General features: G+C 29.9%; 6 protein-coding genes, 4 long non-coding RNA genes and 1 other non-coding gene across 11 annotated transcripts in view; 8 read left to right on the forward strand and 3 right to left on the reverse strand.

Annotated features, from left to right (window-relative positions):
• The window catches only part of LOC114182546 (uncharacterized), a 4,620-nt gene extending 2,246 nt beyond the window's left edge, over window positions 1-2,374 (forward strand). The window contains exons 2-3 of the long non-coding RNA XR_003604115.2: window positions 1,937-2,023; window positions 2,102-2,374. This is a non-coding gene — a long non-coding RNA (uncharacterized LOC114182546). The remainder of the gene's footprint in view (window positions 1-1,936; window positions 2,024-2,101) is intronic.
• Window positions 2,375-4,356: 1,982 nt separating this feature from the next.
• LOC114181525 (tryptophan aminotransferase-related protein 4-like) lies at window positions 4,357-7,974 on the reverse strand. Its single transcript, XM_028067999.2, has 5 exons — window positions 7,642-7,974; window positions 5,757-6,054; window positions 5,324-5,616; window positions 4,772-5,055; window positions 4,357-4,684 (listed from the first exon to the last, which is right to left on the reverse strand). The coding sequence occupies exons 1-5, from the start codon at window positions 7,920-7,922 to the stop codon at window positions 4,491-4,493; spliced, it is 1,350 nt and encodes a 449-aa protein (XP_027923800.1). The 5' UTR covers window positions 7,923-7,974; the 3' UTR covers window positions 4,357-4,490.
• A 17,671-nt stretch (window positions 7,975-25,645) lies between these two features.
• Window positions 25,646-26,220, forward strand: LOC146887139 (uncharacterized). Its single transcript, XR_014994316.1, has 2 exons — window positions 25,646-25,726; window positions 25,843-26,220. It is a non-coding gene; the product is annotated as an uncharacterized LOC146887139 (long non-coding RNA).
• A 27,096-nt stretch (window positions 26,221-53,316) lies between these two features.
• On the forward strand, window positions 53,317-54,562 carry LOC146887140 (uncharacterized). Its single transcript, XM_085672043.1, has 4 exons — window positions 53,317-53,484; window positions 53,578-53,637; window positions 53,736-54,308; window positions 54,380-54,562. Exons 1-4 carry the CDS (start codon window positions 53,317-53,319, stop codon window positions 54,560-54,562), a joined length of 984 nt encoding a protein of 327 aa, XP_085528169.1.
• Window positions 54,563-54,826: 264 nt separating this feature from the next.
• On the reverse strand, window positions 54,827-56,636 carry LOC114180755 (uncharacterized). Its single transcript, XM_028067049.2, has 5 exons — window positions 56,433-56,636; window positions 55,497-56,325; window positions 55,351-55,412; window positions 55,071-55,262; window positions 54,827-54,991 (listed from the first exon to the last, which is right to left on the reverse strand). Exons 1-5 carry the CDS (start codon window positions 56,634-56,636, stop codon window positions 54,827-54,829), a joined length of 1,452 nt encoding a protein of 483 aa, XP_027922850.2.
• A 31,141-nt stretch (window positions 56,637-87,777) lies between these two features.
• LOC114182165 (protein GIGANTEA-like) lies at window positions 87,778-103,025 on the forward strand. The gene is made up of 15 exons (XM_028068955.2): window positions 87,778-87,990; window positions 90,297-90,514; window positions 94,103-94,174; window positions 94,334-94,388; window positions 94,492-94,634; window positions 94,850-95,124; window positions 95,874-95,929; window positions 96,679-96,919; window positions 97,007-97,157; window positions 97,850-98,059; window positions 98,168-99,703; window positions 100,481-100,549; window positions 100,754-100,972; window positions 101,625-101,717; window positions 102,567-103,025. The coding sequence occupies exons 2-15, from the start codon at window positions 90,428-90,430 to the stop codon at window positions 102,855-102,857; spliced, it is 3,498 nt and encodes a 1,165-aa protein (XP_027924756.1). The 5' UTR covers window positions 87,778-87,990; window positions 90,297-90,427; the 3' UTR covers window positions 102,858-103,025.
• A 2,105-nt stretch (window positions 103,026-105,130) lies between these two features.
• Window positions 105,131-106,998, forward strand: LOC114181163 (uncharacterized). The gene is made up of 3 exons (XR_003603757.2): window positions 105,131-105,380; window positions 105,490-105,559; window positions 106,728-106,998. It is a non-coding gene; the product is annotated as an uncharacterized LOC114181163 (long non-coding RNA).
• Window positions 106,999-108,650: 1,652 nt separating this feature from the next.
• Window positions 108,651-110,768, forward strand: LOC114181383 (small ribosomal subunit protein uS13z/uS13y/uS13x-like). Its single transcript, XM_028067823.2, has 4 exons — window positions 108,651-108,791; window positions 108,908-109,068; window positions 109,479-109,667; window positions 110,472-110,768. The coding sequence occupies exons 1-4, from the start codon at window positions 108,789-108,791 to the stop codon at window positions 110,575-110,577; spliced, it is 459 nt and encodes a 152-aa protein (XP_027923624.1). The 5' UTR covers window positions 108,651-108,788; the 3' UTR covers window positions 110,578-110,768.
• A 3,541-nt stretch (window positions 110,769-114,309) lies between these two features.
• LOC114180402 (UDP-rhamnose/UDP-galactose transporter 6) lies at window positions 114,310-118,486 on the reverse strand. The gene is made up of 6 exons (XM_028066715.2): window positions 118,311-118,486; window positions 116,749-116,988; window positions 116,432-116,616; window positions 116,152-116,352; window positions 115,782-115,943; window positions 114,310-114,973 (listed from the first exon to the last, which is right to left on the reverse strand). Exons 2-6 carry the CDS (start codon window positions 116,876-116,878, stop codon window positions 114,686-114,688), a joined length of 966 nt encoding a protein of 321 aa, XP_027922516.1. The 5' UTR covers window positions 116,879-116,988; window positions 118,311-118,486; the 3' UTR covers window positions 114,310-114,685.
• A 9,879-nt stretch (window positions 118,487-128,365) lies between these two features.
• TRNAF-GAA (transfer RNA phenylalanine (anticodon GAA)) lies at window positions 128,366-128,438 on the forward strand. Its single transcript has one exon. It is a non-coding gene; the product is annotated as a tRNA-Phe (tRNA).
• A 938-nt stretch (window positions 128,439-129,376) lies between these two features.
• On the forward strand, window positions 129,377-131,461 carry LOC114182428 (uncharacterized). Its single transcript, XR_003604088.2, has 2 exons — window positions 129,377-129,540; window positions 131,052-131,461. It is a non-coding gene; the product is annotated as an uncharacterized LOC114182428 (long non-coding RNA).
• Window positions 131,462-144,179: the final 12,718 nt, after the last annotated feature.

A 144,179-nucleotide genomic window follows, 5' to 3' on the forward strand; every position in this document is an offset into this window, starting at 1 on the left:
TTAATATTAACTACAAGTAAACATATAAGTTTCCAACACCAAATTCCAACATTAGTAGAAATGCAACGCAAAAAAGAAAAGTTAAAAAAACATAAAATTATTTTAATATTTAATATTATTACGTAAAGCTTATATGTTGGTTAATCCAATGTCACTGCAAGAATTGAGAAATTGACTGTCAAGTTGTAATGTAACTTTGATGATATAGTTGACATTGTCAACACTAAGTAATGTTAATTAGTATTAACTTTTTTTAATCAGTAAAAGTATTGGTGTAAGTGTTAAATTAGTTTTGGTTAAGACGATATTAATAGAGTACTCATGATAGACATTAATATAATTATTATACACTTACCAACTTAAATCATACATAATTAAATAAGACTGTTCCATATAAGATCGATGAAGTAGACTATTTTTATTCGAGTTAAACTATTTAAAGAACATATTAATCGTTGAATAGCTAAACATAGGTCAATGAGACCTTACAATTATTATTATTATTATTATTATTTTATATATATATATATATATATATATATATATATATATATATATATATATATATAAAAGAAGTTAAATTTCTCTACCAATAGATGAGGTATGGACTGTGACGTAGAAATTTCAGTCTTTCTTAGCCTAATCTAGACACTTAGTTAGTTCTATTTCTGACTCCTTCATACTCACTTTCGTAACACTACTTTATTCTCAAGTTTCCATGCTTTATAGTTAAAACTTATGTAACTTGTTTTCCATGTAATAGCAAATTCATCACAAAATAACCTTAAACCAAAAAAGTTGTGTATATACAAATGATCCTATGGGTGCATCAGTAGAAATTGCTAATACCATACGTGTGATGATGTGTGTTTGGTAAGATGATCAGGCATGATAGGAAGAGGAAGATGATATATATATTTCTTTTATTTGTAAAAGGGAATGTCAGTAGGACTGCATCGATAAACATGTATTTTGTATATGTTTTGAAATATGTTAAATTATCTTTGTGTTTGTAGTTTCATATTTCTTTTATTTGTAAAAGAGTCAAAACATTCAATTACTTCTTATATTCACTTTTGGAAAATGATAGTTTGACAAAGTTTTGTTTGAGAAACTTTGACAAACAAACAATCATTTTTGGTAAAAAAAAAAAAACCTAAAACTTTATTACTTTATGTTTCTAACCTTCATAAAAAAATTAACGAAAATGATAATTCAACAAAAAAATTTGACAAAGTTTTGACAAATCTGACGTGGCATTACATTTTTTATAATTTTATTATAGAAAGGTTTAAGTTACACGTGCGGGATGTTTAGAAACTGAAAGTTAAAATTTAATTAGAGAGAGAAAGGGAAGAAGGGAGAAAGGGGGAAAGCGAGGGTGCGAGAAAGAAAGCGAGAAAGGAAATAGTGAGAGAGAGAGAGAGAACAACTGGTTTTCGTCGGAGGTTCATGCTTCAGAGACCGTCCGACCTGAAGTTGTCGTCGTCCGTCCATCCCATAGACTACCCTTTATTCATCCAGATCGTATCATTGCAGTGTTGGGAGTGGGTTAACGGAGACAGGGCGTAGTGGAAGTCTTCGACAACAATGATTTGGTCTTGCCGACCGTACCATTGAACCCTTGCCGAAGCCCATTTCATTTATTTAACCCAAAGGTAACATATTTGGTTCGTATAAACAACAACATGTGTAGATAATGATTTAATTTAGTTTTGAAAGTTTGACTGAATTGGTGGAGTTTGATTTCGTTTGTGTGTGTGTGTCAAGTTTATTTTGTTGGCTGTCCATGTGGTTGTTGGTGATGTTTGTTGTTTGAGAGATAATGTTGGTGAATGAACATTTTATGTTTGTGTTTCGTTGTCCGCTTTCTGTAAAGGGTATTGATGTGGAATAAATTTATTGTTGCCTTTACATGTGATCTTTTGTGATACAGGTGGTATGTCTGATATGTATGGTGTTGTAGGAGTATAAAATGGACCGCAAACGTGATGGATATGTTCATTGCTCTGAGGAGAAGAAGGTGTGTTCATTTGGAGTCATGTATTGATATTTCTTCAATTATAATGCATGATGTTTACCTGTTTGTTATGTTTTTCAGAATCGGTTGAAGGAAGGAGACAAAATTGTCTTTGAGGTTGATCATCTCCAAAAACAACCCATAATTGAGGTTTTCATCAATGGATGCAATTGTGATGTGGCAAAGTCCATTAATTTAGTTTAAATTCATCATGTGGGATGCATGAATTTCGTTGTTTGAACAATTTTCTTATCGTTGTAATTTAATTTCCTATCGTTACCTTTGATAATTATATTTATGCAAATCAATTTAAATTTCGGGTCATGAATATAAGTTTATTTCAATGTTGTCCAACTACTTAGTGCAAACTGCACTTTATGCATCTTCTCATGGACATTAACTAGGATATCACTTAAATACGTTGTTATTGCAATTGGACTATTTCCATCAATTAACACTGCATTCACTGAACTGTCTACTTTTTCTAACTGCACAATAGGCGAAAAAACCATGTCACACACAACTAAGGAGTTATGAATACGTATGTGGGGAGTTAAAGCAAACTTTTTTTACAAAACCTACAAATGTGAAGAAAATTGTTTTAAATTTTGTAATTGGATTCTTCCTCATTGATTCACTCACACACAAAGTCCTTTCCATCCTCCAAACCCCATTCAATGAATTTCGTGGTAGTAGCCTCAAAAGAGCCAAAATAAACAATTGTAACTAAAGCGGGGAGTTACTCGAATCTATGTGGGGAGTATGGTGCAACTTTATGATAACTGGTTGCAGAGTGTCAAAAACATTGTTTCAATTTCCTTTCTCCATCACTGATTATTCATTCACATCTTGACGAAGTGCTTTCCAACAATTAACAGTGCCTTCACTCAAATTTGTGGTTTTTGTAAGTGCAAAATAGGCTATATAACCATGTCACGCACAACTGGGGAGTTACGAATACGTATGTGGGGAGTTAAAGCAAACTTTTTTTATAAAACCTACAGATGTAAATAAAATTGTTTTAAATTTTGTAATTGGATTCTTCCTCATTGATTCACTCACACACAAAGTCCTTTCCATCCTCCAAACCCCATTCAATGAATTTCGTGGCAATATAGCCTCAAAAGAGCCAAAATAAACAACTGTAACTAAAGCGGGGAGTTACTCGAATCTATGTGGGGAGTAGGGTGCAACTTTATGATAACTGGTTGCAGAGTGTCAAAAACATTGTTTCAATTTCCTTTCTCCATCACTAATTATTCATTCACTTCTTGACGAAGTGCTTTCCAACAATTAACAGTGAATTCACTCAAATTTGTGGTTTTTGTAAGTGCAAAATAGGTTATATAGCCATGTTACGCACAATTGGGGAGTTACGAATACGGATGTGGGGAGTTAAAGCAAACTGTTTTTATAAAACCTGCAGATGTGAATAAAATTGTTTTAAATTTTGTAATTGGATTCTTCTTCATTGATTCACTCATCACAAAGTCTTTTCCATCCTCCAAACTCCATTCAATGAATTTCGTGGCGGTATAGCCTCAAAAGAACCAAAATAAACAATTGTAACTAAAGCGGGGAGTTACTCGAATCTATGTGGGGAGTAGGGTGCAACTTTATGATAACTGGTTGCAGAGTGTCAAAAACATTGTTTCAATTTTCTTTCTCCATCATTGATTATTCATTCACTTCTTGTCGAAGTGCTTTCCAACAATTAATAGTGCAATGATAAGGAGGACGAAATCCTTGCCGCCGACGACGGAAGGTGGCCGCAAATTCTGCAAACCCACACTACCAACTCTAAATGCCACGGTCTTGATGATAGGGATAGTTTATGGGAATATTGTAAGTGTCCTCCAGTGTGGATGGCAAAATGCTTGCCGGCGAGACGGTCTCTGAAGCACGAACCTCCGGCGACAACCAGTTGCTTCCTCTCTCTCTTTTAATGCTCTGTTTCTCGCTTTCTTTCTCGCACCCTCACTTTTCCCCTTTCTCTCTTCTTCCCTTTCTCTCTCTAATTAAATTTTAACTTTTCAGTTTCCAAACATCCGCACGTGTAACTTAAACCTTTTTGTAATAAAATTTAAAGAAATGGAGTGCCATGTCAGATTTGTCAAAACCTTGTCAAATTTTTTGGTTGAAATATCATTTTCGAAAAATTAATTTATCTTGTAACTTTGTCAAAATATCATTTTTATATTTTATATACACCACTTTCAAATTGGAAAACATTCTTCTTTTGAGAATTTATACTCATTATAGTACTGCATACGAATAAACTATTCGATTCTTAACTTTTAACATGATTGCTATAAATAAACTATTACTCATTGTACTGCAGACAAAATGCTTTATTCATCTAGGTACCACACAAACATATATGGTCTTATTTAGTTTCATCACTGAAACGGTTTTGGTACTGCTGCAACAATAAAGTTCAAGCATAGTAATGTTTACATTACTTGGGATCCTATTCCTTAGCAACAAGGGCTTTGAAGTTGTTTACGAGTATATCAAAGTCATCTTTGCTTCTAAGGAGAGTGAGACGCATGTAACGATCATCAGCATCGTATAGACTTCCTGCACGACCAATGATGCCAGCTGCTTCAAGTACTTTATAGCAGTTTTTGTCTTCTGCTCTCTCACACTTCACCCAAACATAAGCTGTGGTGTGAACAAATTCAAACCAAATTGTTAGCTAAAAACAAACCAAAACTTTCACTTTTCATTTCATTGCTAATTGACGTTTACCTGGTGAGAGCTCTCTTTCCCTCTGGAAGAAGGTGCAGTATTCGGAAGACAGTTTCTGCACAGAAAAGCGTTTTGATTTGGATACGATTTCTTTCAACTTTGTCCAACGATATCTCATGGTTGAATATGCAAATTTGAATATCTCTTTAGGATCGTCTGCTTGAAGAATAACGTCAAAAAGCTTTAAAACTCTCAGCTGAGCCTCACGGGCAACTCCCATGGTGTTCTGATCCAAAAATTCCACCATCCTTTCATACACCTCTTTATCCTTTATTATTGCCCATCTGTTAAAACATCAGAACTATGATTAGAGCTTCTTCTAACAAAATTTTTTATTTTTTAACTTTATTATTTCATTCGTTATTGGATCGTTATTGGACAATCCATAAATATCTAGTCATACGCAAGAGATGATATGACTCTAAATGAGAAGATGCGTTGAAAGTTACACATTGACTAGATATCGATAAAAGTGTTAGAAAAAAGTTTATCATTTTCATTGAATTGATTTATAGATCTATTGATGAATGTTTGATAGGATAAATATCTCACCCAAATCTGCTCCCGGCATGCCCTGTGAGCTTGGAAACAGTGAAGATCATAAGATCATCATCAACTGGTGAAGCAATGGGAGTGTAATGTGGCCAGTAATAGGCACGATCATTGATGTGTTTTACATTAGCACCACTAAGAACTGCCTTGGTCAACTTTCCATCAGGATTGTTTGGCGAAGTCACAAACTCAATGAATGTAGATTTGCTATCTGTCTTGTTTATCCATGAGGATGTGCTTCCTTCAAAACTAAAATTCCTAGCATTGAAATATTCTGTCTGTGTTCTGTACATCTGCAGCAATAATGTTTGTTAAAATGTGATGGGGTTTTCGAGAGAGAATCAACGGAAATAAGGTGAACTTACATATGAGAGATTAACCCAACATTTAGGAGTTACATCAACGGAAATAAGTGTTGAATGGAGGTACTTACAGGGTAATGTGGTGGTGTGGCTACTACTTTTGCTGGAGAATGTGAAGTGACATCGGGAGAAAGGGCATAAACTGCAGCATTTAGGAGTTGTGTTGAGCCACCTCCAAATACAAAGTATTTTCCTTCGGTGACTGCATTTCCAACTAAGGTATGAAGTTTTTTGATATGTTCCACCAATAGTTCTGAAATGTATGATCCATCACTGTAATAATAACTCATTCTGTGCCACCCTGATACTAATACTGCACTGCTTGCCGCATGTTTCATCCAAAATGGCTCCAAAAAGTATGGATCCCCACTGCAATTAACATTCAACCAATTTTCATCAAAAATAAGTTCACCTATTTAAATTTATTATATATTTAAGATTTAATTAACTTTCTTTTATAATTTCTCATTTATCTATTATGACGTGATCAACTTGCATCACCATACCATGTATTAAAATAAATAGTTTATTAAAAACATGGTTAGTTATAAATATGAATTATTGTCGATTATTTTGTAAATTAAAATATTTTATAAAAGGAATATATGTATATATTCCTTGGGCATCAATCCGATTTGTTCATAAAAAATGATCAACCTACCCAATTAGTATTTTACTTTCTTTTTCTTACTAAAAGTTTTCAGATTCTTATTTTAAGTTTGTAATCCAAATTTTGAAAGGTCTTGGGTTTGGAATATTTTATTCATTAACAATTTTTTGGTTTTTGATACCAAGGAATATATTAATTGAGGAAATAAAAGTGGTTAACTCAACGACTTCTCGTGACATGAACATCTGTAGTTTCTTTGTATAATATACGTTTTTAATATCTTAATTACTTCAACATAATCAACGTAATTGAATATTTGACACAGTTTATTGAAAAATCTACACGAAACTACCTTCCTACATTGATAGATTTTCTTCATAGATTTTCTTCATGTTACTAAAATTTTGGTTGAATTACTTTTTTAATTTATATTTTTGTATTCAAAAATGTCAAGTTAATGTTCTGATTTTTGTTAGTCTCAATTTAGTCTTGAACTTTTAAAAATTAATGCAATCTGGTTCTTTTTGTTTTAGCGGAACAAAACATCAAAATTGGCATTAGGATTATGTTAATTACATTAACAAAGCAAATCATTCTTATTCACAAAGCAAATCATTCTTATTCACAATTTCAATCTTGACGAGAAAACCTTGATCCGATTTAAAAAAATTAACAAAAAAAAATCAAATTGCACATTTTTTTAAAAATCAAAACCAAATTGAATCTAATAAAAAAACTGAAGGACCAATGATATTTTGGATCGAAAATAAGAACCAAAAAAGTAATCCCAAAACTTTCATATAAACTAATAAAAATATTGTATTTACTTTTTTACAAAATAAAAAATAATAAATTTATTATTATTATTATTATAATTATTAAATTTAATAAAATTATATATTAAATATTAAATTCTAAAAGACATTAATAATATTAAATTTTAAAAAAAATATTTAAAATTATATATTAAATTATATAAATATAAAAAAAAAAAAAAAAACATGGTCCCTGTCACAACAAAGTGTGACAAACAAGACTTCCAATAGTTACCACAATACCATCAAATATGTTGTCATACTTAACAACAGAGACAAAAATATCAACATAAATAAAATGAAAAGCTATGATAAGTCAACATTAGGGTTAAGAGTAAAAACAAAATTCTCAGAAGAGTTTCATATGTTTAACATAACTTTTATAAACTACAAAAGACAAAATAGATATATAATTCTTTTAAACAGTTTAAGAACAAAAACTATATTTAAAAAAAAAAATTGAAAAACTGAGACCATAGAGGTTGAAGTGATATAGCATGTAGTATATTGAACTTTATGAGAAGGGTTTACCTTCCAGAATTGGCAGGGCAATCAGATATAAACTTGGAGCAATCAGATCCAGTGTAGCATTCATTGCACTCACAAACTTGTTGATGGCCTTTAAGAACAATACCATCAAGGTATGCTCTTCCATGTCCTGAACATTCTATGGCTGCCACAGCCTCAGCTTCTAGTGCAGCGTCTTTGCTCCAACTGATTTCTCCTCTGCCAACAATCATGTTTGAGGCACACACCACAAACATCAATGTCACAATGAACGATAAATTCATTGGACTTCTTTTTCTCGCCATTCTCTCTGTAAGTAGTTTTTCTTAAGAAATGATGATAGTGTTCATGCAGTTTCTGAGTTCATGCCATGCATTTATATAGCTGCAGATGATGAAGCCTACATGTCAAAATGAAGGATAATAAGAAGAGAGTTTACTAAGTGTACGCTTCTTCTTCTCAAAATTATGACACGTGACTTAAGAGAAAAGAAGATATGTATTTAGTATATACTAATGAAAACTCGTGCCCAACACTTATGTGTCTATTTTTATTTTATTGTAGTAAATTTTTTATTATATTATAAAATAATGTTTATTAAAAAATAATTATTTTTTTTAATTTTAGTATAGGTAACTTTTTTATTTTATAAATAATTTATTCATTATGAGTAATTATTTGAATTTAAAAAATAATTATGAAAATTGAAAAATAGTCTTTTTACTATAAGTAATTATTTAAATTTAAAAATGTAATTATTAAAAATAACAATATAAAAAAAATTATGAACATTAAAAGAATAAATCCTTTAATAAAATAATAATAGCAAAATATATATATATATATATATATATATATATATATATATATATATATAATAGAAAAAGTCTTTCCCCACCAATAATTGAACCACTTGACTAGATTATTATCTAGGTTAAATGATGGTTTTTTTTTCCTATTTTTATATGAAACTCTTATATTATAGTTTATGTGTTTCAATTTAGTTTTCATTTTAGGATATTTGATGGAATCAAGTTATTTCAGTGAGTATTGTATTAAAAACGTTAGAAGGTGTCACGTGTCAGTTTGTGTTTTTTTTTTTTTTACTTTTTTTAAAAAAGTAAAAGTTTTTCATGTGTCAAACTGACGTCGTGTTATGTGATAATGACAGTGTGATTTGACAATGGCAGTGTCATATGTTATCATCATGTTAGTCTTAATTTAGTCCCTATATTTTTATTTTGTCTCAATTAAATCTCATTTTTTTAAGTGAACACTTTCTTCCCTCTTCAAATTGAAAATAAATTTGATTTTGGGTTAAATATGTTTTTGATCATTCAACTTTTAGTGAAAATTGGAACAATTTTAATTGGTTCAAGGTTTTCAAGAGGAACTAATTCTAAATTTCACTCAAAGTTGAAAGACCAAAAACATATTTAACCCTTTAATTTTTATTAAAATTGATATTTTATTAAATTTGTTAACATGTATTTTTATTTATAGTTTACATTGAATTGTCTTTTAACTTCTATTTGAGATAATCTTACTTATTTAGAATTCGAATTCACTCTTTTTTTCTGAAGAATTTATTAAAAAGTTTGTCCAAACAAGGATAATATTTATAAGTAATTAAACTTGATGTATTTGTGGTGAATGATTTTTAAATATATTTATGATAGGACAGATTAGCAGCTACTATATTTAAAATTTTGATCAATATGTACAAAATATAGATATATATTTTATATTTTTAAATAATTTCAAAATTATAAATATATAATACACTTAAAAGCTCGTCGTGAGAGACACCAAGGTAAAAGTATTTTAAAATATAAATATATACTCCATAGAGGTGTATTTTATTGCATACACAATATTTTCTCTAGACGCAAATAAAAGAGTTTTCATAATTTTTGCGAAAACTAAAATTTCATTATTTAATACTTGAAAACTTAGAAATTAAAAGAGTTTCATGGAATTTAAGAATATAAAGCTGAAATATTAGTATATAAGAAATCAAATTCTTTTGTTGGACAGATTATGTGATAGACACGGAAAAAAACTTCATGAATGAGTCATAAGTTTATCAGACAAATAAACTTGACTCTAGACATAATATACTGGTAGGTGTTTTAACAAATTCCTTAAAAATGTTTTTCAAATAAAAATAAAGTAAACACTATTGACCAAAATATATAAATTAAAATTGAAATATGCAAGTATCTATTAAAATTAAAAAAGAAAAAGAAAAAATTAATCAATAGGTATAAGAGTATCCGATCCACAAATATAGACATAATGTATATAAATTATATTTGTATGAGATATATTTCAAATGCAATCACTATTAGGTGATTGATTTTCATAACTGCAATGTTAAAGTGAAGATAAAAAAAAGCAATAAATAAAAAAATTAGCTACATTAAATACAAGATTAAATCCTTCGAATATTTTTCAAATTTCAAATTTAAACTTTGACAAAGAGATAATTTTTCACTAAACTTTATTTATTAAGTAAATTATTTAGATAAAATGAATAGTTTATGTCGGTTAGATCTATCAAAACGGGCAATCCGGTCCGACTCACCAGGAGTTGATTATTTAGTGAGTCAACCTAATTCGACTAACTTTTTAGCGAGTTAAAAAAATTCGAACCCGACCCGGCCCATCATGGATTGGTGGGTTAAACGGGTTAGCTCACGAGTTCACTCAATTAAAAAAAATACAATTTTTTTATTTTTTTCAGTCAAAACTAAATTATATTTCTAATTAAAATCTAAATAAACTTTAATACAATCCAAATACAAACCAAAATCAAAAAATATAAATTATTTATGTGTTGGCTAAATAAAACAACCTAACATGACCCAGATGTAAAGCCCAACTTAATAAAAAATACTTGTGTAACTCTTTTATCTACAAGTTGGTGAGCCAACCTAACTCACCACGGGTTCAACCCGGGTGAGCTGGATTCTAGATGAGTCAGGTCAAAAATCAACCTGTATTAAAATTTGTAAAAAGGATTTCAACCCGACCTTGTCCAAACCCGTTGACACGCGGATTCTAACCCATTTTGACAGCTATAATATCGGTAGAAAAAACAATTAACAACAAAGCACAAGTCATGTTTCGTTTTCCTATTAGTATGAAATTTTTATATTAATCTGGAATTTTAACTTGAATTTTATATGTTATGGTCTAAATTATGCAGATAAGAAATATCAAAACATGTGATTTCATTTGAGTTTCACGTTCTGTTTCTTATCCACGTGATTCATGAACCAAAACAAAAGTGACTAGTACTTTCTAAAACGTATTAAAATGGACAACTTTTAAAATAAATAGTTAAATTAGTAATTTTATGTTTAAAAGTATAAACTTTTTCTCTAAGGTGTTTTTAAGGATATTTTAATTTTTTTATAATTTAATAAAGAAATTGTGTAGCAAGACCTCATATTATTTTTTAATTTTATATATTTTAGATACCTTTTTAAAAAAATTAAGTAGAGGTTTTTTTAGTTCCATTGTTATAGTGGTATATATATATATATATATATATATATATATATATATATATATATAAATTACTTTCTCACAACAATTAATTTATTAGAATAAGATGGTGTCCATCAATTCTATTATTGGTGCAACAAACAAATCCTTGAAGCAGACCTTTTGTTTTTCCTATCAGAAATTTCGAAAATTCAAATTCATCAACTTAATTTTGATATTAATTCTAAGAATAATCACCATTACACTTTGACTCGATTTATTTTACTTGTGTTACATAATAATTTATATATTCTACAACAACTTCAAAAATAAAATATAATTGATTATATTATATTATATATATATATATATATATATATATATATATATATATATATTATTCACTTTTTTATTAATGTGTTTTTGTCTTATTTATTTTTTCTTTATTTTCTTGCTATTAGACTTTTTTTCTTTTTTCTTTTTTTTTTTACTTTTCTTGTTGTGAATACAAATAAGGTCTTAGGCTATGTTTTTTTATTGTTCAAGAAAATTGAAAAAGAAGACATAAAGGATGATCATATTATTTTTTTGGAGAGATGCAAGAAAATGACAGAGATAAAATAGAGAAATTACTACAAAATTCTATCCCACTGTTTTTGAAGAAATTAGAAAATAATAAATGAAAAATTACCATTTTATCTTATTATATTTATTGTTAATAAATTTTTCAAAAAAATTTTGTTTTCAATTATTATTACTTGTAACCTTAAGCATGCAAAAACAACAGTGCTATTATTTTTTTCATTTTTTTTTTCAGAAAAGACAATATCTTCTGAGTTTTCATTTGCTATCTCACCAGCTAATTCATAGGTTATAGGTAGACTGGAACAGGCAGTCAAGGTCTATTTAAATTTTTATAATTAAAATTTAAAATAAGAATAATTTAAAATTAATTTCGTTAAAGTTAAAATAAAAAATAATTTAAAAAACTAACATTTAATTATATTATATAAAACAAAAATTATATAATAATATTTTATTTAAATTATTAATTTTAGTAAGATAATTAATAATATAAAAATAACAATTATTTTTATTTATTATTAAAATATTAATTAATCAATTAAAAAAATTTATATTATTCAAATATATAAGGTAGAAAGATAACTCTATATATAATATACTTTATTTACCTATCATATAGCTTTTTGAACAGACGGTGTTTAAATTATTTTACCAAAGGAAATAATAAAAAGATTATAGACAAAAATTACTAAAAAAAATAAAAGAATTAAATATCATAACAATTAATATGTCAACCCACGCCACTATTTATTTTTGTTTTTATCGGAAAAATAATATAATTAAGAAATATATTTGTTTAAATAAATTTAATATATATATATATATATATATTATTACAATTATATATGTATATATAGAGGTATGTTTTAGAAATAAAAATTTAAGTCATATAAAAATTAAATAATTATATTATTTTATGATAATACGTATTAAAATAATAATAATAATATCAATAATAATAACATAAACATATAAATAGCAATAATGATAAACATATAAATAACAAAAGATGTAGAAATAAATCAACAAAAAATAAAAAATAAAAAGTGCAACTAAACAAAAAACAAAAAAAATGTTACTAATTGAAACATGACCCATAATAAATAAAAGCAAAATTATGTAAAAAGTTAAATAAACATGTAGGTATATTATGAAATATAAATTGTCCCATAAAACAAAATTGAAGTTAATGTTAAAATTTGTAAAAAAAAAAAACATGAAACACATACAAACACTTTAACTTAGAGAGAGATATATTCAAGGGTGTGTAGACATATGTTGAAATATAACCCTCTACAAAATAAAATAATACAAAATTGTTTAACTTGAACCATCAATCTCGTGGAACCGGTAACAGAATCATCGGTCTCGTGAAACTGATAACGAAACCATCGGTTTTGTGGGACCGGTAACGGAACTATCGGTCCCGTGAGACCGGTAACAGAACCATCAGTTCCTTAAGCCATCATTAGGGATGATTCGTCATTTTTCTTAGGTCTCAATTTTTAAGTAATGTAAGACTATGGTCATAGTTTAAATACTATGTTACATTTTTTAAGTACAAAATATCGACGCTCCAAGACAAACAATACCTAAATTCTACCATTGAACTTAGCATCAGAAGAATTATAATAATACTAATAATAATAACTAAATAGTACTAAAATTAATTCTACAACCAAAATAAATAATAATTATAATAATAATAATAATTCATAATAACAATAATACTTATTATTATTATAATAATAATTATTATAGTTGTTAAATATATAATTATAGTTACAATTGCAATTGATAATAACTATAATTATTATTATAATAATTATATTTGTTAATAATAATAATAATTATTATTATTATAATAGTAAAAATATATAATAATAATAATAATTATTATTATTATTATAATTGATAATACTAATAATACTTAACAATAATAATTATAGTTTATAATTGTAAAACCTTAGAAAGTTGTATTTTAAGACCGGTAATGGTTTAAAAATAGTGAGACGATTATTTTAATATTAAAAGGTTTTATTATAAATAGAATTGTTATAAAAGAGTTTCATTATTTTAAAATACACTATCTATCTAGAAATTACTTTTCTAGAGTTCTCTGCCTTCTCTTTAAAAGTTCTCCTCCTATGTTCGCCTGATTGAAGATCTAAAACCATAGGAGTGATCCTCATGGCGAGCTCTTCAACTTGGACCGATCAGTTTCTCTGTTCACGTAAGTTGAGTTTCTGCCTTCTTTTTGGTCTATTTTTGTTTTTTGTTGCATGTGACCTCTCTTCCACTTGCATGCGTCATTTTATTCATTTGTATAAGTCTTTGTTGATCAATGATCATAACATTATGTCCTAATCATTCTTATGATATTTCTATATGTAAATAGAACATCCTATGGAGTTAGAGGTGTTTAGCGTTCATAAAGTTGTTTAAGAAGGATAACTAGTAAGGGAAGCTAATACTTGATTGAGTTGATGATTTCATTTTGTATAGTTATGGTATAATTAGAATTGATGGACCGATTGTTGTGAATTGGTGAATTGATTGATGTATTAAATGAATTGAGATGTGAATGCATTGTTTAAATTTGGGGTAAATTAAGAAAGATGGATTCCTGAGTCATAACTCTAATTGGTATTACCTTCCTCAATTTAGAACCATTTTTTTGAACCAAAAATCTATAATGGAAGTTCTAATTAGAGTCATGAAGACAAGTAGTAGAATTCTCAAGAAAAACCAAACCTGTGTTGATATCTGGTGTGACGCTTAGCGTCAGAATCGACATTGAGTGCTAAAAAATGCGAGACGATTGACGCTAAGCGGTGCCTGAGTGTTGGGACCTCTAAAGGTTTGGAGGTACTTTAAGTCCTTGGCGCTAAGCACTAGTTTTATCGTTGAGCGCCTATAATTGTGAGACGAATGGCATTTAGTGTGGGCTTGGGCGTTGAGCGTTGAAGTCCTAATTCAATTGTTTTACTGGTTTAGTATATTTTCATTTCTTATATGAGTGATATGAGGCATGTTTATGAAATTCATTATGATATGAACTGAATATATTTTAATTGTGATGGGTGAGCATGTTGAAAATGGAAATTGAGAATGGTTGATGCTGATCCAAGGATGATTAGTACTTGGTTTTGTTAGTGTATGCATTGAGATAAGGTAGGTAGTGAGGTATCCTAATACTCTAATAAACATCCACACTTAAATAGAATAGAATGTGTTATATGGTGAGAGTAGTAGGAGGTCCTAGTCTAGGGGCTTTACCTTGGTCAAAGACGTTAACAGACTTACCTTGAGAGTAGTAAGGTGATAACCCCTTTGTTTTGGCCTTTGCAAGGCGTAAATACTACTTCAAGTGCATGCCTCTAGTGATCTCCTATGTCAAATGCATGTATTTGGATATGGAGTCTTGTTGGAGTCATTGTATGTGGTATATTTATATTTATCAATGATTTGTATGATTGATCAAGAATGTGATATAGATTTTATTTCTATTATATGAAAATCCTTTGTTATATGATTTGTTGTGTTTCTGTTTTGTGTTGTGTGTCTTGTTTTACTGATGATCACCTATTCGCTGGGAGCATATATGGTTAGCATTTTCAGAGGTATTTCTGGAGGATGAGATTTCGTTATCCCATACCCATTCCCGTAGAAAAAATTCATCCTCATCCCCATACCCAAATCCAACGAGTATCAAACTTTTGTACCATCCTCATCCCCACCAGGTAACGGATATAATCTCGTATCCATGCCAGTACTCATTTTCTTATAGTTCAATATTAATTTTAATTAAGTTTTATAAAATAATAAAAAATTACATAAAGGAAACATAATATAATCAAATATTCAATATTAGAAGGATGATTGTTTCTTCCATATCAAATACTTTGAAATAAATTATAATTGTTTACATTTTAGATTAGAATACCAAATAAAATTTTATGAGAACCAAAACATTTATTAAATTTGAAAACATTAATGAAACCTAGTTGATAAAATTTGAAAATATTTTTTAAAAAATATAAAAGAAAAATAAATATTCGAATTAAAATATATTTTAAATGTTTGTTTACTTCAATTTTTTAAATTCTAATATATTTCTTTTTTATACACTAATAAAAGTTATAATACACCACTTGATCAAAATGACGCAAAGAATAAATAATAAACATAATAATAAAATATATGTTGGATGGTGATAAAAAATTATTCATGTCAATTACATTAAATTTTTATGTTGTAATAAATAAAAACTATTTATACAATAAAAAAATAAATTACAGTATGATTGATAATGAGTTAGAAAATAAAAAATAATCAGATAAAATATATCGAAATAGTATTCTACACGATGAAAATAAACAACAATAAAAATATAAAAAAAATTAACAAATGTGTGTCTTAGAAACAATTTGAGAGACTATTGAAAGAAATCACACAAAGAAAAAATAAATGTATAATTAAGGATATGATAAGATGAAAAATACCTTAGAGATCTAAGAAAACTTTTCAAATATCAACATATCATATATACTCAATGGTTGATAAATAACAAAAATTGTTTTAGCGAAACAAAGAGTTTTTCAAATGAAACAAAAATGAATAATAATAAGTAAATAATATTTTTTCCAATATTACTAGTAAATGAAAGGTTTATGCTATTAAACACTTAAATTGAAAGTATTCAACATTCTCATGTTAAAGAAAAATATATAATAAATAAAAATATTAAAAAATAATATAAATATTCAAATCTAAGAGATAAACAACTTTTAATTGACACACATCATCTTAACATAATTACATAAAGGTTATGATAAGATGAAAAATATATTAGAGATACTAATGAATTTCATGACAAACCAAATAATTAGAAGAAATAAAAAATAGAGAGTATATATATATATATATATATATATATATATAAGGTTATTTAATTAATTGTGAATATTTTAATAATTTAAATGGGGAAGGAGATGTGGTAGAGACGAATATTATGGCGGGGATATGTACATCCTCATACCCATCCCCATACCCAATTGAAAAAGTCGGGGATTCTCTTTATCCATACCCATACTCATACCCAGTCAATGCGGGGATTTCCCATCAAAACGGGGACGGGTTTGGACAATACCTACGAGGGCGGGTTTATTTGCCATCTCTAATGAGGAGTCACCTATTAGGTTGGGGAAGTTTGTTGTAGGAGATGTTGTAAGTGAATGGTTGGTGTATATATTCCTTTTTGGTTTTAGTTGGTTTGTATAAATGTTATATTTTATAGTCCTATTATTGATAAGACTGTATTAATATATTTTATACACAGAATAATCTGTTTTGAAGACTGGGATGAAATATCCTATTTTATTAGTTTTTTTAGACTACTAAAATTGGGATATCAATAATAATAATAATTTTAGTTATAGTTGATAATAATAATAATTATATTAATAATAATGTAACACTAATAAAAATAATTATAGTTTGTAATAATAAAGATAATAATAATTATAGTTGATAATAGTAATAATACTAATAATAATAATAACTATTAGAATAATTATAATTTTTAATAATAATAATTTTAGTAATTATTAATTTTAGTAAGATAATTAATAATATAAAAATAAAAATTATTTTTATTTATTATTAAAGATATTAATTAATCAATTAAAAATATAAAAAAATACTTATATTATTTGATATAAAAACACAAACATTACATGCCATCTTTATAAAGATACATTCGTTGATTTAAGAAACTATAAGTACACTCTCCAACTAAAATATTTGAAAGTACTTCTTCAAAACATACTCAAAAGCATAAATAACAAAACATGATCCAACTTTGTGGAAAGAATTATTTACAAATTTAAGAAAAAAAAAATATAAACTAGAATCACTATTGCCATTGAAAGAAAAAATTGCACGCATCACCTAAGATAAGCAGATTTAATAATAAAAATAGTTCATTCTTACATACCGGTAATCCAATTCTATATTATATAGATAAATTTATTCATCAGTAACACAAGAAAAGAATTCCATAATAACAACTAAATCACCTTTATATATATATAGATATAGAAATCTAAATTCAAATATAATTTTTTCTTCCTGCGTTTTACTTATGCAATTTTAAATTTGTTTACGAATGAAACAATATTCATGGTTATAGTTAGAAGTTTCATTTCCGTAGAAATAAGACAATTTCAAAATATTTAAATAAATACAAATTTTATTTTATAAACTAATTTTGTGATATCGGATTAAATTTAAAATTTATTTTTTAAGAATTTTTTTTCGAATGAACTAGGTACAACATGATGAATACGATATCAAAGAAAAAAAATTATAAATATAAATTTTTTTATAATTTAACTATAGATAGCTCCAAATTTTTTCTTTCTATGTATAAAAAATTAATAAATAATTTGAAGTATTTTTTTAATTTTAATATATTTTATATATTTTACACCCTCAATAAATTTTATATATTTATATAAAGATTCTGATATCCAAAAATATTTTTTAAAAATTTATTATTATATATAAAAAATTAATATCATTTCTGACTCAAAATTTTAAAATAATAAATTTATGAGTCTTTTTATTTATAATGTTATTTTTTTCGTATTAACTCGATGTAATACTTCAACACATATTTAGGAGTTATCAAACCATGATAAATTAACAGCAAAAGCAACCCCATTATTCTACTTTCTAAAGTAGATAAAAAATGGCTTTACTAGTACGTTACCATTTGCATGCAACTAAGTGATTTTTTTATCCAAGTGATGATGTAGTCAAGAGTAATTTATTGGTGAAGAAAAGTTAAACCATGTTCGTACTGGTTAACAGAAACAGGACAATGATTCTTTACAAAATTCCATAAAAAACAAAAAGTTTGAAAGCTGTTTATCATGCGTAGTACCACAATTTGATCGTTTCTGCAAGACACATAAACATCTTCGGCAGGCCAACCTTGGGAGAACCACATGGATTTTTCTTTACGACAACGCTGATTTTGTTGCCAATGCGGTCCGCCAAGACGCTTTGGGACAATATCCCAAAATGTCTATAGCAAACTGAGAAGAAGAAAACTTGTTCACTCACGTGTGTAAATTCAAATATAAAGAAAACAACGGAGTCCTAGGGATCAGAAACTGGTGGCACAATTTAATCGAAATCATATTCACAGCGACGGAACTTATCAATCACAAAAGACAGAGGGGTACATGGTCCCCAAACTTTTATATATTAAAATATTTTAAATTTTTTTAAAAATATTAAATTATATATATATTGAAAATTAATTTAATAGTTAGCATTTTTATTTTTATTTCATGAGGTTTTTATATATTAATTTTTTATGTATATAAAAGAAATTCGTATGTTTTTTCATAATTAGTTTTTAATTGTGGTTCATCATCATATTCTTCTTTTAGTATTTATTTTTCCAAATTTTTATTTGATTATAATCAATTATTTTTTAATTTTAAATTTTTTAAAATAGATATATTGATAGAGAATAAAAAAATAAATTTTTTTTAAAATAATAAAAGAGAAGTTACAAGTGAAAGATGAAAAAAAAATATTCAACTTCCTTATATCTTCCGAATCATGATATTGAACATCCAATTAGAAAAGTTAGAAATGATGAATTTGATATTAATTATTTGAAACATGATACAAGAAGTCTCACTTAGTACAGAAATATCCAATGATTGTGCAAAAGATCAAATCACAAAAACTTATTTAAGATGGAGTCCATATCATCAAATACAACTTAAAAATTATAACCGTTGAGTATATTATTTTGGTCCCCTAAAATCATAGGTCAAGATCTCTCACTGCTACAGAAAGCTTAAATGAAATATCTTAAAATATAAACCTTTTCTGAATGTGTGATCTAGATAATGTGCAAATATATATATATATATATATATATATATATATATATATATATATATATATATATATATATATATATATATATATATATATATTAATGACTAAGGAGAGCCAAGACTCTCCTAAAATTTTTAAATATATTTTAAAATTATATTTTTATATTATTATTGTTATATATAGAGAAAAATTGTATAGAATTAATCTCCCTTGTATCTAAAATACATATAAGGTGAATATTTTTATAATAAAGAGTGATACAAATATACATGGCAACCAAACATAAACACTTTAAATGAAAGATATTGTTATTAACAATGTCATTAATATCTACCGATATAAAACAATGTCAATGTTTCCCTTAGAAACAATAGACAGTATGTTTCCCTAATTAACATAAAATTCAATATATCTAAAAATTATATTTTGTATATTAAGTTAGTTTAAGACTGTTTTTTTAAAACTTGAAAAAAAGCTTCTTTTTTTTTTGTTTCTCTCTCTTCTACATCTCTATCTCTTTCCCACCTCTCCTTCCTAACTCAATTTTCAACTTCAATCTTTTATTATTTTCAAAATCAAGTTACACTACATTGAAATTGAGGAATTAAGGACCATTTTGGACCGAACTTTTAAGGATAGTTTTTTATGATTATTTAATGATATGATAAGCAATGATAGTCATACTTTTTTAGATTCTACTATTATGTGTGCTTATTTTGAATAGAAAAAAATGAAGATTTTTTTTTAATTAAAAAATATAACTTATATATAAAAAATATAATTTGATATCCTTGAACTTTTTGTTCAAGTTCTGTCAATAATATATATATATATATATATATATATATATAAATATAACCTCAACTAATATCCAATTGCTCGCATAATTTTTGGAGAATACTGATAAAGATATTATATATCTTCTGCTATTATTTATATGATAAAGATATCATATATTTGATTCTCTTTTATTATCATCAAATACTCTATTTTATTAGGTTTTACTTTTTCCTTTATATGGTGGAACATTGTACTCTATATATTAAACAATGTTCTAATAAATTAGTTAGTAAACTCTCATTGAGTTGTTTTCATCAAATACCTCTTGTTAATTTTTTTCTTTCTCATGACTTATACATATCTAACATGGTATCAGATTTAAATCGCCTTCCGCATTTTCTCCGTTCATGTTGATTTCTTGCCATGGCCAAAAATTTCTCTTTGATTCTTCAATAAGAACGTGAATTTAAGGCTACTTTTTATTCTACTTCTCTAGAGTCTATTGTCAATCTTGCCTTTCACGAGGGACATGAGCAACATTTTTGCAGTAGTTTCTTTGGCAATTGTGGACAAGAAGCTTTGCTCGGTTTGGTGGTCGCAATCCCAAGTATTGTGACCATTGTAATCGAACCGATCACACCTCTAGTAACTGTTGGATTAAGCATGGCCTGCCTCAAGGCTATCACCAAAACACCAAAGTCCATTCTCCTTCTTCCACACTCTATGCTAGTATGGTTGATACCGCCTCATCTCCTTTCGATCTTTGTGCCAGGAAGGATGACAAAGCTAAAGCTCAGTTTGGTTTCTCTAGAGAGCAGTATGAAGCTCTTCTCGCCTTGATCTAGTCGTCTCAAAATGATTCTTCTCCCACAATTGTTGTTCATCAATGTAGTACCAAACCCACAGGTTTTGTTTTTCCCTTTTCTTCTTGGATTTTAGATAGTGACCATATTTGTCCTTTTAAATATTTATTTCAAAATCTCAAACCTATTTCTCCTATTTCTATACAATTACATAAACAAAACTCTATCATTGCTAAATTCTCAGGTACCATTGTCTTGGGCAATCTTATCCTTCATAACACCTTTTTTGTTCCTGAATTTTTTGTTCAACTCATTTCTATTCCTAAATTGATTAATTCTACTAATTGTTTTATGGTTTTCTCCCAAAATACTTGTCTTATGGTGCAGTCTAGACGATTGGAACAACTAGGAAACATCAAGGCCTATTTTATCTCTTAGATAGTTCTCAAGACATACGTAACTTGAGTATATCTAACACAAATATTTCCTTAGAACATTCTGCTCTCATTAATAATGTTAATTCTTGTAACTTGTGGCATATGAAACTTGGTCATCCATCTGATAACGTTTTAAAGCTTCTTGCTTCTAATCATTCTGACATTTTTTCTCCTTCTACTATTGCTTGTGATTCTTGTGCTTTTGCCAAACAAAAACGTCTGAAATATTTTTCAAGCACTGGTAAATCTCTTCAATTTTTTGAACTTATCCATGTTGATATTTGGGGCCCGATTTCTATCTCTTTCATTGATGGATACAAGTATTTTTTAACTATAGTTGATGACTATCACAAATTACTTGGATTCTTTTTCTTAAAAATAAAACTGAAGTTAGACCTCTTCTTCAAGATTTTATTACTTTAACAGAAAATCAGTTTTCTTGTAAGCTTAAGAAAATATGTTCTAATAATGGCAAAAATTTTCTTCTTAATGATTTCTATAATAGTAAGGGTATTTTTCTTGAATCTTTTTGTGTCACAACTCCTCAACAAAACAAGATTGTTGAGAGGAAGAATCAACATCTTCTCAATGTGTGTCGTGCTCTTCTTTTTCCAGCAAAAATACCAAACATTTTATGGTCTTATTCGCTTAAATTGGTTGTTCATCTCATTAATATGTTACCCACTCCTTTTCTCAATAATCGATCTCCTTATGAATTGGTTTATTCTATTAAACCCGATTTTTCTAATCTAAAAGTTTTTTGTTGTTTGGCTTATGCTAGTTCTGCCACTACTAAAAGAACTAAATTGGATTCCTGAAGCTTAAAATGTTTTTTCCTTGGTTATAAATCAGGAACAAAAGGATATGTTTTGTATGATCTTCACTCCAAGTCTATTTGCCATATGATAACTTTATTGCTTCAATTGATGATTCTCATTCCTGTGATATTAGCATGTATGATTTTCCCACTTTACCTGTTTCACATGCCAGTGACCTTACTACAGAACATGTTTAGTCTTGTTTCTGATAATGCTTAAGCTACTGATCCTCATCTTAGAACTTCTCAGAGAGTGAAAAACAGGCCTCGATACTTAGATCAATATTATTATGGTGTTGCTTCTACATCATGCTCTACTTTTTCCACACCTTATCCAATGCATTTATTTGTTTCTTATGATAATTGTTCTCCTGACCATACTGCCTTTTGTCTAATATTTCTGCCCAAGCTGAACCTTTCTCCTTCAAAGAAGTTGCTCAATATAATTGTTGGAAATAGGCTATGGATGCTGAGTTATATGCTCTTGATAGAAACCAGACTTGGACTTTAGTTCCTCTTCCTTCTAGCATCAAGCCAATTGGTTGTTGTTGGGTTTACAAACTCAAACATAAACCAGATGGCACAATTGATAGGTTTAAAGTACGGTTGGTGGCTAAGAGTTTTACTCAAATTGAGGGGCTTGATTATTTTGAAACCTTCTCCCCTATTGTCAAACTTACTAGTGTACGCATCGTTTTAGCATTGGCCACTGCTAATGATTGATTTATTCATCAGTTGGATGTTGACAATGCTTTCCTCCATGGATATTTACATAAAGAGATTTATATGAAGCCTCCACCTGGCCTTTCTCTTCCTTAGCCAAATCTTGTTTGTAAGCTTAGCAAGTCTCTATATGATTTAAAATAAGTCAGTCATAATTGGAATAAAAAATTCACTTCAGAGCTACTTCTTCTTGGATACACACAAAGCTATGCTGACCACTCTCTATTTATGAAGAACTTTGCCAAGGATATTATTGTTTTATTGGTTTAATGCGATGATATGGTTCTCACTAGTAATAGCATTGCTGAAATTAATGTTGTAAAAGCTCATCTTCATTCTAGATTTCATATTGAAGATCTTGAGCCTCTCAAATATTTTTTGGGCCTAGAAGTTACTCGTTCTCTTGATGGATTAGTTTTAAACCAAAGAAAATATTGTTTGGACCTCATTTCAGAGGCAGGTATGCTTAGATGTAAACCTGCACCAACATCATCTGATCCTTCTATCAAACTTCATGCCTACGAGGGAGCTCTTCTACCAAATCCTTCTTTCTTTCGGCGTTTGATTGGATGATTACTTTACTTGACTAACATCAGGCCTGATATTAGTTTTGTTGTCCAACAACTCAGCCAGTTTGTTTCTTCTCCACGTGAACCACATATGCAACAGGCGTTACAGATCATTCGATACTTAAAACATGCTCCTGGCTATGGTTTTTTTGTATAAATCCAACACCTCTCTTAAAATTCAAGCGTTTTCTGATTCTGATTGGGCAACATGTGCCACTACTCGACGCTCTGTTTCTAGATATTGTGTTTTCTTAGGCACCTCTTTGGTTGCTTGGAATTCTAAGAAACAAACCACTATTTCACGGTCTTCTTCTGAGGCTGAGTATCGTGCCTTGGCATCCCTGGCATGTGAACTACAATGGATTCAATACCTTATTCAGGATTTGCATTTTGTCGTTCTCACTCCTTACATTGTCTTTTGTGACAACAATTCTGCTATTCACATTGTCAAGAATCCCACTTTTCATGAGAGAAGCAAGCATATAGAAATTGATTGTCATATTATTCGACAAAATCTTCTTGATGACCTTATTCACCTTCTCCATATTCCTTCTACACGTCAACTTACTGATATGTTTACTAAGTCATTACATCCTTCTGCTTTCCAAGTTGCTACTTCCAAGTTGGGACTTTACAATCTCCATGCCCACCTTGAGAGGGGGTAATAAAGATATTATATATCTTCTGCTATTCTTTATATTGATAGAGATGTCATATATTTGATTCTCTTTTATTATTATCAAATATTTTGTTTTATTAGGTTTTACTTTTCCCTTTATATGATGGGACATTGTACTCTATATATTGAACAATGTTCTAATAAATCAGTTAGCAAGCTCTCATTGAGTTGTTTTCATCAAATACCTCTTGTTAATTTTTTCTTTCTTGTGACTTATACATATCTAAGAATATAATCGCCAAAATTTTTCAATAAACATGTGAATGATAACAATACTTGGGCTCCTATTGTTCAGTAAAAGGGTTTTAAGCTTGTTTATGATATCAAAGTCATATTGGCTTCTAATGAGATTGAGGGGCACGTAATGTTTATCAGCATTGAATAGACAACTTCCTTCAAAGGGTGGTTTTTTTGAGCAAATATATTAATGAGAAGTGCTTACTTTGAGAGTTAGAATGTTAATAAATCCTTATTCATGAGTTAACTCATACATAATACACTTTAATACAAAATCTTAATTATAAAAAAAAATTTAAATGTTTTTGCAAGAACAAACATTCAAAACAACAAATTTAGAAGCTTTAAAATAAGGTAAAGGATTAATATACTTATTTTACAATTTGCACATGATTTGCAACTACTAAGTACCTATTAATCATAAGGAGAAGATAATTAATCGTTTGTATGTCTTTATACTATATTTTATCATCAAAGGCATTTATATATATATATATATATATATATATATATATATATATATATATATATATATATTAATGTAGTTTTATATTTAAAAAAAAGGAATATTTCATATATTATTTATTATTAAAAAAGAAAACACAAATAATAGGTACAAGAACGATCCTATGGATAAAAAGCAATAAAAATTTGATATTGATCGGAGATAAATTTCACTAATACAGAAAATGGCTTTTACGTGTGCACATTCACATTTGATATAGAGGGATCAGACATTAAAAATGACTACTTGCATACTTGTAAATAAGTCATCAATATTTATGTTTGGCGCCTCTATAATAGATGTAAATTTCTATATTTACGTATGACCACACAAAGTCAGACGTAAATTTACGTTTGGTTTAAATGAATTAGACATAAATTTACGTCTAACTGTGTGCGGCCGAACGTAAATATCGAAATTTACGTCTAACATAAAGGCGCCAGACGTGAACCTTAAGTTTTTAATTTCAACCTGTCTTCTCTAGTGCTGCCAACTTTGCTCGAAAGGGCTTTGAGTTTGTTTGCCTTCATTTCTCTGTGCGTGAAAACCACCCAAGGTATCAAACTTACCATTTTGCATCTGCTTTTTGATTCATTTTGCATTTGCTTCCATTTTTGATTGCCTCCATTTTCGTTTCTCGAAAGCTTTAAACCATCCATTTTGCAACAATAGTGTGTGACGACGGTGGTCTACGACAATGCTGTGCAACAATGGTGTTGGACGATATTTGCTTGCCTTCATTTGCATTTCTTGAAAGCTTGAAACCTTCCATTTTGCAGCAGCGGTGTGCGATGACGATGTTTGATGGTGGTCAGCGGCAATGTTGTACAACAATAGTGTTCGACGGTAGAGGACACTATGGTCTCCAATTGTTGTGGTGACGCGTGACAGGTCTCCTTCGACCTACAACAATTGTGTGACCACTTGATAACACTGTCGTGAAGCGATCAAATTTATACAAATCTTGTTAAGAAAATAGTCAAAAGATTAGTATGGGTAAAGTTAACCCTTACTCGTCTTCTAATGAACATGAAATTGATTTCTAACAAATTAGCTCTTTTTAAAACTACACAAAAGGATTAATAAAATAAAATAAGAAATAAAGTTGGAAAAAGATAAAAAGATATAAAATAATGATAAAGAAAATAGATTGATTCCACTTCTTTTTCAAAATATAATTCATCGTCGGTTATATAAAGATTATTGCTCAATTAATTATTGTTGTAGATTTGCAAATTAATCAATGTAAATTCTCAATTAATTTGTTGGCGCTTTCACTATTAACCAAAGTAAATTCTCAATCAAAAGCAAGAACTTTATAGATTAATCACATTAAATTTAACCAAAGTACATTCTCAATTAAATATTACTATGCTTAATCATGTCCATTCTTTTACCTCTAAAATCAAGAAAGAAAGCTAATTAATCAAAGCACATTCTTGATTAATTCTAGTTAAATTTTTCACCTCTAATCAAAGTATATTCTCACTCATTGGCAAAAACTCATTCAATCACATGAAAGTTTTTAAATTTAGTCAAAGTACATTCTCAATCAAAATTAAAAATCCTTGAACTCATGTGATCAATATGCATGTAAATTAAAACATTGCACTAATTAGTTATGATGTAAAAACCATTACTTTTCACGTGATTCAGAAGTAAAAGACATAGATGAAAATAAATCACAACAAGAATCAAAAGAACAAACTGATTTATTCATTCTAACCTCAAAATCCATAATGAAATTACAATGGAACCAACCCAAGAAGTTTAACACCATGGAATCAAAATAAAAATAGAAGAAGAATGACGATAGAACGAAATTAGGCCCACCTTAAGGGTTCCTAAACTCTTAAGTTTCGAACTTCTTTTTTTTGCTTATTCTTGACCTCTTTATATAGGACCTGGACTGGGCTTTTTTATTGCTAAAATATATCAAATATCTTTAAAATAATCTTAAATATAATTTATCTTTATAGTTGTTATGAATATCTAAAAAATATTTGGAGAGATATAGCCAATTTTAAAATTATTTGACAAATATAGTTGGTTGATAATATCAATATAAGATAGAATTAAATAAATTAATTACTTAAAAATATATGATAAATTATCATCAACTAATATTTGCATTAATTTTCCAAATCAGCAATTTGCAACCTACTCAAATTATCTATCAAGATATACCTGTTTGTTGTTGATATCTAAAAAGATTTGAGAAGATCTTGGTTTATATTTAAAAAAGATTTGGTAGTTATTATCTTTTGATATTTTATAGATAATTATTTAAAATATCAAATAAAATATTTAAAGATATATTTTTCCAGATTATCTTTTATCGTAAATATTTATGAATTATCAAAGCCCTTTTCCTAGAAAAAGATAGAGAAAATCGCAAGGTTCAATTTTTGTTGTTTGTTCCCTCTTCTTGGATGTGGATGTCAAAAAAATTTGTACTTGCAAGTATGCGTGAATAAAACCCGCAACAGGTAGAGAATGGATATTGTAAATGGATAGCCACGGGTAATGAGTATGCGTATTTTTAATACCCGCATGTTAACGGGGCGGGTACGAGTATCATAGTATTTGTACCCGTGAATACTCGTACCTGCTATACTCTAATTTAAATTAAAAAAAAACATGATTAAAATATTAACATATTGATTTTGAATGAGTTATTTTTTTTATCAAATAGTTTTAAAAAAATTTCATTTCTTTGTAAACTGTATTCAACACTATTTAAATGAGTTATTTGGACTTTGTTTAAAATTTAAGGAATGTTATGTATTATATTTTATTTGAATTTACTATTGCTACTAAATGTATGCATGTGTGATGTGCTAAGTTTTTGATGATGCCCATAATAGCTTTACATTGGTTAATTTGACATGTATGTGATATCCTGAAAATATCAATTTGTTGCCCCGATAGTTGACTAGGTTACGAATATAGTTAACTACGCATATCCTGGAACTTGGTGTTGGACTCAGTCATAATATAGTTGACTAGCCAACTAATGTAGTCGACTAGGTTCGTGCTTGATAGCAGTTGTTATATAAAAATAGTTTCTACACTTCCCGATAGTCGACTAGCCAACTAATGTAGTCAACTAGGTTCGTGCCTGATAGCAGCTGTTATATAAAAACAGTTTCTGCACTTTCTGAAGTAGAATCTGAAAAAGCAGAAGAAAGAAAGAGAGGTGCGAAACAGATTCTTGGAGCTATCTTGGAAGGTCCTCTTGAAGAATTCTATCAAGACACATTCAATTTTGACTTTGCAAGATGAAGAAATTTCAGTCTTGGAAAAGGTGTACTCAATCCATTTTGTAGGCTTTGTTCTTGTGTTTTGATATAGTTTGAAACTGTTTGTTTCTGTTGTTTTCTGTCTAAAGCAAGTGTGTGATAGCCTTGTTGTTGTGTGGTTGTGCAAGTGTGTGGATGCCTGTGTGTGTGTTCCTTTATCTTAGAATTTAGATTTATCAAGTGTATTTGTAAATCTTGAAATTCTTGTGATATAGTGAATATATCTAGTTGTGGTTTGCTAGATGAACTGGATGTAGATTCTTAAGAATCGAAGCAGTATAAAAATTTTGTGTGCTTTATCTCTTTCTCTCTTTATCTTGTCATAGTATAAATGCTCCATACATTAAGCATCAAACCATACTATTTTAATTGATTCAAAAGCAAAGGTTTTTATCACAACAATTTCAAAAGTGCTAAAACTGGGCAAAATTTGTTAATACCAATTCACCCCCCCTCTTGGTTGTGAAATATTGGTACATCAATTTTAACAAGTGGCACCAGAGCTGGTTAGTCGAATTCATAGTCGACTAGATCCTAACAGATGGCCAATATTTCACAGGCTTTTTCTGAAGGGGCTTCAATAAACAGACCACCCTTATTTTCTAGAGATAACTATCCCTTCTGGAAAATAAGAATGAAGATCTTTTTAGAATCAGTTGATAAAGGTGTATGGGATGTTATTGTTAATGGTCCATTTATACCTACAAAAATTGAGGAAGGAAAAACTATACCTAAAGATTTCCTATCTTGGACTCCTGATGAAAATAAACGTGCTCATTATGATGTGAGAGCCAAGAATATAATCTCATCTACACTAACATTGGATGAATTCTACAGGGTATCAATTTGTCAATCCACAAAAGAAATGTGGGATGTGTTAGAGGTAACTCATGAAGGCACAGATGAAGTCAAGAGAGCTAGAAAGAACACATTAATTCAGGAGTATGAAATGTTTAGGATGAAGGCTGAAGAAACAATCTATGATGTGCAAAAAAGGTTCACTCATATTGTGAATCATCTCATAGCCTTGGGAAAGGTTTTGAAAAGGAAGAACTGAATATCAAAATACTGAAAAGTCTGAATAGAGCATGGCAGCCTAAGGTCACTGCAATTTATGAATCAAGAGATCTCACCATAATGAGTATAGCAACCCTCTTTGGAAAACTAAGAGAACATGAATTGGAACTTGGACGTTTAAAAGAGGAAGAGGAAGGAGAGAAAAGGCAAAGCATTGCATTAAAAGCTGCTGCAAAAACTGAAAGCAGAAGCAAAGCCAACAAAGATAAAGAAACAACAGATCAGGAGGATGAAGATTCTGATTCTGAGACACTGAATCTGATGGTAAAACGTTTTTCTAGATTTTTGAAGTATAAAAATAAATCTAATGCAAAATCTGCAGCTGCAGGAAATAGAAGATTCCCTTCCAAGAGGCAAGAGTCATCATCTAGCACTCTAACATGTTATGAGTGTGGCAAATCTGGTCATATCAAACCTGATTGTCCAATTCTCAAGATAAAAAAGAAATTTGAGGAAAAGAGTGAGGCCACAAGCAAGTCCAAGAGAGTGAAGAAAGCATACATTGCTTGGGAGGACAATGACTTCAACACCTCTAGTGATTCAAGTGAAAGCCATGAAGAAGAAACAAATCTGTGTTTGATGGCTGATACAAAATCCTCTGCCAGCAGTGTAAGTGATCTTGAATCTACTAATGAAAGCTATGAAAATAGGTTCTATCAACTACTTGATGTATATAATGAGTTGCATGAAGAGGCTAGAAAGTTGCAATACTCTAATAACAGACATAAAGGTGAAAATAGGTGGCTTAAAAATAGATTAAAGCAGCTTGAAACAGAAAATGAAGAGTTGAAAACTGAGCTTGAAAATATTGAAAAGCATAAAAGTGGTAATTGCAAAAAGATTGTGCTTAATTGTGAAAATTGTTCCAAACAATTAGAGAGAATCAAATATATAATGAGTACATTAACTAGATTCACTCTAGGAAGAAATTATCTAGATGTTATGCTAGGTTCCCAAAGAAGTGTACTGAACAGAGAAAGCATAGGATATGCAGAACACGAAAATCAACTAGGTAGTCGACTAGAGTCAAGGAAATTCATTAACATGAGTAAACCATCTTCTATTGTATGCTTTTACTGTTGCAAACCTGGTCATACATCGAATAAATGTTACTTTAAGAAGCATGGTGTTCCTAAAGGTAAATATAAATGGATAGCCAAGAATTCAAATGTTTTGTCTAACATGAAAGGACCCAAATTCAATTGGGTACCTACATAATCTCTTTAAACTACTATGTAGATAAGTCTTGGAGCCAAGGAATCAATGTGGTATTTGGATAGTGGTTGTTCAAGACATATGACAGGTGATGCAAAGAAATTCAGCAAAATATCATACAAAGCAAGTGGTCATGTTACCTATGGTGATAACAATAGAGGTAAAATTCTAGGTGTAGGCAAGGTAACAAGTTCTTCTTCCACTGTCATTGAAAATGTACTGTTAGTTGAAGGGCTGAAACATAACTTGCTTAGTATGAGTCAATTGTGTGATAAAGGGATAAAGGTTATTTTTGAATCAAATCATTGTTTGATATGTTGTGCATCATCAAATGAAGTAGTACTTGTTGGAAAAAGAATTCAAAATATCTACATGGTTGATTTTGAAAATTCTGATTTTAAATCCTTTCTTTGCTTATTTGCTAAAAAAGATGATCCATGGATTTGGCACAAAAGACTTGCACACATTCACAAGGCACATCTAAACAAACTAGCTAAAAAGAAATTGGTAAATGGTTTGCCTAACATTAAGTTTGACCAAGATAGGCTATGTGATGCATGTCAAAAAGGCAAGCAAATCAAAACCTCTTTCAAAATCAAAGCAAATTGTTTCTATATCTAATCCATTAGAATTAATACATATGGATTTGTTTGGACCTTTTAGAACTAGAAGCATTGGGGGAAATTCTTATGCTTTAGTTCTAGTAGATGACTACTCAAGGTACACTTGGACATTCTTTATCTCTGCTAAGAATGACACATTCAAAGTCTATAAAAAATTTGCCAATGTTATACAAAATGAGAAAGATTTAAGAATTAAATCCATTAGAAGTGATCATGGAGGTGAATTTCAAAATGCTATTTTTGAAACATATTGTGAAGAAAATGGGATCTCACGCAATTTTTCTACACCTAGAACACCACAGCAAAATGGTGTTGTAGAAAGGAAAAATAGGTCCTTGGAAGAATTGGCAAGAACCATGTTGAATGAAAATAATATGCCAAAGTATTTTTGGGCTAATGTAGTAAGTATTGCATGTTATGTGCTAAATAGAGTATTGATAAGACCCATTTTGAAATTAACACCTTATGAACTTTTTAAAGGTAGAAAACTAACTATCTCTCATTTGAAAATTTTTGGATGCAAATGCTTTGTACTAAACAATGGAAAATCTAACATTGGCAAATTTGATTCAAAGGCTGATGAAGGTATATTCTTGGGTTACTCTCTCACTAGCAAAGCATATAGGGTGTACAACAAAAGAACTTTAACTATTGAGGAATCAATACATGTTGCATTTGATGAATGTTTGGAAACCTATACTAACATGCATGAACCTAGAAAAAGCGATGAATTTCTTGAGACAGGGGGAGATTTAGCAGAAAAGCCTCAAAATGTTCAGATTGAAGAGAAAACTGTTGATACAGCCACAAATAGTCAACTACAAAGTAAACTAGATGATCTGCCAACAATATGGACTACTCCAAAGGACATGTCACTAGACAATGTGATAGGAGACATATCAAAAGGAGTCTCTACAAGGAAGCATCTCAGTCAGTTATGTTTGAATGTGGCATTTGTATCCCAAATAGAGCCAAAGACAGTAGATGATGCACTCAAGGATGAGAATTGGTACTTTGCAATGCAAGAGGAGCTAAACCAATTCAAAAGGAATGAAGTTTGGGATCTAGTTCCTTGACACCAAAATCAACAAGTTATTGGAACCAAATGGGTGTTTAAAAACAAGCTCAATGATAATGGCTGCATTGTGAAGAATAAAGCAAGACTTGTAGCCAAAGGATATAGTCAAGAAGAGGGGATTGACTATGATGAAACCTATGCATCGGTGTCAAGATTAGAAGCTATAAGAATTCTTCTAGCCATTGCATCAATGTTGGACTTTAAACTCTTTCAAATGGATGTGAAGAGTGATTTTTTGAATGGGTACATCAAGGAAGAAGTATTTGTAGAACAACGTCCTGATTTTCAAGACTTTGCATTTCCAAATCATGTCTACAAACTAAAGAAAGCTCTATATGGTTTAAAGCAAGCTCCAAGATCATGGTATGAAAGACTTAGTCTATTCTTGATTAAGTGTGAATTCCATAGAGGTAATGTTGACTCTACATTATTTGTCAAAAAATCCAATAAAGATCTCTTATTTGTACAAATCTATGTAGATGATATCATTTTTGGATCCACTAATCTTTCTTTGTGCAAGGAATTCTCTACAAATATGCAGCAAGAGTTTGAGATGTCTAAGATGGGAGAATTAACCTTCTTTCTTGGACTACAAATCAAGCAAGTTAAGAATTGTATATTCATCCACCAAGCCAAGTACTGTGCAGAATTATTAAAGAAATTCTCTATGGACAACTGCAAGGAATCTTCAACACCTATGGCCACTAATTGCTATTTAGATATTGATGAATCAGGTAAGTGTGTTGATCAAACAAAGTATAGAGGTATGATTGGTTCTCTACTTTACTTAACCGCTAGTCGTCCGAATATCATGCATAGTGTGTGTGTGTGTGTGTTTGTGCACGGTTTCAATCATGTCCTAAAGAGTCTCACTTAACTGCTGTAAAAAGAATTTTAAAATACTTGAAAGGGCACTAAGAGTCTAGGCTTATGGTATCCTAGAGGGGCTAACATATCATTGGTGGGATATAGTGACTCTGATTTTGGTGGCTGTAAAGTGGATAGAAAAAGTACTAGTGGAACATGTCATCTATTAGGTTGTTCATTAGTGTCATGGCATTCTAAATAACAAGCATGTGTTGGGCTTTCTACCACGGAAGCAGAATATATTGTTGTAGGAAGCTGTTGTGCACAATCCATTTGGATCAAGCATCACCTAGAAGATTATGGCATTCATTTAGACAACATTCCTCTTAGGTGTGATAGTACTAGTGCTATAAATCTCACAAAGAATCCAATCATGCACTCTAGAACCAAACATATAGAAATAAGACATCATTTTATTAGAGATCATGTTGCAAAAGGAGAATGCAAAATTGAATATATTGACACAAATAATCAATTGGCTGACATAGTCACTAAACCTTTGGCTAGGGAAAGATTTTATGTACTTCAAAATGAACTTGGGATACTTGATTTTACATGTACTACATAGCTACTACCTCATATTTTGTACTCTACAGTAAATACAGTTAACTATACTACACCAGAATTATCACCATTGCACCTGTTATTTTGTCTCTGCATTACATAGTCAACTCTGTAGTTAACTATTTTTTTTATCTGCATCAGAATTATCACCATTGCACCAGTTTTTCTTCTGTTTCTGCATTACGTAGTCAACTCCTTAGTTCACTATTTTTTTCCCTACATCAGACTTGTCATATCTGCATCAAGTTTTCTCATTCTACATAACATAATTAACTTGCTAGTTAACTAGTCACGCATTTTTCATATTTCCTGTGACATATTTTGAAAATAGTCGACTACATTAGTATCCTAGTTAACTATGTCTGGCACATAAGTGGTTTGGTTAAATTTTCTTCTCTTTTAAAACTTCACTTCTCTACAAAAAACTAAAATTCCCAAATCTGTTCAGAACCCTAAAACCCCATTTTTCTCTCATCCTCTCTCCACCACACATAAACCCTAATCTCTGCACCTTCATCAATGGCTTCGTCATCCTCGTGTCCCAAACGTATAAAGCGCACAACTGTCAAAATCACTTCTCATCCTGCTGACCTCGATGGCTGGATCAACGATGATGAGCAGCAAGACAACTTTGTCAAGAACTGGAAGGATCGCAACATTATCAATTTGAAATATATCGACATAGATTTCTTCCGCAACAATGGGTTTCAGTTCCAAGAGCACTTTGCCTATCAAAGCTTGGAAAAATTTGTACAACTTCGAGGTATCTACTATCCTAACCTTCTTAAGGTTTTCTATGCCAATGCTCGAGAGGATAATGGTACGGTGGTTTCAAGGGTGAAAGGGGCAATATAATCTTGGATGATACTATATGGACCACTGTTGTTGGCTTTCAACTAGGGGGAGAAAAGTTGCATGTTGGTTCCCCAAATCTACGAAAAATGGAGATATACAAATCCTTGTTGCGTAATCCTTCTAGTGCAAAGAAATGTACCTTCTACAAAGCTGGTGGTATGAAAAGGGATGATCATGTTATGACATTCATTATAGGTTGGATTTTAGCTCCAAGAGCTGGAAATCATGGGCAACTTCTAACAGAGGATATCTTTTTGATGCATGCCATAAACTCCAGGGTCAAAATCAATTAGTCTGCTCTTGTGTGTGACACCATCATCAAGACTACAAAATTACAGATGTATCCCCTATCTTACGCCTTATTCTTGTCAAAAGTATTTGAGTACTATAATCTTGATTTGGCTAATGAAATCTCTGTTCTGCTCACTCATTCAAACTTCATTGAACTCAATGCTCTTCATCACATGGGTTTCATATTCAATGACAATGAGTGGACATTTAAGGATGATCCTTCTCCATCTGCAGCAACTTCACCGCCACCGCTATCCACTACTCACTCCACGCACTCTGATGTTCTACATTCTCTGGCTGCTCTCACTCTTTCTGTTGCCCGTCTGGATGCAAAGGTCACAAAATTGTTGAAGCATCATCAAATTATTTATGAGGAAGATGATCCTGTTACAAAAGACGCTGCAAACTCTGCTTCTGATACCAGTGATGATGAAACCGCTGCTGAAGAAGACAATTCCCACATAGCAAACGCTGATAATGCTACTAATGATGCTACGGATGAAGATACCTACTCCACTGCAGATGATATGTCAGACTAGTGCACCCTTTTGCTGCTGATTACTTTTTTGGTCCCTTGGGGTTATCTTCTTATCTCTGCATATATCTGCTCACTTAGTTTAGGTTGCTATGTTGTTTTGTGTTAAATTGCTATATCCTTGTTTTGCTTATATCCAAAAAGGGGGAGAACTTTGTATTCAGTATTGTTAAAAATTGAATGCTTATATCTGAATTAATATAACATGCTATCTTGATATATCTATATTATGAAAATTTTTAACACAATATATGAAGTAACAAATATGGGTAACAAAAAGCAAGTGAATTAGTGTATCTCGTGAATATATTGTCTTGTTTTGGCCATCATAAAAAAAGGGGAGATTATTGTTATTAAATGTATGCATGTGTGATGTGCTAAGTTTTTTATGATGCCCATAATAGCTTTACATTGGTTAATTTGACATGTATGTGATATCCTGAAAATATCAATTTGTTGCCCCGATAGTTGACTAGGTTACTAATATAATTAACTACGCATATCCTGGAACTTGGTGTTGGACTCTGTCATAATATAGTTGACTAGCCAACTAATGTAGTCGACTAGGTTCGTGCCTGATAGCAGCTGTTATATAAAAATAGTTTCTGCACTTCCCGATAGTCGACTAGCCAACTAATGTAGTCAACTAGGTTCATGCTTGATAGCAGTTGTTATATGAAAACAGTTTATGCACTTTCTGAAGTAGAATCTAAAAAAGCAGAAGAAAGAAAGAGAGGTGCGAAATAGATTCTTGGAGCTATCTTGGAAGGTCCTCTTGAAGAATTCTATCAAGACACATTCAATTTTGACTTTGCAAGATGAAGAAATTTCAGTTTTGGAAAAGGTGTACTCAATCCATTTTGTAGGCTTTGTTCTTGTGTTTTGATACAGTTTGAAACTGTTTGTTTTTGTTGTTTTCTGTCTACAGCAAGTGTGTGATAGCCTTGTTGTTGTGTGGTTGTGCAAGTGTGTGGATGCCTTGCGTGTGTTCCTTTATATTAGAATTTAGATTTATCAAGTGTATTTGTAAATCTTGAAATTCTTGTGATATAGTGAATATATCTAGTTGTGGTTTGCTAGATGAACTGGATGTAGATTCTTAAGAATCGAAGCAGTATAAAAATTTTGTGTGCTTTATCTCTTTCTCTCTTTATCTTGTCATAGTATAAATGCTCCATACATTAAGCATCAAACCATACTATTTCAATTGATTCAAAAGCAAAGGTTTTTATCAAAACAATTCAAAAGTGCTAAAACTGGGCAAAATTTGTTAATACCAATTCACTCTCCCTCTTGGTTGTGAAATATTTTTGCATCAATTCTAACATTTACGATTAAAATATGTTGTTAAATATTTATTTTTATTTTTTTGTAAATACTTGCGGGGTACCCGTGAATATTAAAAAATTATGCGTGTACCCGCATAACGGATACCCGATGGATATAAGTACAGGTACGAGACATATATTTATCTAGCGGGTAGGGTACGAGGGAGCTACTACCCGTACCCTACCCGCCTCGTTGACATCCCTATTCTTGGCTTAGCCAAACTTCTTCACTTTTTCAAGTTTTTATTGTCTTCTTCATGCAATGCTTGAGTTAAATTTTTGTGATTTTTGATAATTTCCCATTATTCGATTTATCTTTAAGGTGTCATAAAGCTTAAAATAAATTTATTTCCACACCTCCATGAGCTCAACTTAGTTGTTGCCTTAACGCACATCAAAATATCAAAAAATATTTATGCAACTAAAAAGATAATTTTAACATCTTTTTGTACTCATATTCAATAAACCCAATTATAACAAATCCTAATTAAATCAATCTTTTAAGAACAAAATTCAATAAAAAATCTAGAATTAAACATTAAATGAGGTCATAAATATGAACTCATCACCACCCAAAGAACCATTTTTTTCGCGTGATTTTACTTCTGCTCATAATCCAACACACGTAAATTCTCGTCTATGTGATCGCGCCAAACATAAAATTGTGTCTGATATTTGGTCAGATGAAAATGTACAACTCTCGATATTACGTCTGATCTAACCCAGGTGTGAAAACCAAGAAGTATCGGAGTAAAAGAGCTTTTATGTGTTAGTCAATCTATAATATATAAGTGGATGCAAACCCCACTTTACAAATCGATTTTGTAAAATTGAATTAAACTTAAAATCCATGTTTTAATAACAAGTGAGATAAATAGTTCTTTAGTATGTAAATCCTATCAACTTACCAATATAGTTCATGAATATATTTGTGTTATATATTTAAGCGTGATCACAATGTAAATATTCTACAACAGATAATATATTTTATTAATTGTTAAGTATTGTTTTCATTCCTATAAATGAGATTATTCAGCAAGACACAATTGTTAATATGCTTAAAATAAAATTGTTCATAGCACAAGTTTGAATCTTCAAAAAATAATCTTTACCCAAATTTTTATTGTTCTGGGTCAAACTAGTTTTTTTGGAAGACAAAGTCTCGGGATGCAAGTATACCAGGCTAAAAAAAAAAATAAACTAACAAGAAAACAAATAGCAAAAGCAATAATTTTTCTTAGTGGTGATCTGAAATTTCTATATATAATTAATCTTTAATTTTGACTTGATATTGCTATGCTATATGGTATAAATGCATGTGATAAGAAATATATGAAAACGTGTGATTTGAATATTACATTCTATCTAGATGAATTTTCTACATTAGAGTGAATTGTTAAGATTGAGTGCCTACCACTAAGTCAAAAACTATAACCATTAGTCAAGGTGTAACTCTTTTTACTTATGAATGTAACAACCCAAGCGCCACATTCGATTATGACTCAACCTATTTGACCTCTTCCACGAGACAGTTGATGCCACATGCAACAATCTCTCCCTCAGCAATTGTCTCTCAAGGGATCCCACAGTTGGATTGTGACTCGACCCACCTAGCCTCCGCCACGGGACAATTGTGCAACCCGCAACAATCTTGTTAAGATCAAGTGCTTACCACTAGGTCAAAAGCTATAGCCATTAATTAGGGTACAACTTGTCTTACTTATTTTTTTACTTAAGAGCTTAACAACCAAAGCGCCACGATTCGATTGTGACCTAATCCACTTGACCTCTACCACGAGATAATTGATGTGACATGCAACATGAATATCAAGATATCCTTTCATACGTCATGTTGACAAATATTTTGTATGAAAACATACCTTGAATATTCAATTTAGTATTTATCCTTAATTTTGAAAATATATTATTGTCAAGCCTTTGTACATGTGAATAATTTTCAAACATATCTATTAAACATTTTATTTATTTTTGGATTAAATATGTATTTGGTCCCTCAAGTTTAAGTGAGTTTTGGAATTAGTCATTTTTCAAAATTTTATACCAATTTAGTCTTTCATCTTTAGAAATGCGTGAATTTAGTCCTTCTTACCAATTTTTATTAAGTTTATTTGATATTTTAAACGCATTTTATGATAATATTTGAGTTAACATTGAAGTGAAAATGTATCAAACAGTATAAACAATTCAAATACTATCATGAAATACGCTTGAAACGTCAGATAAACTTAACAAAATTTGGTTAAAAGGACTAAATTTACGCATTTTAAAAGATGAAGGACTAAATTGGTATAAAGTTTTGAGGAGGGACTAATTCCAAATTTCACTGAAACTTGAGGGACTAAAAACATATTTAACCCTTTATTTTTCCTTTTTTAGTAGGAAGAAAATTATTTAAGTATAATTTAAACAAACAAAATTGACTAAGTAATGTGGGATTTGCATATTATATATATATATATATATATATATATATATATATATATATATATATATATATATATATATATGATTTGGTTACATATCTCTAATTCATATGGAATGTTAAACATACCCTCTTACCTTTAGGACATCAAGCATGCAATAAATTAATAGATGCGGAGACCGAAAAGTGGTAATACAAATAGTTTTTACTATGATAGATATTCATATGATCTAATATTATCTTAATAAAGTAACATTTAAGTCTAACTAAATCTCACAAAATTAGTTTATATAGATAGATTTGCACATATTTATATGTTATAATTTGGTTATATATCTATACGACATGAGATTTTCAACATCCTTCCTCAAGTCGAGAACTAAATTATCTCATCTTAAGTAAAAGCTACTCATATAAATTTTCAAAGACACCTTCAACTACAATAATTAAATCTTTATTTATCATAAATCTTTTTATCTTTTCACTATAACTATTTATATTTATTTGCTATAAGCAAATGAATATTTGAAACCAAACAATATATTAGAAAAAAAATATAGTTGGTAACTGAACACCAATATAATTAAATAAATAAGACCAATATGCAATTACACGTAAATACAAATAAGGTTTCCTTAATAATTTGGTATCTATATTTGACATTTGATAATTCATTTTGGTCTCTATATTTGTTTTTTACTCAATATTGGGTCCTTATAATTTTTGTTTTGCTTACTTGAGTCCTTATTTTTTTTTAAAAAAATAAATCAATCTGATCTCTTCCATTAAATTGACGTTAACATAGTTTGGAAGGTACCTCATATCAAAGTTTGTTCATCTCCTATTTTGAAACCCCTCTAGCTATTTATATTTTTCTCTTCTCCCACCACCTTCCTCCACCTCCCACCATCTAAAGTAAATTTGTAATTTTTTTAAGTTACTTATGGTCACAACTAAGGTAGAAAATAATATTCTGTGTTGGTTTATTCTACTCAACATAGAAGATGTTTACTATATTGTTTCTACTATCAGCATAAAATAGTTTTAACTCACTCATCTTTCTATTAGTTAAATAAGTGACATTATTTTATCAAAATAACCAAAATGAAAGGAATTTTACATTAGTAATTACAATTTCAATATTAAGAAAAACCAAAATCAAGAATATTAAGAGTTTTGTATATTATAAACATTACAAATTTTGTGGCATTTTTTCTTTGAATTCTCTTAACTATTTTACTATGTTTTTCTGTTCTTTTATCCATATATTCTTTTTGAAAATTTGAATTTTTGACATAATTGTATGGCAAATTTTTATATTAGAGTAACATGCAATTCTTGTTCTTGGGTTAAAATCCTCTTTAAATGTAGGTATAGATAATAACAAAAATATTAATAAAAATCTTGAACTTGAAAACGTCATGAACGAGCAAAAGTATGATGTAAAGAAAATAGTTACAATACTTTCCTTTCACATAAACACTTTCCATTCTTTTCTGACGAGTCACCTTCTCATTATTTCATGAGTTGTTGGACATATGATTAACTGAAGAGACACAAAATAGATCACAGTGACACGACTATAATTCATATAAACAGAGAGACGAATATTAGAAGTGGTCGAGGGGGCTTTGGCCCCTCCAATTTTTTTCTTTCTATGTATAAAAATTTAATGAATAATTTGAAGCCTTTTTTTTCATTTTAATATATTTTATATATTTCACACTCTCAAAGAATTTTATATATCTTTATAAAGATTTTGACACTAAAAAATATTTGTTAAAGATCTATCATTGCATATAAGGATATTAATATCATCTCAAACTCAAAACCTTAAAATAATAAATTTATGCGTCTTCTTACTTATAATGTTCAATTTTATCATATTTATTCAATGTAAGACTTAAACTCACATTTAAACACTTAAATTCATATTGTATGAGTTATCAAACCATAATAAATTAACAGCAAAAGCTATTAGTAATTTGCGTCATATATATATATATATATATATATATATATATATATATATATATATATATATATATATATATATAATAAATAATAAAATATGTTAGGGCCATTATATTATTAGTCAAAGTATTTAGGGCTAAGAGCATATATATGTCATGATATATTTAGGGCTGGGCAAAATAAACTAAACTGCATTGCACTACCAAAAACTACACTGAACTAAAAAACTGTTCGCATGAACTGCACTAAACTGGAAAAAAATTCAGATGAACTGAACTATTATTCTTAAAAATAAACTGGACTGAACTGCACTGCACTGAACTGCACTGCACTATAATATAAATTGAACTGAACTGTTATAAACTGAATTGTTTTATGAACTGCACTACGTCAGAACTGAACTGCACTATTTTTGGACTGAACTACACTAATTTTTAACTTAACTACACTGGTTTTGAACCGTTTTTGAATCGAATTGCACTAATTTTGAATAAACTTCACTCTTTTTTAACTGAATTGTACTATTTTTGAACCGAATTGCATTGATTTTGAATTGAATTGCACTATTTTTGAACTGGATTACACTATTTTGAATCGAATTGCACTAATTACATATGATTGTACTACGCAATAATAATCTAAAGTTTATAATTTGAAAATTCTTAGAAAATAATACTTGAAATATGCATCATACTTCAATACACCAATTAACATTTTTATAATTTTTTTATTTATATTAAAGTTTTTCGTAACTTAAAATGTAACTAAAATATTAAAATTAATATAATAAATATAAATATCGGTATTAACTTATTTTTTATATTTTAAAATCTTATGTAATATTACTTTTTAGTTTTACGATGTTTATTATGTTGCGTAAAATTTTTTAAAAGGATTTATTTTAGAAAATTCTCAAAATTAATATTTTTTTAAACATTTGTATTCATTAATATTTGTGTGAAAAATGTTATAGAAATTTTATGAAGTTCTAAAATTAATATTTTAAGTATTTTTTAAAATAAATTCTCTTTAAAAAAGTAATTGCCATATAATAAATATTTTAAAACTAAAAAATAATATTATATAAGATTTTAAAATAAAAAATACGTTAGTACCAATATTTATATTTATTATACTAATTTCAATATTTAAGTTACAAAAAACTTTAATATAAATAAAAAATTATAAAAATGTTAGTTGTCACAGAATTTAATTTTTAAAAATAACTTCTGTAAAATCATAACATAAAAATAACATTACATAGTAAAATTCATTCAAAATAAAATAAGATATTGAATTAATTTATATTTTTTTTAATAAATTAATTATAAATATTTTATATTTTTCTCAAAGAAAGAGTAAAGAAAAAAATTAAGACAAAATAAAATAAATATTTCAATATGAAAGAGAAAGAATAGAACGTAAGATATAAAACACATAAGTCAAATTCTTATCCTAATACTAATATTTTATTTGAGGTATTTTGCTCTTTCAATCTACTATAGTTCAATAGTTAACTTAGTTAGCTTAACATAAGTTTAGTTTCTTAAGACTGAACTATTTTATAGTACAGTTCAATTATTATTATGAATAGTTTAGTATATTTTAGTTTAATATAGTACAATTAACTATAGTTTAGTATAGTTTAGTAAATTATGCCCAGCCCTAGATATATTAAATGTGTAAATGTAAACAATATTCTAATTTGATGAAGAAGCCAAATTAGAAATATTGAAATTAAGTAAGTATTTGACAGTAATTACATAAAGGGTTATGGTCTCCATATATGAGCACCTTATGCATTATTCCTACTCTTTCTCTCATTTCCTATTTAATGTGGTCTAGAGTTGAAAGACCAGTTACCATCTTTCTCTATCAATTCTTTAAAGTATTGGGGACTGCTTAATTTATTATATGTAGAGTTTATTACTCTTTAATTTTTTCATAAACCAACAAAAGCAACCCCATTCTCATTCTAGTTTCTAAAGTATATAAAAAATAGCTTACTAGTGCGTTACCATTTGCATGCAACTAAGTGATTTTTTTATCCAAGTGAAGATGTAGTCAAGAGTAATTTATTGGTGAAGAAAAGTTAAACCATGTTCATACTGGTAATTAATTGAAACAGGACAATGATCCTTTACAAAATCTCCATAAAAAACAAAAAGTTTGAAAGCTGTTTATCTTGCCTCGTACCACAATTTAATCGTTTCTGCAAGACACATGAACATCTTCAGCAGGCCAACCTTGAGAGAACCACATGGATTTTTCTTTACGACAAGGTTGATTTTTTTGCCAATACGGTCCACAAAAACGGTTGGGACAATATCCCAAAATGTCTATAGCAAACTGAGAAGAAGAAGAGAACTTGTTCACATTCATTCACGTGTGTAAATTCAAATATAAAGAAAAAAACAGAGTCCTAGGGATCAGAAACTTGTGGCAGGATATGAGCGAAATCGTATACACAGTTACGGAACACAGTGACGGAACTTATCAATGACAAAAGACAGAGGGTACATGGTCCCCAAACTTTTTTTAAATTTTTAAATTTTATATATTAAAAAGTTTTAAAAATTTTAAATTATATACAAACATATATTAAAAGTCGATGAAAATTAACTTAAAGTATATTTTTATTTATTTTATAAAACTTAACATTTAGTATTAATAAATAATAAAATATAAAATCAAATATAATAAAAAATAAAAATATTTATTAATAGTTTTATTTGTTGTTTTTTAGTTTTTCAATTATTGTACCATTTTTTAATTATTGTATTCATTTTTTCACTTTTTATTTTTTTAAAATTTAGACATAAACTCACAATTTTTATTCTCTTTTCTTATATGTTTTCTTTTATTCTTAAAGGAATGTATTTTTCTTTTGTCTCACTTGACAATAAAATATTAGTTTAATAATTAGTATTTTTATTTTTATGTCACGAGTCTTTATATATTAATTCTTTATGTATATAGAAGAAAAGTAATATATTTCATATGTTTTTTCGTAACTAGTTTTTAAGCGTGGTTTGATTATTAGAGTTTTCTTTTAGTGATTATTTTCTAATTTTTATTATCAATTTTTTAAATTTATAATTTTTTTAAAATAAGTATATTAATAGAGAATAAAAAAATAAATATTTTTTTAAAAGTAATAAAAAGAAAGTTACATATGAAGATAAAAGAAAACATATATAAATTAAAAATAATAAATTTTGAGTACATTATTTTAATCTCCTAAAATTATAGGTTAAGATCATCATTATATAAATCTTTTCTGAATGTGTGATCCAAATAATATATATATATATATATATATATATATATATATATATATATATATATATATATTTTACACACGATTCTTCTTAATAACTAGGCGAGTCATAACTTTCTCAAATATTTTCATTTTGATTTTTAACTATATTTTAAAATAATATTTTTATTTTATTATTGTTAAATGTAAAGAAAAAATGTGTAGAATTAATCTTTGTTGTGTCTAAAGTACATATAAAGTGAATATATTTCTTGTAAGAAGTGATATAAATATATATGACAAGACAACTAAACATAAATAGGATAAATAAAAGATATTATTATTAAAAATGTCAACGATATTTAGTAATACCTAATAATGTTTACGTTTCTCTAATAAACAATAGATCGTATGTTACCTAATTAACATAAAATTTAATATTTAATATATCTATTAATTATATTATATATTATGTTAATTTAAGAATTTTTTTTTAAATTTGAAAAAAAAAATTCATATTCACCCACGTGTGTAAATTCAAATATAAAGAAAAATAAAACTTTCACGTGTGTAACTTCAAATATAAAGAAAAATAAATCCTAGGGATCAGAAACTTGTGGCAGGATTTGAACGAAATCGTGTACACAGCGATGGAACTTCTAAATGACAAATAACAGAAAGGGGTAATGGTCCCAAATTTTTTTAAAATTTTAAAATTTTATATATTAAAAGGTTTTAACATTTTTTTTTAAATTTTAAATTATATACAACATATATTAAAATTTGATGAAAATTAAATTAAGTGATTTTTATTTATTTATAAAATATAACATTCAGTATTACTAAATAATAAAATATAAAATAAAATATAATAAAAAATAAATATATTTATTAATATTATTTTTCATTGTTTTTTTAGTTTTTATCTATTATACTCATTTTTCACCTATGTTCATTTTTTATTTTTATTTTTTTCTTTTGTTTTTGAAAAAAAACTAAAATACAAACTCATTATTTTTACTCTCATTTCTCATATGTTATTATCTATTCTTAAAAAAATGTATCTTTTTTTGTCTTACTTGATAAAAAAATTCTAGTTTAATAGTTAACATTTTTATTTTTTTAATGAATTTTTATATATTACTTTTTTATGAATATAGAAAAAAAATAATATATCATGTATTTTTTCATAACTAGTTTTTAATTGTGTGATTAGCAGAGTTTTCTTTTAGTAATTGTTACTCAAAAATTTTATTAGATTATGATCAATTATTTTTTAATTTTATTTTTTTTAAATTGGAATATTGATAGATAATAAAAGAATAAATTTATTGCTCGAATTAGAAAAGTTAGAGTGAGGAGTTTGATATTAATTATTTGAAACATGACACAAGAAACGTTCTCACATATGGAAATATCATAAATGAAAAAGATCAAATTATAAAAAATTATTTAAAATGGAGCTCATATCAAATACAACTTAAAAATTATAAATTTTGAGTGTATTATTTTGGCCTCCTAAAATCGTTGATCAAGATCCGTCACTATATACAAAGAAAGCTTAAATGAAATGTCTTAAGATATAAACCTTTGTTGAATGTGTGATCCATATAATGTGCAAATATATATATATATATATATATATATATATATATATATATATGTGTGTGTGTGTGTGTGTGTGTGTGTGTGTGTGTGTATATGTATTGGGTAGGTCCGTTAGAGAGAGAAAAGTTCTAGTTACTTTTAATTGAGGGGCAAAGTGAAAATTTTAAAACAATTTGGGAGTGTAAAAAAAATGTTCGGAGGTGTAAGGAGAAGCCCAAAAAAAATAAAATTAAAGTAAGAAGAAAACAAATAGCAAAAAGAAATGTTTTTTCTTAGTGGTGATATGAAATTTCTATATATAATTAATCTTTAATTTTAACTTGATATCGCTATGCTATATGGTCTAAATGCATGTGATAAGAAATATATCAAAACCTGTGATTTGTTATAATATAAAGGAGAAAAGTAGAAAAGATAATAAAGACTAGTTTTATGTGTGTCATACCAATAGGAAAAGTCCCTCTTTATAGGTACAAAAGGCAACTCAATGGTTATAATAGTTAATGATAACATCAATAGAGATCAATCATGAGTAACTACAAGCAAGTCAATAGATATCCATTAATTTCATAATACTTCCGCTTTAGTGTCCATTAATAAGAGAATGTGCCTCGTTAAAACTTTATTAGGAAAAATCCTTTGGGATAAAAACCTAGTGAAGGAAAAAGAGTACATAATTCTTTATAATATTATTCATCACATCTTTTATTTCTCCCCCTCATGTACACTTACATCATTAAGATGACAGAGTCTCATCTTTTGAATCAATTGCTCAAAGGTTCTCCTTGACCAAGACTTCGTAAATAAATCTTTAATATATCATTCTTTCAAGAGAGAAATACTTGCACTATTGTCTTCATATATGGTTGTTGATTCTATTTTTCCCTCATGTAATGTTAAAATTTCTGCACGATTTGACGATGTAGTTGTTATGGTTTGTTTCCCAAACTGCCATGAAATTGTTGTGCCACTACATGTGAACAAATATCTTGTTTGTGATCGATCATTGTGATCTGATAAATAACTTGCATCTGCATAACCCATTAGATTTGATTTTGAATCATTTGGATAAAATAAACCCATATTCATAGTGTCTTATGATAACGAAGTATATGTTTTATTCTAGACCAATGTCTTCTTGTAGGTGAAGAACTATAGTTTTCTAACAAATTTACACTATATTAGGTCGAGTATAATTGGCAAGATACATTAGTGCTCCTATATCACTAAGATATGGTACTTCACCATATCAATACCAGGTATTGTGAAAAACCTTGAGTATCTAACCATGTTTTGTATCTAACAATTTCACCATTCTTATTTTGTTTTTGCACAAAAATTCATTTGTACTCAACAGGTTTTACACTCTTAGGTGTGTATACTACAGGTCCAACAACCCTTTGTTTAACAAGCAAATATAATTATGCTTCTATTGCATCTTTACCTTTTGGCCAATAATTTCTTTGTTGACAATCTTCTATGATCATTAGTTTGACCCTCATTGTTATTCATAACATTTATCACTATATTATATGCAAAAGTCTCGTTAATGTTGACTTCATTTTGGTTCCATATTTTCTTATTCATGACATAGTTTATTGAGATCTCATCATTTTCAACAATTTCAAGTACCTGGAGTTCCTTTGGAACTGAATCATTAATTATGTCAAATAAATATTTTGGAATTTCCACCTTTTCAATCAGGTCATCTTGCATTTTAACTCCTTTTCTCATTTGAGAGTTTTTTATTACTGGAACCAATAGGCCTACCACACTTCAGGTGTGTCTTTGCAACCAATAGACCTACCACGCTTCAGGCGTGTTATAAATTAATATCAATTATATTTTGAGCATTAACATTTGGTATTTGATTTAGTTACCCTTTTCTGTTAGTAAAAACATCTGTTAATTGATTGATTAATTTTGTAAATGAATTATCCTTTGAACTTCTAGTTCAGATTCTTTTATATGAGGATCAAGACGAAATAATGATAATTCATTCCAACCAAAATCTTTTTCCAATTCTTTTCTTTCTCCCCTTAATGTTGGAAAAACTTATTCATCAAAATGATAGTTGACAAATCGAACTGTAAATAAGTCTCAAATTGATAGTTCAAGATATTTGATTGATGCCAAATCATATCCCACATATATTCTCAATCATCTTTGAGGACCCATCATAGTGCCTTTTGGTGGGGATAACAGAACATATACCCTAAACCCAAAAATTCTTAAATGAGAAATATTAGGTTACTGAAAAAAAATCAATTGCATAATAAAGTATTTGTGATAACTTTTTGGTTTGATATGAATCAATACTGCAACGCGCAAAATTGCATATAGCCAAGTAGCCATTAGAAGATTAGCTCTCATAAGTAATGATCTTGCAACCAGTTTTAGAAATTTTATTAATGATTTTGCAAGTCCATTATGAGTATGAACGTGTGCTACTAGATGTTCAACTTCAATTCCAATTGATATATAAAACTCATGAAAAGCATGAGATGTAAATTCATTAGCATTATCAAGACAAATTTTCTTAATCGGATAATCTGGGAAGTGAGCTCTTAACTATGCTAATAACTTTGCAAATATATGATTTTGAGTTGATAATAAATAAATATATGACCATCTAGTTTATGCATCTTTAAAACCATGAAATATCTAAATGATTCGTGTGATATATTGGACCACAAATATCACCCCATATTCATTCTAAAAATGAGATTTACTCATTTCTAATTTTTCTAGTGATTGTCTTATTATCAACTTTCTTTTGTGAACGTGCAGTACATGAGAAATCATTGAACTAAATAAGCTTTTGACTCTTAAGTGAGTGTCCACATGAGTTTTTCAACTATTTTTCGCTCATAGTAGATTTAGGATGACCCAACTGATCTTGCCAAACAAGGAATTCATCTTGATTCGTAAGCTTCTGGCTTACAATAACATGCATTTCAATTGCACTAATATATGTGTGGTACAAGCCATAAGAGATGGCTGATAATTTCTCCAATACACAATTTTTTCAACTCAATTCTAGTGATATAAAGACATTTCATATCTCCTTAATTGTTTGTCTTAATATGATATCCATTTAGACAAATATTTGTGAAACTTAATAAGTTTCTATTAAACTTCTTGGTAGAAGTATTAAACTTCAAATATATTTATAGTACCAAAAATAATACTAATATTGACTTCTCGCATAACCAAACAAAAGAGAAAAAAATTATTACTCTTAGAAATGCATGAGTTGTTGCACTATCAACAAAACACAATATATTGATTAGTTTACACAACATTTCATACCAAAAGATTATATATAAAATTAGATTTTAATGTACTTAATAACCTTAACTCATTATAGGTACCACCCAAAATTAATTAACTCTACAAGTCATATATATTATCATATAATATCAAATAAAACTAAGTATAAAACATCATCTCCAAAAAACTTTAAACTTTTATATGTGTATATGTATAGTATAACAAAATCAAAGCCTTTACATGTATATTTTAATATGTCATTAACTTAAAAGATATCCATTTGTAATATATATATGTATAATGTAGAATATTGGTATTTGAATATCTCCATTTACACTTATAATAATAAATGTTTATCATACACTCAAATCACATATACATTCTATAATACAAAAGGAAAATTGATTTTTATACCCATTGTCAACACCCAATTATGTTAGAATGAATAAATTTATTTTTGAAAAATAAAAAGATAAAAAATAAAAAAATGTTTTTAGTTAATGGTAACTAAAAAGAGTGAAATAAAATTTTCTTCAAAGATTTTCAAACTTTAATTTTAGCAACAAAAGAAAAAAGAAAGAGATGAAAAAAAGAAAGAAAAGAAAAAAAAGGTAGAACCCAAATTGTTTTTAATTATCACACCTCTCCTCATGAACCCAACAACTCAACATATTTTCGTCTCTACTCTTTGTTTTTTTTTCATCCTTTGTTATGATTCTAATAATTAGAAAATAATTAGAAGCAATATCTCTTGTAATGATTAGAATCAATATTACTGATAATGATTGATATTATGCTCTGATTTATTGTGATTTTATTCTCGTATTGTATTGTTATCGTGACCAATTTATTCCTTATATTGTTTATTACAAATTAGAATTAATATTACATTAATATTACAATGTGTGGATATAATTTTTTAAAATATTAAAAGAGTATATATATATATATATATATATATATATATATATATGAAAAATAAAAATGTGTAGAAACGAAGTTAATTTCCGGCCCAAAATTTTCAATTTTGTTTTTATACTTTTGCACATTATTTTCTTTTTATTTTAGAGAAAATGAACAATAAAAAAATTAAATTTATTTTGCATATTTAATTAAATGTATATTATCTTTATACAGTCGTGAAATGTTAACAACTTCTCTACATATAACCGATATTCGAACATAATCTGATTTTCACAAACCACGTTCTCATCTTATGGTTTTGATTGAGAGAATTATTACATTATTTATTAAATTTGTTTGAAACTAATTTAGTTGTTTATTAAGAGTGTTTTTCTTGGTATCTCTTGTATGATATAACTAATACAGTAGCCAAATGAAATATATAGTTTTGCTCTTATAACATTATATGTTTCCCATTCGATAATGATATAGATACAAATTAATCATAGCTATATAAGCTAAATTTTTATGGAATAAATATTGTTAAAACAACAACTAATACTATATAGAAAGCTTGAGGACACACAAAGTAGGTTTTTATTGTTTAGAAACAAGGTTTTATTGATTGTTAGCGAAGCCGGTGTGTGTAAACACCCTATTTCGTGTTTTAGAAAATTTTAGTTAAATTTCAAAGATGAATAAGTAAAATAAAAATGGAGAAAAGTGATTTATATAAAATTTGTGAGAAATAAAAATTAATTTTTATGTATTTGTTTTTGTGGTCTTTTTATGTTTTTCTTTGCGGTGTTTTATTGAGACCTTCTCCCTACACCTCTAACTATTTCTTCAGTATCTCCTAAAACTTATCTATTTCTATCTTTGCCCATGGTAAAAGGTAAAAGTAATTGTTTCTCTCTCTTCATTTAACAGCATGCCACTTGTACCCCCAAAACGCATCCCAAAAACCACTCCCCTGCACCCCCAAAATGCACCCCAAAAAGGAATTAGCTCCCTACACTGTTTTTTCAGTTTGACCTAAACCTAAACGTAGCAGCCTGGCAGCCTTTATTAGTTGATGCTTCTTCCTCCTCCAGTCGTCTAGTCACACTCTCGTTTCCTCTCCACCCCTCACATTGAACTGGCGTTTCCTTCCTCCTCTCACACTCACATGCTTCTCGTTTCCTCTCCACGCCTCCACATTGACAATCTCGTTTCCTTCCTCCTCTCACACTCACAGGTTCTCGACTTCCTCTCCACGCCTCCACATTCACACTCTTGTTTCATTCTTCCACTCACACTCACAACCTTTATTTGTGTTTTGTTTTGGCGCACCCTCTCTCCTCTCTGTTTGAGTCTACAGGTGCACATTGTTGTACACTCCATTGCCAACAATACTGCCAACAACCAAGAATTGATCCAATTAAGTTATTCTATACCATGTATTTTTGAATTTCATTTTACTGTGTTGTGTGCAATAGATGCATGAATAGGTTTTTTATTTAGAAAATATAATCAAATATCCATGTATAATATGAATTGCGTAACTCAACTTTTTTTGCCTGAAATTGACCAAAACGGATGTCGAGATCCATTTCCTAAAAGTTCGAAATGGATGTCGAGATCTGTTTCATTTTTTTTTTGTTTTTTCAGTGAAACGGATGCTGAGATCTATTTCGTAAAAGTCTAAAACGGATGTTGAGATCTGTTTCATGATTTTTTTTTTGTTTTTTCAGCAAAACGGATGTCAAGATCCGTTTTACAAGTCTCAAACGGATGTCGACATCCGTTTCAGTTTTTGTTTTTTTTTGCAGTATTCCAGATGTCGAGATCTGTTTCATACTAGTCTAAAACGAATGTCGACATCCGTTTCAAGCTTTTTTTTGTTTTTTTTTAACGCTTCAGATGTCGAGATCCGTTTTGAAAAGTATGAAACGGATTTTGACATTTGTTTTATTTTTTTATATTTTCTTTTATTTGTAATTTATTTAAGAATTTGTGGGTTTCGAAGTTGGCTTTACACCCAATAATGGCCTTTCTTTGGTCACACCTCCTAATTCTCTATTGCCACTTTGGTGTTAGTGACGTGCGTAGAAATGGAAGGTGTTAGTGATATGCATAGTTGGGAAAAATGAAGACAAATGGTAGAGAGGCAGAAGCAGCATTTGCATAATTTTTTCTTGGTGTTTTAATTGCGTATCAATTGTGCATGATTTTTGGTTACTGAAAATTTGATAATTTTAATTATAGATATGGTTAGGACATGAAGTAATTTATCTAGACGCGGTTCACACGATGCACCCGAGATTTCTACACAAGGTGTTGCACGGAGGAGATTGATCGCTTCAGCTCGTAGAAGGGGTCAGCACGAGGCTGATGTTGTTCAGGATGATGTCGTCGAGCATGAGGTTTTCGATGTTCCTCAAGACGAGGAGCAGGGGATTGATAATGATGGTGCAGGATTTCTAGGTGGTCCCTCTGATACATCTTTATTGACTCGGTATCAGGATCATGTTGCACAGATCATATGGGATGGTCAGGTTAGTAAGAAGTTTTTATAAATGTTTTATTTTATTGTTGTTATGTATTTTTATTGTTTTTTGTTTCTTTTTTCTTAGGATCGAGTTGTGAAAGTAGTCTCCCATATTAAAAAAGTGAAAAAATTAGGAGCTCCTCACCCTTCTGTTCTACCATTTATGGTAACTTCTGGATTATCACCTTTGTGCGATATTTTATATGAATATCCCGATGTTGGGTTAATATTGGGTTTCGTGGAGAGATGGCTTCCTGAGACTAATACTTTTCATCTACCAATTGGTGAGATGATCATCACTTTAGATGACGTCTGATCAGTCTTTCATCTTCCTATCACTGGACAGTTTTGCTCCACTAAAAATCTTGAATATGAAGATTCAGTTGAGATTTTGATGACACTTCTTGGTGTTGAACGGGCCATGGCTTGCAATGAGTTGAATCAAATTCGCCGTGGGCATGTCAGACTTAGCTGGTTGAGAGAGTTATATGATAACTGTTGTGATAACGAGCTATGGGAGTTTGCTGCACATGCATATCTTTTGCACCTCGTAGGGTGCACGATATTTGCTAATAAAAGCGCCACCTATGTTCGTACCCATTACCTCGAGCTATTTAGGGATCTCCCTACGTGCCGCAGATATGCTTAAGGAGTTGCTGCTTTTGTCTACTTATATGAGCAGCTAGGAGATGCCAGATTTGCCAATACAAAGCAATTGGTTGAATATCTACCTCTTCTACATGTACCATTTTATATTACATTTTGTTAAATATTTAACTTGTATTTTTTTATCAAAATAGTTAAATGAAATGTTATTTGATACAGGCTTGAATATACGAGCACTTCCCTACATTGGGAAGGAATCAATTACGGGATACATATGTGGAGACCGAACCCCGTGCCAAACATTATATCACTAGACGCACTACTTCCGCTATAGCTGATGTTAGAGTCCAGTTGGCTGCCTTGACATATGATGGGGTGACTTGGAACCCATATGTAGCACATAGGGCTGGTCGACCACTTGTTGTATCTACCATGTTTTCTGGCTTCATCAAGCTTGGTATCCTCGTACACTGTCATCTGACGGAGCGTGTGTTGCGACAATTTGGCTTCATGCAGCCTATTCCACGACCGCCGACTTCGCTTCCCATGTTGGACTTTGCGACTATTAATGATCGGTGTAGAGACCACGATCAGTTTGTCGTAGTTCAAGTGGTCCCCGCGACAACTCATTTTTCATGTTTGGATGAATATTTGCAGTGGTTTTGGAGGGTCTCCCATCCTTACATTTTACGCGGAGTTGAGGCTGACCGACCCAGCCTTGTGATTATGCCTCGACTTCGTTGGAATTTGCCAGATGACATATCAGCTCAGAGGACGTCAGCGTCATCATCTTCTGGTGGTTTATTGGTATGTTACAAATTAATTTGTTCATATTATTAGTAACTTAAATATTTGACATTAACTTGGTATTATCGCAGGGTGCCATGAAGCGCATTATCAACGGTCTTCAGCGGATGATAGACTGTAGGGACGTTAGTGAGGGCACAGTTGCTTGGGATCGCACACATGAGTTATTATTGATAGCTCGTGATGCAACAGAAGAGGAGGAAACTAGAGGAGGACGTAGAGTTCGAGGTCGGCGACCATCTACGTCTGGATAGTCGATTTACTTTATATTTGTATTTGATGTTACAATTTACATTTTATTGGATTTTATATTAAGTTGTTTCATCGATATATGATTATAAATTGAAACGTCTATTTTGTTAGCAATAAGGCCAAAATATATTTGTCCCTTGGCCAGAGGAGTTAATATTTTATATATTGGTAAAATAATTACAAACGTATTTTTTAAAAGTACATTACAATATGAAATTTTCTAAAATAAACTACAATAGTCAAATATTTAATACAATTAACAAATATCAGTCTTTCATAAGATCTACATAACTACGATCAACTACGTGTAAATCTACGAATACCTTCATCCGATCTCTATAAAATGATGCCCACCCCTTTGCCTTTGGATAACAATTCCTAGATGATATGATATCCACCATCGGTAATGGACAACCTTCTTGTAAGGGAACCTGTAAATATTTAATTAGTCAACATGTAAATAAAGTTCCTTTTTAAAAAAAAATAATATATATATATATATATATATACCTGCACAAAATGAGAACCGTAAACATGTTTGATACAAATTAGTCGATGTTGACTTTGCGAAATAGGTGGGGATGTACGAAGTGGGAATATCGTCAAATTCTGAACCGATGACAAGCACATGAGGATTACATTATATCGATTAGCAATCGCATACCTTATGTCCGGTATAGTCATCCACTTGTCTCGATTAGCCTGTATATAATTAATTAGATTATAATCAAACAAAATCATAAAAAACTTTTAATAAATAAGTTTCAACATTAGTGTATAGAAGTCATACCCCTGATGGTGAATGAACTAGCAAAGACTTTCTTAGTTCTTCCAGACGATCATAGCCTCCAACTAATATTGCATATTCATCTCACCATTAACTAAGTTCTTTGTATAAATCATGTCTGATTAGAGGCCATGACTCCTCACCCATACCGAGCAATTCAGTAATGCATCTATACCCACAATGACCATCTGCCACTACATCAACAACATCGACTATATAAGGTTGAAAAACAGGATTGAATTGTTCTAGCATGGGTATTATCTTTTCTTGGATTACACCTTTGGTCTTCAGCTTGTTTTCTGTTTTTGCAACAAATGTGTCTTGTTTTGATGACTCAATGAAGGCGTCAACATGCTCAAAATATGAGGGATCACGTTTGGTTGACTTCTTTGATCGATGACTTTTAGGTCCATCCTTCGTCTTAATTTTACTCGCTAGGGGCAACATTGATGTCATCGAAGGGCAAATTATGTCAAGTAATTTATGTTTGATGGTGACTTTTCCTGCAATGTCAACTTCTTTGAAAAGATTAAGCAGTAGATCAACCTCCCTCTGAATAGATAATTGCCCTTCGGATTGTGAAGAGGACACATTTGAGAAGCTCAACCTAGTCCACATGACATGAATTTCTTGGAGAGGAATCATCCCAGGGTCATATTGTGCTAATTCACACGGACATGAAACACCATAAGTTTGTTTGAGAATGTAGCCATAACGACTCGTATCGAATCCAATTTTCTTTACTCTTTCTAACTTTGGAGCAAGGAGTTCTAAGGCACATATAGAAATATATTCAACTAATCTTCTATAACTCAATGCCTTGTAAGAGTCACTCATCAAATTAAGACTTCTTTCAAAAGACGCCTTTATTTCGTTATGTTGCAAGATAATAACGTTGTGAATTTCATCCCAACACGAACAAAGGTCTCCCATACTACTTCCAAGAACTTTCTTGAGGCTCCAGTGAGCAGACTCAACCTTAGAACAATTTATACATGGAATCATAAAAACCATTAATAAAAAAAATTAGTTAATAAGAAGATGCAAACATACCTATTTGATGTTGTATTCCCTAAATGCATAACTTTGTTCGTCCAAGCCTTCACAAAGTATTTCTTGTAAGGAATTATCCACGAGTCATTAACATAATCAAAGAATACAGGCCATGACTGGCAAACAAGCTCAAGACGATTAACACAATCGTTAAACTTTAACTCATCTTCACAATCCATAACATTCTCCCATGCTTGCAGTACAACATCCCATGCATCAACAGAATTCACTAACATTTTGCACTTTGCCTGCACATTTTTTTTGAATATGGAAACGACATAGAAGATGATAACACTCAGGGAACACAATGCCAACAACATTCATCAGACCTAGATCTCTGTCAGTTACAATGACTTTTGGACCACCCTCAGACGTCATAAACAAACCTCTTAGTCTTTCCAGAGCCCAAGTGAAATTATTTTGCTTTTCACTAGATAAAAATGCAAACGCGGCTGAAAAAGTTAATCATGTTGAGGTCACACCAACAATCTCAGGCAATGGCAACCGATATTTGTTGGTTTTGTAAGTACTATCCATTAAGAACACAATATTGAATGAATTTAACAACTTCACAACATCAGGATGGGTCTAGAACAGATCACTAACCACATCAGATTCATCAACACATCTACTAAAATGGATATAGTGATCACGTTCCAACATCAACATTAACTGTTGTAACTCTGTCCTTGAACCTCTTATTTAACGTTTGTACCTATATCTTGCATTATATACTTGCTTCATAGTTGTCACATTACACTCATCTTTTTCTTTGAGAGTGAGAAGAATATTTGCAAGTTTTACTTTACTTTTAGTCATATCAACAAGCAACGAGTGTTCAGTGGACTTCAACCTACCCGCATAGGGATGACCAACTAGAGTAGATGATACATCGTGATTATGGTAACCACATTTTACGTTCAACACCCATCCCTCCCTTTGAGAGATGTGTTTGCCTCTCAATCTAAAGGGGCAGTCAAATTTCCTTGTCCCAGATAAACTCAGTTTTGCATCACATTTGTATTTTCTATATTTTACACCCCTTTCACAACCTAATAATACATGGGTCTTTCTTCCTGGTTGTCCATTATATTTATTTGATCTTAGACTAATAACAACAAATCCAAGATTAAAAGCAACCCCTCTAACCCACTTAATTAAATCTTCATGTGTTGGGAAGATATCATTAGTTGTAAAATGAAATGTATAATCTTGTTCGCAGATATCATGTACAAAATCAGAAAAGTCTGACATGAGACTACAATTAATTTGAGAATCCACTTGAGAATTCAAGAAACTCAAACAACTAAAATGATGATCTTCCATAATGAGCTATAATAAATAGAAAATATTTTATTACGTGAAAGAAGTTGGATTAAGGGCAAGCAGATAAGCAAAATATGCAATCACAAAAAAAAATGATCCTTAGCACAAACCAAAAAAAACCAACACAATCAATGAAGCACACACACTAATATAATCACACACCTCACAAACTCACACACAACACTACACCTCACTAGACTCTCTGACCCCGCAAACAATACACACTATCTCACAAACTCACGCACATTGCACCTCACTCACGCACACAACACACACTACCTCACAAACTCACGCACACCACTGCACCTCACTCCCTCAATGCACTTTCTCACCACGCACGCAACACACACTACCTCACTTCAATCACGCACACACTAGAACCACACTTAGTGCACTCTCTCACCACGCACACAAAACACACTACCTTACCCACATAACACACTCAAACAGAACACTCCAACCTACACATTGTCACCACCTGCACTCCAACTATTCTCAATGATTCATTTTCCTCCCATGCCTCGCCACGACATCCGTAAAAAGCAAAAGCAAACAAAAAACACTGAAACGGATGTCGAGATCTATTTCAGAAAAGTGTGAAACCGATGTCGACATTCGTTTCATTAAAATTTTCAAAGAAATTTAACGAAACGGATGTCGACATCCGTTTGGTAAAAAAAAGCCAGAAAAACACTGAAACAGATGTCGAGATCCGTTTCAGAAAAGTGTGAAACGAATGTCGACATTCGTTTCATTAAATTTTCAAAAAAAAATTAATGAAACGGACGTTGAGATCCGTTTCACACTTTTTTGAAACGGATCTCGACATCCGTTTCAGTGAAAAACCACATATTTCTGAAACGAATCTCGACATCTGTTTCAGTAAAAAAAACAAAAAAGAAACAATACCAAACGAATGTCCACATCCGTTTCATATTTTATTGAAAAGGATCTGGACATCCGTAACCATCACAAAATGAAATATCAACTCCATGCAAAAGATAATGTAACATCCCTAAGGAATATTACTTTTAAGTAAATAAAAATGAATAATAAAATAAAATAAAACACGGTAATATCAATAAAACCTCATTTATAATCGCATATTCCCAAAATTCACAGGAAAATAAAAACTTTAATTATAACATAATTAAATATTTGCAATTACATTATTACAAAATCCATCAAAGTTCAATATGATTAAAATTACATCAAAAGCCTAAAATATGTAAATTCTTTCAAAATCCCCAGGTAGCCCCTACACTCCGCCTCTAAGCATCTCTTGGCTCACCTGTCAAATTATCTGCTTCCGAATAACAAATTATTCGATCCTCTTCACACACACAGATAGAGTGAGCTATGCACAAATATATAAATACATAAAACATAAAATAAATATGTCAGTCATCCCAAAGAAGCTAACCTCCCCAATGTATTTCATTATTTTCAAATTACCCATCCCTGATCTCATAGTCCTTCATGAGTCATATGCATGTATTAGGTCTTGGGACTTCATTGTGCTCCCACGAAACTAACCCATTTGTGGTCCAACTCTACGAGCCTATCATGCTCATAGTCTTGCCCTACAGACTCCTTGTCTGTAGTAAAACATCCAAGCCTCTCTCGCTCGGTCCATGGCACGCACGCAATCACCATACTATGGACTGCTCGCCCAATAGCAGCCGACGGGAACATAACCGTTCCTTGCCCATCGTGCGTCCGATGCATGTAATCACCATACTAAGGACTCCTCGCCACTTAGCAGTCGACGAGAACTACACAATTCTATGCCCATCATGCGTCCAACCATCAAGCACATCCCAGACCCCTATTGGACTTAGTCCATCAAGCCCAAACACCACAAATACAAGCATATAATTCCTATACTTTAGAAACTCACAAACAAACAGTCCACAAATCACCTATAAACACAAACTCGTAGTACACTCGGTTAAGCTAGAGCTCTTCGCCCAAGCTAGCCCGTCAGCCTTGCTTAAGTCGCCCCACCTCGCCTGAGCGAGCGTTCAACAGTGACTTCACCACCACATCTCGCTTAGGCGAGCTCTTCTCGCTTGAGCGAGTCATACTTGCGCTCAAAAACACCCAGCCCTCGCCTAAACGAGAATTAAACTTAGAATTTGCGTCAAACTACTTCGTGAACTCGCTTAGGCGAGCCACTCTCGCCTGAGCGAGACTACATTTCGCTCAACTCTAGCCTTGGTCGCCTGAGCGAATTGCTCGATCCTAAACCCTGAATGAACCCTTGCAACTCTCGCTTAGGCGAGAATGAGTCGCTTGGGCGAAACTTGCAGAGTTTCGCCACTGCTCATGCACCACCAACACCAAAACAATTACAAATTCACAATGTAATCATGTTCATTATCTCTGATTCATCAATCAAACTATAAAAACATATTTTAAACACATTTGTATCCTCAAAACACGGAAGTTGAACATAAATCAAAATATCAGTACCCAAAACCCTCCTCAAATTCTTGTTTCATACCCAAAAGACTTTACACTCCACATTCCATTCCCAAATCCTCAATTACAGTGTACATTATACCAAAAATCACACCACATAAAAATCCAATTTGAGAACAAAACGCAGAAACACAAACCATATGAAAATACACAAACCATATGAAAATACACATAATTTCAGTACCTCTAACCTGTAATTCTACAATGAAATTGGGAAGAAGAAGGTTCCTTATTCCCCATACTTTGCTTCAGCCCTTTGCACACCCAAACTCTCCTCTCCCTCTCTCAATTCGTGCTCCTCTCCAAAAGCCAAATCAACAACTCCAGAAACCCTCATGAAAATGGGCTTAATTATGGTTTTAAATTCCTATTCAATGTTAACTATGGTTTTTCAGCCCCCCTCTGCCCTTTCACATTCAAGTCAACCTTAGTTTTAACAAAATTAAAGTAAACTTTATGTCCCTCAAGGACGTTTGAACCCGGGACCCTTCACCCATAAGGCCAAAGCACAACCATTATGCCAATTCAAATTTTGTGATAACCATTATAATCTTATGACTATAATATCACTCAATAGTCACAATTATATTACCCAAAACAAAACAAGAATAATTCAAACAACACACCAACAACATACATAAGACTCGAACCTAAGTCCTCTTAGGTAATTAAAGTACTCTCAACCACATGAGCTAGTACTTTATCACATCACACAACTAACATTTAATGTTTTAAAGGCTCTTTCTACCCGCATTTATTAATTAATTAATTAATTTTCACGGGTCTTACAGACAAAGATTCCAAAAAACCATTAATAAAAACATCAAGGAATACTAACCTGGAACGTGCAAAGAACGAGGAAAGCTTTAAAAAATTTGAACCACGTGTAGATGACCTTGCAGCAACGAGTTTGGAGCAGATAAAGCAAGACCACTGCTACTAGTTAAGAGAACGAAAGCAGGGACCACTAGCACTACAAATAGCACTTTCAAATGAAAGAGAGAAAGTTTGGACCACTGGATAGAGCAAAGAATAATAATGAGAACGGAGGAAGGAGAAAAAAGAAAACGAAGAAAGCAGAAGAAAGAGAACGGAGGAAGGAGAAGAAAGAAAATGGAACACAGGAATTGGGGGTGCAACACTACAGTAAATACCAGCCGCAGTAAATTCGGTTTAATTATCTCAACCACCGAAACAGGTAAAAAATTAATTAGAGTCAATTATATCATTTTTGGGATACAGAAGAATCTTTGAGGCTACAGGGAGAAGCCCCCTGTTTTATTTTCTTTTTTTTTTTTTTCTTCTCAGAATGGGTTAGTTGCAGCCCAATTTCTTTTTCCACCATATGTCTATTGTCTGCACCCTTGTTCCACAATTGGATCAATAACCCAATATTTTATTTTTCACACCACTGATTTGCTTTATATCACCCAAAAACAAAAATTAAAAATTAAAAAATTAAAATAAATTTGGATTCACGGTGGAAGAATCGGAGCAGTTTTGTTCTGGAACCAATTTAATAACTTCCTTTTGTTCTGAAACTATGTTCTTTATCATCTCTATATACTCACACCAAGGTTCTTCTTCTCCGTTGTCAACTTCGCCGGAGAGCCACCGGGACGAACCCAAAGTTGTCCGCGTGGCTTGTGTCATGGGCTGTTTGTAACCCACCTGCGACGGGAGCCGTCACGTGTTCTCTGTTTCGGTCCCAATCCCTTCATTGCCGGCGCTAACGAGGTTCCAGTATTTTCTTTCCACTTTGATTCTTTCCTGCTCTGGTTTTGGGTTTTGTTGCTTGAATATAAGATGATTTTGGGCTTGCTCTGTTCTTGTTTCCGGATGATGCTATGTTTGGGGATTGAAATTTGATTGGGACAGTGACGCTGAATTGTTGAGGAGTAATCATGATCATAGTATTGGACGCTGAATGTTCATATTATTGGGATATTTGTTGACTTGTTTGGAGCGGAAATTACTGTAATAATGTAAGTCTAAGTCCTACATTAATTAGAAATGAGAGAGTCTAAATTTTACATTAATTATAATTGAGAAAATAGAACATTATATAAAAATAAAGACTCATATATTTATTTTCTTAAAATTTTTGATTGAGAGTGATCTTAATGTCTTATGTAGTTGGAGTTAAGTTTCATTGGCACTGTATTTTCACAAGCGGTATCAAAACAAGTTCGGTATATCGAAAATCTTCATAGTAAGAATTTAAGCTAAACGTGTATCTGAGTCTGTTTCGGGTTTGGTTGAGATTTTTCCTGGAGAAAGGATTATAATATGGAAAATTATCGATAATAAGGTTTGGAAAGTTATTGGGTTGTTAGGTTTTTATGATTCGTGTTTTGTTCTGATGGGAAATTTTCATGTTGGGACATTTTATTTGAACCTGATTCGTTTTTCTTTTAGTTGTAAAGGTGTATATTTTGGCTTTGGTTTTTTGGTTTGGGGTTTGACTTTGATCTGAATAGATGCGTCGAAAGATCTTCCTATATGAATTTGGAATGATGACTTTAACTTTTGTTTTTCCACCTTTTCTTATTTATTATATCGGTGCATGTGATAGAATGGTGTAGGAGGGGACCGAAGCCTTGCTACCAATTGGACATTATTATTTGCACCCATATAATTAGTTCTCGTACTTCCACTTTGTTATTGGACTTAGGGATGGCAACGGGGCGGGGTGGGGACGGGTTTCACTATCCCATACCCATTCCCGCATAAAAAATTTATCTCCATACCCAAACCCAACGGATATCAAATTTTTTTCCCATCCCCATCCCCACCGGGTAACGGGTATAATCTCGTACCCATACCCGTACCCATGTTCTAACTACTTCAATATTAATTTTTATAAAAGAAAAAAAATTACGGTAAAGAAAACATAATATTATGAAATATTCAATATTAAGAGGATTTTCTTCGATGCCAAATATATTAAAATAAATTATAATTGTTTATATTTTATATTAGAATACCAAATAAAATTTCATGTGAACCAAAACATTTATTAAATTTGCAAACTACAACATTAATGAACTTAGTTGATAAAATTAAAAAATATTTCAAAAAAGTATAAAAGGAAAACAAATATTCAAATTAAAATATATTTTAAATGTTTGTTTACTTCAATTTTTTAAATTCTAATGAATCTCTTTTTTATACACTAATAAAAGTTATAATATATCACTTGATCAAAATGACACAAAGAACAAATATTCAAATTAAAATATATTTTAAATATTTGTTTACTTCAATTTTTTAAATTATAATGAATCTCTTTTTTATACACTAATAAAAAGTTATAATACATCACTTGATCAAAATAACACAAAAAACAAATAATAAACATAATAATAAAATTTTGACATAGATTTTGTATCTTTTGAACTTCAATATATGTTGCATAGTGACAAAAAAATATTCATAGAAATTACATTAAATTTTTATATTGTAGTAAATAAAAGTTATTTATACAATTAAAGTAAAAAAAATTACAGTATGATTAATAGTGAGTTATAAAATAACAAATAATTAGATAGAATATATCGAAATATTTTATTCTACATGATGAAAATAAACAATAAATAAAAATATTAAAAAACTAACAAATGTGTGTTTTAGAAATAATTTGAGAGACTATCGAAAGAAATCGCACAAAGGAAATCAAATGTATAATTAAGGTATGATAAAATGAAAAAAACCTTAGAGAACTAATTATTAAATTATGTTTGAAGTGGTTAAAAATAAATAGAAATATCATTAGTGACCAAAAAATTTATCATTAAATTACAAATAAATTAGTAATTAAATTGGTCACTAAATCAAGTACCGATTCGATCATTGAATCAGTCACTAATTTAGACAATAAATCAACTACTACCACCAATGACGAAAAATAGTGACTGATATGGGTTACTGACTAAATCAGTCACCATTTCATTTTTTCTTGTAGTGAATTATCATATACTATTCCTAAATATCATTATATATATATATATATATATATATATATAATTTTAACCACTTCAAACAGAATTTAAAGTGAAACAATTACATTATGATATATTATTCTACATGATGAAAATAAAAACAATAAATAAAAATATTAAAAAACTAACAAATGTGTGTTTTAGAAATAATTTGAGAGACTATCGAAAAAAATCACACAAAGGAAATCAAATGTATAACTAAGGTATGATAAGACGAAAAATATCTCAGAGAACTAAGAAAACTTTTCAAATATCAAGATATATACTTAATGGTTGAAAAATAACGAAAATTACTTTAATGAAACAAAAGAGTTCTTCAAATTAAACAAAAATTAATAATAATAATAATAATAATAAGTAAAGAATTTTTTTTATATTACCTTAAATTGAGAGTATAAACATTCTCATGTGAAAGGAAAATTTATAATAAATAAAAATATTAAAAAATAATATAAATATTCAAATGTAAGGCATAATTTTTTTTTATTAACATACATTATTTTAACATAATTACATAAAGGTTATGATAAGATAAAAAATATATTGGAGATGAGAATGAGTTTAATGACAAATGAAATAATTAAAAGAAATAAAAAATAGAATATATATATATATATATATATATATATATATATATATATATATATATATGGGTTACTTGATTAATTGTGAATATTTTAATAATTTAAACGAGAATGAAGATATGGCGGGGACGGGTATTATGGCGGGTATATGTACATCCCCATACCCATCCCCATACCCAACTGAAAAAGTCGGGGATTCCCCATACCCATACACAGTCAATGCGGGGATTCCCCGTCAAAACGGGGACGGGTTCGGGCAATACCCACGGGGACGGGTTTATTTGCCATCTCTAATTGGACTATTTAATTATTCTACTTCATGCATCCCGATAATTTAATTTTTCATACCTTTGAAGATTTGTCTTATATAATTGGGTCATTTACTTGGTTTTCTTTCTTTTTCGTGTACTCTCCAATCTAATAATTCCACATTTAGTTTTACTTTATTGTGTTTTACTCTCTGCACCGCACGTTTTATATATGCACCCATTGTGTGATCTGTTAAATTTTGTTTTTCTTTTTTTGCACCCATATAGTCATTTATGCACTCTTCTGTTTTTATCTCCAATTTTACCATTTTCTCCAAATTAAATTTCACATTTTTATTTTATAGTATTTTATTTTCGATTTCATTTTTTATTTCATCAATTTCTACATATCTCACTTTTTCTAAAAAGTTAATAAAAATATTTAAATTGAAATGAAAATTAAAATAGTTTCCAAAAATGATAAAAATAAGAATAAATAAAATAAAAAAATATTTTCTTTGTTTTCTTTTTTAGTGTCTAAATGATCGCTCGTGTAGCATAACACTTATTTTTAAATTTTAATAAATAAACATGTATAAAGACTTTTGATGTCTATAAAATCACTCGTATCGTATAACATCCATTTTCAAAATATAAAATATGAAGACTTTTTGTGTCTACTCGATCGCTTGCGTTGCATGACACTCATTAAAAAATGTAAATATGTAAAAGACAACTTTCACAAATCAACAAAATTATACCGATATTTAAAGAAATATGTAACCTTGATCTCTCATTTTTAATGAGAATATGTAGGACCAAGGTTAATCCTTGTCGGGTTCTTTTCATTCAAAAAATAATTGTATTCAATATTTTCTTATTTATAGGAAAAATAAGTATTTATAATAAATACGTCATTTTTGCACATTTAATTAAAGTCTTTGGGAGAGCGTTGTTGGATGCTAATACCTTCTATACGCATAACCGACTCCTGAATCCAATATCTGGCTTTCCCGAACTATATTCTATTTTATGGTTTTCCATTGTTTTTTCATAATCAACTATGGTGACAATTTCAAATATCTATTTTCAATCAATTTCTTTTTGGTTCGCCATCTGTCGCGATTTAGATTGTGACAGGAAACCTAATTAGGGTTTTTAATCCACTCGAGGTAAAAGAAAAATTTTAAAAGTTACATGGTGTAAAAAGAAAAATTGGGGGTGTCGGAAGAAATGGTCCACCAAGACTATACCATGTGTTTACTCATACAACCCCACGACTTTTATTTCACTTTTAGCCCTTAATTGTACATCATATTTTACTCATAAACCTTTTTTTTTCACACCTTTATTAAGTTTAGACTCCTCTCTTTTTTTTTAACACTTGTTTTAACTTTTCACACCTTCATTCCTTTCATTGGCACCCTTGTTTCATATATATACTATTTTCTAAATAATAAATAAAAATAAAAAAATGTTTTTTACATCCTTTCTCAAAAAATACCAATAATATAAGAGATTTTCAAAAGTAAAAATCAATACTTAAATAAATTTGTTCTATTTAAAAAATACATCATCCTGACTTCTTCATAAATGAAAATACATAGGAGCGAGACTAGTTTTTATCATGTTTATCCAAATAAAAATAAAAAATTAAAATAGTGTTTTAGAACTATATAATCTGTGATTTTTTCTTATGAATGGAATTATGTAGAAAGGGGTTAGTCCTTCATGGTAATTCTTTTATATAAATTAGGTTAATATATCTTTTTGTCCCAAATTTCGAAAAATTTTGTTAAGTCGGTCCTAATTTTGTTTTTGTACTTAAATAGGTCCCAATGTTGTCAATTTTGTTTAATTTAATCTTTTTTTGCTAACACTATTTAAATCATTAATTGTCATCAATCGTGACTGTCACGTGTCACTTTGTATTTTGTTTTTTACTTTTTATTTTTTTAAATGTCCACTTGTCAACCTAGTAGCATGTCACATGTTATAGTCAATGTTTTATATTCAACTTGGTCCCTATATTTGTTATTTTTGTTCAATTTAGTCCTATTTTTTTTTAACTTGAACCAATTTTGTCCCTCTCCAAATTGAGAACGAATTTAATTTTTATATTAAAATTCACATTTTTTATTAAATATTTTTATTAAATATATTACAATTCACATCATTATAACTTTTATATAAAAATTAAATTTGGTCCCAATTTCGATGGTGACTAAATTGAACAAAAATAACAAATATTGGAACTAAATTGAATATAAAACATTGACTTTGACACATGGCACGTTGTTGAGTTGACATGTGGACATTAAAAAATTAAAAATTAAAAATATAAAAAAATTAAAAAAACCACGAAGTAACACGTGGCAATCATTGTTCATTACAGTCAATGATTTAAAAGTTTAATTACTCAGTTGATACCCATTTTGATATAGGTGTGTCAATTTGGTACCTGCTTTTAAAAAAGTGTCAATTGCATCTCAATTTTTGAAAAAAATGCTTCAATTAGATCTTTTTCAGACGAAAATGACTAACGTCGTTAATGGGGTGCCACGTGTTAGCCTGTGTTTTTCTTTAATTTTTAATTTTTTTTTTTGCAAAACAAAAAAAATGTCACGTGTCAGGTCCCTAATGTGACACATGGCATTGATAGTGCCACGTGGCATTAATAGTGCCACGTGGCAATGCAATATCACGTGTTAGTGTCACTATCAAATCTCATTGTCTTGATTTCAATTTAGTTCACATATATGTTTCAGTGATTTAATTTAGTTCTTACTTATGTGTCTCTGATTCAATTTTAACCCAATTTTTTTTAATAATTAAAATCCATTTTTTATAAGATTAAAAGAAATTAAGTATAAATACTTTTGCAAAAGTTAAGTATTGATATTTATATTAAAATTTAGTGGTAAAATTCATTTTATTAAGTCATTTTTAATAAAAAAAAATATTAGTATAACTTTCATGCAAATAAAAATTTTAGTTTAAAATTAGTGAGAGATAATATTGTTCTATTTTGAAAAAAAAAGAAATAATTAACAAAAAATGAGTACTTAATAAAAAGTAATTAATAAAGTAATATGTTAAAAAATCGTTTTTAATAAAAATATTACTATAAAATTTATACAAATAATAAATTTGGTCTGAAATTGGAGAGAAACAATATAAATATCAGTACTTAATTTTGTAAAAATATTTATACTTAATTAGTTTTAATCTTATAAAAAATGAATCACAAAAAAATTTTAATTATTAAAAAAAATTGGGACAAAATTGAATGAGATATACATAAGTAGGGACTAAATTGAATCAAGAAGACATATATGAGGACTAAATTGAAATCAAAACAATGACATTTGATAGTGACACGTGGCATTGCATTGTTATGTGGCACTGACAATGTTACGTGTCACACCAGGGACCTGACACATGACATTTTTTTTTATTTTGCAAAAAAAAATTAAAAATTAAAAAATAAATAAATAAATAAAAACACAAACTAGCACGTGGCACGTCGTTAACGGCGTTAATAATTTCTATCTAAAAGGAATTTAATTGAAGCACTTTCTCAAAAGTTAGGATGCAATTGACACCTTTTTAAAAGTGGATACTAAATTGACAACCTCTACCAAAGTGACTATCATCCGAGTAATTAAATCATGATTTAAATGGTGTTAGGAAAAAAAAGACCAATTGAACAAAATTGACAAAAAAATTGGACCTATTTGAGTACAAAAACAAAATTAGGATTGATTTGACAAAACTTTACGAAATTTGGAACCAAAAAGGTATTTTAACCTATAAATTAATATAGTAGAAAAATGAAATATATAGTTTTGTTCTTAAAATTGTATGGTTCCCACCTGATAATGATATAAATACAAATTAATTGTAGCTACATAACCTAAGTTGTTATTCTTATAGAGTAAATCTCATTGTGCGAGCATTTCCAAGTGTTTGGAGTCGTTGGGCAAGCTTTATTCTCACTTAGAAAAATTGTTTTTATAAAATCTCTTAGTGGTCAATCGTTGGTCGAGCTGCATTTTCACTAGGCGAGCAAAAATTCACTTGTTGTGTTATGGCCTTTGGCTAAGCGAATTTAATCATGTGCTTAATTTGTTAAGCGAGCCAAATTCTGCCTAAGCGAGTGAATGACAATATGTTTCACTATTTTGGTATATTTGATTGAAATATTGTGATTTAATATTATATTAATGTAATGGAAATAAATGATGAATTGTAAGCATTTAATTGAAATGAAGAATAAATGATTGATGATATGTGATGATCTTGTGTGAGATTATGAACATAAATGGTTTTAGGTTTTGAAATATATATAGTTGGTGTCTGGATGAGTAGAATCATGGTGTTAGCCATAATATACTCTCTTGTGTGGGTGAATGGCCAAGTAGAGTTAGGACATGAGCCATAATCTATTATGATGTGTAAATTATTGTGTGGATGATGTGATTGTAATGACTTCTAGGGAGAGAGTACTACATTGAAATGGGTTAGGTGGTGTATTGAAAGGAGTTTTGTATAGAGACTATCCTAACTCTGTTAATATCGGACTCACGTAGAGGAAGATATTTAGTCGTGAGATGGACTTTAGAGTTGATGTAAATCTATTGTTATCTCTTTAGAAGTGGGAGTGAGTTATGAAAGGTAGAGTCTTTGAATATGGTCAATACACTAGTATTTTGGAAGTAGGCACGAATGTCTATATTATGTTTGAGGGCTAGGACAAGAGGGATATGTTGTGTGATAGACATTTGATTCTTGATGTAAATTACTGGTTTTGAGTTGATGATGTTATTGTTATGTGTATGATATTTTCATTTTTACTAGCTTACCCTGTACTTTTTCTTGTATTGTGGTATCCACCTATGATAATCGTATGTTATACTACGTGAGCAGAGAATCAAACAAATGAAAGAGATGAGATATAATGAGGTTGTAGAGTTATGGATGAGTAAAACTGTATATATTTGTATCTTGTACATCCTCCTAGTAAGAAAATTTTGGGAATACCGATCATAGGAATGTGAAATACATTGTACATATATACATATTTATATTTTTTACTGTTTATTATTAATTATATGATAATAGAATTAGTGGTATATTACCTCCTAATTAGGATTGTCATACTAGTTATAAATTTTCTTCTTTTATTTATCTTGAAAATAATGAATAATTGTTAAGATTTTGGCAAGTGTACCAAGTCGTGCAAGTAATAAAAATGGTAAGTCCAAGTATCGTCTTCCCACGGGAATTGCGTTTGTTTAGTTAACTAGGTGTACTTACTAATTTAAGCGTTGAATGTAACCATTGATTAATTCAAAACAAGTGAAAACATAAAGATTTCTAAACTTTAAAGTGATAAAATACCAAGGCAAAGACTCATTGGGGTTGGAATTCATGACCACAACTCTAAGCAAGCACCTCACAATATAAATCCCTCATCTACTCAAGCATTGACATCAAAGGTATTCAATCCCTAATCCCTTAGGAGTATGTTTTGAACTTTTATGTAAAAATTACTAATCCCTTAGAGGTTTAAACACAAAAGACACATTAAAAACGATGTCTAGAATGACCAAAAGCTTTGGTCTGTGTCTAGAACCAAACCTTTAGGTTGTTATATCCATGTCTAGGGTTCCAAAACACTTTCCAATGATTAGATACCACCTAAAATGCATAGATATTCCATCATGCACGAAAATAATTTAGATAGAACACAAAAGCAGTGAAAGAGATTCTATTGCATAAATGAAACTATAATAAGTTTAGGTACATTACATCCAACCCCAATGAAATGGAGTTTAGCTACTCCTATACATCTAGAGCACAAATGGAGTTGGAATGGTAGAATGGATGAAGAAAGATTGATCCTTTAAGCTCCAGAAGTGTCTCTGCCTTCGTCTTGAGTTATAACAGTGTTCCTCCCACCAAAATTGCCTTTCTGTTCGAGTCTCGACACTTGTAATATTTGAGCAAAAAGTGAAACTCGCTAGGCCAACATTCATTCTCGCTGGGCTAGTGAGTCTGGTTTGCTGGGCTAATACATCCAGCTAGCTGGGCGAGTGGCTCCAAGCAGCAACTAGTGAATTTTTCTCCAATCTTCCATTCTTTTCTACAAAAGTCCACAAACATCAAAGTAAACATGTTTTTGAAATAAAATAACAAAATCCTAAATTCTTTCATGAGATTAACACAAAAATACATGAATAAAAGACAATTAAGAGGTTCGCGTAAACAATAGATAATTATCATACTTATCAATAATGAACTGTTAATATATTTTTGAAGAACCCCTACCCAAATTTAAATATAAGAATGTAAAACCAAATTTAGTTCAAAACACTTGTCATTAATTTTGTTGTATAAAATTGATGTGTATAATCATTTAACAAGATCCGGACAATTTGACTTCCAAGTTAAACTAAATCATTATTACGAAGTATGGTTACAAAGGGATAGATTTGTAAAATAAGATTAAATAATATATATATATATATATATATATATATATATATATATATATGGTTAGAAGTTGTTAACTATTTAGATCCTTATTTATCAAAAGATTTTGAATGAGATATATTGTAACATACCATTTTAATAGCTTAATATTATCAACATAAAACATTTTATTATGAATATTCAGAAGATAGATAAACTAATGTATATCATAAATTAGTACAGTCTTACAAGATAAGATTATAATAATATCACTTATACACATTCTCAAGCTACTATACTATGATCATATTACAATATTATACCTAACATGATCTAAAGTCGATCATCACCCAAACATCAGACTCCTCAACATCAAGAGGTGTCTTTACACCTGTATCTCCATCTGTTCACACCAATAAGGTGATCATTGCAAAAGAAAAACACAACACATACAAACAACAATAGAAGAGGGTAAACTAGTTTATAAAAAAAATAATCATATAACAATTAAAATTATTGCATCATAAAATAGCATATCTCAAACATTCATAAAAAAATATCAAACATATTATTACAGACTCTCTAGACACAATTATCTGGATTTGTATTGACTCAAATATAAGAAGTTGTGCAGCTATCTTAAAAGTGGATTGCAACAATGATCCTAGCTCCACTTGGCTTAACTAATATGAAGCAATTTTCACTGGACATGGTAAGTTACTTATGACATCGTCAAATTAGGGGTCTCATCCCTAATCCTGCCATAGGAACCTCCTTCAACTCTCACCACTTAGGACACGACACTCTATATGAGTTTGTAAACCTAGTAGAGTATAGGCAGTGGCAAAACTTGGACAAAAAATATATGGGTGCCAAATTAAATTTTTTATATATAATTATTTTTTTAGTTAATTTTTTTTTCATTTTCTTTCTTCATTTCCTTTACTTAAAACAAACACACATAATATTAGAATAAAAAAAATGACTATCATTCACTATTATATCATGATACCAAACCACGAATACCATTTTAGATAAACTATTTGTACCTCATCTATTTGATTTAGTGGGCATTAACAAATTGAGGACGCTTTTCCTGAATCATATTGTAATGAATTTTTAAATTTATTATATGAAACTCTAAGAACTTTAGAGATTTGTTTTTCATTTTCATGAATTCTTTGTTCCCATAAAATTTCTCAAGTTTAGTTAACCAAATGAATTTTTTTTCATCTTTATCACAACCCTTCCTCTTTGAAAAAAGAATCAATTCTTTTACTTTTTATCATAATCTTTCTAATATAAATTTATCACCTCTCACCTATTTAGAAAAAGATAAAATTTATCTTCACAAATCACAAATATCACATTGCAAAACATAACAAAAATCATACCACTCTAATTAAATAAGCAACACTGTATAAATTCAAAACTTTAAAAAATTTATCATATGTAGTGGAAAACACAAAATCCCTAAATTTCATGAGTAAAGATTATACTAATTTGGAAAAAATTATAATTAGGGGTTCATACTAATTTCATAAAAGAATCCCTAAGATCATAATTAGGGTTTATACTAATTTGGGATAAACTTAATTTAGGAGAAACATCCTAACAAGAATCATAAATCTAATGTACATAAGTCATAATAAGATACTATATTAACCTTGATCTGTGAGAGATCATGTGAGAATGTATACTTCAATTTCAATTTATGTGTTTCCGAACCTTTGTTTCCCAATCATAAATCTTAATATTTGTTTCTCCTCGCACACTTTCATAATAACTTACATGGTGAAAAATTTTATAGCTAGAAAAAAAAAATCCTACTCTTTTTTATAAACCAATGTCTCCATTAAATTTTTTTATTTTATCTTTATTTTATTTTTTATTATAATTTTCAATAATATAAACTTAATATAAATAATATAATAATATATAAATGTATTTAAAAAATATATAAATATATATAAAAAATAAATTTAAAACATTTTTGGGGGAGCCATGGCTCCCCTATGTCACAACAATGTTCCGTCTTTGAGTATAGGATAGCTCCTGACCAACACATATCTCTAACCAATGCATAACAATCTACTAGAAATGATTTACACTTCTTCCTTAAAAGCACAATCCTTATACAACAAACAATTCAAATCACTTTTCTCATTTCATTCCATTAAGTTCAACTTTCACTCTCTTAAAATCATCACACTTCCTTAAAACACAAATCACAACTCTTTTCACCAATATTTCCACTTCATACATTACTCATTATTAAGGATGGCAACAGGGCGGGGCGGGGATGAGTTTCGCTATCCAATACTCATCCTGGTAGAAAAAATTTATCCTCATCCTCATCCCTAATCCAAACGGGTATCAAAATTTTGTCTCATCCTCATCCCACCCGATAACGGGTATAATATCATTCACATACCCGTACCTGTTTTCTTACTATTCCAATATTAATTTTAATTAATTTTTATCAAATAATAAAAAATTACGGTAAAGGAAACATAATATTATCAAATATTCAATATTAGAGAATGATTGTTTCTTCGATATCAAATACTTTGAAATAAATTATAATTGTTTACATGTTATATTAGAATACCAAAATAAAATTTCATGAGAACCAAAACATTTATTAAATTTGCAAACTGTAAACATTAATGAAACCTAGTTGATAAAATATAAAATATAAAAGAAAAAAAATATTCTAATTAAAATATATTTTAAATGTTTGTTTACTTCAATTTTTAAAATTCTAATGAATCTCTTTTTTATACACTAATAAAAGTTATAATACATCACTTGATCAAAATGATGCAAAAAACAAATAATAAACATAATAATAAAATTTTAACATAGATCTTGTATTTTTTGAACTTCAATGTATATTGAATGGTGTTAAAAAAAATATTCATGGCAATTTCGTTAAATTTTTATATTGTAGTAAATAAAATTTATTTATACAATTATAGTGAAAAATTACAGTATGTTTGATAATGAGTTAGAAAATAAAAAGTAATTAGATAAAATATATCGAAATAATATTGTACATGATGAAAATAAACAACAAATAAAAATATTAAAAAATTAACAAATATGTGTCTTAGAAAAAATTTGAGAGACTATTGAAAGAAATGACACAAAGAAAAACAAATGTATAATTAAGGGTATGATAAAAAATACATTAGACATCTAAGAAAACTTTTCAAATATCAACATAGATACTCAATGATTGAGAAATAATGAAAATTGTTTTAGCGAAACAAAAGTTCTTCAAATGAAACAAAAATTAATAATAATAAGTAATTTTTTTATATTACCTAGTAAATGAAATGTTTATGCTATTAAACGCTTAAATTGGGAGTATTAAAATTCTCATGTAAAAGGAAAATATAAAATAAATAAAAATATTAAAAAATAATAAAAATATTCAAATGTGAGACATAAATTTTTTTAATTCACATACATCATTTTAACATAATTACATAAAGGTTATGATAAGATGAAAAATATATTAGAGATGCGAATGAGTTTCATGATAAACCAAATAATTAAAAAAATAAAAAATAGAAAGTATATATATATATATATATGGTTACTTAATTAATTATGAATATTTTAATAATTTAAACGGAGACAGAGATATGACGGGAACGAATATTATGGCAGGATATGTACATTTCCATCATTGACGGAACATCCTTATGACTAAGGAGAGCAGGGCTCTCCCAAAAGTCTTCAATTTTATTATTTATATGTATTTAATTATATATATATATATATATTAATTATATTATACAAAATTCCAAAAAGTCTTTAATTATATTATATATATATATATATATATATATTAAGTTTTAGAAAAAATATCATTTTGTTTATATGTATTATTTATTTATGTATTTTTATTGTTTAAAAAATAAAATAAAAATCAATTTGATGGATGCTCGTTAATATAAAGGAATATAATTTTGTTTCTGTACATAAGGTTCTTTCTGAGTAAGTTATCAATAAAGTATGAAAGTAAAAAGAAAGATAAAAAGATAATTGGGGGAAGAGATTGAAGAACAGATAGATTGAGGAATATATTATCACAATATATCTCATAAATCAAGATTAATATTCTATTATGAGTTATGTATCTTAAATCTATGATTCTCTTATTCCTATTACAATATTTTTTCCAACTTAAGTTTTCTCCAAATTAGTATGAACCCTAATCAAGATTTTAGGATTTTTTTTTTATAAAATTGGCATGAACCCTAATTATAGTTTTCCTCATATTAGTATAACTATAAATTATGAAATTTAGGGATTTTCTATTTTCAATTTAAATTTATAAAATTTTATGAATGTATGTGAGTTGCATTAAAAATTTATTTACTCATAATAAATTAGTTGAATAGTCTTAAATTGGAATAAAAAGAAAAAATATTAGAAATTGAAAAATACATCCGATCGATTTGAAAAAATAATTTAAGTAGAAGAAATGAAAAATATTTATTCAATTAAAAAAATCATAATTTATATATAAAAAATTTAATTTGCCACTCCTATAATTTTTATCCAAATTCCACCACTAATCCTCATACCTAATTGAAAAAGTCGAAGATTCTCGTACCCATACGAAACAGATTTTCATCTTCTCCTGAAAAGGTAAATATCTGATTGATAAATGGAGTATCTTAATTAGCTTCCAAGAGAAGATTCCAAAGTCGAATTTAGTAAACTAACCTTCACCCAACAAAGGGATAATGATGGATTAAAAATAAAAATAAAAATTCTTATACCTTTAATCCATGCTAGCTGACGTGAAAAGAGACAAATATCTCTTTTCTATTTTATTTACTTAATAATTAAGTTATAGTAATTTCTTTTAACTTTGAAGATGTTAAAAACACGGGCTTTAATTATGGACCTAAACCATAGGTTTAAATGCACTTAATTTTCTAATTACACACATAATCAAGCTTAAAACATTTAATTTCTTATTAATTATTTAGTTCAAAATCTTATTTTTATTCTAACTTTTATTTATGTAGATATATTAATCACTAAATTAAATATTCAAATTCCTATTTAAAGCTTATATCATAACGAAATTTAAAGAAGAAATAACTAGTTGTCCACTTAGAAACAAAATTACTAAACTTTTAAAATTAATTACAATAGTTAATTTTATTAGCATCGTAGCTCTTATTTCTACATTAATAAATGTATCTTTTATGTAAATGTATTTCACATAAAAAAATAAGTAGGGTGTTGCAAACTGATTTCGCCTTTAGCTATGGAGAGAATGCTAAGAAAAGATTAACTTTAAACATATTAAAATTAATTTTAGATCGATAATATATATTATTGAAAAATATTGTCACCAACTAAATGAACTAATTTGCTTAAAGAAAATGAATTGGATAAAATAGTAATAAATAGGTAAAATGTGGAACTTTGATCTTTTAGAATATTTAAATTGAGAAATTAGTTGTTTTTAGTTTTGAATATATATTTCTCATAATTGGTCCCCTAATAAACTATATCAATCGCTTTATTTAGACAAAGCTTTCAAGATAGGAAAATAAAAAAAAATAGTTTCCCATAAGTTAAAAGCAATTATCTATAAAATAGTTTTCACATGATTTCTTTAAAATTATTTATAAACTAATTTGAACTTATAAATCAATAAATTGATTTATTGATTTCTCGTTTAGAAGTTTTTGGTGAAATATTTGTGTAGAAAGACCCAATATTTATTTTATAACAATAAAAGTAATGTATTTGTGGATACAATGAAGTTATAGATTGAATAAAATCATTTCAGTAAACTTCACATTCATTCTTATTCTTATTGCACACGAAAAAAATAAATTAAAATATTTAAAAAAAGTGTATTATATCGGTGTTTGGAGAAGATAACTTTCTCTATATATACAAAAGAAAAAGGGTTTTTCCTTTTAAGGAAAAAAGCAATAACCTCAAAAACAAAGTGAATGGCTTTGTTAATGGACATCATCAAGTCAAGCATCAACATGAGAAAAAGATAGAGTTCTAACTTTATGAATTAAAATCATTGGTGGAGTTGGAATAATGATTCTGAGGTGAGTGGCCCCAATTAAGCCACCAAAAACCCTAATCATTACAGGTGTACGGTTTCTAATGCAAGACAATGCAATCCATGTTACAAAAATTCAGTATTTTATTCTCTAGTGAAATCATGTGTGCTATTTTGTGTCAAATCATTAGGTCAAATGTTATATTCTCTCTTTCCTTTCAAGGTTTGTTTTACTAGAAAAACATTGAATTTTCTATGAGAGTTTATTTTCTTCAATTTTCTTTTGTTGCTCCCCCGATAATGGTCGAAATTTTAGGGTGGATAGAAATTATTAGAATCATTCCTTTATGTTTCTAGAAATTTCCTATGGTGCTATTGCTTTCATATATATTCCCCCACTAGTATTAGGGTTCGAAATAGACTTCAAAGTTAATGGTGTGGTGGGTTTAATCTAATGAGCCACGCCACCTCAAGGAAAAGTGAAAAAAAAAATTACATAAATATGAAAACAATATGAATTAAAAATATCAATCATATTTATTAACATAAAATATATGATTCATCGTACATATATATTGAATTTGTGCATGATATATGATTTATTAACATAAAATATAAATTTATTAACATTAGATATATGATATATTATTTCTTTAGATAATTGTCCTATTATTCTTAAATGTTGGAGAATTCTTGAAAAGAGAGGGAATAGCTTTTTTACCTTCCAAATTGGTTGGACCACTCAAAAAGACTTTGAGAAAGTGGCACACAATGCTTGAAGCTAGGAGAGCTAGGAGATGTAGTAGAGTGTGAGAAGTTAGCTCAATTGTAAGGATGATGTTCTTCATTTGAATAATCTTAATAAGCATATATTTTGGTAATATATGAAGGAGAAAAAAATATGTGGTCTTCAAAATTAATGCAATTTAAAAATCATTTATCAAGCAAGAAATTGGAAGTCTCATTAAGCTTCAATAATAGCTAAATAAGGAATATAATCACGTGTTTTTATCGAATTTGGCTTATCAAAGTGGACTGACTAGATTGATGACATGTGTACGTTATGAATCACCATGAAGGGGAAGTCCACCTGCAAAAACTCTAACACTTAAGCTAATAAGAGATTTATATGAGTAAAAGTGATTATGAGAAGAATGTACTCCCCATGATAGGATGTTTTTATAGCCTTTTTAGGCCTACCAATAATAGGTTAATGGGTTTTGTTATCGTCAACCGTTAACAGATTTTACTTATATCATAAATAATATCATATATCTCATAAACATTATATTTTCCTTATTTTATGGAGGTTAATTTATGAAATGGATCTCACACTTGGATCCTTTGCTTAGTGGGCCCTTAGGGCCTGTCAAATAATAACAATACAGGTCAGGTAGGTACATAACCCTCCAAGCTCGAAAATTAATAAATGTAGATCAAATTTACAAAAGGTAAATTTTCAAACTAAACTTTTGAAGGCCTTTTTGACGTATCATTTATAAAATTAAAAGTTATTGTCAAAAAGTGCATAATCATATCATAACCGCAAATGTTTGCAAAAAGTTTTAATACACAATTCAATCTTACCTTTTTGTGTATTTGACTAGTTTTCATAGAGACCATATATTTTACATTTTCAAGGATTGTCATCATTCGAAATAATCGTCAATTTATATAAGATCCCTAACTAATGATTTATTTGTAAATATAAATATCTAATTTCGGTTAACTAGCATTTTGTTTTTACATAAACTAATGTAATGTTGAAAACCTTTTGGTGGGCTTATAAATGATGGAATAACACTATCTTCCAACTAGATAATTATACCATATCATATGTGTGAAATTTTATTCAATAACCCATATCAAAATTCAATTTTTGTTACATGAACATGATCATGAACCAACTTGTAAATAATATTTGGACCCCTACCACTTTTCTTACATCAAATTGGATATCGATATCTCAACATAGGAAATATGCATATGGTCCAAATTATGTCTTGGAACTTTGTGAAATACAAGTTAAAGAATTCTTATCTTTTGAAGTTAAACCAATTAGGGTTGAAGATTGTGATATAAAATAATTGAGTGAGATGAACATTAACATGGTTAGGGTGTTATGGCATTTGAAATATGGTGACTTGGGAATTGGAAGAAAAGATGAAATAAGCTTATCCATATTTTTTGTGGGTAAGTAATTTTTTATGGAAGAATACTTTTGTTGCTTGCATGATTATTTTAAATATATGATTTTTTATGTGAAATAAAAAGGGTTAAATATGTTTTTGATCCTTTAACTTTCACTGAAAAATTAGAAATAGTCCATCTTCAAAATTTTGGACTAATTTAGTCCCGCAACTTTATAAATGTGTATATTTAGTCCTTTTAACAATTTTTTTTAAGTTTATTTGTCGTTTCAAACATATTATATTATAGTATTTTAGTTGTTTACATTATTTAACTTATTTTCGCTCTAATGTTAGATGAGAAACATGTTTAAAACGTCAAATAAACTTAACAAAATTTAGTTAAAATGATTAAATTCACTCAGTTTTTAAATATGGGGAACTAAATTGGTTCAAAGTTTCGAAAATGAAATAATTTCAATTTTCATTAAAAGTTAAAGGACCAAAAACATATTTAACCCAAATAAAAATGAAAAAGTATATAAATGATTTAAACTAATTCGTTCTTCATTTCATCTAAACTCCATCTCTTTAGAATTATAAATTATTTATGTTCTCTTTAGAATTCTTGATTAACTAGTTATAGGGTTTATAAACATATTACACTAGTAAGGAGGTAGTAGTGATGGGTTGATTAGAATATTGATATGGATAAGTTCTCATTTTGCAATACTATTGATTCAATCATTTTTATCCTTTCTTTTTGGATTGCGAAGTGGAGTGTGATAGTAATTTGATCAAGGAGACGAATTGGTTGTATAGGTTGAAGTTTTGAAAGTTTTCTCAACCTACTAGGAAGCTTTTAAATTTTGTGAATACATTTTCTTGCATTAGAAGTTACCTAAATTGAATTGATTTAGTAAATATGTTCATTTGAATTTTGAATTGAATAAGTTGGATTATTTTGTTAGTTTAGATTGTTGTTGAGATTCTTTTCTTTTAAATTGGAATTGAATAAGCATATGGTTTGAATGATGTATAGTATTTTAAAGTGTATTAAGGATCTGGACTAGTCACTTTTAGTTTGGATTGAGTCATATGCAAGTTGAAATGAAAAATAGGTTATTTTGGGTGCTTCAATAATGTGAGTTAATATGAAATTTGTAAATAGAGTTAGATATTAAATATTGAATTTTTATTTTGAGTTTTATCTGCAACTTTCGTTTAATTACCAAGTTGTCACTTGACGGACACTCAAATAGTGATAGACACCATGGTCTCTTAAGCAAAATTGTTCCTTACCCAAAATGATAATTGTGACTTGAGCAAGAGAGAGGATGAATCAATTCTCTCTTATTTGAATTTTTTTCACTCATTTATCAATTGAGAAAGTCTTCCTCTATTTAGAGAAGACATGTTTCCCATGCAATAATGTATTGCTTAAATGATGTGCATACAAAAGTATGAAGTAATATGTTGGTGACGTAGGATTTGCTATATGTTGACATTGTATGTTTTATGTACATGCTAAAATGTGTGCATATATATTTTAATGAGATGACATAATGTGCATGATATTTTATATTATGTGGATATTTGAAATGGTATCATGGCTTATTGTAGTTGTGTGTAGGTACCATTGTGCTATAATTATTGTAGTCAACTTACCTTTGTATTGCATGTTATTGAACTATTATTATCATACTTGGTACAATTGAACATGATGTTATAGGTGTAGACATGAATAGTAGGAAGAGTTAGGAGTCATGATTTTTCTTTATAGTTTTCTTTTGATGTTTTTTGTAGTTTGAAAACTTACTCCATATGAATAATATTCATGGCTGGTAGTTTTTGAGTCTGGTTAAGCTAAAATATAATGAGAATGGATACACTACGTCAAAATTGTCAATAGACAGCGTTTTTTTTGCTAATAGATAGCGTTTTTTAAGTGCTATCTATTGGAGCGGTATCTATTAATAGATAGCGTTTGTAAAAAAGCGCTATCTAATGACACCTTATAGACAACGCTTGACTAAACAAACGTTGTCTATGTATTTTCAAAAAGACAACACTTTTTACATGAACTGCTATCTATGTATTCTTCAAAATACAATAATATATAGACACTTGGAGACACAAGCGCTTTCTATTTATTTTTCATCAATAAATAACGTTTTCTCAAATAAACGTTGTGTATTTATTCAATTATATTTTTTTATAATTTATTTAATTTTTTGTTCATTCTTTATTTTTAAGTGTTATCTCCATGGAAAACATTTGACAACTATAATCGGTCTTTGAATACCTCTCACATTAAATTCAATTTATTATGATAGGCATTCCCAGACCTTACATAAAAAGTGAATATTTTTGGTTTCAGTTTTCCTTCATTCATAATATGATTACCTGAATATAACAATGTACAATTCTCAAATAAAATATTTCATTGACTTACTTTATCCAATAAACATTATTTAAAAAAGACTTACTATATCAAATTGTATATATAAAGATTCCTACAACTTTAAAATTTATTCATACATTTACAAAAAAACTAAACATTGTACATATCTCAGGACGAACCAACCACCTAAGGTTGGGATAAACAATCCTTGTTCTTAACACTGGAATCATGCATAGCCTTGCTGCAATTTGCACAATGTTGCCATGATAATGGAAGTTTGGAAAAAGCATACGCTACCATCACACTTTAGAGACTCGAGCAACATTTGGCAAATCCAACAGTAGTGATCCCATACTTTGGTGCTGGCAATGAGACTAGAGAAGACTGGTGTTCCTACAGGGTTTGCGAGAGAGATGAAATTGTATAGTGCACCAAAGTTTTTTAGACCAAACAACTCTGAAGCAGTGGCTGGAACAATTGCCCAATGAGCCCCGTAACCAAGTCCACACAGTAAAGTGCCAAACATACATTGACCCTGGCCATCCAATACCAATGAAAAGTTGCCCAACAGTCATAATAAGTTGAAATACAACTAATGCAAATGGTCTTGGATATGCACAATCTCTGTTGTAGAGTAATGTTTGCAGAGACAGAACACAAAAATAGAATCTCACTATTCAGAAAAAATTAGAAACGATGAGTATACATGCGGAAAATGTAACATTAGGATAAGACTTGAAGATCTACTTACCAATACCTGGATGACATTGGAGTCCAAGTTAGAGTTACCTCAGAATTACATATATATTCTCTGATGATATACCAAAGTTGTGCATTTGTATCCATCAACTGTAATGCAAAAGCAAGATTATATGATGTACACCAAAAAAGATTAACACTTAATGTAGACAAAAAAATTACATTAACACACATTACAAATTAGGTTAATTATATGATGTAATAAGAAAAAAAATATAGCCAAAATTAAAATGTACGTGAATTATTATTCATCTACACTTGGTAATGATTTAAGTCAATAACGATTAGATAAATAACTGGTAAATAGACAAAAAATAATTCTTGAGATAGGACTAATATTAATTATAAAATTTGGATTTAATCTTAACAAAATTTTTCAAAATCAATTTATAAAATATAGATTGAATGTGAATGTTAATAAAACTTTATGAATATATATATATATATATATATATATATATATATATATATATATATATATATATATATATATCATTTGGGATTCTTGTTAGGAGTCTCGTTTCAAATCATGATTTCCATCTATTGAAACATGAAATATTGTTTAAAGATATATATATTGACGTATAACAACCAGTTAATTTGTACAGTATATTCGATATCTTTATCTTCTTGTTAAATTCAAAACTATACATATATCAATAAGAATTATCACTTTATTTACACTAAGAAAATACTTCATAAATGATACAAAAATATATAATGTAGGTGAATGAAAAGAAGACATGAAAAATCGAAGGTTGAAATATTAAATTGTTCTGAAATTCTAGAAGAATAATGACGATACATTTACGATAGGAGTATATCACATCCTCGTCATAGTAGTGAGAGACAAGCTAACTTGTACCATGGTTCAAGAACAAAAAATAAAGGGGAAATATGTATCACTCACCCTTGTACTGAAAGCTTTTGGAGACTTCTCTAATATGTTGGATTAACTTTGTATGTCATTTCATTATTTACACCAGAAGGAGAAAAAATTCCTGAAGTAAATTGGATAAGGTAAGGCTCCAAAGCTTTAAATTAGATAAGCATTATTTTCCATTGAACTACATAATGCCATAAATAAAATATGATATAATCACAAATACCCTTGAACACATTGCAAGAAGCAAAACTGGTGTGCATCCTTCACAATAAGGGTTGGCCTTCATCTAATTTTTATTTCAAATTAACTGAATGAGTTCAAGAGTTCAAACCATCCAGAAGCTCAAATGTCTGCTCTCATTTTCACAAAACTAAAAAAAACAAAATGTTTCATCATGAATAAATATGTACCTGTCAATAACTTCAAGGAAAACTCTCAACTTAACCAGTCTATTAATGGCTACTCTATGCTTTGAAACTCTATCCGGAAGCACCCACTCCTCCAACAATTTAGCTGCTACTGGCACATCAATTTGTAGCATCTGCATTATGTATTTCTTCGCAAGAGGCAGAAGAGACCTGATATTTTAAGATATATACTAGTTATAGTCACAAACTCATATTCATGTCATTTAATGCCACTTCTCTACCTCACTTAACATTGCACTTGTAGGTAAAATAAGAATCCAACCTAATTCCACAATACCCTAAAATCTCATACACTCTGTTTGGTTTCAACAGCACATCAATGGCCAAGAAAAGAGGGAGAATGTTCATCAATATTTACATACAATCACTCAAATACACAAACCCTTAACCCCAAAAAAACCAAATTCAGCACTCAAAACTCAATGATTACTCAATATCACAACCAAATAATCTCCAATCGACTTTCAATCGACGAAACCAAATCGCAGAGTAATCAAAAGAAGGAAAAAGAAATAAGGAAGGGGAATATGAACCTCTCGTTGAAGCGTGAAGGCAAGGAAACACAACTCGTCGATGTCGCAGCAAGAGAACGCGAACCCTAAGAACAAACAACAACCTAGAACGGAGGTGATTCTAGTGGAAAAAATAGAGGTCCACCCTGTGGGATTCAACAGTGGATGTTGGCCGACAAAGGAAAGGAATTTCACCTCTGCTTAGAGTTCGGTAAAGAGAATAGAATGATCGGAGCAAAGCTAGAGAAAATGAGAGCAATACCTCTATTCGTGAAGTCCATGTGTCTCCCTGAAGAAGAAGAAGAAGAAACCTAGAAACGGTGGTGATAAAAAAGACTACTCCTGACGCTTTAAGGTTGAGAGAAGAATAGTGTGAAAGTAAAAATAATCAATTAAGCAAGAAGAGTGAAACTTGTGCAAGTACTAAAAGTCGAAGAAGAGCGGAGGCCAAACATTTTTTTGAGAAATTATGCTAAAATAATAGTGGTATTTTACTTAAACGCTATCTATTAACATAATATAGTTAGCGCTTAACTTTACAAACGATTTCTATTAGTTTAAATTAAAATATTATATTTTTTAAAAGGTATAAAATAAATATAGATAGCATCTTTGGAATAAAGCGCTGTCTATATATAGTAATTTTTATAGCGTTTATTTAGTAAAGTGCTATCAATTGGTTCATATTTTGATATATAGTGTTTAATTAAATAAGCGCTATCTAAATAGTGCTGTCTATTACTAATTCTGGCGTAGTGATAGTGCTACTAGAAATAGCCAATGTAGTAATATTTGGCTTTGTAATATATAATGGACTTTTGGAGTGTATTACTTCCAAATCCAATTGCCATGAAAACATGTTTTGGCCATGCTTAATGTTTAGTATGTTATTAGATCCATTATGTAACAAATTGCACAGGAGTTCATTATGATACTTATAGTGTTTTAATATTTGCTAAAATAATCGACATCAAATTCATTTATAAATTTATTAGGGTTAAATACGCTTTTAGTCCTTAAATTTTGACACAAAATTGAAATTTGTTTTTGTCCCAAACTTTGGTACAGTTTGATTCCATAACTGAAAATGAGTTGATATAATCATCATAACCCAATTTGAGTTGTTTACACTGTTTAACATTTTCTACTCAAATATATCACCTTAAAACATCGTTTAACATGTAAAAAGAAATTAATATCATTATGTTAAAAGGACTATATCTATTATATTTTAAGTTTAGAGACAAAACAAAAATATTTAAAAATTTGAAATAGGGACAAATTTTAATTTTGCATCTAAATTTAAAGACCATGATCATAAATATATCTTCACAGTTTAAGAAGCAGAAATGTTAATAATAATACATTTTTGTTACTTCTCGTGTGTATTATTAGGAAATATTATCATTATTGACTTTATCAAACATAATTTTATATTATTAAAAAATATATATTTGTAAAAGTTATTTATTATTGTAACATTATTTTCAAAATAATTTCTTCAATTTACTTAAAAAAAAACTTAAAATAAATGTTCAAAGCTATCATGTTAAGTGCCACTAATTCTAAATTGAAATTTAATATTTTTAAATAATTACCAACCGCTAAAACTAACATTTATATGTCAACAAAATAAGTTTTATAGAAAATTTTAATTATAATATAACATAGTTATTAAATATATCCTCATGTTACAGTTTTACAACTTATAAGCTATTTAGTTTTTAATATTCTTAAATAAAAATAAAAGAAAAATAAATCAATTTTCTAATTAGTAATATTTTTTTTGTATGATAAGAAAATTAAACTAAAATACCTCCTTGGAGCATGAGTATGTTGCATGGTGATGCAAAAGTAACCACCCATCATGATATGAGAAAATGGAATATCCGAAAGACATAATATCTTATGCTGGCACGTGATTCGGCCACGTGGAATCAGACACAGTGGACTCCTTTCTAATGCAAGAAAAATATCTTCCGAAGTGCGAGCCTCCACCACTAGATATTTTCTCGGTGTCCCAACCACTTAGATACCCACGTGTCGATATATGATTGGCTCTCCACCCTTCTCTAAACGGAATTGTTCAGATTCCACGACGTTTATTCTGACTTCTGTAATGAGAAAGAGTTATAGTTTTAACAAAGGTTAATTATGCTGTTTTTTTCTTCTTCAATTTTATATTCGCTTCAAGTGATTAAATAAAGATTCTAGTGTTTTCTCATCGTTATTTTTTTTTTGTTAATATTTTTAGGTTTTATGTTTAAATAAAATATTAATTAATGATTCGATAGCTTCAAGTGTATAATTTTTAGTGGGTAATTAGTTTATATCATATTGCTATAGGAATCAAAACTTTTATTGACAGAAATGGATGCATCCATAAAGTAGGTTGACAACGTGAAAACGATGATGAAGTTCGGCTTTACCTAATATACTTTTTTAGATTTAAAAAAAATTATATAATTTTAATTTCTTTAATTTAAAATATATATTATTTTTTGTTTTTTGTAAGAGCTGTTTAAAACTATTTGTCACAATTTATACTTATTTTTTAAGTAATTAAAGAATCAAAAGTAATGTATTTAATATTAATGGATTAAAAATGGACAATTTTGTTTGAAAGAAATAATAAAATTGAATGTCGAAGAATATGAGAAGTGTAAAGAAAGCATTTCATCCTAATTTGTTTATGGGTTTGGTTTCCATTTATATAATATTATATATGTTTGGCTTATTGATCTATTTAAAAAACAATTATATAATTACGCATGGTGAATGCGAATATTTAAAGAAAAATGTCAAAAGCCTTTGTAATATTTATTTTATGATTTATTGGTTCAACAAGTTTTATTTCTAATTTTAAACTATGAAAATTAAAAAGATTAATTACTTCCAGAAGCTACTTCTAAACGAAAGTTTCTTACAGGACATCACTCAATCATGCTCGAAAGACTGTTAACGCAATCATGATGATCACATACATACATGAATGTAGATGTATGAGAATGCATACAACCACATGACGTGGCAAACACTGTGCTAAGAAGCGTGAGGAAAATATCTTGCCACGCACACAACTTCTCTGAACTCTCCTAAAGATCTTCTCTTAGCTTCGTTTCGCTTCCTCTCTCCCTGTCTTTCACCATAACCAACCACCACATCACTTCTAAACCTTTTCTTTCATCATTCTTTTTATCATTATTTTCACAAATCAACACCAAAAGTTCCTTCTCCTTGCTGCATCCTTTCCCTTTGCATCTGTTGATTCAGTCCGTATATATAGCTCGTCAGGTAAGCACAGCGTTTTGTTTTTCTTTTTCATTTTTATCGGATTACATCGTGTTTTCGAGTTTTGTTGTGGTGTTTGTGTACTTGTTTTGATTTTTTAACTGGATTTGATTGTTTCATTTTTCTTTCTTGGATTTGTTAATCCGTGGTGAATCTGTGTTGTTATTGGACTTTTTGCTGCTAGTTTTCATTTTTGATATTATATATAATATATACAAATATATATGTGTATGTGTGCATATATATGTATGTATATTCATGCTGGGAATTGGTTTGTGAAGATTAGATGAACTGTTCGACCATGAAGAGAATTGAATGTTTCTACCAGAAATTCTCAATTGGATTTACCTCTTTTTTTCGTTCTTGCTCTGTTTGATATAACTCCTTTTGGGCTTTATGTATGCTACATTTTTTTTTTTCTGATGCATCTTTTTTTCGAGTTTTGTTGTTGGAGTTTCTGTAATTGTGTTGAACATTGAAGTGGATTGCGACTTTTCTTTTTAATATGTGATTCGATGAATCAGAGATGTTATTAGATATTTCGGTGCTAGTTTTCATTTTAATATTTTATTCTCTTCTGAAAACTGATATATTATTAGGTGTTCTTCGATTCAGAAATTATAACGATAAATTGAAATGATGAAAATTCCATGTTTCTACGAGAAAATTTCAATATCATTGATTTATTTTCCTCTGTCTGATAGAACACTCTTGGGGGTTATATCAGCTACATCTGTTTTTCTTTTTTAGATTATTAAATTTGTGTCGAATCTATGTTATTAGATATTTTGGTGCTAGCTAAAATATATATATATATATATATATATATATATATATATATATATATATGAGATAAATTAAGTAAAAATGAGGGATTCTCACAAAAACATAACTCTCTTAAAATTTTTTAAAAAATAATTTTGTACTTCCTCTTTCTCCGTTAAAAAAAGAATTTGTTAACAAATCATTTATATTTTTTCTTAAAAATTGTTATCAAATTACGAATCCAACTATTTTAAAATGTAGAACGATGAAACTTTTTAATGAACATCTACAAGAATGAGTAAACATAACAAATGCCTACAAGATTTGTCTACCCATTTGTTCTTTATAAGAATTAGGTTTAATTTATAATTTAGTTTCTACATTTAAGGCTCCCATTAAATGGTAGTGTCATCCTTGCTAGGGAATCTTCGTTTCCCTATGTCTTGATTGTGGAGCTTGTTTAGATATAAATAGTCTTCGCGTAAAAGTTGAAACCAAGGGCAAGTTGTATATAACTTTCTTTATTAAGCCTTTAGATGTCTTTTAACAATAAAACCACTATGATAGAATTTTAAGTTTCAAAACAAACAATACCTTAAATACCGTAATTAATCTTAATAATACTACATCAATCGACTTGTGATTAGAACATTAATGTTGTTTGTGTATGAAAAAGTGGTTCTTTCTAAGACGAATTCTCATTTCATAAGTTCAACCGAAAGAGATGGAAAATTGTTCCAAAGATGAACCTTTGTTCTCTTAACACTCAATTGAGGATTTGTTTCAGCCCTCAATTGAGGGCTTGTTCTCGTAGTCTAATAGTTACATATTACTTTGAATCAAGCTAAAAACAATTTATATAGACACATTAGGAGTGACATTTAAGCTCTGAGCTTAGCATTTCCATGCGGCCTTGGGATTGGCTTTAACGGTAATGATGGTCTCATCCTTGCTAGGGAACCTTCATCCCCTTAATCTTGACTGGGGTGTTTTATTTTAGTACATCTAATAATTTTACATTACTTAGAACAAGAGACTAAGGACAAACTGTATACTCATTTTTCCCTTATCTCAATGGATTTGAGGTCAGAATATATATAACAAGATATTAAATAGTTTTAGATTAAGATAAAATTTTCAGTAAATAGTGTATGTGTATATGACACTTGCAATAAAATTTGAGAAAATATGATACAGTTAAAAATTCATAGAATACTATAATAGTTGGTAAAAATTATATATATCTACTCCGTTTTTTTTAATATACATTGAATTTGGACTTTTTGTTTTCCCTTCCGGTTCTGTAGTGGAGAGAAACTAGAAAATTACCTTCAGTGTCAACGGGTTTCAAGTGTAAGGAGTTAAGCATCGTAGGGGAATCCACATTAGCGAATAATTAGAATTTTCCGATACATGCATTGATTTGTCATTTCCTTGGACATGTTTTTAGTGTTTATCATTTATTCGTATTTGCTGAAATTTGAATTTGGTATACCAATCCTTGTTTGGGTACTAAGATGAAAATATGTGGGCATGCTAAACAGGAAATGTTGAATTACGATATTCTAATTCTTGATTGGTAGCCAGTTTTGTCTGGATTTGGGTTGTTGGTTTTGATATCAGAAGCAGAAAGGAATAAGTTAAGAGTTGAAAGTGAAGGCAAATTTCTGTTTCAATGGCTTCTTCCGGTGAAAGATGGATTGACCGTCTTCAGTTCTCCTCGTTGTTCTGGCCTCCCCCACTAGAAGATCAACAGAGAAAGGTAACTTATAATGTTTAATGTTCATGATAAATAGTTTAACTTAAATGGTTTATGATACAAATCTACGCATTTCTATATTAGTTTCCTCAAGTTTGACATTTTAATAATAATAATAATAACAACAAATAATACCTTATTACAGCTATATATTCCTGTTTATAATGTTCCACTGCTTCACATCAAGCTTATAGAACTTGAGCAGTTAATGTAAAAGAAAGGAAGGAATCTCCAGGGAAAGTAGCAAATATCATGTTTCCAAAGTGAATAGGCTTTGATAGGCATTGAGTTTGACTCGATCAATGCCTATTAATCAAGAAATGTCAAATTTCAGGACATGTAGTTTAGATATATTGCTCCTTCCATTTTAATTTAGGTTAATATTTTTCATAATTTTTCAAATTGATTGTAATTTATTTCTTTCGATTCAATAATTACAATTTTATTCCAATATTATTCTAAATAAATATTCATATTAATATCATTTCTTTCATTAGTCAAGGGTGGGAGGGAACATTGTTCAAAAAAGTGTTGTATTACAAATTACAAAACCAATTAAGTGGCACTTAATATTTTAATTACTAATAGAAAAAAGTTTAAGGTGTGTTTGGACGAGGTAATTTAAGAGAGTAATTTATTTATTTGGAGAATTTAAAATTCTTTCAAGGAAAATGATATGTTTGGATGAGGAAATTAAAAGAAAATTGAAATTGAGAAATTTTAAGAAGATATTTCAAATAACTAAAATAGTAAAATTTGAAATTCACTAAAAAAAGAAGGAAATTAAAATTCTCCAAATTGTGGGATTGCTCATTGGTCAAGAAAAAAAAGTCAGGTCCAAAAAGTTGAGTCAGGTCAGACAGAAGGTCCAGTCGAGCTGAGTCGGGTTGAAAGTCGAGTCGAGTCAGACAAGGTCGAAGGTTGATCCGAGCTGGTCTAAGCTAGCCAAGGACGAAGGTTGAGACGAGTCGGTCAAGCCGATTTGGATCAGATCGTAGGTTGAGCAGAGCTGGCTCAGGCCCCAAGTCAAGCCGAGTTGGCCTTATCCGAAGATCGAGATGAGGTGGCTATGAGTCGAGTCAGTCCGGGCTGAAGGTCGAGTCGAGCCAGCCTGAACCGAATTACAAGTCAAGACGATCTGTGCCGAAGGTCCAAACGAGATGGCTTTGAGCTGAGTCAGCCTTGTTGAATGTCGAGTAAGGTCGCCCTAAGCCAAAGTCAAACTAGGTTGGCTCAAGCCGAAGGTCGTGTCGAGTTGGCCTAGACATAAGGTTTAAATCAATCACCTTCGTTGGAAGTTGAGTCATCTCAACTTGAATCAAATCAGCTGAGGTTTAATCGATTCAGATTGTTTTGAGGTCGAATTGATTCAAATCGGCTCTGCTCAAGTCAACTTGAATCAAAAGTCTAGATGAGTCGTATTGAATTAAAGGTCGAGCTAAGTTAAATTAGACTCAAAGGTAGAGTTGAATTCGTTGTAAAGTAGAAATTAAATTGTTTTATCTAAATAAGAAAATTTAAATTTAAGATATTTCAATTACTTCATCCAAACTAGATATTTAAAAAATTATGAGAATTTAATTGCAAATAATTCAATTACTAAATATTTCAATTTTTTTGAATTGTTGAAATTCTCTCTCCAAACACAATATTAAGGATAGTTTAGTAAATTTCTCCCATTCACTAACTTATTTATTGTTTTCTTAATATGTGTGAGAAACCCTAAACAAAAGATAAAATGAATGAAACTGGAGGGAGTATCTATTTTGTAATTATATTATCTTCGTTACATTCTATTTTGTTTTTAATTACAAGTTAAATTGATTTTTTAACATTGTTTAAATATTTTAAATTAAAATTATGTTTATTCTGAATATATTTTTAACTTCATATTTTAATGAGTCATATTTTATTTTAAATTATAGTAATTATTATATTTAATTTAAATGAAATTGTATTAATTATTTTTATTGTGAGTATATTATTTATCGTCAAAGTAACATTAAATTCTGTTAGTTTAACTTTTAAGAAATTTTAATTTTATTTTAAATAGTATAGTTGTAGTTCTAAAGAATATTAATGTTATAACTATTCTATTAAATTCAAATTTAAATACAATATTTTAAGTTTATTCATTCAAAGAATATAGTAAAATAGATGTGTATAAAACTTATTTAACCCGTATATTTTCAGTGGTTAAACTGTTAGTATTTGCTATTTTATTTAATTAACTCTTTTCTTCAAACAGTGTGGTTTGAGTACCGAATGCTTTAACTTAATTTATTCTTTGTATTAGACGTGGCAGCCTTCAAGTAAAAAAAAACAAAACAATTAAAGAACAAACTTCTATTAAGCATTCCATTTACTGTAAGACGGAGTCTGTGACAGAGGAGAGCTCTGTTATTTAACCTTGATTGAATGGAATGTGCAGAGTTGTTTGCTGCGGGGCACTGTTAATTTTGATTGCCATATATATTCATACTGAAATCCAAATATCGTTTTTATAGTAAGTTCTTAAGAACCATATAAAAACAGCACATACGCTTACATTAACTTTTAGATATTAAATAGAGAAGCTAAATTACTCTAGTGAATTATTAGGATTAGGAAGTAAGTTGTCTTCCCAAACCATAGGTTATGTGTTCAAAATTTTCCGGAACAGGTGTAGAATTTTGATCCAGACAGAAACACCCAAAATTGAAAAAGTATTAGTAGCTTTAATATATCTTTGATCAATCACGAATTTACATTTTCTAGGACGAATTACTTACTAGGTCTTAAACTATTTTCTTTTAACCGGGCCTTTCACCTTACAAATCTTTTAATTGAATCTCTAAGTTTTTTAAAACTGTATTAAATTATTTGTAATATTTGTAATAAACCTGTCTTAAATTGTCATTTTCCAATTATCATAACCAGTTAAAAACTATCTCAAAGGCATTTTTTTTATGGACCTACTTAAAAAAAGTGTTTAGGAACTGATTTAAAAGTTGTCATTTAGTACAGGGACTTATTTAGTAACTAAATATGCTCTTCCAAACTTTACTATTTTTAAATATTTTACAAAATCTGTCTTTTATTATATGTACAACTACAATTATTATATGCATATATGTGTGGAGATTGCCACATAAGGGAGGATTTGTCTTGAGATTTTTTAATTAGTTTAGATACTGTTGTGGTATATGGAGTCTTGAAGGATGAAATGCAAAGGTGCAGCAGTAGTGTGGAGCTATTATGTTCTGTAATATGTCTGACTTTTCCTGTTCATGTAAACGAAATGGAGGTAGCAACAAATACAAAGGAAAACAATGAAGAAGAAAGTGGAATAGAGGATTAGAACGTGTAGCAAAGTGAAAGTAGAAATAAATGTGGGAAAGGTAGAGAGGAGAAATAAGGATAATATTGACATTTTGAAATAGTTAACTAGTGGAATAAAAGTTCATACTACTAGTCAGAAAGCAGCAGCGTTTTAGTCATTTGTAACTGAAATTATATGTTTCCAAAATCTAATTATAAGCTCTTTTATGTTAAACATAATTGTTTTATCATGTACTTCTTGTTCTGATATATATTTCTAATTTTTGTTAGGATCAAATTGCTGCGTACGTTGAATATATTGGTCAATTTACATCAGAACAATTTCCTGATGATATCGCTGAGGTATGATAAATACAATTGTATGTACATATAAACTGGAAAAGTGGATATAGAAATGCATGTTTTTTTTTTTTTGAAGATTCAATTAAAATATTGTGCTTTTACTTACGGAATCCAGGAATTTGTATCAAACACACTTACTGGTTTGTGTTGCTTTGACAGTTGATCCGCAATCGATATCCATCCAAAGAAATGCTCCTCTTTGATGATGTTTTGGGTATTTATTCTTTAATATTAGTTTCAATTTTTATTTACTCAACAATAGTTTATGACTATTGCTTGCGCAAATAACCTATTTGTTCATTCACATGTACATCCAGCGGTACTTGTCCTTCATCATCCTGAGCATGGGCACGCAGTTGTGCTTCCAATCATTTCATGTATTATTGATGGTACGCTGGTCTATGACAAGACTAGTCCTCCATTTGCTTCTTTCATTTCTTTAGTCTGCCCAAAAGATGAGGTATAATCCATTGACTTGTATTTTGATTTTGTTTGTACGGAATTCAAATTCATAGAAAAGTAAGTTTCTAGTTTGTGAAATGCAAACACAATCTACTTAATCAAAACTAGTATGATTTTTAATTCTAATTGATTTAAGTGTATAATTTATTCAGCTTCAGCATCTGCAAAGATGTTCCCTGCCAATCTTTTGATATATTCTGTGTAATTTTACAGAGTGAATATTCAGAACAATGGGCTCTAGCATGTGGAGAAGTTTTGCGTATCTTAACTCTTTACAATCGCCCCATATACAAAATGGAAAGACAATGTTGTGAAGCTGAAGGAAGCAGTGGCGGAAGCCATGCAATGACTAATGATTCCGTATATGAGGAATCTGGCCGTAATTCTATGATGCAGCAGGAGAAGAAGCCCATAAGACCCTTGTCCCCTTGGATTACTGATATATTATTGGCTGCACCTTTAGGCATTAGAAGTGACTATTTTCGGTGGTGAGTATTTTTCGTTACGCTTACAAATCACATCTTTCAATTCAGAAAGATGATATTTGCTATGAGTCTCTTTAGACAAGTTTCTCCATAATGCTCTAAGAAAGAAAAATAAGAAAAATATGAAATTAGTTTTTTCATTAACTAAAATTAGTTCATACACTAGTTAAAAATACAATTTTAGAGAAACTATGAGACAACTTACAGATTAGTTTCATGTTATGGAGAAACTCATTTCATCATTTTTCTTATTTTCTCTTAAAGTGCTTGTGAAAAAATTTGTTCAAATGTGCCTTTTGTTATGTATGTTTTAGCTGTGAATGCACGTCCCAGGGCATTTTATGGTCCAGGATGTTTCTGTTCAAGGTTCACCCTCTAAAACAAACCCAAATGTATCTATTGCCTCGTAAGTTTTGGAAACAAAAGTAAACCGTCAGTCACATTTTTGTTCAATTTTGAACCATGGTATATTGGTGTGTTTAAGTAATGGAGTATAGCATAATCAAGTTCAGGGGTAAGCAATGTGTTTTTTTCTTTTTTTTTAATGTTTGTCAATAGCATATACTGAGCAACGTTCGTACTGTGGTTTAGTCTCTGATTCTATTGGTTTGATTCTCTTGCAATTGTAGCATTGTCTATAAAATCTTTGATTATATTAATATGATTGAATCAAATGGTTTAGATATCTTGTTTCCTCTTTGACTCCAAGTTAACTTCTGCATAAGTTGATCGAAATTATCATGCATTAACAGGTGTAGTGGTGTAATGGGTAAATATGCCGCAGGAGAACTCCGGCCACCAATGATTGGTACGTTATCCATCAAATCATCAAACTCAACTTTTTTAATTCTTACATAAGTCCTCCGATGTTATTCAAGTGAAAACCATGTATGGACATACAGATTGGAGATCCACAACGACTAATGATAGTCAAAATAATGAATGTGTTGTTACAAAGATTAGTGGAGATTGAATGCAAAGTCTATTAAGAGTATTAGTGATATTCATGTGACCTATATTTGTAACGGTTACCCTTATAGAATTCTAATGTGACTATATGTAACGGCTGAGCACCCTTACAGAATTCTAATAGTTATTTTGAGTCTATAAGAGAGCTTGAATATACTGCAGAATGTATCCCAAAGGAAAGAAAGTAAAATAGTATAAAGAGAGAGAACACTTCAGTCCCAAATTATCTTCCTCTAAATTTTATACTACAAAAAATTGAACCTTTGGAATACCACAACAAATGTATATAATTGGACGTGCAACCCTCATTCCATAAATATGTTACCACCCATATTTGAGGGGGATTTGTTATGATCCCACACCAAGAACAAAATGGGCGATGTTGTCCTAATAAGTCTTGGTCAGTTCTCACCTTAAAAGCCTTGTAAGTTGTAAGCCTAAATTCACAGTCTACTCATGTTTGATTCCTTCATTTCCAATTTTTCATTGAATGGAAGTATAAAAAGCATTGATGATGATTTTTGCTCCTGTTAAAACAAATTTATAATAGAGAAGGATCTTTTCTTAATTGAGTTTGTTTTTCCTTAGTTTCTGCACGTGGTTCTGGGAAGCATCCTCAACTCATGCCATCAACTCCAAGATGGGCAGTTGCTAATGGAGCTGGTGTTATATTAAGTGTTTGTGACGATGAAGTTGCTCGTTATGAGACTGCCACTTTAACAGCTGCTGCTGTCCCTGCCCTGCTACTTCCTCCTCCAACAACAGCTTTGGATGAGCATCTTGTTGCTGGATTACCAGCTCTAGAACCATATGCACGTTTATTTCACAGGTTATTCTTAACTCAATACCTCTGTAGTTAATTTGTTGTTCCTTGAAGGCATTATCCTGAGAAAATTTAAATTCCAAAATTGTCTAGATATTATGCTATTGCGACTCCCAGTGCAACTCAGAGGCTTCTTCTTGGACTGTTAGAAGCACCCCCATCATGGGCTCCTGATGCACTCGATGCTGCTGTGCAGCTTGTAGAACTTCTTCGAGCTGCTGAAGAATATGCTTGTGGAATAAGAGTAAGCTTTACAATCTTTATGCAAATTCTAAAGAGGACATGCTTAATAATGTTGAATAAACTTAAATGGGGTAGTTGATGTTTAACAGTTTATTCAGTTAAGAGAGAAAAGGTCAGAAGTTGGTGGTTTTTTTTTCTGCCTTAATTATAATAATTGGCAGAGTTTAAGGCTTGGAATTGGGAAGCCAAATTCCAGTCTATAAGTTCAGGTTGTATTGTTTAGTGCAATATGAATAAAAAGTGAATCAGAATATTAAAACCTAATTATCAAATACACAAATGTAATTTAAATACTAGTTTTGTTTTACGTAATTAGATTCATTTAATACGGTGCATTAAATTCTCCTTAACTAGCTCTCATGGCACTTGTTATCAGGGTTCTGATCTCTACACATTAGACAATATTTTGAGATGAAAGCATTGATGAGTTCAATATTTCGTCATTAAGGATTTTATCGACCACTAAGTTAGTTAGTATTGCAATAAAAATAAGCTGAAACTGGGTTCATAGAGATAACAACAATACAAAAGCCTTTTCTGACAATATTGGGTTTACTACAATACATGCAGTGGTGATGGCATAGTAATGTGCATTTTGATGTTTTCATCTGCAGTAACCTTCTGAAAATGAAAGCTTCGATCGAATTGACTGATTTACTTTTTCTTTTTCCTTCTCTATAATTGTTAATACAGCTCCCTAGAAATTGGATGCATTTTCATTTCTTGCGGGCCATAGGGACTGCAATGTCCATGAGATCTGGTGTAGCTGCAGACGCTGCAGCTGCATTGCTTTTCCGAATACTTTCTCAGCCTGCTTTACTTTTTCCTCCATTAAGGCAAGTTGATGGTGTCGAAGTTCAACATGAACCTTTGGGTGGCTATATTTCTTCCAACAGAAAGCAGGTTATAACACTCTTTGCAAGTTACCTCATTTTCTTTTTCTCATTTTTGTGGTACTATAGAGCTCATTCTTTGTGCATAATGTAGACATAATATTTATTTGTTGATCAGATTGAAGCTGGTTCTGCTGCTGAAGCCACCATTGAAGCTACAGCCCAGGGCATTGCCTCAATGCTTTGTGCTCATGGTCCAGAGGTTGAGTGGAGAATTTGTACCATATGGGAGGCTGCTTATGGCTTGATTCCATTAAATTCTTCAGCTGTTGATCTTCCAGAAATTGTGGTCGCAACACCACTTCAACCTCCCATACTCTCATGGAATTTGTACCTACCCCTACTCAAGGTTCTGGAATATCTTCCTCGTGGAAGTCCATCTGAAGCATGCCTCATGAAAATATTTGTTGCTACAGTGGAAGCTATTCTTCAGAGGACATTTCCAGCTGAGTCCATTAGTGATCAAAAAAGAAAAACAAGATACTATTTTGTGGGCTCTGCCTCTAAAAACCTTGCCGTGGCAGAACTTCGTACAATGGTGCATTCACTTTTCTTAGAATCATGTGCATCTGTTGAGCTTGCTTCGCGCCTACTATTTGTTGTCTTAACTGTTTGTGTTAGTCACGAGGTCCAATTCAATGCAAGCAAGAAGCCAAGAGGTGAAGATAATTATTTGGAGGAAGTGATTGAGGATTTACTTGCAGTATCTGAAAGCCAGAAAGAAACCAATAATCGGAAAATGAAGAAACAAGGTCCTGTAGCAGCATTTGATTCTTATGTTCTGGCTGCTGTTTGTGCTCTTGCCTGTGAGCTTCAGTTGTTCCCTATGGTTTCGCGAGGAGAGAATCGTTCAGTCCCCAACAAAGTAGAAAAGATAGCCAAGCCTGTCAAAATAGATGGATCTTCCCAAGCATTGCAGAAATGCATAGATTCAGCAATACGCCATACCCACAGAATTTTAGCAATTTTAGAGGCGCTATTTTCATTGAAGCCGTCTTCTGTTGGTACCTCATGGAGTTACAGCTCAAATGAAATAGTTGCAGCAGCTATGGTTGCTGCACATATTTCTGAACTATTTAGACGGTCAAAAGCTTGCATGCGTGCTCTGTCTGTTTTGATGCGTTGCAAATGGGATGATGAAATCCACTCTAGGGCATCGTCATTGTACAATCTCATAGATATTCACAGAAAAACTGTTGCATCCATAGTTAACAAGGCAGAACCATTCGGAGCAACCTTAATTCACACCCCTATTTGTAAAGATCCCTGTGGTAGTAGTAAAAGACAAATTCAGTTTGAAAACAATAGCCACCTTGACCCTGGGCAGACATCTACTTCATCCTCTACAGATTCATCCCCCTCAGAACTCGGTAAAAGGTGTGATATAACTTCATATTCAAATGAAGCATCGGGATGTACGTTTGGAAAAGGAGCCACAAGTCTCGCATTTGATGCTTCTGATCTAGCCAACTTCCTCACTATGGACAGGCATATAGGATTCAATTGCAGTGCCCAAATTTTTCTTAGATCCAGGCTCGCAGAGAAGCAAGAGTTATGTTTTTCTGTTGTATCACTACTATGGCAGAAGTTGATTGCATCTCCTGAGACTCAACCTTGTGCAGAAAGCACTTCTGCTCAACAGGGGTGGAGACAGGTACTATTACATTGTTATACTTCTACAACTACTATCCTCTTTGCTTTTTTTAATTGTGAACCATTTGTTATACTCTATGCTTCTCGTGTCAGAACTATGCATTTTTTAATATATCACACAAGTTCTTTTTATTATGTTTTTGGAGTTACTAGTGAAAAAAAAAGACTACTGATGATTGGAATTCATAATAGCAATACACTGACTCCAGAAGATTGTATCTTTATTCCACAGGCCATACATGAAAGCATCACCAAATAGCTTACACAGCAGCACAAAAAAAAAACTGAGTTGAAGATGTTAAAAGATTCATGTTGGCAAAAAAGTATTAAAAGGGGAATAATCTGAACATATTGATATCTATCAATTGTTTCAGCTTTTTACCGTGACCTGTCATAGACTTGTAAAGCTTCAAAACTGATATCAAAGTCATAATTCAGAGAAACTAGAGCCTTATTTTGATATTTTTGAGCGGGAGAGGAAATAAAACAAAGAGTATCCAATGAATGAGATATTTGAAAATGAAAAGCTAATTGCTGTAATTGTCAGATTTCGGGGATGTGTAAATTCGTAGCTGAGAGCTGCAAAAGTCAGCTATTAATAAACTCCATGATTGATTGCCATGACTATTATACTGCATATAAGACAGCTATTTAGCACAAAACTAACAATCTCAAAAAAATTATAAATGTTTGTGTGGATTAAATGCTCCTATTATATTCCTATTTTCCACAGGAAAAAGGTCCATTATTAATGATTCGGTGATTTAATGTGATGTAGGTTGTTGATGCATTATGCAAGGTTGTATCTGCATCACCTATGAAGGCAGCTACGGCAGTTGTTCTTCAGGTCTGTGTCTTTTATAAAATGGTTACGTAAATAATTACTCTGGATATGGACTTTTAGCCTGGATTGTAAGTACTGTTAATTTTTTAATGTACAGAAAGTTTAAATATCTGTTGCAGAAGAGCTCATCTAACCAGTGTTCTAAATCAGCTTCCCTTTCCGGGATTTTTTTTGTTAAAATTACATAGTGGACTTGTTGCTTTTCAGGCTGAGAAGGAGTTGCAGCCATGGATTGCCAAAGATGACAATCTTGGTCAGAAGATGTGGAGAATCAATCAGCGGATTGTAAAATTGATAATTGAACTAATGAGGAATCATGATAGTTTAGAATCATTAGTAGTTGTGGCAAGTGCATCAGATTTACTCCTACGAGCCACAGACGGAATGCTAGTGGATGGAGAAGCTTGCACTTTACCACAGCTTAAGGTACCATGTTCATACATTAGCTTATCCATGCAGTTTCAGAGTTTCAATGTATTTCAACCAGATACCTGTCTTCAATTCATGGCCGCATGGCAATAAAAGTTCTTTCAAAATTAAAGACGGGAATGTTTCTTCTAAAATTTTCTTTCTTCATGTTATTTAATATTTAATTCCATTCCTTTAAACTTTTATATTTATTCCTTTTGATAAATATATAGGCAATAAAATGATTTTTTGTTGATAAATATTTATCAGTATTTTTTGGTACATACATACATACATACATACACACCACCTACTTACCTATTCATCAATTCCTTGTTCCTTCTTCACGTCTTAACATGAGAAATAGTAGATTTTGAGAAGGTAATATTTTATATTTCTTTCCCTGGAGGTAAAATGGCAATGTTATATGGAAGACTTTGTATAAAAAGCAATTATATATGAATGTAAATTTATGCAATATAGTGTGGAGTTGTGCTCAAGTAAACCACTACTGTTTCCTTTTGTACCTTTTTAATTCAAAACTTTCATACAGTAACCTAAAAAATTGTCCGCCATAAATCAAGTCAGCTATAAGAAATTGAGCAATGTTATCTGCATTATCTTTAAGCTTTTCTGATATTCATGCTTCAAATTTGGTAAAACTGGCCAGCTACTGGAAGCAACCGCTAAAGCGATTCAGCCTGTGATTGAGTTGGGAGAATCTGGGTTCGCAGTGGCAGATGGTCTTTCAAACCTGTTGAAGGTAAACCAAACTTACCTCATTTAAACTGTGCCTATACTGAATGAAAGTTGTTAGTTTAACCTCAAATCTGGTTCTAATTTACAACTGCATATGAACATAGTATATGTTATCACAATCAAGCAAAAATCAAGATACAGAATAATAACAGAAAGGATAACAAAGGCCTTGCTGAAATTATTCTGTTGTTATCCTGAATTTTTAACTGTTTGTGTCTGTAAGCGAAGAAACACAAACACTTTTAAATGGTAGTATACTAGCATATTGTGTTTATAATTAAGGGAAAATGTGTTTTACGTATACTCTTCATCAAACTTGATTTTGGTCTCTCTTTGAAATTGATAAGTTAATCATCAAATTTTAAAAACTATGTGAATATAGTCCTTCCTTTAATTTGGTGACAGTAAAAAAATCCCCACTGAATATTAAACTTGAGCACAAAAGAGGATTAAATTCACATATTTTCAAAAGTTTGAAGACTAATTCATTAATATACAAGTGCGGAGACTAAAACCAAATTTGACAAAAAAATATAGGGACTCACATTTTTGCCCTATAATTGATTATGCTCATTTTTAAAACATGGATTATCTTTGGTGATTTTAAAATTTTTATTTCATGTTAATTTGAAATTACTTTTATAAAGTATGGTATGGTCCTGTCATGTCCTAAAGTTCTCTAAATTTCTATATCCACAACTGTGCTTCCTAACCTATAAAGCACCGTCTTCTGGTAAAAACTGTTCTTTTTAAGAAAAGAAATTCAAGTTTTGAAACAAGAGTAACTCGTGTGCATGTTCTGTTACATAAAATAGAATGGTTTACCAACCTCCTTGTGCACATTCACATGCAGTGTCGCCTACCAGCTACAATCAGATGCCTTTCTCATCCTAGTGCACATGTACGGGCTCTCAGCACTTCTGTTCTTCGTGACATTTTGAATACTTGTTCGATTATATACGGTCCTAAGAGACAGCAAAAGAATGACATTCATAATCTATACTTCAATTTGGATGTCATTGACTGGCGAGCTGACATAGAAAAATGCTTGATATGGGAAGCTCACAACCAGCTTTCAAATGGAATGTCTATTGAATATCTTAACACAGCTGCAAGGGATTTAGGCTTTGCAATTTCTATCTGAAATGAAGTCATGTATAACCATTTAGTCTATATGCATTTTACCTTAAGTAGAAATGCTAAAAGCACACTTTCTGACACTCTTTTGAAGAACACAATTTATTGAAGAACACAAAATTGTAAGTTTCACCTTATTTAATGAATCTCTCTTCTAATGTTGTAACTTTCAACAGATTCTGACCAGTAAGAAAGTGTCTTAGAAAAGGTGTCTTAGATTATGTTGCTAGCACTATTCTTATCTCAAGATTTGTAGAAAACCTGATGTTATTTATGTTTAGGAACTTAACGGTTTGCAAATAAGTAAACCTTCTTATTATGTTAGTTTCTTTTAGCAAGTCACAAAAACAACATTGTTGTCCCATTCCTCTTTTTCCCAAACATGACATCAAACAATGATGACCGTGTACAGAAACTAGTTTTGTATTATGTTTGTTATGTTTTATGCTCTTCATGATGTGTATAGGAACTAGCTTTGCAGTATGTGTGTATGTTTACTTATATCAGCATACTCGTCATGACCATGCTCTATATATAACTGTTATGGTATGTAAGGAGATCGAAAACAATAAGAATTATGATAAGTAAATATATATTATCTCTAATAAAGAGAAGAGAAAATATAGAAGACTGATACAATGAGAATCGTGTTTGTAAGAGTGAAATGATTTGAAATATACTACAGTAAGGCCTTAATAGGATACGGGAAAGAAACTAAACTACAAACTAGTTAATGCCTAGTTTGAACTAAAACAATAGCCATATTTTTGTATGGATTAAAAATAGACAACAATAAGAACTACTCTCGAAAGTTATACACAACCATCACCACTTTGGGTTGAATTCCACTACTTGTTTTCTACCGTGTCTTCAAACTCTATAGAAACCAACCAAATCTAAAATGTTAGAAACTTGACATTTGGAAGGTTTAGTAAGAACTTTCAGACGACCACTATTTTACCAATACAAAAACATATCAAATAAAGTGAGATCTTACACTAATGTGTTTGGTCTTGTTGTTAAACAACTGTTCTTAGTTAAATAAATAGCACTCTGGCCATCACAAAACACAGAGTATCTTGTGGTAGACCAAGTTTATTGACCAAATTACCACAAAATCCATTTCATAACATTCCAATTATCCTTGCCACGTTTATGCATATATTGCCGGACAACATTCTAACTATGCATATATTGACTCACCATGCTAGCAAATTAGGTCTACTACACATCATTGCACACATAAGGCTACCAATTGCACTGATACAAAGAATGTTTTACATTTTCTCCTTCTCTTCTTCTGTTATCACAGAAGATTGCTTTCTAGTTAAATATGATGATAGTCACAGAAGGTAAATGATAATGTTGAACCAACCCTCTACAATGAAGTTGATTCTTTGAAGCGGCTAGTTACTATGAATGGAAAAATTGAAAGTCTTCTATGATTACTTGGGCGTTCACAGAGCTTCTATAAGGAAAGAGACCTTTCAGACATAAATGGTCTACAAAAAAAAAAACTTTAATGAGATTTTATTCAGTTTGCTTTAGGTGCTTTATATGACTTGGAATTAGAGTAAACTTGATTATAAGAGCACTTTTCTACACAAAGAGTTGGAAGTAAAAATCTATACGGAGTAGGTCGAGGGATTTTGTCCTTCTTAATAAGGAGTACTTAGTTTGTCTAATCTTAAGCAAGTCCTTGATAGTCCTTGATAGTGGTATAAACGATTTGATTCTTTTATTTTTTATTTATATTTCTGGTTCAATTGTTTTTTCAGATCCTTCAATTAATTAGTTGTGTTAGTAACGTAATAGAAATTGCATTTGTATTATGTTTCAACCTATTTTCTTCTTTTAAAAGAAAATCAATGCAATGTATTTCCTTTTAAATTTAGTTTGTATTTTTTTTAACAATTTCTATTTAATTATGGAACTTAAAGAAGATTAAAAAAAACTAAAATCCTATACATTAAAATTCTACTAAAAACAATGATCTCCTATAAATGATAAATTAGTTAATTTTTTATATAACTAAGTAGATTAAAAATTATATATAAATTTTGTTTTCTAATTTTATTTAAATATATTTATTTTTAGGGTGTTTGTTTTTGAATTTGTTCTAATTTTTGTTGTTAGTCATGAATGTAATGATTTCCTAAATGAGTTATACACTTTGCCATTTGATTTTTTTTTTTATTTTGTGACACAAAACATAGTGACATGTTAAATTAGGTAGATCTTCATCCGGAATGGATTTCATAGCCAGCTAAGGTAAAAGAAAAAAAAGAAAGTAATGTAAGGTCCAGTTTTATTTCTGCCCTAATGTTTAAGAGTTGGTCTTAATCTGTTGGGCTTAAGGGCTGGCCCATAGGGTGCTAAGGCCCTAAAGCTGTTAGGGTTTCCAATTCAGTTTCATTCTTGCAAAACAGAACCTTAAGCGTTGCCCCTCTTCCTTTCAGAACGCTCTGCTAGGGCTTAACTCCGATCTTGGCCAAGATTTCTCGAGCTCAGTTTTTCTTTTTTGCTCCATGTAAGTGTTTCTCAAGCTCGTACTTGTACTCCCTAAAGCTTATTTTCGTGTTCTTCCATTTAGGGTTCCATAGTAACTCTGTTCTTTTACTGGCCCGCTGTTCTTCCAGTTTCTAAGATTATTCCTCGAGTTGTTGCACTCCGTAGTTGGTGTCGAAGTCTCGTATAAGCCCTTTCCAGGTAAGGGAAGCTAGGGTTTACGGTTATTTATGATTTCTGCATGTTTTTCTGAGTTTAAGTCATATCCTTGAGGTGTGCTCATGATTTGATTGCTGGACATTGGTTGAAATGTGATTTTGGTGTTGTTTATGTGTTTTGCACGACTGAACAGTGACGAGCACTGGTTTTCTCGCCCAAGTGAGCCTATCTCGCCTAGGCGAGACTAACAGAGACTCGCCCAAGCCTTCATGTACGAGTTGTCACTTAGGCGACTCGCCTCCATTTTGAGTGAGGTGTAATCTTGCTTAGGCGAGAAGGGACTCGCCTGAGCGAGAATTCGCAAGAGCCACTGTTCCACTACCAAGCTCTCGCCTAGGCGAGAAGGGACTCGCCTGAGCGAGAGGATCTCCCTCACCTGAGCGAGTCTTCTAGCCTGAGCGAGACTGGGGCGAGTGGTGTGCTATAATGTGAATGGTTAATGATGTGGTTGCTTGTTTGCCTGGCTTGAATACTATACTTGAATGATTTGAGGGATGATGCCGTGATTAATATATGAGGTTGGGGTGGAAATGATATGTTGCTTCATTGTGTATGAGTTGGAAAGCATGAGTTGTATGATTGGTTGTTTATACATGATATTAGTATTATGAGAACTTTCTGATTGGTTGGTGAAACATGTACAAAGTGTGGGTAGGGCGTAATTCCATGACTCTTGTAGTGAGAGTTCTTGGTGGCGCCTCATCTATTGGACGTAATCCCATGGACCTTCTTGAGGGGAGTCCTTGGTGGTGCCTAACCTATTGGACTTAATTCCATGAACCTCATAGTGGGAGTTCATGGTGGTGCCTCAAGGCCAGGATGTAATTCCACGAAGGCCACGTGGTGGTGCCTCTTGTAAGGGTATAATTCCGCGAAGGCCTCATGGTGACGCCTCATTGCTAGAACATAATTCCACTGCCACGTGGTGGTGCCTCCTTATGCGTATCCAGATAGTCAAGTCTTGGGGGTCTTAAATGATTTTGGTAATCCATGTGTGAATGCCTGCTATTCATGTTTGACTCTGGCACTGCATGTTGACTGTTGTGATATAAGATTTTTTTACACTAGCTTACCCTGCTTGCTTGTTTGGTTGTCTTGTATGTGGTTTTTCTCCTATTGCGATGATCATCGATTCTATTGATGTGAGCAGATGTGAGAACTACTGGCAGTGATAATGATGATAGGAATGCTACAACTTGATGGATTGGACGGGTATTGGGCCCACTATGGGGCCATCGCTAAAGGATTTATTAGTTATGATTTTCTTGTTTGTACAAGACCTAGTACAATTAGTTCACTAGTATACTTTGTTTTAGACCGTGTGAGACCTCTTTTATGTTTTTGGATATGTTGGGGTACGAAGTACTTCTTATCCTAAATCTTCGTACTCTCTAGATATTTATGTATATCTAGATATTTATGTATGTGGAATTTTTATTAAATGGATTTTATCTATTTATTTGGACGTTACAATTAACACCTAATTAAGATGAAATAACTTTGTTTTCATTATGTTGATTAATTTTCTTTCTTTAGATAAAATATTCAAAAAATACATGTAGAATCATACCGGTTGTTAACGTCATTTAACAAACAAGACATCAGAATAGAGAAATAAAAATATTTTTTTTATCGGGGATTGCAAAATGTACAACTTTTACAGGACACAAAATAAAAACATCAACCAACCCAAATAAAATAATCTATCATTTAACAAATGTGAGTAAACGGTGGAGTACATTACAAAATTAAAAATTTTAGCCAGAAGAGAATATAATATTGAGTACCATAAATAAAATTTACAAAAAAAAATATTTATTATATATATATATATATATATATATATATTTTGGAAGTCTCAACTAGAGATAAGACCAAATTTAAAGTATATAAATGAGTGTAAACCTCACTTTTACAAATTGATTTTAGGGTTAGAAATGCGTATATTTAGTTTTTTAAACCAAATTTTGTTAAGTTTATTTAACGTTTTAAATATATTTGAAACATGTTCGCTTCAATGTTAGCTGAGAAACACATTTGAAACGTCAAATAAACTTAACAAAATTTAGTTTAAAGGACTAAATTTACGCATTTCTAAAAATGATGGACTAAATCGGTTCAAGGTTTTTCAAGAGGGGTTAATTCTAATTTTTACTCAAAATTGAAAGACCAAAAACATATTTGATTTTATGAGATTGAGTTAAGTTTGAAGTTCACTTCTTAATATCTTATCATCTTACAAAGTAGGATTAAAGTCTACTTTATATATATATATATATATATATATATATATATATATATATATATATATATAATTAAAATAATTATTTTAATTTAAAAAAATTAAAGAATAAAATTGGAAAATAAATGTGGATGAAAAAAAACTTTATATATAAATATAGATAAATAGTATTATAAATTATGAAAAAAAAACATTTTTAATCTTCTATGCATATTGTTTTATTAATATGTTCACAACATTCTAAGTGTCAGTACTTCTAAGAGAGGGAATGTGATTATAAAATTCCACTTTGGGTTAATATATTTATTTACCTTATGAAACAAAAAAAGATGAAGAAAGGGAATGCAAGTTGGTATTGCAACTAACGTAATGAATAGCCATTTACATGAATTGTCAAATAAATGATCACAACAACTACAACTTTCAATCCAAACAACAATTATGTACTCAAAAATTGTAAGTAAATAATAACCGTAGATGGTTTATTTAATTTGAAGAAAAGCGTAAAAATCGAAAAACACAAGACTAATAATTCAATATAAAAAATTAAAGTAAATAAAGTTAAGAGTATTTTTTTTATTCACAGTTTTAATCTTTAAATTTTGAAGGAAGTGGAATTATGACCTTTCAAATAAAATAACAAAACATTTTTGTTCTCAAAATAAAATAAAAAAAAGCAAATATTTTTTCTGAAGTTAAGCAAAATTAAGATAAAAAAAACGGGATTAATCTTAAATTGTAAGGGCTAAAACCTTGATTAAATTTATTTTTATTTTTTTATCTATTAATCTTAAAGTAAGCATGCATAGGGCAAAATGGTCATTCCCCCTTTTCTCTCTATGCTCTGCATGAAAACCCTAGTGAATAAAATTGAGTGTGAAGAGCAACGATAGGAGGGGTGGCACAGAACTCCGAAACCCTATTGTACAAATCCCTAATCTACATAGGTCAAGAGCTTCAGCGAAGAAAATGGTATCGTTCCCATCTTTAAAAGATGCGTTTTTCTCTTTTTGCAATTTCAAAAGTTGTTTTTTTTTTTTTTTTTCTGTGTTTGGAGAATTGAGCTTTTGATATGGTCTTGATTGCAGTCTGTGGTGGCAAACGAGGATTTCCAGCACATTCTGCGTGTGCTGAACACGAACGTAGATGGTAAGCAGAAAATAATGTTCGCTCTTACCTCGATCAAAGGTATTGGCAGACGATTCGCTAACATTGTCTGCAAAAAAGCCGATGTCGACATGAACAAGAGGTTCGGTTTCATGAAGCCATTTTCTTTTTCTTTTTGTTCAAATATATACTTTTTCAGTATTCTATATATGTGTAATGAATTCTCAATTTGTTGTCATCCCTAAAACCTTGTTAAATCGGTTCTTAAGGGTGTAAAAACTTATTGAATAGCCTTTTGATGTTTAGAATTTGTGTCATTTTTTTTTCGTTACAAAAGTTAGATGCCAGTCTTTGATTGCTTTTGGTGTTGTTCTTTTATGATAATTAAAACGAGAACCTATGATGGTTACAAACCTTTGTTATATGCTTTTCTTTATTCACATAATTTTTGTTTCTTCTTTAATTTGATGATGTTTTTATTGGAACGTGCTCTGTTACTTTCACTTTTAAGTTGGATTTTGATTTTAATGAATTTTGGTTTTTTTTTTTCAGGGCTGGTGAATTGACTGCTGCAGAGTTAGATAATCTTATGACTGTGGTTGCCAACCCAAGGCAATTCAAGGTCCCGGATTGGTTTTTGAACAGAAAGAAGGACTACAAGGATGGGAAATATTCTCAGGTGGTTTCAAATGCTCTGGATATGAAGTTGAGGGATGATTTGGAGCGGTTGAAGAAAATCAGGTGAATTTTTTAACCTTGGTTGAGAAAGTATTTCTATTAGAAAGGGTAATTTCTTGTTCTATTGGGTTGGGATTGATGGTTTTCAGTATAGTTGTAGCCATTTGATATCGATGAAGGTTACCGTGGTACCCATTAGGGTTGAGCTATGATACACCGATATGTCAAGTTGGATCATGTATCCATATTCGATACTTTAACCTACTTTACCGATATTTAACAATGAAGTATATAATCTATAAAGCAACAATGACAATAATTTATAATTTGTTTGGATTCATACAACATTAACAACTTTAATATATATGATTTTATTTGGATTCACATAACATTAATCATATATTTATCTTATTTTTAAGAATTATTATACAGTTTTTAATATGCATATGTCAAGTATAGTATTGTATTATTTTCAAAATAAACGTATCGGTGTACCGTATCCGATATACCTATTATATATCTGTGCATCATAGCCGTTGAGTGATGCTCATCCTGTTCAAAACAAGTCTCTGTGTAGACAAAGCCTTGTTGACAATTACAGATATAAGTTGAATATGAAGATAAGCTCAAGAGACTCAAAAATCATCTGCTTGATGATATCTGATGAATGAATCATTTTCTGATTAAATATTTAATGAAGCATTCTGATAGATTTCTGTTCTTCCCATATTAATTTGGATTCATGTTGTTAATCGTCTTCTTCTTTTCTTGATTGTTTAACTGTTCGCCTACCTTTTTGACAATGAAGAATGATTTATTAGGTAATAATAACAGTTGATTTGAGGTATTCTTACTATTATTATGCAGAAATCACCGTGGTTTGAGGCACTACTGGGGTCTTCGTGTTCGAGGTCAGCATACCAAGACAACTGGTCGCAGGGGTAAAACTGTTGGTGTCTCTAAGAAGCGTTAAGCTGTTACATTTTATCTATTATGAGGATTCATATTGTTATTGAAGCAAATTTTGAGTTTTGTTTTGTCGTGTCCCTATAAAAACATAAATTTCTATTGCTTGTTTAGTGTTATGCTTTCAATATTCTTTTGTACTTTACCTGTCTGGTCGTGTTGAGATATATATTATATAAGGAGATTGATTTTATTGAACTTGAATTGTGCAAACAGAGTGCATAAACAGGAAACATTTAGTTAAAAGTGAACGTAGAAGAAATACGAATAGAAAGTGAAAGTTATTTAGTAGGGATGAAAGTTAAAAGAAATAATCGTAAGTAAATAAATAAATAAGTTTTATTTTGCTAATTTATATTAAAAAGACTATTTTTGTCACTTCTTTCAATTTAGAAAAGCATGTTATTTACTTGAGCAATTCACCATTCCATAACTTTAATGATGTTTGAATTAGAGGAAGAAATGTAAAAGAATGAAGTTGTTTAAATATAGAGATAAGAGTGAAAAAAATTAAAAGGTGAAAATATTTATTTGCTATTAATGTTTTTAATTTTTATTTATTATTTTAATAATTTATTTTAGGATTAAATCTTTTCTTCATTTTTGTTTAGAAATTTTAATTAGGTTTCGAGGGTCTCAAATGAAATTTCATTTTTGAAAATGTGTTGCAATTTTGTAATTTTTGTTAGTATAGTATTAAAGATGTTACATGTCAACTAATAATCTTTTAGATTTTTTTTTTCAATTTTTTAATATTTTTTAATTAAAAATAGAAAAAAATGTTAGGTGTCAAATTAGAATTTTATCATGTGGAAGAAATAATATATTGTGTTGTCTTAATTTAGTCTCAAAAAATTTTTAAATTAAAATCAAATTTAATTTTTATATAAATGATATAATGATATTTTTATTATAATTGATAATTTTATAACAATTTAAAATAAATAAATTTATTTAAAATTTTATTTAACAATTCATAACATTTTAAATTGTTATAAAACTATTTTAAAATAAATTTATTTAACAATTTATGACATTTTAAATTGTTATAAGTAAAATTTTACATTTGAATTTATAAAATTTTTATTTTTAAACTAACTCTAACATTTGCATAGAAATTATTCATATATAAATGTTTAAAACAAAATCTAAATAAAGTTCAATTTAAAATATAAATTTAAATAAATTTAATTTTGTTAAAACTATCATCGTAATATTTATGTAAAAGTTAAATTTGATTTTGATTTGGTTAGAGATGAAATTGCTCCCATTTAAAAAAATGGGACTAAATTAAAATCAAATAATAAATATAAGGATTAAATTGAGATTTTTCACATGACATTTGTCTCGATAGTGATACATGACAATATTATTACTATGTCACACTGCCTCTGCCAATGCACATGGTAGGACTCTAATTTGACATGTAACCATTGTTTTTCTCTTTTTCTTAATTTAAAAAAATTATTAAAAAATTATTAAAAAAATTATTAGCTGACATGTAACATATAAGTTAATGTCATTAATAATATACTAATACAAATCATCAAATTACGATATATTTTTAAAAATGAAATCTCAATTGAGACAACTTAAAACCTAATTGAAATGTCTGGAAAAAAAAACGAAAACTAAGAGAAGTTTAATCCTAAAATAAATTATTAAAATAATAAATAAAAATTAAAAATATTAATAGTAAATATATCTAAACAACTTCGTTATTTTACATTTCTTCCTCTAATTCAAACAACATAAAAGTCATGGAATGGTGAGTTGTTCAAGCAAAACAAAAAAACCACGTGGCACATCAGTTAAATTCCTTACATGGAACATTACTTAACGTTGTTAGTATTATATTAACGAAAATGGTTAAATTACAATATATTTTAAAAAATGAGAATCCAATTCAGACGACTTAAAATCTGATGAGCTAATTAAAATTTATGAAAAAAACGAGAATGACCAATGATTTTGTAAATATTAAAAAAAAATAGCAATACAATTAATTATATTAAATATAGAATTGATGTGTAATTATTATAATTATTAACAAAATATTTATTGTTATGAAATGAAGTTAATAAGAGAAGGAAGAAAGGAAGAATAGAGAATAAGAGAATAAAGAGTAACTTTTCTATGTGTGTCTTATTATAGGAAGAATCTTGTTTATAGAACATATGATAACCAAAGAAGCATATAAATAAATAGTTAATACAAAATATTACCTAAAGAATAATGAATCATGTATCAATCATATCAATCATAAGAGTAATTGTATCAAATGTACGATCATTAATTCATAACATTTATGATATAATCTATGAAATTAAGTAGTCTTGATATCTTATATATGCTACATGAAAAAATGGGGAAGGATTAGTGACTTTTCACTCTAACTTTAGTGTTATTAAAACATATTCTGTTCGGTATTAAAAAAGACAGTTAAAAAATATCTATTGATCATCCCTTTTAAATACAATGTTATTATTAATCCATTGACCATCCTTTTAATGCAAAGTTACCTCACTTCTTTCATTTGGTATTAAAAAAGACAGTTAAAAAATATCTATACAGTTAAACAATGATTTATTGACCATCCCTTTTAAAACACGAGGATCTAGAATATATCGTTCATCCAAAGTATTATGGTTTATTTTTTTCACTTTTATATGTTGTTTCGCAAATTGAGGAGGTGAAGCAAAGGCCAATTGTACAAAAATGAAAGAATCGTTTCATATGACACAAAATGTTATGTATGGTGAAGTTGTTGTAGAAAATAGAAGAATGATTTCAAAGGAACAAAGGAGGACCAACAAAGAAGGTGGTTGAATTTTTCAAAATCTAATCTAAATTCAATTTAGATCCAATAAAATACATCGTTTTTATAATTCTGATCTATTTTAAATAAATTAGTTTGATTTGGATTTTTCCCATCCAATTTAAATTGAATTAAATCTATATTTAATCTAGATTGAATCTACTTTGTCAATTAGATCAAATTCAATGAGATTGATTCAATATATATGAATATTAGGTTTATTGAACATAGATCAGACCGATTTAGCTCAACTTTAATTCAAGCCGATTCAACTCAACATAAGTTTGGATTTAGTTCACTCAACTTGACTTGAGCTTGGATTGTCTCACCTAAACATCGGTTAGAGCTAACACTCCATAAACTAGTTCAATGGAACACTCATTACCTAGCTTTTGTTGTTGCCTTGAGACTCTAATATGTCATTCTTGTTGGAGTTGGTGATGATGAAACTTTTGGTGACATTCTTTACCCATTTGTAACATATATCTCATTTGAATAACATTTTTCATAAAATATCTATTATAGTCCTCATTATTGCATGTATGCCTACAATACCCTAAAAATTACAACTACAAGTTTGGTCACTTATATTATATATACACACACTCAAGCTTCCATCTAAATTATTCTGAAGTCCCTTTAATACGCCTTCTGTTTAAGCAGCCAGATATTTTTCAACATCATTTTCTCATGTCGTTTCTAAATAGTAATAGTGAAATCCAATTAAAAATATTATCAATGACCAAAATAATCAAGATTTCTTTTTTAGGGACTAAAACCAAAAGGGGTGTATATTATGATAGTGACTAAATTAATCAGCTTTAAATGTTTAAATAAATAAATAAAGCAAAATAGAACAATCTCCTCTTGGTAGTGATTAAGTATAGACATCTCTACCTAACATCAAAGATAAGAGAAGAATACTAAAAACTTGTATGCCTTAATGTGTTTCACACATGAATGACTGAATCAATTTCAACTGCACACTGTTAAAGTACAGTACAAGTTTCGAATAAGGAGTCAGCAAAGAATATAATATATTCATCTAATCATTCCAAAGATGAAATTTTTTGCTGGGGGGCTAGATCTATAAGGAAATATCAAATGGCCCTAAGAATCCAAAGAGATGAAATCTTACGAATTACAAAATGTGGTTGAAAATAATTAGGAACCAATGAGGTTTAATTTAAATAATTATAACACTTTCCTAGAATCAGCTATCTTCGTATGCTCAACTTTGGCAAATAATGCCACCCCACTTGAACACAACAAAAATTAGTGAATGTTGTTTAAACTATCATGTTTCTGTCTTGTTGGTAGGAAGAGAATGGCTCCGGCGCTCCTTTCCACCAGGTTTGGATGAGGCATTGCCATACCAAATCATTCCAACAACAGCTATAACCATTCCAAAAACCACTTGGAGATTGAGATTCTCTTTACCAAAGAAAAAGAACCCCATGATTAAAACAAGTATTGTCTTCATATGTCCCAGTACTTGAAAGGAAACAGCAGTGAATCTGCCAATGCAGATAAATTGGCTTAGGTTGGTACCAACTGCAATGGTGCATGACAGGAATATAAATATCTGCCAAAACCAAGACAAAAATGATTCAGCAACTAGGTAAAAGTGTTAAGTAATTATCAAACAACAAAAGTAAAAGATGTCATGTATGAGTTCTCATTGTTTATCATGTTCATCTACATTTTCATTGAATGAAGTAAACACTAGTGAGTCAACAGCTAAATTAGATTCTTCAATTTGGACCCTACACAAATTTGTTTCCCAAAACATTTGTTTCACTCTTGCACTAGAGAATCAAATTTTGTTGATTTTCCCCTCAAAAGTTGTAAGCTATTGATGAAATGTGATTGATCTTTTTATGAAAGTCATATCATATATTATGTTAAACATATTCATTAACTTCTAGAGGCCAAAGGTGCAAAAGCAGAAATATGGAAGAGATAAGAATGTAGCTTTGGAGGAGTGGTCACCCAAAAAATAAAAAACGAGATAAAAATTGAATACTAGAGATAAAGTAGGAGTGACAACTATTGACAGAAGGATGGAAGAATAATGCCTAAGATGATTAGACATGTGAAATGAAGATAGTGGAGGACCCAGTTAGAAGGGATGATAGCCCAATAATTAGAGTTAGAAAACCACCATGAAAAACCCTAAGTGAAACCAACAAATGGATTTAGATCTAAATGATCTCTTTGAAAAATAGGCTTTTTACAGACATGATGGATTAATTTGATGCACATAGCCAACCAACCACAATAACAGAGAAAAAGCTTCTTTGTTATTGTAATTACTATGTATAAGAAGTCTTTCAGAAGCCAAGCACAAGCCCAAATTTAACATGAATATTTTTCCATTATCCACAACTTACCAACGACGCAGTCTTATAGTCATATTTGTCAACTCTTGTGTCTGTCAACCAAAAATCTAGAAAAGGTCCTAAAAACAGTAGTGATGCGGCCTGTGCAGGTGCTGTATGTGCTAATAGGTTGAAAGAACTTAGAGAATACTTCCTTTGAAGATAATGAACATACTGCATATAAAAAGTTTAAGAATTCATCAGTACCAGGTGCAAATTAATAAGATAAAATTCAAATTAAGGTATAATAACACAGAAGAATAAACATCAGGCTGAAATAAGTTGTGCATGCATCTTAGAGAAATAGCATATATTTGTGAGTTTACAGTGCCACTTAAATTTGGAAGCTAATAAGTGGCACATGGAGAAATGTCATACGTACATATTGTTGCATAGAAGTGCTCCACACTGCAACGAAGGCAGCAATGAATCCTCTTGCGTTAACACTCACATCAGTAACAGTGCAAACACCAACACCCAAAAGAACAACACCTATGCTCAGTTTCGTATCTCTTGAATACCGAATCTTGTCAAGAACAACTTCCAACAGGCATGATACGGGGATCATACTTAACTTTGCAATCTGCCAATGGTTAAAAAGTGGATATAACTTCTGAACACATTAATGAACAAACCAATAGTTAAAGCTCAGCCCAACTCACTTGATAAAATCCAACTGAGTTCCACATTAAACTAACATTCATTCCAACAATAGAGAAGTTAGCAAAGACAACAAATTTTAAGAGTTCTGACAAGGGTAAATGAGAAGGCTGGACATATCCCAGTATCTTTAGTATGACTGTCATTAAAGTTGTGGTAGCGAAGTGCATGCCTGTTAATGTTGTAGCTGCAAGTGGTGATAGACAAAATGCATTAATATATAAGAAATTAACATTAAAGCATGGTCATAACCTGGGAAACGGAAAAGTAGACTAATAACAAAGATGTCATTAAGAAATTGAAAAGGGAACGTAATTACCAAAACTGAAGCCATGGGTGGCCATCAAAGCTTTGTTTACAATGATAATTCCAACAGATGTAACAACATTGAATATCCATGCAGCTGCATCCGCCGCCGCCTTTTCCTCAGCCTTGCGAGCTGGAGCCATGTTCTTTCTGCTTCTCAAACTTTACCACTGGTGTTTCCTACCTAAACTCCATAGCACTCTATCCACAATAAAATGACATGCCAGTCAATTCATCTAGCAAAAAGGGAAGCCTGGAAAAGTTGAAGGAGAAAAAGAAAATTTCAGATCTAGATTAAATTATTGAAAATCAATCATTCTACATAACAACTGTAATCTAAATTATCTTATGACTTTCAAAAGGATCAGAAACTAACAAGTGAAAGAAAGGCCACCCATCTCGTAATTTTTAATAACTTCCTGGTAATTTATTTAAGAAACTACCAATGATTAATGTGTAAACTCTAGAATCTACCCCATTTGTTCTGTCTTATGTGCGAGGAAAGGTCTATTTTGGTGGAAATTTGACACCAACACAATAAGGGCATTGTTACAGACTAGATATCAGCATTATTCAGTAACATTTATAAAAAGAATTGCTACGTACACATAAGATACGGCCAAGATTCATAATACTTCGGACCTGATTGAATACAAGTTAGAAGTGTTTTCAAGAACTTCTCTACTGGAAATATAGAGCTTTGCCAGTATAGAAGCTCTCCGAAACTCTTCTAGCCTATCACTATTTCAAGATTTAAATACTAAAACTAAATAATCCACATCATATCCTTTGAGGACATTCACGTAACATCACATCTTCATTTTCTCAACCATACTCAGCAAATTGCATTTTTCTTCTAGTAAAGGGATAATTCACAAAACACAAATATGATTTGCAACCTCGAAACAACTATGGCAAGGCAACTACAGGGCAACTTACAGACTAAAATGTTTAAAGAATAACACAAAGAATAAATTCCATTGACAAAATCACACCATATCTTCAAAATATTATGGCTTTCAAGTTCACATGATATCCTGACACAGTTTTAAAATGCAGAAGTTCATCTTAAGAAAACTATGCTGTTCACAATTAGCACCAGATCTGCGAGAAAATAGATTTAACACACCAAATTTTGGACAAAGTACAACCCATTTGAATAAAAAATATCAATTCAAATTCTGATTTTGATTTACCAAGTGATAGATGCCTAACAACAAAATTCATCAATCACGGTTGGCTGCAGTCACATCAGATATTGGAAATTATGATTCACCCATACCAAGATTTCACAATGCAACACAACTTTCACCTCTAATCACAAATAGAGATCATCACATTCTATTTATCACATCCACCACAGCCAGATCCAAAGAGGGGTCTCAGATCCAGAATGGCAGCATTGAAAATTAGTTGAGAGATGGATGAGATCACGGAAGGGACAACCTCGTATTCATAAAATTCTAGTTTTCCATGGGTTCAGCGTCAAATTGCAAACTTTTAAGATTCAGTTCAAGAATGGGGTGGGGGAAAATCACAAACAAGATGGTGATAAAGAGAGAAGAAGAAGCTTACCGTTCATTGACGTGTCACCGTTGATGCTGATAGCGTGAGAAAATGGAAGAAGAGAAATGAAACTTTTGATTGTGTCTGAGATTTGATGATGTTCGAGTTTCTCACTTTGTTTTTTTTTTTTTTTTCAGTGGAAATGGTACGGAACCAAACCATTCCTTTTGGTTTCTATTTTATTCCAAAGTTAAATTCTCTCTTTTTTTTTCTTATTAAGTATTCGGTTTCTTTATTCATAAAAAAAATGGTCATTTAGTTTTCATATCTGCATCAATATTAAATTTTCTCTTTGTATAATTCATTATAACGGCATTAGTGAAATTAAAGATGTGAATTATTTTTCTTAAACATTATCATTAACACTATTAAGGGCAATTAATCTATAAAATATACAAATACAAATATATAAATATGCATAAACAAATAAACAAATGAATACAAATGAAGGTATACAAGCAACAACTTTTTACATGTGTCATTTGGAGAAAATTTCTTAAAAAAATCAAAAAGAAAATGAAATATATTTGTTAAGAAATTGACCAGTGTACCAAATTGCATAAGTAATAAAATAAAAAATTCTATAAGAAATAATATGTTTATTTACTAATGAAGGTTATGAATTTTCAATATTAATGAATGAGAAATAAATTTAAAACTAGAAAAGCAAAAAAAAAAATCACACAATAAAAACAATTAATTTCATTTAAGAAAATATATGGTAAAAGTTTTACTAGGATTGGGTTTCATGATTCAATTCAAAGCAAAACACTAAACAATATATTTCTAATTCCTTTTCTAACATTCATACATTTTGTAACAAATCATAATATCTTACCAACAAGTTTAGACTGAAATAATAAAAACTCAATGTCTAGTAATTTTTATCATAAGTTTGCATTAATGATCAAGTTCTGATGTTATGAATGACTACATGTTTCACATCTATGGGTAGTATGTGAAATATATTAGTTGTTATATGTCAATTAGGTTTTCTAAACTATCTTTAAATCAACAAGTACTCACACATATGCAGTCAATAATCATGTGTTAAAATAAGAATAGACATAAGAGTGGTGGAAATTCACAAAGAGTTAAGAATACATTACACTCAACCACCTTGAATGAGGTAGTTAGTTATTCTTAAACATACTTAATGTTAAAATAATGATGAAAATGAACACCTCCAACATTCAGAATGCTCTTCAACTGTTAAGTGTTTTTGGGTCAGGTAGGTCAGGTGTCTTTCTCCTAAACGTGTGTTTTGACCTTTGCCACCCTCAATTTATAGATTTCTCGCAACTCGCAGCTCGTTGGGCGACTTTATTCGTTGAGCGAGTTACCCACAATTCGCTAGCCAAGTGGACATTCACTAGGCGAGTAGCTCGAATTGGACTGAGCCTACAACTTTGTACATTATTTTGTATTGGAGTAACCAACTTTATAAATATATCCTCTTGGTGATATCTTTGATAATCAAATTCTGTTAATATTCTTCTTAATTTTTTTGATATTTCCTCTTATCTTCAAAATATTAAATATGTGAACTAAATACTTATCTTTACCAATTTTAGTAAATAAAATTGAAATATCGAAAAAGATAATAATAAAAGATAAAAAAAACAAAAATAAAAACATGATAATGTCAATTATCAATATTTTAACCAAGTTTGGAGATTAAATGGTTAACATGATTGTCTTTAGTTCTTACACGTAGTTCTTCTAGTATCCTTTTTCATGTCAATCCACACACTATTCACTCTCTTCTCTCGTATCCTTTTTCATGTTTAAAAATCCACAAAATCTTCTATAACACTAGTCTCATTGTTCTTTCTTTCTTTGCCGAGCATATTCTCTATCAATATGTCATCCACGTCTTGCCTCTCTTCTCTCTTTCTTGTTATTGTACTAATATGGCAACCTAATTTCATTCATGCATTTCAAGATTTTTTTTTTTTTTTTGCATTTATGATTTTAATTTTTTTTGTCTTGCTTCCCTGATTTGCTTTGGTTTTTTCTTTGGGATTCATTATTGTCACTTTATCTCCTTCTTTGTGAAAAACCATATTGTGGAATCATGATCTCCTTTTTTTCTCACATTATTTTAGTTTTCTGTCCTTTTCCATGAAAAAATCTTATTTATTCGAAATTTGAAAACCTAATGATGTTCAAGCTTTTCAAATTTCATTGAAGCAATGTTGAAATCGGAGTTGGTCAACACTCATGGGATGCTTGCTTTTCCCTTAGTGATGACTCCTACTTGTGGTATTCACAAGGTCATCAACACACTACCTCTTTTAGTTTCCTAACTTAATCAATGGAGAATCCAGAAGATATAATCATCAGAAGAGCTAGAGGCAAGTTTAGTACCATCTGCTTGCAAAACCATGCATGGAAAACATCTTCTACTACTTTCTTTTTGTTAAAACTAGATTATGTGGTAGTTGTTAAGCTTAATTTATTCAATGAAAGAATCACTTTATATAGCCAGTACAAAAACATAGAAAAAGCGTAAAAAATGGACCTATGACTAGATCATGGCTATTTCTTCTGAATAAACAAATCAACAAAGAATCTTATTCATAAAGAATAGGTTTATTAAAAACTGACTAGAAATAACATGTTCCACATACAATGACATTCTTCAAACAAACCCTCCCTTAAACTGAACTATTATTCAAGAAAAACAAAGTCAATTTATTCCTTCAATGTTACATATTCCAAGTCTTTCTCTCAATTTCACGAATACTTCAAGTTTCAAGGCCTTGGTATCAAGTAGTTGATCCTTAGTAACATAGTGCACTAATTCAACTTCTCCTTGATTTGTCAATTCTCGAAGAAAATGAAATTGAACATGAATATGCTTACTCTTACCATGCATCACAAGATTCTTTGACGGTTTAATTGTTGAGCTGTTATCACATAATATAATGCACTTACTTTGCTTAATCCCCAATCTCTGAACTACATGTATCATCCAAATACTTTGAGCAACACAAGCTACTGCAGAAATAAATTCAATCTCAATGGTGGATAGAAACACCATTATGAGTCCATCTTCAAGCTAGAACTCCATGTGCATGAGATGAATGAGTCTTTGCATGAATGAAAGCGTGGAAGCATTGTAGAAAGGAGAGGAGGAGGTTTAGTGATGGTGATTTGTGAGGTTCTTAAGTGAGGTTAGGCCAACACTCAAGGGGGACTCTAGCCTAGGTTAATTCACAAAAGCAAAGTCTAGAGTCATCTTAACAAACTAACTTTACTACACTCATGAATCAATTTTACATGGCTTAGAGTTTTCTATTTATAGAAGAAAAGGAGAGCAAGGTGTCTTCAAAAATGGGAGGAAAAGTGATCTAGAAAATTGAATTTTGGAGCCAAAAGAAGTCATGCCACAAGTTTGACTAGCCACATAAGCAAGTCACATGTTCCATGCTTGTAGGCCCACAAAAGAGAGCATTAACTCTAACTTATTGTCCAAGTTAGCACTCCAAATTAGGGTTAATGTGTCTCCTATTCTCAAGCCCAACTCTTTCTAGGCCCAAACTCCATTCTAGGTCCAAATACATGGTTCAAAGAAAGCTTTATACTATTGGGTCCAAAATACAAAGCCCAAAAATAAACCATAGCCTAATAGTTACAAATACAAAGTACTAGACTAGGTCTTCCCATCCTCCTTAGTCCAGATGAACTTTAACTTGGGCTTGTCATGCTTAGAGGAGGTTCAGTCTTCTTGTATCCTCCTAGTCATAACTCTAATTATAGGCTCATTGGCTAGAGGCATGTCGTCACACCACAGGCTGCTTTTTCAAACTCCAAACAACTAAACCATTTGACATCTTAAAATCATTCCCTAAAGTACTCTTTTAGTCTTTAAGGTCTCTAGCATAATCATTATCACAGAAAGATACCAAATGTTCACCTCCCTCTCTTTTGTAAAACAATCTCGGTTTAATGGTTCCTTTTAAATAGCATAGGACCTTTTTCACAACTTTTTGATGCATAATCGTCGGAGCTTACATGAAATGAGCCACCAGACTCACAACATACATCAAGTCTGGCCTAGTGGAAGTTAAATACATAAGACTTCCCACCATTTGTTTATAAGTGGTAGCATCAACCTTCAACCCTCCATCATCCTTTTTGAGCTTGCACCTTGGAACAATTGGATTTTTGACAGATGAACAATTTTGTAAACCAAATCTTTCTAAGACTTCGTTAGCATAATTCTTCTGACAAATGAAAATTCCATTTGAAGTTGTGTCATTTTTACACCAAGAAAATGTCTCATGTATCCTAGATCGATCATCTCAAATTCCTTTTTCAAAGCTCTTGAATTCCTCGAATATTTTCTCACTATTTCCTATAAAGATGTTGTCATCCACATACAAGTTCACGATAAAAACATATGCTCCCCCTTCCTTCTTTGTAAACAAAGTGTGATCACTCGTGTTTATTTCAAAACCTTCCTTGACAAAGTATGATTTTATCTTGTTGAACCATGCTCGAGGGGCCTGCTTAAGCCCATAGAGATCTTTTTTGAGTTTATATACTTTGTCTTCTATACCTTTTACTTGAAATCCCTTTAGTTGTTCTACATACACTTTCTCTATTATATCTTCGTGTAAGAATTCACCATTGACATCAAATTGATAAATTTTCCATCTGCTACTAGTTGCAATGGTCAAGGTTAGTCGAATGGTATCCCATATTGCCACGGGGGCAAATATCTCAGTGTAATCGATTCCAGCTTGTTAAGTGTACCCCTTTGCTATAAGACGAGCTTTACATTTATCTACTTCTCATTTTTCATTTAGCTTGGTCTTAAATACCATTTTAACACCAGTCTTCTTTGCTACTGTTGGTAGATCTGTTAGTTCCCATGTTCCATTTTTCTCAGTTGTTGTAATCTTAGACTTTATGGCATCCTTTCATGCTTGACTTTTGGATGCTTGCTCAAATGTGGTGATTATACTTAGTGCATTCTGTATATAAAGTTTTTTTTTTTTGCGTCACTGCACAAATTGACATATACATGAGCACATTGAAAGAAATCATGTCTAATATCACAAATCATTTCCTCTAGCCGCTCACCCATCTCTAAATAAAATTATTTTGCTTCTACTTTAGACACATGTACACTTGACATGTCTATTAATTCACCATGTCATGTCCACTGTCAGATTTTACAGAGGGGGTTTCACTGGGGAGAACAACACACCCTCGCAGAAGCTGCCCAACCACGAGTACTCATTTTCTGCCCTTTTCTGTACCGCCGTTATTCTTAACGAGACACGCTTACCTGGAACCCTTACCTGGGACCCTTGCCAGGAAGACTTTCGATATTAGGACCATACTGCACTCGTCTGAGCCGGTTTTAACCATCAGCTCTGATATCACTTGTTAGGTTTATAAGGAGGGTTTCACTGGGGAGAACAACACACCAATGAGACCTGAGCCCAACCACATAAGACACTGACACCACTCTCAACCCAAAACCTTAAGACAATGGGTTTATGGGCCTTGATCCTTATATGGTTCTCTACTTTCTCAATTTTGGTCAATGTGGGACTTAGACTCACACTTGGATTCCTAACAGTCCACTTTGTGTAGCTTTGCAGGAAACCATCAAAGATCATGCTTCTGAATACTTTAGTTGGCAATTTTCTCTCATTCAAACAATTAACACATGGGGAATAAATCTTTTTTTATTGTCTGAAACATTCATCTTTGCAAAAAAAAAAATTCTACTATACTCTCATACTCATTTGTTGTGCATATAAAATTTATCCAACTCTGATCCATTGTTGTGCATATAAACCAACACCCCTGCTTTTAGTTAGAGTTAAAAAATAGCCAAACACGCAGTCCAATCTATGAACTTAACCCACCACCAAACACCCACACAAATAATTAATCAATGGATTGGGTTGTTTACACCTCACTTCAAAATATTAGATTGGAAACATTCTCTCTTTTTATGTAAAAGAGGTTCTCTTATGTTCATAGTCAACATAGCTATTATATGTTGCTAATTAGTAAAAAGTCATAACAATTTAAGAGAATAATATCTCATTGTTAAACAGTCCTATTAATTAGGACTCGTACGGTGTCCATTTTTATTATGCTACAAATTATTTGATGATTATGATGACCACTAAAAATACAAAACCTCTGGTGTAAGATACCATCCAAGGCATCACACAACATATAATATCCTATGTCACACAACATCTAAAAATAGATATCAAACAGATCAAAGACACATTCAAGTAAATAAGCACAACAACAAATTAAACAGATTTCACAACATATAAGCTGAATTTGAAGAAAAGAATCACAGTGAAATTTCATTATACTATGCTTCAAGAAAAACACGAAAAACATAGAATAGGTTCAAACTTACTTGGACTATGCTTCACCCAAACCCTAAATAAGGATAAAATTTTACCAATAATGAAAGATGACCACCACCATAGGAGAGTGCGAGAGCGCGAGAGGAAGAAGGGAATGCACAATGAGCATCACCAAAGCACCATAAAAAGAGTGTGAACAACTATTACCCACCAACGATGAGCCACACCAACACTCACAAACCTTTTCTAGCAATGACAGACAACCATAGAAGAGTACGAGCACCACCAACACCACCATAAGAAGAAAGGAATGCATGACCACAACCAACACACCCTAGCCCAAGAGTGAATAACAACAATGACCACCAGCGCAACCACCATGATAAGGAACCTTGGACGAACAACGCCAGAGGAAAAAGCGAGAGTGTGAGAGGGAGAAGGAAAGAAATATTTGTACTATGAAGAAGTGAATGTGAAATGTGGGAATGACGTAAGAATAACATTTCATTTTTATACTGGGTATAGTAACTAACCGATATAGAATAACTTCTCCATTATTACAAAATTATTGCCCCCTTTCATTTCTATATCGGTTTGAGGTATAACAGGTATAGAATGTGTTTCTTTCAACAGTTCTATCCCAATTGGAGTTATAACCGATATAGAAGTTGTCGTGTTATTTACAAAGTTGTCACGACCTTACTTTTATACCCGGTGGATTAAAACAAGTATAATATTGAGGTGTAAAACGTATTTTTTGCACTAATGTTTGTTTATTGGTTCATAAACATATATAATGTCACAACTAAAACGAAGAATATAAGATTTAATGTGAGAGACATATGACTTGTTAATTAAAGGAACTAATAAGTAAATAAATTAACAATAAATGAAGAATAGAAAAATAATTGGGTTAAGGAGGAGCAATTTCCAGATAATGATCGTTGCTTGATGGATCTAGCATAATAATAGACTTGATATCAATAACTAACATAGACTTTATATCTATATAAATCACTAACACAAATAGGATATTTTCTCTCAATCCATCGAGTAAAGAGATAATAAAATAGTAAGTCATAGGGAGTAAATATGGATTATCATTCATCTGATTGGATTCTTGAATACCGAAAAAATCTTTCATAAAGAGAAAGTGTTAAAATGATTTCATCTTATTGAATTTTTTGAATATTAAAGAATAATCTCTCACGTAAAGAAATTTACGCATACTTTTCTTTTTAATACATGTGAGAATCACATCATTTTAAAATACTATTTTAATTTTTAATATTATAAAGCTATTTGAAAACTGTTGTTATACCATTCTTTTAGATTATACGTATATATTTAAATAGTAAGAGATTATGTTAGTTAAGTTCACACACATGAGACCATGTGTCATATTGAATTCTTGAATAATGTTAAATATCATTAGATTTTCATTATACTTTTCTCTTGCAACATGGAGAATATGAATGATACGTTATATGTAATAAAAGAACTATTACATGTGATTGTTTTCAAAAGAGGAGAATATATGTGCCAAATTATTCTACAGTGGTTTGTTCAATTGTTTGTAGAAATAAGCAAACTGCAACATGCAAATTTCAGACGAGTTAAAAATACTAATTGTAATGTGAATATATATATATATATATATATATATATATATATATATATATATATATATATATGTATGTATGTATAGGTATAGGTATGTATATTCAACAAATCAACGAGGACTTTTTCTTGTGAGTAATAAGACCATTAAAATCAAACTCAATTTCAGCATTTAAACATAGAAAATACCAATTACATATAAATTTATGGTTTAAAATAGAACAAAATCAAACTCTGTGGATTTGAAATAGGTGCTAAAATGAAAATAAAATAAGCCTAATTAGTTAGAAAACAATATCTACTGTTTTTTAACATATAATCAGTTTAACGAAATATTTTTATAGTTAAACGTAAAATTACAAAATATTTTAATCTTTACTAACGGATTAGACCCTATTAATTTCCATCAAGGACACAATTCTCTCTTTCAAGTGTTTCCAAACAATTATATTAATGTTCACCACGAACTTTTGAATAAAATTGTCTCGTGTAAATTATTAAAATTTATACAAAAATACAAAGATTCCCACATGATGACTTTTTTTAAGAAAATATAAATTTATTATATGTAGTATGCATAACCTTATTATATATTATATGCATAAAAACCGTGCTGTAGATGTTAATTTGTTTTATCGTAACTCCTATGATAACAAAAATACATTAATGTAATTCTCATTAACTCTGACAATAATCAATTTATAAGTGCAACAAATTTTGTAAGACTTTCAGAAAAATAAAGTATACATTAATTAATAGTCAAAGAACATATATTCCCCATTCACATTATTATATGCTCTATTCAGGGAAGTGATTATATATGTAAATAAAAATGTCAAAGAAACATAAAATATACTAACAGTCAAAAGGTATATATATATATATATATATATATATATATATATATATATATATATATATATATATATATATATATATATTGCCTTTTCACATTATTATTAGGATCTATTAGGGGAAGTAATTAAGTGCTAAGTTCACACCAGAGAAAATGTCATTGATCCAAATGTTCAAAACAAAAATATATGGTAACATAATACTAAATTTAGTTGAATTGTTCGAAAACAATTGAATTGTTTAAAAAAACTAAATTAAATTATTATATTAATTTTGTTTTTTAAAAAAAATAACTTATCTTTAAATAAGATTATTTAAACTAATCTAAAGTGTAACTTGTGAGACTGGCAAATATAAAAATTCAAACAATTCACATAGTTTAAGTACTTAAAAATAGTTCAATTTGATTTAATTTTTTAATTCAATTTATATTATTTTATTTTAATCCATGAATTATGTTCGTATGTATAAAAATATAAATAAAAATACAACTTCAAATGGTATAACAATATATCTAATCTAGTTTTACATCAAAACTACATGTTTTCAATCTTGAATAATGAGAAGATTATTAAAAAATATTTTATTTTCACGTTAACTTACAAAATTATTCTCTCACACGAATATTTTTATTTTTTATTTTATATCTCTTTGAAGTTAGTTCATTCAACTCAATTTAAATTTTGAGTACTAATACATCATATCAAGTTATTGAAGATATTTTCAAATCCAAATTTCAATTTTAATTTGTTTAGATAACAAATCTCACATGTATTTTTTATATTTTTGTGCCTGGCATATATAATTACTTAAATTTCATCCTTTTAAATTTTTTTAGAATCATAAGCATATTTTATTAGAGACCATCTTACTGAAGTTAAGTAGGATTATTTTAAATGAATTATTTTAAATGAATGATATCCCACTTGGAGTATTTAACACAACAATTGTATAAAACTTGAAAATGAAACTTTGAAATTGATTAAGATAAAACAATCTCGTTTTAGTTCCATCTATGCCCAGTGTTAATAACTTGTTGTTTATATATGTTTTTTACACTCTAATATATTTGAAATTTTCTTATGTTCCTAATAATTGTTTTTTTTTTTTCTTATTTTTGTATTTCATTCATTAATTGTTTAGCTTAATTAACTAGTTATTCAAATATTTAAACTTTTTCTTTCAATATATAGATAAAATATAAAACCATAATGTACACATTACAAATATCAAGCGGGGATAGCTCAGTTGGGAGAGCGTCAGACTGAAGATCTGAAGGTCACGTGTTCGATCCACGTTCACCGCATTTTTAATGTTTTACCAATTTAATCTGAATTGAGATGTGTGATTTAGACCAAAAGATAGAAAACATAAATCTTAAAGATAAAAATAGATTAGAATTAAAAACATTTTTAAAACTAATTTACTTATTTTCCTTTTTATTTTAATATTTGCATTGACTTCTTTTGTCATTTTTGAGTTAATGTTGACTATCCCATGCAATAGTTAGTTATTAACAACATTCTTAAATTTAAAATTTTATAAATTTATTAGATAATATTTTATTATTTTAGATTCATAATTAAAAACATTGAGTCTTTACTTTTTTTTTCCTATTCCGATATTTAATCAAAGATGAAAGCGGGTAACAATTTGATTTGGATACTGTATCCTGGTAAAATAATTACACAGAGGAGATTGAATTATTCTAGCACACAATTTAATAGATTCAATGGGATCGATCCAATAAATGTCAATAAATAAATATCATAAAATAGACGCACATAGAAAGATAACTTAATCTAAATGCTTTATTTATGGGATTTTATTATAAGATTTCAGCTTCTTTATAATTTATAAAGAAAATAGAAGTGCAATAATTAAATACACTCACAAATTTTAAAAAGACACAATATTTAATACAAAAATTCACGTTCAATTATTGCTTTAACATGGAATCAACCACAAACACATTACTACAAACAAAACTTTTCTCTCAGAATTTTTTTTTTCTAACATCTTTGATAAGAAAAAGATAAGGGTGTACCCAAAAACAAGACCAGACGAAGTCCTAATGCAAGTAGCATGCATCATTCTTCATATTGTATATCATAAAAGAAAAACAAATTGATCAAGTTGACTAGGTCAAGAAAGAGACCCCATGTTTGACTAACCAAAAAAAAAAAACTGAGACTTATAAACACTATAAATACACATACACACTTGTCAAGGTACAATAATCAATCACAATATATATAAGAGAGAACAATAATCAATCACAATATATAAAATGGCTTCATGCTTTGAGTTCTTCCTTTCACTCAAGTTTGGCAAAAGGGCAAAGGGTTTCCTTTGGAGGACTACCAAGGCTCAAGCTCAGCCTCAGCTGCTTAAGGCACCAAAATCATGTAAGTTCAATCATTTTCTCACTTTCATGGATAATTTTATGACTAAAAAATATGTTAAGATATTAATTTAGAAACCAAATTTCTAATTTAGAAATAAATTTTTTTAGTGGTCAAAACTTAGATAGTTAATGTTAGTGACTGATTTAGAGAACAATTTATAATAAAAATTATTTTAGTTATCAAATGATCAATTATGATTTTTTTAAACTATTTTAGTTACCAATAATTTTTAATTTATAAATTAGTATTTAAATTGATTATTTCTTAATGTCTCGGTCTTTTCACGTTTATAAGAATTGTTTGTTTGAATGCTTGAATTATCATGCTCAAATAAGAAAAGTTGTGTGAAGAAAACTTGAAAAGTGGAAATTGTATATGTAAATTAATATCATGATCATATTGGTGGAATCTACTATTAAATGAAATAACATGCAACTCAAATATAAATTTATCCACGATCATTTATAGATAAGTAGGTTTTTTCCATTAATCAATTAGAAGATTATAAAGACAATATTGGATTAGATTCATTTATTAAATTTTATGCATAGTTGTTATTTATTTTATCGTTTTTCAAAATTAAATGAATATTTTTATCAAAACTAATCCAATCATTTTTTTCCATAATTGAATCTTTTTTAATTTTTCTACACAATTTTCTCTGGATAGTTTTAAAAGTGTATTTTTCAAATTTTCAAATATATTATTTTTATATAGGATTTGAATGTTTATTCAAAAAAATTGTGAAAAATAGATTTAACTTTTATCAAATAAATAAAAATGGATCAATTTTTTTCGTTAAATTTTTAATAAATCAAAAATAGTTTGGTGAATTTTTTATTTGACATATTATAATTCATTTAAATTGATTCGGTTTATCTGATTTTTGCACGGTTAATCATTAGGGATGACAACGGGTTGGGTACGAATATTGTCTACCAACAACCCGACTTGTAAAAAAAAATTTTTGACCATTTACCTGTCGGGTACCATTTAAAAAATATCAATGAGTATTTTAAAATTTGTGGGTATCCGTGGATACCCATGAATATTTAAAAAAGAATATTTTATAATTTTTTAAAGTAAAATGTAAATAAAATTACAAAAAAAATATAAAATTAAATTAATTTTAATTTAATTTAATTTAATCTAATAAAATATAAATTAAAATTTAATTTTAATTAAATTTAACTTAATAAAACATAAATTAAATTTTACTTTTTTGCAGATAACGGGCTTCCATGAATAAAGATAATATAATACCCGCACCCGACCCGTTTATAAATGAGTATTAAAATATTCACTATATGTGGATAACAAATACTTGCATGTATCAACTATCCGTCATGAATTTTATCCGTAAATAACATCGGGACCACGAGTATTTTTGTCGTCCTAGTAATCTTGTATAATTTATTATTTTTAGTTTCTCGGGGTTATTTGTTTATATATGACTATACCATTATTAATTTAGTTTTAAATTGAAGTATCTATTTGTTTGTAATTTGCAGCGGTTCCAGTTGAAGAACGAGACCTTCCATGGGATCTACCAGGACATAATTTTTAAAACAAATTACGTTCATCATGATCAGTGTCTCTCTCATGATAAAAGAAGTGTCAAATAAAAATAGAGAAAGACTCATAGAATATATGACATATTAATGAGTTTTTATCTTTTTTATTGAACACTTTCACTTATGTATTACATCATAATTCACCACTATGTTCAGTCTTTTTAGATGTATTATACTAATCCAACACTTGGTTTTCTTTTCTTGGTTAAGTTTAGTTCTATGTTGAAGAAACTTTTCAGGTCATTGATATTTCAGTGAAGTTGTTGTTGTTGTCTTTTATTTGGTGAAGTTGTAATAATTTCTTTAGTCAGTTAGTATATGAAAGTGTTTTGGTAATTTCTTGAACATATCTTTTATGTATTTATTGTTGTGAAAGTTATTTTTGTAGAGTTCTCCTTCCTAATAATTAGTAGATTTATGTTTGAATCACCAAAGAAAAAATTAATTATACTCTCTACAATACAAGATTCAAATAAAAGGTAATGTTTTTTAAATATAAAACTTAATCATCATGTCTCTTTATTAATATTTTTAGACTAAAATATTCCTAATAAAAATAACGAATTAGTAACGTTGTTCGTTTTCGAAAAGAGTGTGAATTTAAGAGATATTTTTTGAAATCAACTCAATCACTTAATGTTAATGAATTAGGTAGCATAAATAGAAAAGGATTGTTTTACAATTAATTCAAAATAACAAGTCTTTATTTATATAAATATATTTATTTTTCAAAATGTAAAAAATTCTTGATTTGTAAAAGTATAAGATCTATAAAACGTTTCTTAACACATACGATAATGACCAAGATTTTCCAAACAAAAGAAAACATTTGGAAATTCTAATATCTTTCTTCACCCGAATAAAATTAAAATAGATCATAATCATAATCTTACATTTTTCATTTATCTATTTCTTTTCCTCAAAGCTTATAAATATTTTTCCCAAAACTTCTTAATTAAAATTTTATTAAAACTAAATTAAATATTTAACTGTAACAATATAACATTTCTAAGAAATTAAAAAGAATGTTGAAAACTATCACTTTAATCCAAGATAAAAATAAATTATAATATAAATAATAAGAAGAAGAATATTTTTTTTTTGACAAAACTTATGGTTCTATTTCACCCACCATACATAGTAAGTGATAAAGTGACGATTTTGTAAATAGGAAACATTTGTGTCGATTTAAATTTGAAGCAACATAAAATTAGGCCATGAAAGAATGAGTGCTTACAAAGAAGCTTTGTCGGAGTATTCTTTTTTTCTTTGTTGGAAGCTTTGTTTTTTAGTGGACCGAAGAGCAAGAACAAAAAATGGGATGCTTATGTAAGGTTCACTTATATTTTTGCCTTAATGTTTAAGGGTTGCCCCAAATCAGTTGGGCTTAGGGTTGGTCCATGGGGTGTCCAAAGCCCCTAAAGCAATCTAACCTCCCTCATTTATGTCACTTTGTAAAAACAGTACCTTCCTTACTCTCCTTTTCTCTCCTCAAAAGCTCTGCTAGGGTTTGGAGTTCATTCAGATTCAAGTTAGTTCGACCACGTTTCTGCTCACGTAGGTTGTTCGTCAACTCATGCTCTTTCGGTCTAGTTTTCGTGGTCACTGTTAAGGTTTCCGTAGTAACCTTATGTTCCATTTGTAATAGTGTTTCCAGCTCATGAATCCGCTCCGAGAGCTGTCGTACTCCCTTGCTTGGGTGTTGGGGTATTCTGGTAGCATATTTTCAGGTAAGGGAAGTTAGGGTTTCGTGTTTAAATGCATTTTTGCTTGCTTTTCAGCTCTGCCTTGTGTTTTTCATGATTGTATGGCGTTTAAGTTGATATGAACATGCTCTATGCTCTGCTTTGGATAAAAATCTATATTGGTCTGCGTGAACAGTGGCGGAAATCTAATAATCTCGCCTAAGCGAGGGGCTCTCGCCTAAGCGAGAGTATCAGAAACCCCTCCCAGGTGTTGCGCGAGCTGTCGCTCAGGCGACAAGCTCTTGTTTTGAGCGAGAGTCCATCTCGCTCAGGCGAGGAGGTCTCGCCTAAGCGAGAGAACATGACAGCACCACTGTTCCACTTTTCGAGCTCTCGCCTAGGCAAAAGGAGCTCGCCTGAGTGAGAGGACCCTCTCGCCTCAACGAGAACTGGGCGAGAATGTGCCCAGGTTCTATTTTCTTCTCTATCCTTGTATGTTTGCCACATGTTTGGGTGAATTAATATGTTAAAGCGTGAAATGAGTGATGTTGCATGTATTGAATGGCTAATGGGCTAAAATTAATGAGTTTAGCATGATCTTGGCATGTGACATGAAGAGATGAGTGGTTATAAATGTTGACATGGATTTGGTATGGATAATAACTTTATGTTAGTTGGACAAACATGATTTTTGTGTGGTCAGGACGTAATTCCACGATGGTTACGTGGTTGTGCCTCATGGTCAAGACGTAATTCCATGACCCTTGTTAGTGGGAGCTCATGGTGGTGCCTCATACTTAGAACGTAATTTCACAAAGTTCGTGTTGGTGCCTCATTATATAATTTAGTAAGGATTCAAGTAAGGATTGCATCCTGACACTCTAAAGAGTCAGTTAGTCTCACGTATAGCGTACTGACTCAACTGACTCAAGTGGTGAGAGTAACAGGAGGCCTTAGATATTTGAAGGCTAACCTTATGAGTGGTAGGGTGAAACCCATTAGCAATTGGCTCTGCAGAGCAATAGAGGAGAGCAATAGAGGTCACCACAAGTGCAAGTATCTGGTGAATCTGACTAATTATATGTATTTGGATAAGTCGTGTCTTGAGTCTTAGTGTATTGTTTGTGAGTCATCACATGATTGGTTGATGTATGTAACTTTGACTATGAAATTGTATGCAATTGTATGATAAAACATTTTTCTACTATAGCTTACCCTTTTTGCTTATTTGTATGTTTTATGTGTGGTTTTCTCTTCTTGTGATGATCATCAACTTGTTGATGTCAGCAGATGTGAGAACTCCTCGTGGTTGTCAGGGTGATGAAGACTCCGCTCCTTAGCTTTGGGTTGGATTTCGCTATCCAAGTTTCTTTTAAGGTTGTAACCCATGTATTTGTTTGCCTCTTGGACAATTATTTTGGATATTGTCGATCTTTGTACTCTGTTTTGTATTGACATCGTGGTGTGCCTCAGTATTTCATTTTAAGTACCTTGGATATTTGTAAGGAGTGACGTTATACTCCACGACTTTGCTTCTTATATTATTATGTGTGACATTTCATTTAATTAAAGTTATTATTTAAATGGGACATTACAGTTTCCAACTTTATAAGTTTTTATGTTGATTACATAACAATGTAAATAGTAAATAAATCTTTTAGGTTTAAATCTAGTACTCATTTTTGTTCACAAATCTTAATTAAGTCATCAGATTTTATCTGTTTCAAAATGTGATGCAATTTATTCTGTTAGTTCATATGTCACTTGTAAACTCGTAAATTTTTATTTTATTTTTTGAAATAAATTTTTTCGCGGATCAAATGAGGAGTCCTCTCACGTGTGACTGCGATAGTGTGTCGTGGTAATACAATGTCACATGATACTGTTGGAACTAGTGTCATGTGAAAAATCTCATTTTAGTCTATGTTTTTGTTATTTTGTCTTTATTCAGTCTCAATGAATTTTTTAAAGAGAACAATCTCATCATTTCCAAATTGAGACAAAATTTATTTTTTATACAAAAGTTAAAATGATATTTTTATTAAAATTGATATTTTTATTAAATATTTTTAAAAAGTTAAGATTATTTAAATTTATATTTTACATTGAACTTTCTCTAAATTTTGTTTCAAATATTTATATATCAATAATTTCAATACAAATGTTAGATTTGGTTTAAAAATAACAATTTTATAAAATTAGAAGTAAAATTTTAAAATAGTTTCTAACCATTTTAAACAAATACATTTAAAATTTTAAAACACAATTTAAATAAAGATTAATGTAAAATATAAATTAAAATAAATTTAATATTGTTAAAAATATTTAACAAAAATATCAATTTTAATAAAAATATCATTATAACATTCATATAAAACTTAAATTTGGTCTCAATTTGGAGAGGGTTGAAATTGCTCTAGTTGAAAAAAAAAATGAGACTAGATTGGGACAAAATAACGAATACAAGGTCTAAATTTAGATTTTTTACATGACATTTGTCCCAACAATGCCACGTGGTATTGTCACTGCCATATCAGAGTGCCTTTGTCACATAGCAAGACCTTCATTTGACACGTGACAAAATATTTTTTAAAATTAAAAAAATAAATAATAAAAATTGAAAGAAAATACGAACTGATACGTAATACATGAATTAACATCGTTAGTAATGTATGAACATAAATAATCAAATTGCATCACATTTTAAAAAATAGGACCCAATTAAAACTTATCAAAATTTAAAGACTTAATTAAGATTTTTGAAAAAAAAAAACGAGGACTAAAAAGAGAGGTTAATCCTAAATATTACATGTTAGTATTTAACTTTATATTTTACTTGGACACTAGTTTTGGACCGTGCTTATACACGAGTCTTTAATTTATTTTTTTCTTTTTTTATGATAATTAATTTAATAATTAGTATATTGGTATGAATCGTGTGTTTATATACTAATATCTAAATGAAAGAGATTGATAATATCAAAATGAAGTTAAATAATTTATAAATTTGTTTTTTACATGTGTTAAAATGTTGAATTGTGAATATTAAAGAAATATGAAATAAAGGGATAGTTATTATATTTATTTCTTTCAATTGATGTTTTAATATATAGTAATTGGAATTATTATATTTAGAAATTTAATTTGTATAATAAATTTATATGATAAGAACAGAATAAAATAAATATCATTTGATATATTAATTTAATACAGTAATTATAATGTATTAATTTTTCGGAACATAGTTACGTGAAATCATAACAAGATTTGAACATTATTACATGAAATCATTGGATATATCAAACATTAACATGGTTAAGAATATGAAGTTTAATTTTATATAGTAGGAATGTAAAGAGAATTTAGTAGGATACCCGATTGTGTTTTTTTTGTTTTATATTTTGTAATTTTTAAAACCAATTTTATTGTTATTATATATAAATCAATTATTTGAATGATTATTATTATTATTATTATATTCTGACTCAAGCCAAGCATATTCCAGATCCTATTCAAGTATATTATCAAAATAGTAATAAATCAAATACACACAATTGTCATACATATGACTAAAACTTAAGTCCTCTCACATAATAAAGCACTCTCAACCACATCATACTAATTAACATTTAATGTCATCAAAGTTTCCACCACCCGCATTTATTATTTAATTAATTAATTTTCACAGGTCTTACAACACACATGCAACTTTCATCTAATATTAATGGCAATAAAGCCCATCCCCGATTCTGTATATTACACAACCAACCATTTCTTTTGACATAACAAACCCACATTATAAGAGACAATTCCATAAAAACAATGATAGTTAGAACATGCACATATAGTGCCATGACGAGTTCAAGCTTTAGTGGAAGAGAAGGAAAAGAGAGAAAAAAACAATCAATATGTTTGGTGTTATGATCTCATAATAAATATCACAAGTAAATATAAAATGAGAAAGAAAAACCTAGATTTTTTCACACCTATTTGATGATTTTTGCTTTTCAAAATCAAAACAATGTTTGCAAGTGTATCTCTCTTATCTTCTCAAAGCTCTATGTTTTGATGGCTTTGCCTCTCCAAGAAGTATTTTTCAGGTGCTTTTTCTTTGTGTTTGGTATCGTGGTGTGTGATCCCTTAGTGTGAGTTGTTTTAAAATGATCGTTAATGAAGGGTGATTAGAGTGAGTTCCAAAAAGGATCTTTTTGACCTTGGGAAGAAGATGACAGTGGATAAAGGAGAAATGTATCATTATTTGTTGTGTGAAAAAACCTTCTTTAATGAAGCAGAGAAATAAAAAAAAAAAGAACTCGAGGAACGAGCATAAGAGACTATGGCAAAAAAGGAGAAGCTTCAAGAGACGTTAGATGAAGCTAAAAGTGAAAAGAGAAAACTTCAAGAAATGTTGGAAGACACTAAAGAAGAAAATGAGAGACTACGAGATGAGAGCTTTGCTAAGGAACGATCCCTAAAGAAGGCCTTGAAGAAAGCTCAGATTGAAGAACGATGCAAGGAAATGATCAGAGGCAGCTTAGAGGAGAACAAGAAGGAATTAAAGCTAAAGGAAAAAGAACAAAGTCAAACTTTAGAAGAAAATAGACAACTGAAAGAATCAGTGAAGAATGTTAGGCTAGCACGCCAAAATATGCAAGCTTAGTTAGAAAGCATGAAATAGAACATGAAGAAATTAATTCACGAGTATGAGGAGAAGATTATAAAAGCAAAGTAGGACTTAACCATCATATATCAGGAAACTTTGAAGCAAGAACAAACCAAGCTGCAAGAGAAAGAACATATCATAAGATCCTTATTCGAGGAAGGTAAAGTTTGGATGAAACGCTTTTCCATGATACTTAGAGGAGGACAACATCTCCCATGACTCTTAGCTCGAGTTGAAGCAATGGCAGATGTATTTTCCATCCCTATGGAGATATATCAACTTTTTGAATATTGTGAAGATATGATAGAGTTGATGAAAGAAATAAACTTCAAACACATCAATAACATTCTTTAGTGATTCTTTCAGTTGTCTATTTTCTTCCAAAGTTTGACTTTGTTCTTTTTCCTTTAGCTTTAATTCCTTCTTGTTCTCCTTTAAGTTGCCTCTGACCATTTCCTTGCAATGTTCTTCAATTTGATCTTTCTTCAAGGCCTTCTCTAAGGATCATTCCTTAGCAAAACTCTTATCTCGTAGTCTCTCATTTTCTTCTTTAGTGTCTTCCAACATTTCTTGAAGTTTCCTCTTTTCTCTTTTAGCTTCATTTAACGTCTCTTGAAGCTTCTCCTTTTCTGCTTTAGTTTCTTCTAATGTTTCTCAAAGCTCCTCCTTTTCTTCTTCCATCTTTTCTAAGGTGACTTCTAACTTCAGAACTTCTTCATGGTTTTGGGGAAGCCCACCATCCTCGTCAATATTCATGCCCCACTCTAGAAATGGCAGTCCAATAGTGTGAACTCTTCTCTATAACCACTACCTGTAATTGCCTTCAACACCCTATTTTCTTTTAATGGTCATGTCCTTTTTTATTATCTTGTCCCAAGCCCGTCGAACCTTCTTCAGCATTTCTCCATTTTCCAAACTCAAGTTTGGTGTTAGAAAAGGAGTGATAGCATTTTTTGATGGCGCTCCCCGAATAGGACATCCATGTTGCCTCATTCCCAATATAGGATTATAATTTATGCACGCCCTTGTTCCCATAAGAGGAACAATGGGAAAATTTCCACATTGCCATATCATTTTAGAGATGTTCTTCCATTTTGAGCACCATCTAATCTTTGATTCCTCTAAGCACGCCAAATATGATTGCCAATTTATGTCATTCATGGTGAAACAATTTCTAAAATTTTCAAAAGGACAAAATGACCTGTCACCTTGCTTGAAGGTAGTGGTGACTAACCAAACGTAGAGAACTTGTACGCAAGACAATACCTTCTCGTCCTTTTTTGCATGGCACACATTCAATGTATGAAGTACATCTTCTAAGATAGAAATCACGAGAATTTCTCCTCTATGTTTGAAGGCTAAGCATGCATCAATTGCTGCAAACTCTATGAACTCCTTGCATCTCAGAAATAAGACAGTCCCATACAACATGATGGCGAGTGCATCCATAAAAGCCTCCCAATTTCCTCTAGCCACCAACAATCGAGCTATACTTCAAAATAGGATAGTGGAAATCCTTCCACACCATTTCTATTTTGCTTTTTCTTTATTAATTCATGCTCTTCTACTATTAGCATCGAGGCCACCTTTGATACAGTTGGATGATGCCCTAAGAATATATATGGTTTTTTATCACCCAAAGGGCACCTCACGATCTTTTCGAACTCTTTTATAGTAGGAGCAAGTTGAAAGTTTCGAAAAGTGAAACACCTTAGAGGTGGATCATAATATTGGATAAAGGCCATAATAGCGTCAACAGGTACCTCTACCATTGCCAAATCCAAAATATCACCATACTTGTTAGCGAAAGTCTTGCGTTGTGATTTCTTCATTAATTGAATTGTGACTTTCAATCTTTGCATTTCTGATTTTTTTTTTTATTTTAGCAAAGATATGCTTTCTTTGAAACATAGTGACTTGATTTGATCCCATATTTGCATGCACAACTCACAAGATTCCAATGCCCTACTACAATTAAAAATATATACATGAATGAGGTAAAAAAAAGTAAAAAAAAAATTGAGACGAGAAATCTTGAAACAAGAAGTATGAACATGTATGAATATGCATGCAATGATGTCATGAAAGAGAAAAATAAAGATAAATGCACATTATTTTTTAAAAAGAAAACAAAAACTGCATGATGACATGACCATGAAAGAGAAAGGTAAAGTAAGAAAATCCTTTTATTTAAAAAAATTATATGATGACATGGATGAGAAAGATAAAGTAAGAAAATGCATGCTCCCTCCTTGTGTCATAGAAGGTGTAGACAATCTACTTTGTTGTATGGATCTTTATATGATAATCACATGGGTGTCTCTAAATAATCTCACAAGTCTCTAAAGCTGAAGTCTACCTCGTAACAAAATCCACAACAATGGGCGACCCAACAGATGTGGCATGTTCCAAGGAAGCAAACTCTAGATGAAATCTTAACAATAGCCAAGCATATCTGAGATCTAACATGACAATTGTTGAACCTCCACTCCTTAGGCTCACACAAGTTCGGGTATAAGACCCAAAAAATAAAAATGAATGCAATATCATAGCATGTGTTGTGTGTGAAGGAAGCATAACCTAAAACTACCCAATCCCCCATCTACAAAACAACCAGAAAACTTCTTAGGCAAATATAGATAGATATAGCAATTTTTTTCTACCTTAGGATTCAATAATTTCACAATATAATAAAAATAAAATAATTGTAGATAAAGGAGAATAAAATAAAATAAAAAGGGAAAACAAATATGTATAGACATATATTTTTCACACTTAATTAATTAGGACTGACTCTCTAGAAAAAAAACTCCCCAGTGGAATAGTGGAATCGTCATCTGTCGCAACCGGGGTCACGATGGGACGACAAAAAAATTATTATTATTATTTTAAAATAACAAAGGAGTCGCCACCATAGTTTATTAAGGAAAACTATAGAAAAACCTTAAAGATTTTAGTTTATTAACACTCCACAACGTCAAAGACGGTTCTTTTTAATTAAGTGTGCAAGATTAATGCAATTTGTAAAATATTTGGTTTCCCACAAAAATCAAACATGCAAACAATACCAAATATTAAAGAAAATATTATTGAAATTTTTATTTGGGCCCGACAAGAATTTACCTTACTCCTATGTATCTCCATTTGCAATGGAGAATCAAGGATCACATTGTTCTAAATAAAAGACTACGGAAAATGATTTTGAAAATATTTTAATTTTTTTAACGTGAACTCGACAAAGACTTGGTCTTGCTCCTACATATTTCCATTTAGAATGAAAAATCAGGGATTACATAGTTCTAAATAATAGACTATTTAGAAAAGATGGAAGAGTTTGTAAACTTGAATTGCTTTTAGAGAGATTTTATATGTTGTAAAAAATAATTATCAAAAGTCTGAGACTCAACATGATAACTAATGTTAGGAAAATCTGATTATCAAACAAATCCAAGATTAGACATGATAATTAATAAAAAAAGGATGATTATCAAACAAATCCAAGACTTGACATGATAATTAAAGTTATAAAAAAAAGAATTATTATCAAAGTCCGGTACTCGACATGATAATTAATAAAAAAATAATTATTATCAATGGGACTCGACATGATAATTAGAGTTATATAAAAAAATTATTATCAGGCGAGTCCGAGACTTGACATGATAATTAATAAAAATATTTTGAAAGATCTTAAACATAAAACAAGTATGAGACGCATAATAAAATAAAATAAAAAAAAACTAAAATTATTTTGAGAAATGATAATTAATTTATATAAAAAAAATGATTATCAAACGAGTCTGAGACCTAATAATTAAAGTTATGAAAAAAGAATTATTATCAAACGAATCGGGAATTCCACAATAATTATTAAAAATATTTAGAATGATTTTAAACATCAAACAAATATAAAACTCGTGATAAAAAAACCAACATTATTCTGAGAGATTCACCTTTTTTTAAATAAATATGATACTATGATAAAATCTAATTAAATGCTTTCACGAGAATGGTTTTTATGAACATGGTGCGCCAATCACAATAGCATAATATTGTACTATGAATTCAAGTGCACACTCACCAATGGCCATAGTAATGCAGTGAACATCACACAATGATGGAGCAATCAAAACATGAAACAGTAAAACTATAAGTGTTCAGTTGATGCTCATTAAATGAAAGAAATCAAACCTTTCAGCGTGGTATTCATCAGATCAAAGAAAAGAAAAAAACTCTTATGCTGTCTTTACATGGGAGAGAGTAATTGAGAGAGCACAGGTGAATCAGTTTGAGTTGATTTAAGAGTTAATTTTGTGTTGTTTTTTTTAAGGGATTTAGAAGTGATGGTGAGTAAATTTAGAATAATTTTTGTAAAAGTTTGGAAAAATTTGATTGATGTGATAGATTAAAAAATATATTTTAATAAAAGTAATAATGAGATTACCATTTTGCCCTTTGTTTAATAAGTATTATTAATTGATCTTTGTGTGAGTAAATATATTTTAATAAATTTTTTTAAACACTACAATGAAAATAAATAAATAAAATTTATGCGCAAAAGAAAATAAAAAACTGTTAGAAACCAAGTAGCCACGGAAAGTAAGATCGGATTTGCTTTATGTGGATCCAATCCTCAAAATCACGTATCCGATCCATGCTAACGAGATTGAATCTCAACATCTCATATTCAATCCATGCACATGAAAGAGGAAAAGATAAATTTGTAATAGCGCAATTTAATACTAACAATCACCTCATAATGGGAGAGATTAGTAATGCTTTGAATTTTTGTAATCATCGCTGTGTCATCCGCACAAAATCTCATTAACAAATATCGTATTAACTTTAAATTTCATCTTCACAAATAGACTCTCCTCGAAGCGAAGAGAGCATTAGCCTCTTGCTTGGTTCACTAACTCTTCGTTCAATACCTTTCCAGAAAAAAAAAAGAGTAAAAAGCCACCCCTCTTTTTGACTCACCACTCCCTTTATATAGTGGGTGGAACGGTGTACTAGGATTTAGAAGTTAATAGACTATCAAAGGAGAGAGAAGAAAAGAGAGAGAAAAAAAAACCAAAATCTGGAAGAGAAACCATATTTTTAGGAGAGTGAGTACTGGAGGAGAAAACAATTATTATTTTGTTAACCAAACACAATTTTCAGATGAGCGTAGACTCATTTTCACAAAACTTAAAACATTCTTTTAATCTTGTTTTGGTGATATTTTTTTTGAATTAAAAACAGTAAATAAAAAAAATCATATTTTATCATTTCAACTATTTGATTAAAATATATATTATTTTATAGTTTTTATTATCGTTAAGTTTGGTTATCTTTTGGTCATTCTTGTTACAAATTTAAATTTATTTTATTAAACTGTTTTGATTATTTAAAATCGAATTTTTTATTTTCAATTTATTATTATTATTTTTTATTATAAAACTCTTTATTTTTATTTTTATTCTTAATCTTAAAAATTATTTTTATATTTTTGATCTTTATCTTTTCAAAACTTATTTTCATTATAAAAGTACTTTTTTATCTTTTCTATTTGTTTACTTTTTGTTTTATTTTTTAAAAACTTTTAGTTAGTTTATTATATATTTAAATTAGTTTTCTAGAAAATAAGAAAATTATAATTATGATTATTAAAAGATCATTTTATTTACAATTTATTCTATTCATCTTATCCGAATGAAATTGAGTGTTAACATCTATCGATCTATCTTGATCTATCTTATTTGATATAGCTCTTATTTAACGATCTCTTATAACAAAATAATTTCTTACATGTCTCGTTCAATTATGACTTTTCACCTTTAACTTAATATAAAAAATCTTTACACTCACACGATACATTAACAACTCAATAGTTACATGGAGTGTGTTGAACCTTTGCAGTAAATGGGTAGGTCAGACAACAATGATTCACAATGAAACATAACCAAACTTCTTTTAGTTTTACCATTTGGAATTAAACAAATAACAAAAAATAATTTGAAGAAGTTTGTGGGTGACAATTTTGTGGGGTATTTGAAACCAAAGAAATAGATTATCTTTGGGAATGAAAGGGTAAACACTATAGAGATATTGACTTAGCTTAGTTGAAAACTTAGGTATTATCAATAAATATATTCATTAATTATATGCAAAGTTGTATTCAAGAGTTAACCCACCTAACTTATGCGAGAGAATAAATTCCAATTTTATAACTTGTAATCATTCTAAGAAGTATTAAACATTGAATTATACTAGTTGTTATGATTAAGATCCCAAATTTATCCCTAAATCAAAATATGGTCTATGATACAAAAAAAAAAAAGTCTCATATATAGGTAGACATTTTTTAAAATTTCAAATGTATCATTCAGTTGTTGATATTAGCCTAGAATCACAATTATTCATATAAGATGGCCAAAGAAACAAAAGTTAGCTCTATTTACGTAATAGTTGCTTGCTTCACAAACAATAATAACAACAACAATTGAGGCTAGGGATGACAACGGAGCGGGACGAGGATGAATTTCGCTATCTCATACGCATCCCCAAAGAAAAAAATTCATCTTCATCCTTATTCTCAAATCCAACGGGTATCAAATTTTTATGTCATCCTCATTAGGTAACGAGTATATACGCGTAATCGTACCTACTTTCTTACTATTTCAATATAAATTAGTTATTTTTTATAAAATAAAAAAATTACGGCAAAGAAAATAT

Source organism: Vigna unguiculata, chromosome 4 (genome assembly GCF_037176805.1).
Source record: "Vigna unguiculata cultivar grain cowpea cultivar isolate G323 ecotype 2 chromosome 4, ASM3717680v1, whole genome shotgun sequence".
Lineage (NCBI taxonomy): Eukaryota > Viridiplantae > Streptophyta > Magnoliopsida > Fabales > Fabaceae > Vigna > Vigna unguiculata.

Bases quoted from the DNA above. Each gene is read 5' to 3' on its own strand.
- LOC114181525 (XM_028067999.2), bottom strand. From the start codon at position 7,922: ATGGCGAGAAAAAGAAGTCCAATGAATTTATCGTTCATTGTGACATTG. The intron at 5,617-5,756 runs GTAAGTACCTCC...TTATTGCTGCAG, and splicing joins CCACACCACCACATTACCCT to ATGTACAGAACACAGACAGA. The intron at 4,685-4,771 runs GTAAACGTCAAT...TTCACACCACAG, and splicing joins GGAAAGAGAGCTCTCACCAG to CTTATGTTTGGGTGAAGTGT.
- LOC146887140 (XM_085672043.1), top strand. From the start codon at position 53,317: ATGGCTTGCAATGAGTTGAATCAAATTCGCCGTGGGCATGTCAGACTT. The intron at 53,485-53,577 runs GTTCGTACCCAT...TTATATGAGCAG, and splicing joins CTAATAAAAGCGCCACCTAT to CTAGGAGATGCCAGATTTGC. The intron at 54,309-54,379 runs GTATGTTACAAA...GTATTATCGCAG, and splicing joins CATCTTCTGGTGGTTTATTG to GGTGCCATGAAGCGCATTAT.
- LOC114180755 (XM_028067049.2), bottom strand. From the start codon at position 56,636: ATGTTAGTGAATTCTGTTGATGCATGGGATGTTGTACTGCAAGCATGG. The intron at 56,326-56,432 runs GTTATGCATTTA...AATTGTTCTAAG, and splicing joins TGAAGGCTTGGACGAACAAA to GTTGAGTCTGCTCACTGGAG. The intron at 55,413-55,496 runs GTATGGGTGAGG...ATGCAATATTAG, and splicing joins ATGCATTACTGAATTGCTCG to TTGGAGGCTATGATCGTCTG.
- LOC114182165 (XM_028068955.2), top strand. From the start codon at position 90,428: ATGGCTTCTTCCGGTGAAAGATGGATTGACCGTCTTCAGTTCTCCTCG. The intron at 95,930-96,678 runs GTACGTTATCCA...GTTTTTCCTTAG, and splicing joins ACTCCGGCCACCAATGATTG to TTTCTGCACGTGGTTCTGGG. The intron at 97,158-97,849 runs GTAAGCTTTACA...TTGTTAATACAG, and splicing joins AATATGCTTGTGGAATAAGA to CTCCCTAGAAATTGGATGCA.
- LOC114181383 (XM_028067823.2), top strand. The intron at 109,069-109,478 runs GTTCGGTTTCAT...TTTTTTTTTCAG, and splicing joins GATGTCGACATGAACAAGAG to GGCTGGTGAATTGACTGCTG. The intron at 109,668-110,471 runs GTGAATTTTTTA...ATTATTATGCAG, and splicing joins GAGCGGTTGAAGAAAATCAG to AAATCACCGTGGTTTGAGGC.
- LOC114180402 (XM_028066715.2), bottom strand. From the start codon at position 116,878: ATGGCTCCAGCTCGCAAGGCTGAGGAAAAGGCGGCGGCGGATGCAGCT. The intron at 115,944-116,151 runs GTACGTATGACA...TTTTATATGCAG, and splicing joins GCACTTCTATGCAACAATAT to TATGTTCATTATCTTCAAAG. The intron at 114,974-115,781 runs GTAAGTTGTGGA...TGGTTTTGGCAG, and splicing joins ACTATAAGACTGCGTCGTTG to ATATTTATATTCCTGTCATG.